General features: G+C 32.5%; 7 protein-coding genes across 7 annotated transcripts; 3 read left to right on the top strand and 4 right to left on the bottom strand.

Moving 5' to 3' along the window:
- Window positions 1–7,426: 7,426 nt before the first annotated feature.
- LOC123659501 lies at window positions 7,427–16,509 on the top strand. Its single transcript, XM_045594714.1, has 10 exons — window positions 7,427–7,675; window positions 7,897–8,069; window positions 8,411–8,476; window positions 8,739–8,879; window positions 9,878–10,141; window positions 10,532–10,676; window positions 11,290–11,431; window positions 13,761–13,959; window positions 15,362–15,500; window positions 16,084–16,509. Exons 1-10 carry the CDS (start codon window positions 7,427–7,429, stop codon window positions 16,438–16,440), a joined length of 1,875 nt encoding a protein of 624 aa, XP_045450670.1. The 3' UTR covers window positions 16,441–16,509.
- Window positions 16,510–16,949: 440 nt separating this feature from the next.
- On the bottom strand, window positions 16,950–18,608 carry LOC123659502 (mpv17-like protein 2). The gene is made up of 2 exons (XM_045594715.1): window positions 18,398–18,608; window positions 16,950–17,794 (listed from the first exon to the last, which is right to left on the bottom strand). Exon 2 carries the CDS (start codon window positions 17,780–17,782, stop codon window positions 17,135–17,137), a length of 648 nt encoding a protein of 215 aa, XP_045450671.1. The 5' UTR covers window positions 17,783–17,794; window positions 18,398–18,608; the 3' UTR covers window positions 16,950–17,134.
- A 3,301-nt stretch (window positions 18,609–21,909) lies between these two features.
- Window positions 21,910–27,717, top strand: LOC123659399 (nuclear receptor coactivator 5). Its single transcript, XM_045594615.1, has 8 exons — window positions 21,910–22,070; window positions 22,203–22,476; window positions 23,337–23,473; window positions 24,609–24,761; window positions 25,763–25,877; window positions 26,402–26,601; window positions 26,856–27,028; window positions 27,376–27,717. Exons 1-8 carry the CDS (start codon window positions 22,064–22,066, stop codon window positions 27,622–27,624), a joined length of 1,308 nt encoding a protein of 435 aa, XP_045450571.1. The 5' UTR covers window positions 21,910–22,063; the 3' UTR covers window positions 27,625–27,717.
- A 366-nt stretch (window positions 27,718–28,083) lies between these two features.
- LOC123659500 (cell division cycle protein 27 homolog) lies at window positions 28,084–31,969 on the bottom strand. The gene is made up of 4 exons (XM_045594713.1): window positions 31,946–31,969; window positions 31,786–31,861; window positions 31,515–31,662; window positions 28,084–30,849 (listed from the first exon to the last, which is right to left on the bottom strand). The coding sequence occupies exons 1-4, from the start codon at window positions 31,967–31,969 to the stop codon at window positions 28,980–28,982; spliced, it is 2,118 nt and encodes a 705-aa protein (XP_045450669.1). The 3' UTR covers window positions 28,084–28,979.
- A 5,160-nt stretch (window positions 31,970–37,129) lies between these two features.
- LOC123659503 (transmembrane protein 184B) lies at window positions 37,130–64,220 on the top strand. Its single transcript, XM_045594716.1, has 7 exons — window positions 37,130–37,294; window positions 52,943–53,108; window positions 55,350–55,576; window positions 57,672–57,873; window positions 58,168–58,403; window positions 59,538–59,622; window positions 63,586–64,220. Exons 1-7 carry the CDS (start codon window positions 37,145–37,147, stop codon window positions 63,735–63,737), a joined length of 1,218 nt encoding a protein of 405 aa, XP_045450672.1. The 5' UTR covers window positions 37,130–37,144; the 3' UTR covers window positions 63,738–64,220.
- Window positions 64,221–70,844: 6,624 nt separating this feature from the next.
- LOC123659398 (protein phosphatase Slingshot-like) lies at window positions 70,845–112,559 on the bottom strand. The gene is made up of 9 exons (XM_045594614.1): window positions 112,248–112,559; window positions 101,229–101,345; window positions 90,306–90,430; window positions 84,288–84,459; window positions 77,679–77,832; window positions 76,166–76,339; window positions 75,486–75,675; window positions 72,633–72,729; window positions 70,845–71,010 (listed from the first exon to the last, which is right to left on the bottom strand). The coding sequence occupies exons 1-8, from the start codon at window positions 112,557–112,559 to the stop codon at window positions 72,675–72,677; spliced, it is 1,299 nt and encodes a 432-aa protein (XP_045450570.1). The 3' UTR covers window positions 70,845–71,010; window positions 72,633–72,674.
- Window positions 112,560–132,646: 20,087 nt separating this feature from the next.
- LOC123659786 lies at window positions 132,647–137,218 on the bottom strand. The gene is made up of 3 exons (XM_045594959.1): window positions 137,016–137,218; window positions 136,578–136,727; window positions 132,647–133,154 (listed from the first exon to the last, which is right to left on the bottom strand). Exons 1-3 carry the CDS (start codon window positions 137,151–137,153, stop codon window positions 133,026–133,028), a joined length of 417 nt encoding a protein of 138 aa, XP_045450915.1. The 5' UTR covers window positions 137,154–137,218; the 3' UTR covers window positions 132,647–133,025.
- Window positions 137,219–144,179: the final 6,961 nt, after the last annotated feature.

The following is a 144,179-nucleotide window of genomic DNA, read 5'->3' as shown; positions in this document are numbered from 1 at the left end:
GTAAATTAAAGGAGTATTTTATTTCTCAAGACAATTTACAATCATCTACTTAGTAAATATGTAAGTATATAATTACCTATACTATTGTGTTATGTATGTATATGTATGTATGTGTGTATGTATGTATATAATATATATATATATATATATATATATGTATATATGATATGTATTTATGTATGTATTTATTCTTGTAAATATTACAGTTATTTAAGTATTTTCTTTACGTTGTTATTTCTTGCACTGTCCCCCGCTATATGACACTCTCTCTCATGACCATTGGTTGACTGGAAGAGATCTCTTCTAGGGATAAGTCCACCTTTTCCATCAACTATAGTTGTAATTTTCTGTATATTCTTTTTTTTTAATTGCAATAAAGTATATAATAACAACATTAAAAATATACAGAAATAAAATTTACTATAACAAATAATAATTTATTTGTATGGTTAAATATATTGTTTTACTTTTTAATATCTAATAAAACATTTTTAGTCATCTAATCTATTTCAAAATACATTTCTTTTAAACTAAACAATGGTGGATGATACTTGAATATAGTTTTTTTCGAATATTAAATTCCTAGAAATTCGTTTTTACCTGACATAATTGTGAAATACAATGTGCGTTGGCTTATTTACAAGATGGCAATTTCGGTAACTCGTAGTTTCTGTTCCAGTGTGAACACAATTGAAAAATATTAGACAAATCTTTTTATAATAAAAATAATTTTATTTTTAAATTAAGTACAAGTCGATCAGGCTCACGGATTTATGATGGCTGAAGCCACTTTATGCCTGTAGTATGCTTTATGGTATATTTCTACAGAAAAATACGAGTTGAACTTACCAAAATTAATTTATCATTACGGTAAGTAGTCAAATATTATGTACTTTACTTAGAATAAATAAAAAATTTGTAACTAATTTTAAATAGTAGTGATTTTTTTGAATAGTTATTTTTGATTTTGAATACAACTACATCATATGCATCATCATTATTACCTAGTAAATGTTTGGCTCACTATATTTTTGGCAAGAAGCTAGTGATTCAACTTTTATAATTAACTGCACTGCAACCGCGCGGTTTACCCGATCCGACATTTATGATTATATTTTACCCATCCCATAAGGTGTAGCTAAATATTATGAGTCTTAGAGCAGTCCTTAATAAATCAACTTTCTAACGAAAGATAATTAAAAAACAATCAGAAGAGTATATTATAAAGTATCGGTTTGTAAAACACATTTACACAAACAAATAAAAATATTAAAGTCCGACGGGGTTAATGACTTCGATTTCTATAAGTAGTGAAGTTTTAACCGACTTCATAAAAAGAAGGTTCTCAATTCGACAGTATTTTTTATGTGTTACATCATAATTGAATGTACCGATTTCGATTACTGTTTTTTAACCGACTTCCAAAAAAAGAGGAGGTTCTCAATTCGACTGTATTTTTTTTTATTTTTATGTATGTTACATAAGAACTTTTGACTCGGTGGAGCGATTTTGACAAATTTTCTTTTAATCGAAAGGTGGTGTGTGCCAATTGGTCCCATTTAAATTTATTTGAGATTTAACAACTACTTTTCGAGCTATATCTAATAATGCGTTTTTACTTGACGCTTTTTTCGTCGACCTACGTTGTATTATACAGCATAACTTTCTACTGGATGTACGGATTTTGATAATTCTTTTTTTGTTGGAAAGGAGATATCCCAAGCTTAGTACAAGGACTTCTTTATATTTGAAATAAAAATTCCATTAATAAGCAGGGACATTTATGACTTGCACCAAATTATTCCTCTTCCACGACGAAATGGTAATTATATTAAAAAAATAAACCCCACGTCTGATCGAATTGCGATAAGCCTTCAGAAAGACTCCTACGTTCCTGTATCTAAAGAAGATTATCAAAATTGTATGATGAAAGATAGTTCAACATTAATTTGTAACTTACAGAGCCCTATTCACAAAATAAAAAATGATCGAGATTTTTGTGTCAAAGACGAGGAAAACCCGAACATTTGTAAGACGAGAATAGTCGCGTGCCATGATAAGGAAACCAGGATCTGATGATGGGATCCTAGAGAAATCGAAGGAAACTCTTGAAAATCTGCAATAACTTTTTACTAGGTGTACCGATTTTGATAATTCTTTTTTTTTGTTGGAAAGAAGATGTCCCTAGCTTAGTACCATGATAGGGAAACCAGGATCTGATGATGGGATCCCAGAGAAATCGAGGGAACTTCTTGAAAATCCACAATAACTTTTTATTAGGTGTACCGATTTTAATGATTTTTAATTTAATCGAAAGCCGAAGTTTATCATGTGGTCACATTTAAATTTCATCGAGATCTGAAAACTACTTTTTGAGTAATCTTTGATAATGCGTTGTTACTTGACTATTTTTTCGTCGATCTACGTTGTATTACTCGTCGATGTAATTGAAGTCGGTTTTTTTTTCGTTTGCGAGCAAACACAATTATTCTTAAGCGAAAGCAGGTGCTTGTCGTGTGGTCTTATTTTAATTTGACCAAAATCTGACGAGAAGTTTTTGAGGTAATTCCTATTAATGCTCATTCAATAGATGATTTTTTTAATTATCTACGTAATATAAACTTGTTGATGTAAATAGAAGTCGGTTTTTTTTTCTTTTACGATCAAACAGAATTGTTATTTATAAAAGTAATGAGATTTGTAATACCTATTTTTAATACGTATTATTTTTTAAAGTTGACGACTGTATTGTGATAAAAATTCTACTTACCCAGACGTAACGAATTTGCGTTTCACTTTTGATTCCGCTCGGAATGGATATAATTTGTATTTTTGTAAATGCTTACTGTGTTATCATTTTTATACTCCCAAAAACTCTTGCTAAACTTCGACTGTGTGCTAAACCTAGTCAATAACTGCTATATTTTAGCAAATACTGTCATGAGACTGAAATCTGTCTGTGTGTACACGTCGGTGCTTTGGAAATGGATGCGCTGAACTCAAAGTTTTTTTTTTATACAACTAGATCGGTAAATAAACGTACGGGTCATCTAATGGTAAGCGATCAACCGTACCATACCATACCATAGATACATGTAATATCAGATGCATCGCAAGCACGTTGCTTACCCTACCCTCTAACCCTTCAGAAGGTCTGGTCACCTTACTCACAACGGGAATACAAAACTGCTTGAAAGCAGTATTATTTAGCTGTGATATTCTGTAAGGTCAAGGAATCTACTTTCCCAGGTGGCCTACTACAAATTTTAAGCAGGACATTTCAAGTCAAATGTTTAAAAAAATTCAGTCAAAGAGTGAGTGTCATTGAAAGCTATTTTTACCCCTTCCTTGTGATCTAAAATAAGTGTATACAGATTTGCTACTACTAGTCTGACACACAACTCTATCTACCAAACGAAAACACGTTTAAAATATACAATTATACGGTTTCTTTCTGTGATTATTCCACTATGATGTAAGTTTAACATAGTCAGAATTTTGTTCATCATACCCTGCGGATGAAAAAAAGATGAAATTGGTGTAGTGATGCATATATTTGCCTATTCCCGGTCGGGGCAGGTTGGACAAATATTTGTTTCTAATCTGAGTCAATGATCTTGTTGCCCCCTCCCCCTCAGTGCCTCGTAGAGCACGGAAACCTGTCGCTCACGATTTATATCATAGCTAGCTGATAGCAATTGTTAATTATTGTCGGGAAATTACCCGCCGCCCTACGCTTAAACAGCGTGATGGGTGACTAAGCTCTAACCCTACTCCTATACAAATAATGAAATAGGTATTTGCCCAGCTGTGGAACGTTATAAGTTTAATTAATCAAACAATAAGTAGTCAGTACAGCTAGTGAGCTATGAATATTTCATATTGACTCTACGGATATGTTTACACTGTATATTAGGCTTCACTTAAGACAATAATAGAATTTGCGATCAATACATCAAAATAATGTAGGAACAGCAGGTCACTAAAAGTAAATCGACAGAATATGTAAGTTCAACATTATTAATAACAATAACATCACGTAATATAACATATTACAATGCTGATCAGGGGTATGTTTTCTGACTGTTAGAATACGTAACAGATAAAACACCGATCGATTATTTTGAAATAAGTAGGTACGATAAGAATTTTCGGCACAAAACATATTGGACATGATATAATTAGTATAACCGGCCCTCGGGGGACTCACAACATCAAACAAAGAGATCTGGAGATAAATATTTATCAAACACAAATATTCTGAGTATCGAAACTGCTACCATTCTTATAAAAACAATTTGTACTAAAGCACTTGTTATGAGCCAATTAATCATTGGAAATTTTTGGAACGAAGTTCCTTACGGCTGCTTGACATTTGGCTGGGCGACCGAACTGAAAAAAATTTGATACTAAAACCGTGAAAAAAATATATAATGGAAGTGACGTAATATCAGTCACACGACTATAATATGACGTTTGTAAAACTAAAATATTACTAGTAAACTTTTTTTTTTAATTATTTATGTATCTCATGTATTTTATGTTTAACATGTATAACACCACATAATTTTATTTTCGTAATGATTTTTAAGGAAGCTAAGTACGAAACTTACTATGTACCTAAATGTAAACAAATTCCCAATATTCAAGAAAAAATTATACGGTTTACCGAAAAACAATCTGCTATTATCTTATATCATGTAAAAAAAGTAAGTATACGTTGCTCTTTAAAAGAAACTGACTTAACTATACAAATTCTAATACCTCCTAGTATAAAGTAACTTCATAGGTATTATTGACAAAGAAAGTAGACTTGCTTTAACTTTTCACTGACTTTCACGCTAAAAATATTATTTCCTGTTACTACAATTTTAAAAATTATCCCCGGCACGAATCCAATACTAACGTGTTGAACAAATCCAATTGCTAAAGGTGATTGAGAACATGGCAGGGAATTTAAAAGTAGTTTTAGCTCTAAAGTCGCTAATCCACGCTTCACGGCTTTCCGACTCGGCAGGTTAATAGTCAGTTTTCAACGAGATGTAAAATTCAACACAGAAAGTAATTAAAATTTTAGAAATGAAATAGACGCATAAATATTATTAATAAATTTAGCGCTTCATATTCATATGCGTATTATACGAAATTAATGCTAATAACTAATCCTTATACATATACGGTATTAGGTATATGTAACACATTATATTGTCTATAGATACATATAATAAAATGGTAGGAAAGTCAAAACTGTACATTGAATATTTTTTTTAATGAATACTTGGGGTGTGATCTACAATCGATGCCGAAGCCAAAAATATAGTTTTTAGAATGTTTGTCTGTTTGTCTGTATGTATGTCCGGGATAAACTCAAAAAGTACTGCATGGATTTACTTCAAATTTGCCACGAATATTATTAGGAAATCGGGTCAACATATAGGCTACATATTATCACGCTATCACCTACGGGGAACGAGCAGTGAACCTTTATTTCTTCAACGCATTCTGTAACAACGTGTAATCTAACGACGCATATTTGAATGTTGTTGTTATTATGTTAATAAGCATGCTATAAGCTAGCTTCATACTATAAATAAAGACATTCTGTAGTATATTTACTCGTAGTATCAGCATTGCACCCGTGCGAAGCCGGGGCGGGTCGCTAGTTTTGATATAAAATTACAATAATAGTACCTAAAAGTATTTAATATAAAGCGAGACGTTTTAATAACAATGAAAGCCATTTACGTAAGCGACGTCTCAATAAAATTATATTTGCGTACGTTCGTTATAAATTGGTGCTGACGTCAATATCACTAGAGAAAGGGACTCTTCCAATTTGATTTTCTTGACTAAAGTTTTCAGAGCCTAATTACGAATTTATTTATAGTATTTCTACTCAATCTAACAACCAACTTTGATGTAATGTCTGATCTGCGAACTAAAGAAGTGCGTGGGAGATCAAATGATAAGCTGAAATTATAATAATAATAAATAGGTTCCTTTTTTATTGAATACAAACTAAAATATGTCGAACTGTGCTATACTGAACTGTGCTGTACTGAACAATTAGTAGTATTATAAATTTACTAGATACCCGCCCCGGCTTCGCACAAGTGCAATGCTGATACTAAATGCAAAATATAAAATAAATATTTGGAATGTAAGCGCAAAAAATGTGTTTATTTACGACATCAGATTAGAAACCTCTAAAATTATCAGTGTTCCTATACTATATTATGCATGTATTATACATATAAACCTTCTTCTGGAATCACTCTTAAAAAACTTTTAACTAATTAAGTAATAACCGGTCAGAGAACGTTCGTGCCACATCCAAGACAGGATAACAGGTGATATTCATTTGATGAGGCTTTGCAAGAGTCAGTTCGGAACTTGGAGTAGGTAAATATACAATATGATATTGTAAGCGGAAGTTTAATTAAATTCAAAGATATTTAAATATGGCTAAAAATTATATCGAGTGTCAATCGTAAAAAATGAAAAAGTTAAAATATATGTATTTTCAAACCCTTTTCTTTTACAAAACAGATATTTTTTTTTATATCAAAATGAATTAAATGATACTACACAAAAGTCTAAACTTAAAGCCTATTTTCCGGAATTCTTATCCAGCTTCCGGAATTCTTTCCGCGCCGGAGAGCGTCCCGTAAATTTTGAAATACCCCTAACTTTATAAGCATTAATGGTAAACACAGAAACGATGGCTGCAACTTTTACAACTTAATGATAATCATCAGTTTTCTAGACCCTAAAAATAGTTTACATATTTCTGTAGTACCAAAATAGAACGAATGTTTTTGCCAATATCATGTAAAAGAATAATTGAGAAAATGCAAAATATGTGTAGAGGTTAAAATATATCAATAATAGAATATATTATGAATTCTCAAAATCGCTTGAAATCTGGAGCAGCCCTGACTGGGTAAGTACCTCGACCTTACAGAAGATCACAGCTAATGAATACTGCTTTCAAGCAGTGTTGTGTTCATATGGTGAGTAATGTAACCGGAGCTCATTGGGATGATTTAGTGTTGCAGACGTCTATTGCACGTTGCTTTTCCGACCAAGTTTTATAAGAACAATTTGAAACCCTATGACTAACAAATATACATTTTGGACAAAAATATAATCGTTTACAACTCTAATAGAATAATATATAAAAATATATTTTAAGTATCATAAAAATACCTGTTTGCATTTTATGTGAGAAAAATATATGTAATTAACGAACACATGGTAAGAACGTTGAATGAACAAATTAGCGATATCATAATCATTTAACAATTAAATTAACCATGTCATCTTAAATGTCCGAGACATTAAAATCCGCAGTTGACCATCTTAATCGCGTTGAATAACAATCATTTAGTCAATTAAAATAAATAAATAAAACAAAGAAGCAAAAATGCCTTCTGGTGTCATATTTGTAATTTACATACCAACAAGTAACTACGAACATGTATTGAAATTCGGTAAACCAAAAGAGCTACTTCCAATTGATGATTCGCTCGATAAGTTTCGTTTAGAAGTAGAATTACGTAATAAAAGTACAAAATCAATTCCGATACATTTCACGCAGAGCTACTATAACGAAAGCTTTAATCCGAAATTGGAAAATATAAACGAGGATACAGAGTTCATCACAATGGAAAGCGTGAGTAAATAAAATTTATTAATTACCTAGAACGAATACTTCAATAAAATGCCACACTTTTTCACTTTGTAGTCAAGGAAATACGCAGTATTACAAATAGCTCAAAAATTACTTGTCAGCTTTCGGTTAAATTAAACGATTAATTAACGTGAACCTGCGGGCCGTCTAATCTATTAGGTATTTGTTGTAGAAAAAAAGTAATATATTTTCCCATATTGTAGATTTTAGAGGAGTTACTAAAGAAATTAAAAGTTGAACATGCTGTATGGATGAGCGATAAATTAGGTAATTACTATGAGGTTGTTTTCCCTCTTGCCACCGGAGACCCGTGCGAGACCATGCTGCACTGTCTCACGCAACTGGGAATTGGCGTTCGAAACAAATCCATTGTCAGGTAAAGAAAGATTTATTATTTATTCAAAGCCTTATTTTTAATATCATTGGGAACTTGACATCACTTGAGCAAATGAAAGTAAGGCAAGGTAAGTTAGCAAATATAAAGAATTCCTTCTTATCCCCTATGCTTTAATCATACCATATTATTGAATAAAAATAATTGTACCATGATCTGAAACAACTTTTAAATAAAATAATATGAATAAACTAACGAAAGATATTGCAGATTTTTAACCGTCCCTTTTTCTTTGCGGTTCAGAGGTTTTTTTTTTTAATTTTTTTAATCAACTATGAACAACAAATTTTAAAGAGAAATTTTTAAATGTTTAATTGTTGCAGCGTTCTGCCGTGTAATGTAGTGCACGCGGCGATTGAATTCACTCTTGAGGATGATGACTATATGCTGTAAGGTCATCCTCATTTATTACAGAGACAGATATTAAATTCTTAAAAGATTTCATACTCATATTTATTATATATACGATCTTAAGATATAATTTTATTAAAAATTAACTTGGTTTAGTCTTTTTAAATCCTACTTGTTGGAACTAAAAATAAAAATTCAAGAAATTTTTCCAAACAATGTCTTGAAGGGTGAATTAGCTGGAATCTATTTTAAAAAATGGTTAAAACCACAATTCATTGTTCTACTATTTTCAATCTCTAGAAGAAAAAACGAAGAAGCGAAACGTTGGCGCAGCTTCGTTGAGTCAATTAGGTCAAAGCTGACAGTCAAACAAGTTGTAGACGGCGTCCGAGGCGGTGGAGAGCTATCGTTTGACTATCTCACACTTATTATAACAGCCGAGTAAGTAGCGCAGTAAAACACGACTTGGGTTAATTTTAAATTCATTAAAATATAAAAATAAGAAAAGCGTTAATGTTTTATAAATGTAAATGTAAATGGCTATTCATTTAAAAATGTAAATGAAAATGGCTATTCATTTAAAACGTGTGTACGAAGGCACCCAAGCCATCAAAATTTTTACAATACAAATAAAAAGATTAACTTCAAATATGCCAAAAAAGCACGGATCTTGCTAAAGAACCCAAAAATTTCAATTAAATGTTATTATATTATTTTATTTTCCTAAAACATTCTTAGTACAAATCCTATACAAATTTCAAGTGCCTACTTATTACGGTCCTAAAGATATAAGCTTGCGATTGACGACGGACAGACAGCAAATACTTTAGATAATGGCGTTCTGTTCAAGTCCTTCGAATATGAAGCCTTAAACAATGGAAACAAGACACCCTCTTAAGATTCAGTGCGAACAGAATTGAAATTGGTTTTCATTTTAGTACATAAATATCGTTTTTAAAGAGTTTTCTTACATTTTTTATCACGTTGTCCTTACTCCTTATACAAATTACAAGCTTGTAAATGTAAACATTGTTAGTTATTACTTATAAACCTGGTTCCGAGTATAATACTTGTATGTAACATGTGAGATACGAGTACCTATTCGTAGACAGAAGCGTGCTACGAAATGTAGCAACTTTGATCATGTAGCGTTACTCTGCTACATTACCAATGACAACCTGAAGAATCCACTGTATTATTTTATCCTGATCATTTAGAGTATCATTATATATTGTCATATATTGCTTAATGTTTACAATTTTCTCGTTTATTACTAAAATATTATTTCTAATAACGTCTTGAATAAATTTATTACGTTCCCTAAATTTTCACTTAAAATTATAGAGCTCCGTTATGAAATATTTTATAAAATAGCAGGTTTTAATTACAGTTTCATTTTCGTATTTTTTATTTCCTTTTTTATTACTTATTATGTACAGTTCCTTGGCAGCCCTTGGCCTAGTCGAAAACAACGCATCAAACATCGTAGCGGCCATGTTGGTCTCACCTCTCATGGGACCTGTGATGTCAATTACGTTTGGCACGATCATCTCTGATAGAACCCTAGTCCGAAGTGGCTTCGAAAGCTTGATTTTGGGAATGTTTTTATCTCTTTTATTTGGATTTATATTCGGCTTAATTTTGGGTACCACCGAAATGCCTTGGGGCTTTGGAGACTGGCCAACTGAAGAAATGAAATCAAGGTGATTATTTGTAATTTAAAGAGTCGCGACGAAACTTATTATTAGGGAACTTGAAAGGTTTTACACTATTACTTATTTAGTTATTCAATGCAGTCGCGTTGGCGCAGCGGTCATAGCACTGGCTGTTGCGCTGGCGGTCGCGGGTTCGATTCCCGCTCATGACAGACATTTGTATCGACCATATGGGTGTTTGTCGTTATCTGGGCGTTTTGCTTGTGTATTTTGTATGTTTCCGGACCCTCGAAACAGGAGAAAATCCTACTGGGGGCCGTTGAATGTGAAACGTTTATTATTTATTACTGTACAAAAAAAATCTCTTAGAAAACGGTAAAAGTTATGAAGTCTTAAAGATTTTTTTCCACAAAGAAAATTAATTATTATTACTTTTAGAGGAAACGTCCGTTCGTTGTGGATGGGTGTACTTTGGGCTTTAACCTCCGGAACGGGTGTAGCTCTTGCCCTTCTGCAGGGCAGTGCGGGACCTTTGATAGGCATCGCTATATCCGCTTCACTCTTACCCCCTGTTGTTAATTGTGTAAGTAGGTTAAGCAATGACAAAACAAAAAACAAATACCTAATTATATAAGACGAGCAATATATAGAATAAAATAATATTTAATGAACCCTTACTATTAAATTTCTTTAGACAAATATGTGTACTGACTAAAGCTAATAATCTAAAATACCTAATAATGTATCTATATCACCTAAAAACACAAATAGCGATTAAAAAGAAAAACAAAAACTTTGAATGAAAATAAATGAGCTGAAGATTATACTCACATGGTTAGTGCTTCTTACCTTATCTATCTTTTAAATCCCTATTTACCAAGACCCAACATAGTATAGAATAAGGATTGAATAAATCAATTAAATTTAATCCAAGCTAACACTGATCTAAGTTTTCAAATATTAATAATGTTCTATTTAAAAGTTGTGTCTTGCAAGTCGGTTAAGGTAAAGATCGTGAAAAGATTGCATTAACATGAAAGATAAAATAATCAGCTGACCCACCAGAAGATTAAGTCTTGATTCAGTTAGGTATTTTCAGGCCTGTATAGTACGTACAAATACTATAGTACCTAAGTAGTCACGTAAGGAAATAAAATCCATGATATTACGTTAACTTATAATTCGTTTATCGATAGGGATTGTTCTGGGCGTTGGCATGTATATGGCTGCTGTATCCAGGCGTGAAAATACCTCACATCAAAGGGGAGCCGTATTACGGTAACTCATCTTACGAGCCGCTGTACCATGACTACATGCCTATAGAATTCGCTATTAACGGTAAGTTTCTCATATTAAATTTTACTATCCACTGCTACTTTTATACTTACTAAGAAATAAGATCTTTCGGATATTTTTATATACGTGAAGCAAAAACTTTGTACCCCTTTTTAAGAAAATTGCGCGGATGGAGGAGTATGAAATTTCGTACACTTATAGTTTATATAGAGAAGGCTATTTTTTTAATCATGCATAAAAATAAATTAAACTAGATATGTCCGCGGTTTCGCCCGCGTTGAAATCAGTGCGTCACAAAGTTTTCCCGGCAAACTCCCAGTGAAACTCTTATCGAAATCGGCTTAGCCGTTCCGTAAACCTTCCTTTTGAAGCCCTCTCTCCATTGGTGAAACCGCATGAAAATCCGTGCAGTAGATTTTGAGGGAATCGATTACATACACTTTTGGGGACTTTGTTTTATAATACACTAACTGTTGCCCGCGAATACGTCCGCGTGAAGCGCGCGTCGCGTCGAACAAAAAGGTTCGTTGAATTCGTCAAAATTGTGGTATGAAATAATGTAGTAATAATAAAGTATTGTAGTGTAAATGTGTTTAAAATATAACTGCATGCAATTTAGTTTTTAATATGGTTCTACGTAACTATATGCCACGGAATAGCGTAACGCACGCTCCTCCGTGACTCCGTGAGGACAGGGGTAAATAAAAAGTATTCTAGTAACGTAAAGGTTAGTTAGATATTGTAAAAAAAATTTTTTTTCGTACCACTTATAAGTGATCAATATAAATGTTTCTTGAACACATTGGAGTGTACCGCGGTTATTTTCCTTTAAACCGACCCTGCTGTATATGTTTCATACAAACTATCAACCCCAATTAAACCCCCTTAGCGATGAAATATCGCAAAATCCGTTCTTAGCGGACCTCTACTAACTATAATCTACCTCCCTGCCAAATTTCATCTTTGTCCATCCTGGATGGATGGACTATCCAGCGGTTTTTGAGTTCTCGTGATGAGTGAGTCAGTGACCTTTCTCTTATACATATATATATATATATATATATATATATATATATATATATATATATATATATATATATATATTACGATGCATTATTTGAACACCTCCCCACCATCTAAAGAGCATACGTTTTAAATTTCAAGTCTCTTACTTCAAAAACATAGGACTCATACAAACTTCCAACCCCCGCTTTACCCCCTTAGGGGTCGAGTTTCATAAAATCCGTTCTTATCGGATGTCTACGTCAAATAAGGAGCCTACTTGCAAAATTTCAAGTTTGTAAGTGTTATAGTTTCGGAGATTTCGTGATGAGTGAATGACCTTTCGCTTTTTAACCGACTTCCAAAAAAGGAGGAGGTTCTCAATTCGACTGTATTTTTTTTTTTTTTTTTTTTTTTTTTAATGTATGTTACATCAGAACTTTTGACTGGGTGAAGCGATTTCGACAAATTTTGTTTTAATCGAAAGGTGGTGTGTGCCAATTGGTCCCATTTAAATTTATTTGAGATCTAACAACTACTTTTCGAGTTATATCTAATAATGCGTTTTTACTTGACGCTTTTTTAGTCGACCTACGTTGTATTATACCACATAACTTTCTACTGGATATACCGATTTTGATAATTCTTTTTTTGTTGGAAAGGGGATATCCCTAGTTTGGTACCGTGATAAGGAAACCAGGATTTGATGATGGGGTCCCAGAGAAATCGAGGGAAACTCTCGAAAATCCGCAATAACTTTTTACTGGGTGTACTGATTTTGATAATTTTTAATTTAATCGAAAGCTGATGTTTATCATGTGGTCACATATAAATTTTATCGAGATCTGATAACTACTTTTTGAGTAATCTTTGATAACGCGTAGTTGCTTGACTATTTTTTCGTCGATCTACGTTGTATTACTTGTCGATGTAATTGAAGTCGGTTTTTTTTTCGTTTGCGAGCAAACACAATTATTTATATTTATAGATTAATAAAAAACATTACACACACTACCATGTATTTGACACACACACGCATATTATACTCTTTTGTTTATTGTCAGTCTGTAGTCAAATTGAAAATTTTAAATACTTAAAGGTTCTTTATTTTCATTATTTATTGGGGTTTTTTTAATTAACATTTTTAATTATGGTCGAATTTCAACCACTGGGCGACCATTACTTTATGTAACTCCATTTACTAAATAACTAAAAACGTCCATCACTGTTACGTACAGCTGTTACTTAACTTTTTAAAGCGTAATTATTTAAGAGCGAGCGCTCACTTTATTCACAATTATTGATTGAAAGGAAAACACGATGCTTGAAAAAAATCTCTAGTTATGTTTATTCAAATTTATAATTCCAGGTATTGTTAGTTGCTGTCTGACCATCGTGAACGTGATCTGCATATTCATAACTGCGATCATCTTTCTCAAGATCAAGGAAGTAGCCGCACCGTACACTTCCTCTCCTGATTTGAGGAGGTTTTGGGAAAAGGACATTAAAGTGGCAAGAGAAGCAAACCGAGCTCATTTGTATAAAGCTGAAGATGATGAACGAACCGAGTATGCTATTTTATCTATAAATAAATTATGTAGGTATTATACTTTTTAACCGACTTCCAAAAAAGGAGGAGGTTCTCAATTCGACTGTATTTTTTTTTTTTTTTTATGTATGTTACATCAGAACTTTTGACCGGGTTGACCGATTTCAACAAATTTTGTTTTAATCGAAAGGTGGTGTGTGCCAATTGGTCCCATTTAAATTTATTTGAGATCTAACAACTACTTTTCGAGTTATATCTAATAATGCGTTTTTACTTGACGCTTTTTTCGTCGACCTACGTTTTATTATACCGCATAACTTTCTACTGGATGTACCGATTTTGATCATTCTTTTTTTGTTGGAAAGGGGATATCCCTAGTTTGGTACCGTGATAAGGAAACCAGGATCTGATGATGGGATCCCAGAGAAATCGAGGGAAACTCTCGAAAATCCGTAATAACTTTTTACTGGGTGTACCGATTATGATGATTTTTAATTTAATCGAAAGCTGATGTTTATCATATGGTCACATATAAATTTTATCGAGATCTGATAACTACTTTTTGAGTAATCTTTGATAACGCGTAGTTGCTTGACTATTTTTTCGTCGATCTACGTTGTATTACTTGTCGATGTAATTGAAGTCGGTTTTTTTTCGTTTGCGAGCAAACACAATTATTTATACGTATAATCGTTGGCGTTGCTAAGATTTTTAGGGTTAGAAGTATTGTACCTAAGTAAGTAAAAAAGTATTATATTAATACTTAATTGAAGCTTCCTCAAGTCATTGTGTATAATATTTGTATTTTATCCTAAGAAGAAAGTCGTCAATTTTCCTCAGGTAGCCAAAGACGATTATAGCGTGAATACCAACCACCGACCACCTACCTTCCCTAGCGACATCATGCATTGCACATTAAAATAACTAGAGGGCATTAGCTAAAACTTCGTTCTAAATTATTGGTGATATGGAGTATTAAATCGCCTTTGATTAGTCTTGTCTCTTTCGAGTTTGTTTTACCTACTTTAAATGTCATAAATAATAAAAATTAATTCTAACGATGCCGGATGACCGTTTTAGTCCTCATATGTAAAACACGAAAAGTTTGTATTTCTCTATACAACGTGTTATTTAACATGTGTTCTTTTTTTAGGGGCATATAGACATACACGTAGGCGTAGGTACCATATCCGACATTATATGTAAAAAAATTAAAAAGTAGGAAATTAAATCTTATTACTAAGTAACTTTAAAATTGTCATATTGTATTATTGTTATAGGTTAAGAAAATATAAATAACCGACTTAACTCTAAAACTCATGCGACTCGGTCACTGACTCGACACTCATACTACATTAGATAGTTCGAAAAAACAAAAAACTATTGGTCAATATTTATCATTGTTAAAAATATTCCTACAGGTTGGTAATGGAAGATTTAAATCAAAATAATGAAGACAGTGTTAAAGAAAAACTAGAAGAAGCTGTTCAAGAAGCACTTGACGATGAAACTTATAGAAAAGTTAAAAGAATGAGCTATCAAAACCATAATGCTGACGAGGTATACTAACTTTCTACCACTATTGTGTTATGCTATACTTGGCGTGCCTACGATTTTATCCGCTATTAAAATAAGCTTATCAGTCTGTGAATTAAGATCTACGTATCCTGACAAATGCAAACAACGATTCTTTGCAAATGGGCTTAGTAGTTTCCATATTATGAAAAAGTATCTAACTATCGGTAATCACAAAAACACGCATTTTATTTTATTTTTTGCTCTAAAAGGTTTTGGTACAGTAATTTATGGAACAATTAATTTAGTACTTAGATATGTAATCATTGGCAAAATTAAGTCGAGTCCTACAAATTGTAGTATAATAATAATAATGTATAGATATTAATATCTACTTATTGTGTAGATATCTAGCAAGCTCTATAATAGTAAGATTAGAAGAGAAAGTTGAAGGGTAATTCAAAAATTACTAGCTCACTTGATAATTTTTTTCATACATTAAAAGATCTTATTCAAAATACTTTATGTTACGATTCAGTCAGGTAGGTCCCATAAACACAACCAAACTTTTTTTAATATCAAATATCATTAAATATATATATATTTTTTAAAAAAAACTAACTTTTAGGTAAGTCGAACAATTGGACTTCAAACGCGAACCCCAGCATCGATCCGATCGAGTATGATAGCGTCAGGAGCAACGACCCCTCGCGGTAAAGGATCAAATATTAACATCGCTGCATTGGACAAACTTCTAACTTCATTACTGGATTTAGAAAATAAACGGAAAAGATCATTCAGATCACACTTGGGAACTCCAAGAACTAGCCGGTTGCCGACTTTAGAGGAATTTGGAAGAAACAGACGTCCAGAATCGTGGTCAGATAGAATATTCGAAAATTCCATTGTCCACAACGTAATGACTAACTTGAGATCTAGCAAAAGGAGTTCGGCTGTTGAAGAACAATTTTTGACTCCTAAATAGTGTAGTACCTAATAGTAGAAGTGTTTATCAATAAGAAAATAATATAGGTAGACGATATTTGTAAGTTAATACTGTTTTATTAGACCAGTGCTTTTAACTTTTAAACCAAAAAAAATTAAAATAGTAGGATAAAACCCATTGCAAAAGAAAGAAATACAACGAATATAAAAGGAAAAATAAATTACGGGCGATTAACGGTAGGGAAGTGGAAGGGAGGAGGGGGGGGTTCAAAGGGTAAAAAACGGTTTATCTCGATTACCGCCTAAACTACAAGTCCTATGGAAAAAAAGTTCAATGGCGAAGTTGCGGGTAGTAAAAAGATCTACAACTTTTGTAATTACACTTTTTTCGCCTAACCTCAAAATTCATGTGACAATTTTAAAAAACCAAGTTTTTGGTTTTTTTATTTTTATCTGTTACAAGAAGATTTTGACAATAACATGTTTCTTAAAATATTTATATTATTTAATTGTAATACAAGACAAAACACGAAAAATAAAACAATGGTAAACAATTTTATATAATAATGTATAATTATTATATTACAACAAATAATTGTTTAACAATGTATACTTATTCATTTACAATTATCACAATGAAGCTTCTTCCATGTTGTATTTTACTATGTAATTAACTACATATGTGCAACAGAAAGGAACATTTACCATCGGAAATAAATCGTATTGAACATACATTATTTACTAAAAGCCCCGGCCTTTGATTCCTGAGGTAGACTTTTAAGTGATGATTTTCTATGTTTAACTTGAGAAGTGTAAACATCATACCCTAGGGATATTGTACTATCGTACAAAACCCTATATCTAGTTGGTAGGAAATAAAAATTAATAACCTGCGCCGGAGGCCAGACTAACCACTCCGCATGATATAATGTAAGAAACTTGTGTCTAACTTCCTCTTTAAAATTTGCAACAGGATCCTGCTCGAACAGTGCGAGGCTACCAAAAAATGTTACAATCATAATTGGTGAAAATATTAATTGGTCTAGTAATAATTTCTTTGTCACCATGTCAAATGTTTTACCTACTATAAATCTATCTAAAATCTTGTACCAATGGTGACATAGAACGCCTACTGCAGCACCCGAAAATGCCATGTGCACAGTTCTTTTAGGATTATATTTATCTAATTCTTTACTATATACTTCATAGGTTTGTTCAACGATATCACCTATAGAAGATAAGGTTACAGATATGGTAACATTAGTATAAAATAAATATTTATCACTAAAAGCAATTTTAACTGCATTTCTGAAAACAGTAGAAGCACTGGATATCCGAACATTGCTTGTTATCCTACGCCATGTGACACCCAAAGCTTGCATTTTTAATGAAATCTGAAAATAGTAATGATGAATATTAGTAATGTACAAATAAACAACTTCGTTTCTTAACTAAAAAAGATCAATCATCAACTTTTTCGAAATTTGTTTATATACGAGTTTAAAAGGTAAAGAATGGCATGCCATTGCTTATATTTAAAAATTAAAAAAAGAAACAAATTAATGCACAATTAAATCTATGAAAATAACATAGTCTTGGATATATATCAATAGTTGAATGAATTTATTTTTCGTCAGCATGTCAAAAATGGCATATAATTAAATATTCCTCATTTTAATATTATTGTATTGAATACGAATGTGAAAAATTAATTTACTACGTTTATTTTTGTTTTATTTCTAAACTAAAAAAAAGGTAAAAGACTATTTTAGTCCCCATATCTCAGACGTTACCTAAATAATAATAAAAGAGTATTTTTATCAATTTTTGACCTTGAATATAGTGTAGTTATCAAATCAATCTGTCATATTAAATAATCAGCGAAAAATGATTTTTTTTTTAAATATTTCTTTAAAAGTAACGACACAAAAATTATCAATAAATTATAAATTATGTAATTTGTAATTTATTTGATTTTTAAATCATTTCATACTCACATTATTCGACGAAATCAAATGACAAATATCTACTGTCTACTTAATAAAATACAATTGTTTTAATACTATTTGCTGCTTAAAAATACAATATTAAGTTATTAAATTGCATGAACATTTTTTTAAACATTTTCATTTTTAAAAATGAATTTATTATAACCTTAAAACTAAACAATTTTCACACAACTGACCGCATATGACAGATGTCAGTGCTGCCAGCTCTTGAAAAAACTTCTCCCTAAATCTTTTAACAAAAGTCCTTAAGTTAAAAACAAAACCCACTAAACCTGTTTTTAAATTAAAATTACTTAAAAATAAGTCAGATTTTTTTAGTTTTTATTTTTCAGTTTTAAAATAGAAAATAAACTATTTCTTATATTTTGCTTTAAATATGTTCAATTTAAACTAGGGTTGGCAATCCTTTCCAAAAAGATCGATTTTTACAAAATCGATTTTTTTCAAGTTTGTATTTACAATGTAAATATAAATCCATTGTATGAAAAACTAGAAAGATACGATAATAAACAATTTCTGGGATCTCATCAGTAAAATCAGGAATTTTTTAGTTCAGGGAATTTGATAGTAAAATTATTTCTATTACCATATCAGGTATAAAAGAAAATTTTATAAATGTATTTGTTACATTAAGTAGTAATAAGTAGACACTTGATTTTTTGCATACTGTTACGAACACACAAAGAAACTAGCGCCATCTAGCGGCAACCATTGAAACCACACAAAGACAGCGATAGCATGAAACTCTCTACTCAATACTAGATGGCGTTAGAGGAACTATTGTGGAATTATATAGAAGTCTAGTCTCGAAAACCGGGTACATGCGCGAACTTTCCAGAATGGTCTGGGCCTCGTGTCGGCCGATATAAATTGCCGCAGGTAGGCGAGCGAGTTCAGTTCAGTTTGAGCGATCTTCGAGGCGACTTCAAGAGTGAAAACTAGTGATCAAGAGTGGTACCAGCGAAACCTACGACATTGGCTACGATATAGGACATTGTTAGTGCTTAGTGTTTGAACCTAGTGCTTTGTGTTGCACCTAGTGCTTGTGAATAAAGTCTTGAAAAGAGTCAGCAGGTCTCTCTCTCCAAATCCTTCGAACCCTAATACGTAACAACTGGTGTCAGAAGTGAGATTTGGAGATGCCATTGACTCCGAGAGAAGACTTTAAGGACTTCAAGGGTGCCAGGACAAAGGCACAACGAGCTGCGGAGGCCACACCTACTGGGGACCAAGCTCCGCCCACTGCGGACCAAGCCCTGCCCACTGACCCCGCCTGTTATGCCCCGCCCACTGACCACGCCCCCCAGGCCCCACCCACTCGGGCTCAGTCCCCGCCCACTCAGGCTCAGTCTCCGCCCACTCAGGCTCAGGCCTCACCTACTCAGACTCAGGCTACGCCTACTTTGTCTCAAGCCCCGCCCACTGGATCCGCCTACCTTACCACGCCCACCAGTGACACCATAACTTCTACAGACTCTCAAGTGGCTCTTCAATTAGGAAGTTTAATTAAATTAATGGAGCTGCAAAGGGTTGAAATTCGTGCTTTGCAAGAATCACAAGAGCAACAAAAGGCTGAAATTCGTGGTGCTTTGCAAGAATCACAAGAGCAGCAAAGGGTTGAAATTCGTAGTGCTTTGCAAGAATCACAAGAGCAAACCAGTTTCAAATTGCAAGAATCACAAGAGCAACAAAAGGCTGAAATTCGTGGTGCTTTGCAAGAATTACAAGAGCAACAAAAAGAGCTCCAAGAAAAAACGCTTTGGGCTGTAAAAGATATTAGTGACGCGGTGACTAAGCTTCGAAAAGATGTCGACGTAGTGGAAGAACGAGTTACCGGCTTAGGATTAGATCTTGAAAATGTGAAAACCGGCCTCACTGAACTACAGAAGAGAGTAGTACGCCTTGAAACCATGGGAATTGCGATGTCTATTGGAACTACCGGAGTGGCACAAGGACCAAAAGTGAAAATGCCTCCATACGACGGCACTACTTCGTGGAATGCTTATCGTCGACAATTCCAGACTGTTGCTACTGCCAACGGATGGACGGCAGAACAATGCCTGACCGCTCTCACTATTGCGCTCAGAGGGCAAGCTTTGTCGGTTCTGGAAGCACTACCACATACAGAAAATGGGTTCCAAGACTTGATGGAGGCACTTGAATCCCGATACGGGGATCGACATCTGGAGCACGTGTTCCGTGCCCAACTGCGTGACAGAGTTCAACGCCCAGGAGAAGGACTACAACAATGGGCGTTGGAAATCGAAGAACTCGTCAGGAAGTCATACCTAGGAGCCGACACACAAACTCATTCGCCTGTTCAATTTATTCATCTGCAATCACGATATTGCAGTCTGTCACTGCCTCATCTCTGTCAAACATCATCACTTTCGTCTTCTTTACATTCACCTTCATTCCCTTTCTTACAAAGGCTCCACTCATATCAGTTACCATCTCCTTCAACTCCTCGGGCGAAGACGCAAGTAATACTTGATCATCACCATAGAGAAGTCATTTGACGAGTAACTCATTCATTCTCAACCCATTTTCATTCTCTTTTAAATTTGTCAAACAATTGTCCATGAATAGATTAAACAGCCACGGTGACGCTACACATCCCTGTCTAACACCTTTTTCGATATTAAACCATTCAGTGTATGCTCCATTTATCGTCACACAAGCACTAGAATCCCTATAAAGAGATTGCAATGCTCGTAAGAGGACACTGCTCACACCATTCACGGACAATGGTGACCATAATTCATTCCTCATCACTCTGTTATAGGCCTTATCTAAATCCACAAACGCGCAATAGACTTTTTTGTTTTTTGCCAAACACTTTTCGGCTATGCACCGCAAAGAATAGACCTAATCCTTACATCCCATTTCCTTTCTAAATCCCGCTTGTGCATCCCATACTTTATCGTCTGTTTCATTCACAACCCTCTCAATCAACACTTTTGCATACAATTTACCGACGACGCTGAGGAGGCTTATACCGCGGTAATTCCTGCAGTCCTGCCGTGACCCTTTTCCCTTGTACAATGGGACGAAAAATCGTCCCTTAATTAATGCCAAGTTGAAAACATTTTTCTACTCACTTCTTTAATCTGAGTTGTCCAGTTCATATTCTCGTCCATGTAAACCATTTAACCGGCATCATTGTAATATTACGAATACATTCAGCTAATTGTAAATAATTTTATGGTTTTTACCAAAACAGAAAAAAATCGAATGTCGATTTTCAAGGCTGAAATATCGGTTCACTGAATCGATTCAGTACAACATATCGATTTAAAAATCGTTTTATTTGGTCCAAAAAATTGATTCTTAGATTAATCGATTTCAGATCGCTATGCCTACCGTAAACCTAAGCTCCATGCCGTAAACCACAGAGTACTATGGTATAAACAGGAACCGTAAACGTATAGTCGTAATTTTGCAACTTGTGTACACCATATTATACTTATCTATGGCAACTTGGTTGCAACTCGAACTCGCATAATCAATGTCAAAGTGATGAGTAAATTGTTGTGCATTTTTTTGTGTCGCATGTTTTAAATATTAAAAAGTTACATCTTAAGTGTAAAGCCACAATTGTCTCTAAAAAGACAATTTTTTATAGATTTATCAGTATAAAATAGTGCATTAACAATGGCAGGTAAATTGTAACACACTATCACAAATAATTTTATGAAAGACTTAAAAATTTATGTTTTTTTTGTATATTAAAATTATTTATTCATTAGTTATATTATATATTTAGGTGTAATTACTATTAAATAAATTTCAGATAAATTAACTCTCAATAAGCATGCTATGAAGGATAAAGCTACGGCACATCTTCGTATTTACGTTGGTGGACTAACCGATGATGCTAATGTGGACGAACTATATAATCATTTTATAGAATACGGTGAAATTGATGGAATAGTGATTAACAGAATTTTTGGTTTTGTGCAATTTCGACAAGAGTCAAGTGCTGTAGAAGCAATAAAGAAGGCAAATGGAAGTGTTTTCCAAGGAAAAACAATCACAGTAAGGGCTGCCCAAAGGAATGGACCTAAGTAAGACTACTAATGCTATTAATACTCAAATCAAATCAAAAACAATTTTATTTAAATAGGCTTCAAAAGATACTTAATACTGTTATAAATATATTGCGACTAAATTTTGAATATGTCTACCTTAAAAACATTCCATAGGGAGACTCAAGCTCCAAGATCGTAAATGCCGCGAATAGCTCTTTTTTTTAAATAAATACAGTCTCAACATCTCTAACATTAACCCACAGTTATAGACCCTAAGATATAATACTATGACAATAGCTAAAATATATTACACATGCAGTAGCAACATTGCTTAGTTGTTGTTCTTTTCTAACTGCAAATGCTGTAGAGCTGAGTCTGCCATTTAAGGACAAATGGGAATTCCACTGGAGTTTTGAGGCCAAATTTATCCCTTAGAAAACTGTAGTATCATTGACAATAAGCCTCTCATTATTTATTTCTAAATTATAATTTAGAAGCTTAATATTGGGCAATGCAAACACAACACACTTGGTTTTCTTGGTGGTCAAAACCAAGTTGTTTGTTTTAAACCAACCTTGTTTTATGGCTATACGTAGAGTATGTATACTAATACTCGTTTAATTATTTGTAACATCAGGGCTCTGCTTTCCAAACTTACATGATCACTAACATGATTATTTATATCTAAATCCAGATATTTGCCAGGTTTGTTGATGGTCATTTTGTATTCCCAATATTACAGTAAGAACTCAAAACTTGTTTGCTATACTTTGAAGAAAATCAATTTGACCTAATTTTAAATTATAAATACTGTATAACTACAGTTTCTGTAATCTTAAATTCTTAAATCTAAATTTTTTTAAGAAATTTTAAAATTATTATATTTTTTACGACAGAAGAGAAACAGAAGTGGTAACTATGCAATCAGATAAGCCTCCAGCTGTTGCACTGTCTACTAATTTACCTATCGCAAGTGAAGAAGCGACTGATGAATATGACAACTATGGAAATTACGTTGGGGAGCAAAGTAAAGGTTATTGAATTTTTTATATCATAATTTAAAAAAGTAATACTCGTATAAATGTAAGACCAGAGTATAATTACATTTTTATTTGGTAATATTGAAAACACGCCGTTAATAATGCTTTCTGTTCCACAGGTTGCGGGTTTGATTCCTGCCTGAGTCTGGGTTTAATATTTTTATTTATATATGTATTATTTCTATGTATATTAAAAAAAATTATGTGGTGTCCTGGGACACCAGGTAGGAACGAAGTTCCTTCGGATAGTATAGAAGCAACACAATTTGAATTTTTTTTTTAATTTTTTATATATTTTCTAGTTCTTGATTTTTTTTTTTAATTTTGTTGATTGGTTTTTAATAAAAGTATTTAGGAAATTATGTATTTTAGAAAATAACAAATACCGTAAAATAAAATAATTCAAACAAAATAATAATAATAATTCAAACTATTAAGTCGAATAAAAAAACATGTGTCTTTATTTATTTTTGTCGACAGTATAAAATTACATAAATAGTTTAAAAAAAGTTTACTAGTAATATTTTAGTTTTACAAATGTCATATTATACAGTCGTGTGACTGATATTACGTCACTTCCGTTATATATTTTTCTTACGGTTTTAGTATCACATTTTTTTCAGTTCAGTCGCCCAGCCAAATGTCAAGCCTGCCGTAAGGAACTTCGTTCTAAAAAAAGTTATAACAGTCTGCTGTTACCTGTAACACAAGTATTAAGTTGCTTACCATACGAACAAACGACCATGTGTGTATGTTATATGATATTTATTTATTTAATATAAATATTTTCAAATATAATCTCATTAGGCATATTATTTATTTTAGTCAAAGTTAGTAAAAAGTAACATGATCACATCTTACCTAGTCTTGGTATGGATGTTCTATTATCATTCCCAATCGAAAATTAAATCAAAAATTACTGTATTAAAGCAGACCACAAAAGAACTTTAAAATCATCAATTTTACAACCTCTCTGTATGGAATAATAAGCTTTAGCCATCAAATTCTTTTTAATGAAAACTTGAAATTTAATTTCTGGCAATTCTAAGATTGTTTTTTAATAATTTTGTAATATTAATATAGACTTGATAAATAAAACATGTTTACAGATAAAAAATGTTATCATAGGTTACAGGGAAGAAGAGTATGATGAAGGTTATAACAAGCCAGGTTGGAATGAGCGTGACGCGCCGCCTCGAGGCGGACCGCGTGGGAGGGCCAGTGGAAGGGGAAGAGGACGGGGCGCTCCACCTGGTTTCAGGGAACGAACACCTACTAGAGGTAATATATATACTATTAGCAGCCCGCCCCGGCTTCACACGGGTATTTAACAAAAACTTCTATATTAAAAGTTATAATACACATACATAAACCCTTCTATTTGCGTCAGGTTACTAAAAAAGAAAATTATAAAGAATGTTTGAATATTATTATTTTAATAAACTTTTATTGTGATTTTTTTCGTTATTATTTTTGTAAAGAATATTTTAGGTCTTTTTTTTTACACCTTTGATTAAATTATTGGAGTTTTAGTAAGGATCCATAATATTTAAATTATAATATAGCCTATGTCACCCGGGGATAGTGTAGCTTCCTAACAGTGAAAGAATTTTTTGAATCATTTCAGTAGTTTCAGAGCCTATTCAATGAAAAGAAACAAAAAAATAATCAAATCTTTTCTCTTTATAATATTAGATAAATAATTAATATAGATAAAGGTGGCAAACAAACGTGCAATCCACCTGGTACTAAGTGGTTGCTGTACTCTTTTACAAGCGCATTGCTGAACCTATTTCTGAACTGGTCTCATCCGGATCTCTGAGTATCTTACTCACAGAAGGAACACTACACAACTTGAGAGCAATGTTCTTCTTCTATAAGGTTTAGGTACTTCTCGAGTCGGGCTGCTCCAAATTTTAAGCAAGATATTACTGTCCTGTGCCTTACCTTAATAATAAAAATATTAAATAGAGCATTGTTTCGGAGCCGTTTTTAAAATATTAACCGTTTTTAATATAGTTTGGAAATTAATATTTTTATTTCTATTCCCAACATTTGGTAATAACTAATTGAATACCAATACACAACCAATACTAAAATTCAATGACTACAATTAGGTCGGCAATAACGATAACGATTAAGCCTGTATATCTTGTATGTCCCACTGCTAGAATAGGCCTCTTTCTTCATAAAGGAGAAGATTTGGAGCATAATCCACTATGCTGTTCTCATATCTACACTTTGACTGCAACATATTACTAACAAATTGCAAACATTTGCAGGAGGAGAATGGCCTGATAGGAATTATGATAGATATCCACAACCCGAGTATCCAAGAGCCTTACCAGTACCAGAGAGGAATGACTGCGAAATTATTGTAGTATCGAAAGCACTCACGTAAGTTTATGAGCATATTCTTATAAATAATATGTTATTATTTATGGTTTGATATCATGATATCATTAAGAGAGCTGTAATGAAACTTATTTTAAAACTAATTTTCTGTTACAAAACAGCGATGTCGTAAATATACTTATCATAATTATAATCATCATCAGTCATGAGTGATGTGGTATCTTTGTTCAATTAACATTGTGCAGATAATCAACAATGGATACCATAGCTAAATACGAAGTCAAATATGAAATAGAACGAAAAACTATGCCAAAATTCAAAAACCTGCAGAGACATACAGTGGCGTAGCGTCAATCCTTCGTCAAATCGTCAATCGTCTCCTCCTTTTTTGAAGGGGGTAATGAAATTGGTAAAAAATGAAATGAATTAGTAGGGGCCGCAAATTTTCGGTGGGCCCCGGCAAAAAACGACGCTAGGCCACTGGAGACAAAAATTTTGATTTGTTATTTTCTGCTAATATTGAATTTGTTAAGAATATCGCTTCAATAATGCGTAATTTTTTAAAGAGAATATGCAGAGTACATTGAGGGACGTCTAAAAAGACTAGGCATAGTCGTAGATCTCCTCTTTCCAATGGAAGATGTACCGATTGGGAAAGTGCTTGGAAATATTGCATCTCGAGGATGTCTTTATGCAATATTGGTTATGCCCTTAAATCTGGAGCATAGATCATTGACACTGACTATACTTCACGGCTTACCACAAGGTGAGGTCCCACCATTATTTATTTAGTTTTTTTTTTTTTTTTTTAATTAGAACTTCTTATGATATATTTTCAAAATAAATATATAAACAATTTAAGAAAATATTTTACAAGGAACTCAGAAAATTGTCGTTAAGTAATAAAAAAAACAATTTTTTTTGTTTTTCTTATAACATGCACAAGAAATTCTTTTCGCAAGTTTGATTGGCATTTTGTTTTCTAATAATAACTTTAATTTCTACTGTATATATTTATAGAACATCGCAATATGCCTCTCGAAGATGCTCTACAGCTTTTATCAAGGAATTTTCAAGAAGTGCAACGAGGAGGGCCATCGGGTAGAGAAGCAGTCTATGCTCTGTTGGGGCAGTTGGCAGATGGGCGTAGCTTAACTGTGCTTCAATATGACAAAGTTATCGAGTATTTACAGGTAGGGTGGGGTTTCTTCAAATATTTGTTTCAAATAAACTTATATTTTATTTACCAATAAATAATATTACATACTAAAGTATGTAACAAATCTAATTGACTTTTATGTAAACGATTATAAATTAATATTTTAACTTTATTTTCGTCGTGTAATAAAGCAGAAGTTTGTTTGTTTATCTATGTTTACATTTGAAATATTATAGAAAAAGTTTGTTTAGGTCAATTCAATAGTAAGTGACCGTCGAATTAACTATGGGTCATGAGATGAAATAATAACAATAAAAGTTAATGTGTGCCATAAATGGTTACTAATATTTATTTATTATTTACGTTTTCTCATCTTTTCAGGAACGAAGAGAGCAACAATATAAAATAGAACTGGGCGAACCGTTGACACCAGCCCCAACGACTAATAAAACACAAGTAGATTTACAGCAAAGAATTTTGAGTATACTCAATGAGAAAAAAGTTACAGATAAGTCAGAATCTCCACCGATTTCAACACCACCAGTTAACAAGCAGGAGCCACAGAGCAAACTCTTAAATGATCCGACAGTCAGAAAGGCTTTAGATACAATATTACAAAAATTTGTATAAGTAATTTCTAAGTTTTGTCTATAATTTGAATTAGTGTGAAAGAAGTAACTGTAATAATTTTCATAACATTAAATAAAAGTAATTACAACTGAATTTAAAAGGTATTTTATTCCAACTACATTAATAGTTTATTAAATAAAAAAGTTGTTTTATTAACAGTTTAGTTTAAAAAAATTAAATAGTTTCAAATTACGGTCTATAAAGTAGTATTACTATACAATTCATCACATTAAATGAGAATAATTTTATTCATTACTATCTTACTGTTCTTATTGTATTGTGGTATTATTTAATTTATAGATGAATAGATTTGGGTAAACTTTGTATTTCTTCTTTCTATACCATACTTTTACAACCAAGTATTAAAAAAAAAAAAACAATATTCTATAAATGTAAGATGAAACGATAATTCTCCTGCATTTATTTAATGTATTTATAATTTTTAAATAAAACACCAGATCATTTAGTATAATTTTTATAAGTTCACATATAATCGGGGTGGTGTACGTCTTTAGAGCTAGCCGTTGATTGGTGATTCAAAGACAAACAATAGTGTATTTTATTATTACATAAACGCCACAAAAAATTTACATACTATGAACTAAGATCTGTTTAACTGTACACATCATTCCAGAATTTATTGTTAAATGTATTGAGTACATATTGTATATAGACATTACAGTACAGAACATCCAATTATTTTTATTTTTACAAGTTATTACTTTATCAAATTATAAATATTCTTGCATGCATATTATCGGTTTTCATTTATATAAAGAATTCTATATTACAAAATTGATTACTAAAAAATCTATGATAATGAAACACCGCCAGCGGTTCTCTTGTATAAAGCTTTTTGATAGCAAATAAAAAATAATAATTTCGAGATTAGAAACGAAATCACGTACGGACGTCTTGTATTTTAAAAATTACGATGTCAAAACATTGCAGTCAATGATATTAATTTGCATACTATATTTATTTTGAATAAAAACACCACATTGAGATCAAAGCCCTGTGTGTTTTAGGTCTTTCAAGAGCATAATTTTATTAGTTACATTCTAGAGGTTTACTTTCTATACAAGATATTACATAATAAACTAGGATAAGTTTAGGAATATCCACATCTTACTCTATATAAACAAGTCCACATACGCTCTTACTACTACAGCAACTAAATGCGTTCACACACCAGTCGATCTCCATAAAGCTATATTTGGAAGATTTGGTGTCAATTCGGAGGTCGAGAGGTGAGCGCGTTATTTACAAGATATCAGTCCCATATGACTACGACGCCCACGACGGTAAACCAATCGATTTTATTCATAATTTTGCAGTAGTCAGATTGATTATGTTTAAGATGATCTTTCCGGAGCATCTTCTTGTTTTGATGGGTCGAAACCTTCTTTTATATGTCCGCCAGTACCTTTTGGATCTAAATCTGTAGCCCAACTGAAGTGCATTAAAGCTAAATGAGAATTACCCAATTTATTATGAACTTTACCAAGTAAATAGTAAACTAATGACTCCCTGGGAGCAATATCCTTCAAGTGATGCAGATCAGCCAATGCATCTTGCGGTCTTCCAGCTCTTAGTAACACCGAGGCTCGGTGAAAGCGACATAACGGATTCTCTGTGTCTAATGAGACGGCTCTTTCAAGTGTAGCTATTGCACGATCCATTTTACCTAAAGCTGCTTGAGCTAAACCGAGTTGACAACGTAAAACACCGGAATGTGGATGAATGGCTAATGCTCGACGAATATGGACTTCCGAGGCTTTCCATCGTTCTTGACGTGCGTAAACAGTCGCTATGCCAAACCACGCGACATAGTTGCGTGGGTCAATACTAACAGCTGTTCGAAAACTAGAAAGCGCTTTGTCAGTTTCTTCAGCCACAGCATATTCATGGCCTAACAGAGCATGTGCATATGCTGCATCAGGGTCTATTTGTACAGCTCGTTTGAAAAATTTCAAAGCAGTTTCACGTTCTTTGTGTAAAGAAAAGCAATTTCCTGCTGCTAACCATGATATAGAATCATTTCTATTTAACTCTACCAATTCTTGAGCTAACGCCGATAACTGTGCTTCACGCTGCAGATGCCATAGACATGTGCTATAAATATCCATACCTTCTGTACGATTTGGATATTGTTTTCTAATTTCTGAAAAAATTTTAGCTGCAGCCTCATATTGTGCTAATTCGTAATGAGCCCGAGCTATCATCGTCTGCACCCATGGAGAAGCTTGCTGTTTGGGTGGAATTTCTTGAAACATTTTAATAGCATTTTTACAGTCTAAAAATGAAAGAGCTTTATAGGCATCTCCTAATTCTTTCAAAAGATTTAACAAAGCTAGACCATTATTATTCTTTGGTGTTATAGTTGGAGTAGTTTCTATACTTTTATTTCTTTCATTAGTATCAGTAGTTGTTTTTATATTTTTGGCTGTACGCTGTTTACTTTTTCTTGAAGGACTCTTAGGAGCTACAAATTTCCTACTGGGCGATTTGTTATTTTCTTTAACAGAATAACTACTATTGTTATTACTAAATAATCGCGATGACCTTCGTGGGGCTGGACCGAGTGTACACCTGGGTCCTGGACTAAATACAGCATCTTTTAGCTGACCGACATGTGCTCTTAAAGAGTTGACTATTTTCGGTAAAGCTTTCTGTTCATTTGAATCTGTGAGAGTGGGAGTGTATAATACTGGTGACTCTTCCATAGGCAACATACCAAATGATGGTGAAAATGGTATTGGTGCCATCCCACTAAAAACACTGTGCATACGTTTAACAGGGGCCTGAATCTCTGGTGTGATGCTAGTCGACATGGTCATAGGAGTTCGAGTAGTGACATTATTCGGTGTTACGTTGACATTCATATTTGTGTTATTAGGAATGTTACTATTGACAAATGAAATATTTTCGGAATTGCTGACTAGATTCACTAATGTTGAAACACCAAATGTAAATTCAGTGCTATTTATTTGGAATACATTATGAGGATCTACTTTCTCACCCATGTTACATAGTAAAGTGAAAGATTTCCACATAAATGGATTCAAAGATAATGCTTTCCTAAGTGCCTCAGCAGCTTTACTTCTCCTCTCAGTGATGTTATAAATTTTAGCCAAAAGTTGTAATGCATATGGTGCTTGTTCGCCAAATTCAGAGGCTACAATATCTAAATTTGTTCCTAATGCAATTTCAGCATCTTTATAACTGTAAAAAGAAATATTTGCTTTTTATTATTTGTCTTAAAGTTTTTTTTTGACTCATCATCATCATCATCATGTCAGTCTATCGCAGTCCACTGCTGGACATAGGTCTCCACAAGTACGCGCCAAAAATGGCACGAACTCATGTATGTTGCCCATAGTCACCACGCTGGGCAGGAGGGTTGGTGACCGCAGGGCTAGCTTTGTCACACTGAAGACACTACTGCCCATCTTCGGCCTGTGTATTTCAAAACCAGCAGTTGGATGGTTATTCCGCCATCGGTCGGCTTTTTAAATTCCAAGTAGTAGTGGGACTGTTATGCCTTAGTTGCTTCTTACGACACCCACGGGAAGAGAAGGGGTGGCTATATTCTTTACTGGCATAGACACACAACAGTTATTTTGACTAACTAGTTAAATTGATAAATTAAAAACTAAAAATAAATATGTTCGTAACATTAGTTTGATAAACTTGTATAAGAATAAACAGAAGTTTATAATACTATATTTTTTACCTACTGTTATTTTTAGTTCTATATTATATTTAAGATTAATACATAATTAACAAATAATTAAAATCTATTCAAAACAATCCGAATTGTTGATCAAACCAATTCATTTAACAATGTAGTGTAACTATTACATCAGCTATATTGCATATTTACTTACGATTTCAGTTCAACCGAGCATTTCGCTAAAAGAAACCTTGCTTGTGGTAAAGTGAGAGATATATTTTGTAATAAATGATGAGCCTCATTGACACGTCCAGCTCTATAGTAACAAGTTCCTAATAAAAATGCCGTTTCCTCTGAGGCAACTGAAACAATGTTAATATTTAATCTTCATGACAGTTTACACAAATTAAAATTTCATGCAAACTATTAATCAATAATAATTTGCTCATTGAGGGTATAGCACATGAAAAAACTACAATCCTTACCTTCAGCGTGTAATCTCTCTGCCAAAAATATAGCATTGTCATATTCATAGTTGTTGAGGCAGTCCCAAACAATAACCTGCAGAAATTTAAATATTTTAATACCAGGAATTATCGACAATGCAAATACCTTGACAGTTACGAGTATTTTCAATAAACCCACCTGTATAGGTTCCTGGACGATCATTTTATTTTAATAGTGTACACGTTAAGGAAAGTAAATACTATAAAATATTTCACATATCTAGCCACAATCACTACACAGTCACAAAGTAAAATAAAAACGTTTCTTTTACGACGGACATTTTCATTTCAATTTGTTGATTGTCTATGGGCGGATGATTGTTGTTACAAGAGCAATTCTCAAAATAATGCTGAATGATCGTTTTATTGCTGTCCCATAATTGACTTAATTTTTTTAAATGGTAGAATAATATTATGTTCAAGATAATAATTAAATAAATAAAATCACTGAATTACTGTTTACATTCCTGCTTTCATTCTTATGACAAATTGATAATTTATGAAAAAAAACAAAAAAAGATAAACTATTGAGCGTGCAAATGTATGGAGAGTGATGTGTCCCATTTAGCAGTGTATGACTTTCTATTAGTTTTTTTTTTTAATATTATGGGCTGACATTTAATTTTATGATGCTATTTTACGCTGTTACTATCAATTTATCACTCGAATATACAATTTTGCGAAAAACATTGCATATTTTAAAAATAAATATATTTTATAACATGTCTTTAAAAAGTTCCTTTTGTATTTTCTTATTTTGTTACGTGGTTTATGGAAAATATTTAAAAACAAGTTAGTAGATTATGGTTTTCTGTGCACCGGCAACATTTGAGAAGAACGAAAATCTAAAATTAGCATTGCCTCCACTTTTCGAATTTATTTGAAAATATCGTTTCATTGTGTGGTGCGCGCCGGATTCAAAATTTTCTTCTTGTTTTGTAACTGTATTAACAAGGGTAAGTTTATAATTTTTAATGTTTATAGTGTTAAGAATTGATAATTGTTTAATACATTTTTGAGATCTTATCACCTACAGTCGATTTTATCAGATTTTATTGTAGAAATAGATGAAATGAAACTTCTGGTCTATGTTCGTTACTTCCTCTTTGGTTACTTTTGTTTGATTATGTATAAGAAGAATATGAAGTAACAAAATAGGAAAACGTAAGGCAGAGTCTACATTGCATTGTTACCCAACTATAGCACAATATAAGGGAGGGTTATTTTTGACTTTATGTCTATAAGTATTTAGTTCTTTTCTCGGGTTCGAGGTTCTCAGTTTGACCTGTATGTTTGTATGTATGTACGTTGTGTTTGGATGGGGTTTTCACCATTGAGTAGCACATTTATTCAAAGTATAAGCTTTTGTCCGATTTCCAATGATTTTTTTGTGTTTAAGTGGGTCGTAGATGGCTTAGATTAACAATTAGACCCAGTAAGTAGGTGGCACTTCAATCGGGTTCTAGGGTTAAATTCTACGATTTTTTGTTGTGGTTCTGAGTGTGGTTTCCTGAATTCCCCTGATAATCCTGATTCCTGATAATAAAATGCTGATTCCTGATAATAATTTCATAATTATTACTAAGTAAATAATAATTAAGTTTATTTGATATCCCATTTGTGATTTAGATATACTAACCTATAAGGATTTTTGATTTATTTACTTTAGAATAAGTATAATTAATTTTTACGTGAAATGTGATTGATAGTACAGTATTCAACATATACATATATTTAAAATACTATGCTCGAACAAAATTTGTGATTTCTAAGATAGCTAATTAACATCATTCTCAATCTTAAGTTCGAATTATGTTAAATAAAAACATTGTTTTGAATTGTGTATTGTATATACTCAGCCTTATAAGTTCTTGTTGTGTTACCAAAGTTCCTACTTTGTTATTGTCCTGATAGAGATGACCGATTCTTCTATTAATATTTAAAATTTAACAATTTTTTATAATAATTAAGAGTGTTACAGCATAGATTGTTGATTTATTTTGTAATTTTAATTAAAAAATGACTAAGATTCTGCCTGTGAACTTAATAATTTAAAATGTTTTCCAAGCAGGTGTTCCAAAGGTAACGAAATGGACAAAATGTGGTCTATTTCTTCTAAAGTATTGATCTTATAATTAAAGTTTTCCGTTCTCTGTCTGTGTTTTCATTTAAAATATTTAAAATTTATTAAAAAAGGTTTGCAAACTTTTACGTGTTTTCATTTTTAACGAATTTTATTCGGTAACGTAATAAGAACATTTTTAGACCATTGTCTTAAAAACTTATATTTTTTCCAAGAAATATTAAATAATTAAGGTAGTTTTATAAAAAATAGTCAAATTTGATTATTTCTTTATTAATTGGAAACATTAATAAGTAGGATACTGTCATTTTGTTTTTTAAAGTCAAAATAAAAATTATTCAGCATTATTTTGAGAATTGCTCACGAAAGCGATGGTTCGCTCAATAAGTATAATAATGCAAAAAAAATTGCCATTTAATTATAATGTACCTATATCCTCCCTACACCACCCCAGCCTGCAAAATAATGATATTGTAATAAAAAAAACTAATTGATAGATTTTCAATTGCTCAATTCAACTACGTTGTCCTTTAAAATTGCTCACCTTAAATTATTTAATTAAAAATCTACTATTACTAAACATATTTTTTTATTACAAATATAATTATTTTGCGGCCTGGGTGGGGTAGGTCTATATCCTTCGAATTTATTTGAAACACGTCGTTAATTTTTAGCTTATTTAATAATATATACTTTGATTTTCTTCTTCGAGTGCTTTTTAATATGACAATTTATGTAAATACGAAAAATATCCTTTACGAATTTTACAATTTTAAAATAAATAACATTTCTTTTAGGACTAAATTGTAAATGAAATAAAAACCATTGTCTATCTTTGAACATCTGTTATATTGGCAGAATTTGTCACTATCTGTTATAATATTGTTTATGTATTATCTGTGTTAAAAATTAGCAATAGCAAATAACGAAGTTAGAAGTATCGTCATCAGAATACGAGGAGTAAAAATAAATTAAGAAAGATTTTAAAATAGTTGCTTACAAACGTTTCATTTTCGCATTGTTTGTTATTTTTTTTATTGTTTACGTTAAATGTTTACAAAGTAATTGTGTGGCCTTCAATGTGAACAAAATCGATGAAATCGTGGATACAGTAATTCAGACAATATGTGCAGTGGTGATTACGATTGACATCTATAGTGAAACAAAAGGAAAACGAACTTTTAAAGCTGCGTAAGCATATTAAGGTAAACCTTGGTGATAGCTTCATAGGATATCGTCAAATTCCCAGATGATGTAGCTAGTCACGTAGTGAATGTTTCGTATCGCCCTTCACTATCCTTTTGTATGTTACCAAACAAGCAAAATGTCAATATATGTGACCTCTAATTTATTAGATCCGTTTCGTTTATATTCTAATATATTATTAAAATGTAACGAATCAGATAAACAAGGCTTATCGAAATGAATGACGCGTGAACTCTTAAATAGAATTGTTCTACTTACCATGTAGGTGAAACTGTATGGTGCTTGAACATCTTAATTTGTAGTTATCGCATGCTTGTTACTCAGAAAATATAATAAAATTAGTTCCTCAAATGTTTTATTTTTTTTATTTACGTTGTTTAAAATGAGTTCCATAGGAATTATTTTAAAAATTAACCTTGTAGATAGATGTATTTACCAAGAAAAAAAAAACTGTGGCTGTAAACTATAAACTTAAGAGAGCTTACTATTAGCGATAAAACAGAACGCCTTTACTTTTTAAGTTTTAATTCTTAATGTAATTCAAATGGCATTAAAGTATTGAATAAGGAAAATAATAATATGTGTGTAATGTGCATAATTAAGAATGCATAGTTTAAAACAATTACATAAAACATTAACTTGAATTTTTGTGTTATTGTGGCCTTGGTAAACTCTGTTACTACTAGTTTTATTAATTAAACTTAATTAGTGGATGAAGATAATGATAGTGAAATAATTAAATATATATAAAACAAAAATTAACACATATTGAAAATATTGTGTTGTTCTCTAAAGATGCTACATTAAAATATACATATGGATATTTCATAAATAAATATAAATTACTTATTGTAAGGTTAAACATAACTAGTTAGAAATTTGTTATTTATTCTATATATTAATACGCAAAGCAAAAACTGTACCCATTTTTACGAAAATTTGCTCAGACAAAGACATATGAAATTTAGCACACTTATAGTTTATGCAGAGAAGGAGTGCAGAATACTAATTTTTTTTTTTAAATTATGCATAAAAATAAATTAAACCAATAAAAAAATATTACACACACTACCATGTATTTAACAAATACATGCATATATACTATTTTGTTTATTGTTGTCTGTGTCTAATTGAGAATAGATTATAGATTAAAAAGGGTATTCTTTATTTTATTCATTTTATGGTATTTTTTAATTAAAATTTCATATAATTTGTTTTTAAAAATATAGGCAATATAACATTGTAGCCTTGGCGAAATCTGTAATTATAGAAGTATAGTCTTTGATAACACAACCTCAATAATGTTCAAACTTATAATTTAAATTGATTGTGATTGAATTTCGACCACTGGGCGACCGACTGGTTCTATATGAAATACTTTGACAATGCTCTTATTAATTCATATTTAATAAAATCTCTCCTGAAGTTAATAATAATAATTGTTTGAATATTTTGTGATAATAAATTTAATATTTAGACATATATTTAATGAAAATTTATTTTACAAAGTTTTGTAACTTTTAACAAAGTTATACATATAACTTTTTTAAATAAATTTAAACACAAAATAAATTGTAATACTAAATATTAGTCATCTGACCTTTTTAATCATTTAAGGAAACTAGGATGTTGTTATGTAAAAATCAGTCCTTTATGCCGTGCTTATTTGGAACCTGTTTTACCAAAAATAGTACTAAAAAACTCTAAAACTTCAAGCGAATTTCTTGAAGAGTATGAATTACATGTGTTATCTGTGTCAAATGCCGTAAACTAAGTTGCTTAATAAATATAAGCTCATTACCCTAGAAGTTATACATTCAACTTAAAGCTATGTTTGTGTATGATTTGTGTCACAATAAAGGCATGATAAATACATTTAATTTTTAAGAATGAAGTTTGATTTGTCCTTAAAGTGTCCAGTGTACCTTAGCTTGTGAGTCTACAATTTTATCCTTCAACTTTTTAGTCAAGAAATAATTTTATTTATATATTAGTGTATTTAATAAGTGATTTTATAATTTTAGTTGACAGGTTTTATTTGTTTACAGGATGAGTTCAACTGACACAATAAATGTGACAGCACAGCCAATCTCTGAGAATACACACGAGATGCTGACTTCTGTGTTCCTCGAGACCCGGTCTGCTCAGGTCATTGCGGGCATATTTGTATGGGCCGCATTATTCATAACTTGCCAACAGGTAAATATTATTTATTACTTATCATTAGACTTATGATTTTGACTAGCTCGTTGGCGCAGTTTGTAGTGGCCCTGCTTTCTGTCCCGCAGGTTACGGATTCGATTCCCGCCTAAGTGTGGGTGTAATATTTGTATTTATATATTTATATATGTATTATTTCTATGTATATTTATTAAAAAAAATAATTATAACAGTCGACTGTTACCTGTAACAAAAAAATTAAGTTGCTTACCATAGGAACAGACGACCATGTGTGTATGTTATAAGATATTTATTTATTTATGATTTATTCAATCTTGAATACCTTTTAAATTACTCATAGTAGTTTATTAAATCATTCGTATTGTGCAATCTAAACACTTCACACTCAACGTCGCCTAGTAAGATTTACTCCTGTCTCAGGGATCTCGAAAAAAACATTGTACAAACACAAACGCCCAGACCGCGGCAAATGTCTGTATGACCTATACAAATGTTTGTCACTAGCAGGTATCGAACCTGAGAAAAGCGAAAGCTAGTGCTACGTTAACGCACCGTTATATCAGTGTTACCAGAAATTTTTGCCCGTCTGGTCGACAAAGTGCCGTGAAATTATCGTACTGGCGGAACAATTATACCCAAAAAAATACCCAAAAAAACAAAAAAAAATATGTTTGAAATTCATGTTTTTATATATAAATTACATTAAACAACAGTTTTCAGTGTTGACAGTGTCATTCAGCTGAAAAAAAAGGTCGTCCGCTTCAAAAAAATCTGAACAACTATTTTCAAATTTCAGTCGGCCAAAAAAAAAAGGCTACCGCTACTTCAGATCATCGTAAAATTTCAACAAATTTCTAACTTGCACTTTTGTAGTACTCAGTTAGTAATTTCGGCCTTAATAATTTAGTTATGCGTGATTCACATTGTGTATTAAAGATTTACAATTGTCCAATTATCAAGATTGTAACAAAAGCTAGTGATTTTTGTAGAATGATGCAATTTTTTTTTATAACAAATAATAAGATCGCAAACATCATATTGAGGTCTAATCTCATTCATTGTAATGAGCTACAATAGATCAAAGATGTTCTGTCTTTTAATAACAATTATTCAGTTACAAATACAATCTTAGATTTGATATCTAACTAACACTCTCATTTCATCATCATCACTTCAGCCTATCGCAGTCCACTGCTGGACATAGGCCTCCACAAGTTCGCACCAAAAATGGCGTGAACTCATGTGTTTTGCCCATAGTCACCACGCTCTGGGCAGACGGGTTGGTGACACTCTAACAGTATATTTGGACTAATTATTACAAGTACATATTTATCCAATAGACAACAATATTTTAAAACTATGGGATTGATAACGTTTGGGTTTGATAAAAATTAATCATGATCGCGTAGTGTTATGTCGAATGTCTCAATGAGTAATAATAACAATTTTGCTTTAAAACATTAATTTATTTTAGAATAATTTTCCCTGCACGATCTTTATAAAAATGTAAAAGGTAGTACATATCGGTATTGATTTTACGCTTAGTGATATATTTATCATTTTTAACCGACTTCCAAAAAAGGAGGAGGTTCTCAATTCGACTGTATTTTTTTTTTTTTAAATAACTTTTTTATGATAATTTTAACTATGAAATGAGATTTAAGGCTAGGTATTCCTGCAAAAGTAGGCATTTAGCGCTGAGCCGGCCGCGCGTAATAATACTTCGCGCGGACACTGCGGCAGTGAACTCGCATTGCAAACGTGACCCCGCCGTCACTGACACAGTGCAGAATTAAGCAGTAGGATAATTTTATTTGGCTTTAAAATAGAAAGGCATTTATTATGATCATTTTTTATAGTAGTAATAAATAATATCTAGTTTCGTAAATAAATGAAAGAAGTAAAGGATTTTAGGGTTATTTATTTTAAAGACTGTTTGACATAAATAGAATAACGGGTATCAAATGAAACAAATTACATTACGAATTTTAAAATATTATTATGTATCATCTCAATAAAATAGTCTGTAATTAAATTAGTTCTCCGATGTTGATGAATTTTAAAATTACTTCATCGGCATAGGCGTAAAAATATAACAGACAGACTGACTTTTGAATTTTGTAATTGTATTTACTTAAAATAAAAAATAATTGTATTTGCTCGCAAACGAAAAAAACCGACTTCAATTACATCGACAAGTAATAAAATGTAGATCGACGAAAAAATAGTCAAGTATCTAAGCGTTATCAAAGATTACTCAAAAAGTAGTTATCAGATCTCAATAAAATTTACATGTGACCACATGATAAACATCAACTTTCGATTAAATTAAAAATTATCAAAACCGGTACACCCAATAAAAAGTTATGCGGATTTTCGAGAGTTTCCTTCGATTTCTCTAGGATCTCATCATCAGATCCTGGTTTTCTTATCATGGTATCAAACTAGGGTAGCAGTAAAAAGTTATGCAGTATAATACAACGTAGGTCGACGAAAAAAGCGTCAAGTAAAAACGCATTATTAGATATAACTCGAAAAGTAGTTGTTAGATCTCAAATAAATTTAAACGGGACCAAATGACATACACCACCTTTTGATTAAAAAAAATTTGTCGAAATCGGTCCACCCAGTCAAAAGTTCTGAAGTCACATACATTGCAGTCGAATTGAGAACCTCTTCCTTTTTTGGAAGTCGGTTAAAAATATAATTTAGATTATTCATTTTTAGCTGTGTACGAGTGTAAGGTTTGACATGTAGCGTTGCTTAGTTTAAACTAGTGTCAAAATTATTTTAAAACTCATTTAATTTTAATTGGCATGTGCTTTGTGCCGGCATTGAATCATCAGGGTTATCAGAGCTAGGATTAGGGGGATCTATGGCAAGCTTTTCATATTCCTTTTGACTTGATATGTCTCTAATGGGCATACCTCTTGCATTTCTACTGTCTATTATTTCAGGCAGCAAGCAATTCATATAAAATGTTAATAATTTAGGTTTCATATTAGTATTCCAAAATACATCATCCTTTTCTATCAATTGTGTGTATATTTTTTCATTCTCGCCTGCCCATATGGCCAAAAGACACTTTTGTCGTTCTGATACGTGCAACTGACCTTGTATTTGGTGATACCAGTTAATTTTTTTATTAATTGTGGTTGTTTTAATATTTTTATTATACTTTAGAATTCGTATCTTGTTTTCTTCTACTGCAGTAGAAAGTCCTTTTTTATATGCTGCAATTGGACACTTGACTTCGACAATAGTATCATGTCCAATTAAGCCGTCAAGGGTTGCCCCTATAAAAGGGTAATCTTTGTCAATAAATAAACCACAGGGTGCAATGATAACACCTTCCTGCTGTTGTAATTGCTGCAAAGCAAAGCTCGACTCCGTGTGCAACAGTCGTGACATGGGACAAATTTTTTCTGTAAAGTAAGTTTTTTACGAGAGGAGCTGTACTTGAGGTTACTTTTCTTTTGCATATAAGGCCTAAGTTTGAAGCAGTTACTAGGCTTTTTCTGATTTCAAGCCACTCGCCACTGTCTCTCTGCAGTATCGTAGATCTTTCTACCTTGTGTCTGTCAGATGTAACAGTTTCTAAATTTTTTAGAAATTCTTTCTTTGCTGTTTCTCATTCTTTTGGCGACATATCAGGCGCTGAACAGGTTGAACCATAGTCGTTTTGCCCATTGTTTAAGTCTTTTAGCACTCTTCGTTTCTTTACTGGGTTTTCCATATTTAATTTTCGTTTTTTTGCACGTCGTTCTTCAATTTCTCTTGCTTTACCTCCAGAAGTGTTACCTTTTAAGTAAGTTAACAGTTTGGATTGTTGATACTGCAGCTTTCGTGTTAAACGAAACAACGGCGGCTGCACACCTTCCTTGGTAGCCACCTTTTAAAGCAAAATTTATTCTTTTGCCTCCAGTAAATTTTGCTATTACGCTGTTGAAGCACTCTACCTTATTTGTGTTCACATTTTCGACCAAACTTCGTGCTTTTGAAGCTACGTTGGACACAATTGCATTGATCCTGAACAGAAAAATTGAATTTATTATTTTTAAAATTGAATATATTATTAAATATGTTTATATGCGAGCGACAAAGACAAAATATGGGGAGTCGGTGTGCGAAATTCTTCGTACTCCACGTCCGTACTGTAATAAGTGAATAGTTCCATATAATGTATTTATTATTCTTCTTTTTGAACCTACTGATAAAGTTAGACTGTGGTCAGTAGGTACGGATATTGAATCCGCACTAATATTAAAAATACGAGAAATAAAACTTACCATATTTTGTTCGCTATTATTATTAGTTCTATTAATCAAAATTATTATAATATGAAAATATGCTTTACGCAACAGAAGGGACTCGCGCGCAAAAAATCGTCACACGTCCTATCTCGGTAACGTCCCGCTGGACAATGCGAGCGCCTCGCGCGGATCGAAAATCACTTGAAAAATCGATAAAAAATTAATAAATTTATTAAAAAAAAAAACATCGGGTGAAATACCTCCAGTTATATATGACCTTTATTTAGGTAAGTAACTCATAATATTAAATCAGTTATTTTAAAAATAAAACCGAAAATAGAACATAATATGACCCGAAAAGAGGTAACTTTGTGAATTTATTCTATCGAGCCAAATTTATCAAATCATGTTTCCATCGGATATAATCCCTAAAGTATACCCTAAACAATATTAATTAAATTTATTAGATTACAATTTCACTGTTTACTATTTCAAAAATGAATAACTAGAAACGTGTTTTGCTGGAATACCTGAAACAGCTCCCCTTAAGAAATGTTAACAAAAACAATTTATTTCGTATGTTTATTCAGATTATAGCCTGATATAAGTAAAGGTTATTTTATAAATTTTATATTAAAGAATTTCGGAAGATGTAATGATTAAGTATAAAATTTAAAACAGTTTACTATACCTATTCGCAATCGTGTAGGCGTATCTTGTAGTTAGTAGGTATACCGTCTTCGGTTACGCTCCATTACGGCTTACTGCATATAAGTATGATACTTGGCCATTCACGGTTCTAAGGAATATTTTTTATTTTGTTAGCTATATGATTTCCGTACCAATTACATATTTAATTATCGTACACGAACTTCTTTTCTCTTTCCAAACGCATTTACTAAGTTGTAATACACCTTGTAAAATTTTATTTATTTATTTTTACTTAACACTTTATTGCACATTTGAAATTTATAACCTCTTACAGACAACCTCCAAAAATAGAGAAAATATTGATAAAATTAACAATAAATTATAAAAATAGATTACTCAAATTACATATTATATACAGTACACGTAAATAAATCAAATTACAAAAAATCAAATAGCTCAATATACGTACAAAAACATATTATACACCTTTCATATAAAATAAATAATCTATACGCATAAATAAAGTAGAAGTATCTATCTATGATTTCAAAATAACTGCTTGTCAAGTCATCTTCATCATTATCATCATCATCATCATCATCATCATCATCATCATCATCATCATCATCATCATCATCATCATCCTCATTATCATCATCATCATCATCGTCATCATTCTCATCATCATCGTCATCATCATCATCATCATCATATCAGCTCACGAACGCCCACTGCTGAGGATAAGCCTCCCCTAATGTTTTCCACGACGATCGGTCCTGCGCAGCACGCATCCAGCGGCTTTCCGCGACCCTGACCAGATCGTCGGTCCACCTCGTGGGAGGTTTGCCAACACTGCGGCGCCCGGTACGCGGTCGCCACTCGAGAACCTTTCGCCCCATCGGCCATCGGTTCTTCGAGCTATGTGCTCTGCCCATTGCCAATTCAGCTGTGCGATCTTTCGAGAAATGTCGGTTACCGTGGTTCTCTTACGGATCTCCTAATTTCTTACTCTATCACGTAGGGAAATACCGAGCATTGCCCTCTTCATCACCCGCTGAGCAACTTTGAGCCTTCTTATGAGGCCCATATTTAGCGACCACGTTTGGGATCCATATGTCATCACTGGCAACACACACTGGTTGAAGACTCGTCTTCAGGCACTGCTTCGCCGCGTGGTAACCGGCGTAGCAGTGTCTGAAGACGAAATGAGCAGCTCATCCCGTGGGTATCGTAAGAAGCGATAGAAGGAAAAACAGCTAGAGCGCCTTCTAAACACATGGTCTCAATTGCGATCGCCAACCCGCCTTGCACGCGTGGCGATTACGCCAAATCCCCCTAAATGGCTTTTCAAGTGTATGTATATATTTACACGATACTAAAACATAAACAAATGATTTTAATTTTTTGTCTGTCTTTCTGTTTATACGGGTTAATCTTCGGAACGGCTGAACCGATTTTTATGGGACTGTAACTGACAGGTTCTGGAGCCACAGATAGGCTTCTTTTTATTCCGGAATTCTCACGTAATCAGCATTTATGCGGAAAATAAACTATTGTTTTTTCTAAAAAGGTTTTTAAATGTTTGTCTATAAGTCTGGATATCTGTCTCTAGAATGGTTAAATAAGATAAAAGAGGTCACATAGCAATATATACTTTTTATCGCATAATTCGCATGGGATCATGATAACGCCGTTAAAAAAATAATGAGTATTCAGATAGAATTTCGCATGCGAACAAAGTCGCGGGTACAGTTAATTAAAAAAATATTGACGTCATTCTTAAATTTATTTTCTAAGTTGTTGTAATGTTACAGTTAATTTGTCGTAAGTAGTTATGATAAAATTAATTTATAATTTTACTAGCTGATCCACCAAACGTTGTTTTGCCATATATGTATATGTTGCAGTCAGAACTCTTAACCAGTCAAAAGTACTATTGACTAGCGAAATCAGTCAAAAGTACTTTTGACTGGACAAGTTGGTCAAAAGTGGTTTTGACTGAAAATTATTGGTTATTAGTACTTTTGACTGCAAATTCGCGGTTAAAAATACTTTTGACTGACGCTCTCCGTCAAAAGTAGTTTTAACTGCAAAAAAGCGTCAGTTAAAAGCACTATTAACTCGTTAGATGTGAATAAATTTAGTCAAATGATCCTGATAAACCATAATAAATTTATGCCCGCGATCTTCTTGCGACTGCATGTCAATCAGATCGACTTGGCAGCGGCTGTTCATTTCAGTGTGCAGGATCAGTTTCTAAACCTGACCCATCCTTTTCTTGTTTTTCTTCCTTTGGCATACTTCGCACATTGATAAATATATATTAATCATTTCTTTTGTAACATTAGCGTACTTTTTTGCCGTTTCATTCTTAAGTCTATCGCGACCACCATGCCCTATAGAAATATGAGCAGCATCAATAATGTCGTAGATTTCCTCAGCCGGCAAAAATATTTGACAGGTTCTGTGTTTGTAACTATTTTTTTATGCCACAAACTTCAATGTGTTAAAGCGTTGTAGTCTACTGTACTGTAATGGTGTTTCCTTTTCATTAAATTTCGCGTCTTCCACATCCATTGTAAACTTTTCAAATTTTTCTTTTGTCATCACATTGAAATGACTATCTTTCGTATCTTCCATCGCTAAAATTATTTGCAAATAGCCTTCTTTCTTTTCGTAGTCGCTCATTTTTATTCTAATATCAGCACGTTCTCCACTAATAATGAGTAATATAAAAGTTTATATTACCGTTTGTCGTTATTTTTATCGACCACCTTATATATTTAAGAGTTTTGACTGATACAACGTGTCAAAACCACTTTTGACGGAATCATTTAGTTAAAAGTACTTTTAACCAGCTCCATTGGGCAAAAGTACTTTTAACTGTTATTTTAGTCAAAAGTATTATTGACTAAAGCAAACGGTCAAAAGTACTTCTGACTGATTTTGCTAGTCAATAGTGCTTTTGACTGGTTAAGAGTTTTGACTGCAACATATATAATTAGCCGCCTTAATCTCCCCCCTTGTCACTTAAGAGTATGAAAAATAATTGTTGGCCGATTTTCAGACCTATCCGATATGCACATAAAATTTCATAAAAATCTGCCCAGCGGTTTCGGAGGAGTATGTTAACTAATATTGTAACACAAGTATTTCATAAAAAATATTTTAATTATATACGGGGTATAAATTACAGATGTTTTGATAATGATGATGATGAAATCTGACGATGAGCTACTTTTATCGAAATTTCAATTAAAAAATAAACCTAACCGTGCCGATGCAGATGTAAAAGTATTGGGTAATTTCGAACAGTGGCTGAGTCTGACGGAAATCAGCCGCACGCGTTTCTTGTATTATAATCTTACTTTAATATAAATCGGCGACGGCACCGAAACTATCGTTATTTAATATTTGTAACTGTAAACGAAACCGATATAACTTAATTCAAATATCCGTATCCGTATCTGTATCAGAAATATCCATCCATTACCTCCCGGGTGTAAATAGTATTAAATAATAGAATATCATTTTTTGAATTTACCATTTTCTATCGCTCATTTTTAATGAACTCTAATGCCATTGCATTTTCTCTGTAGACAGTGAAAGTTATACCAAAGATAGTGATCTCACGATGTGACGAGTTAATCGAGTGTTCGTGTTCAACATGTCACGCTTCCTTCTTCTTTAACTTTAATTATGTCAATAATTGCAGATTATTGAGAAAATGTAGATACTCTGACATTTAATAGACACGGTCTAACGCTTCTAATATTTATAAGTTGCTGAGTTATCGATTTTATGAGCGCTTTATTTATGTTAATGATAATATTATGTTTTGATATAGAAATATATAGTAATAATGTCCTAATGGTGTATTAATATACACTAGTTGGGTAGCTGTTCGTTGTCTTTAGAATGAGTATTATAATGTAAACAGTGTCAGTCTAAAATCTGGAGAAAACGTAATACCTATATGATCAAATTATTTAACAATAAGATTACCCGTGCACCTTTTTAAAAGTATTTATATGTTTGTGTTTATGCTGTTTTCATACATCGGAATGTTAAGTTATAAAGTTTATAATTTTCTTTTTTTTGATAAACAGACATTTTAAAGCGAAAACAAACTCACGTTTTTAAATATTAATGTCGATTAAAAATTGCAGTTTTCCAATTTCAAATTATGATTTTAGTGTAATTAATTTAGGATAATTAGACATTTGATATTAATAGAAAAAAAAAAAATGATTGATTCATTTTTTAGACTACAATTTGTTAACTAATTTATTTTCTCGGTATTTTCTATAACCATTTTCACTACACATAACATCTACACAAAATAAGTTTTAAATATTAGTGGCAGTTTTTAAAAGCATGTTGAAAGAAAAATTTGGATAGGTTTACTTTAGTTTTATAACTGATCGAATCTACATAGAATATTTTAATAATATGTAGGAAAGGCCTCTATCGATACGACTGGCGATGGCTCATCGTTGATTAACGGAGATTGATTTTAAAAGGTCGTAGAGTACTGTTTTTTTTTTTCGAATAACTCTTTAATCTAAAGGCCGGTTTCACCAATTGTTGATAATGCTATTTGACGGATGACGATGATGTATTATTCTTTTTCACGATCAAATTTTACTGTATTTAAGAAATAATTCTTAATAATTAATATGGACCTAAAATTTGTAGTTTATTAATTGAGATGTAACAGGTCCTATTGCCCTATTTCTACCTCCTGTTCTTAAAGTCTAATTGTAACTTATTATTATACCGTATTTACAGGATAAACTATATATAGGTACATAATAGGCCTTGACAACTGCCAACTGTTTCCCCAATTGTGGATAACTTTTTAATGGATGACGGTATACATATTTATGATATTTTATTATTTTTCACTATCAAATTTCACTATACTTATGGGATATTTCTATTGAATTTTTTTATCTAAATATTTTAATTACTTCATTGAGGCGAAATAGGTCTTAATAACCTATTCTAACTCCTATTGTTATAGTATATTCGTAACTTATTTGCTGGATGAAGTTTATCCACCACAGTTGAAACAGGCCAGTTCTCTTCTGTCGGGGCGTAAGTTGAAGTACAATAGAGATGATGTCTAGTTCACTTATATTATAAAGAGGAAATATTGATTTCTCAACTCAACAAACAAACTTAGAATCGACTGGACCAACTTTAAAATTTTATTTCACTAGTGTTTCCAGGCTTTATTTTAATAGGATAAAACTGAACAGATAATATCGTGTAAATCACGCAGGCAAAGCCGCGAGCAGAAAACTAGTAATTAATAGTCAAACGTGTGTTCATGTTCCCAGCATTATTGACTATTTCTCTAAGAAGTCTGAGAACATTCGAGACTTTTTATTTCGCGCTTGTTTTCATAATGTCCTTAAACCGAAACCGCTTTATAAAATGGCAACAACTTGTCAAGGTCGTATAAAGGCTTGAATTAATTATAATACAAAATCTGTAGGTACCGAATTCGTATTAGGATGTATTTTTAAATGAATAAAGTACACGTTTTAGCATATCTAATTTATTCTAATAAAATTGTAATATAGATAAAACTAAAGCTTGACTTGTACGTATTTTTATTTATTTCAATATTTATTATAATAATAATCATCATCTTTATAATCAGCCTTTTAAAACAGTCTATGCTGGACGTAAGACGCTTCCCCTAAGGTACAAAATCTTACCACTCGCTTTAGCCATTCTGTCACTGCCAGTTACCATTCTCAAATCGTCTGTCCATCTGGCTAGAGGGTGTCCAGCACTACGTTTGCCGAGCCATGGCCTCTATTCGAGAACCTTCTTGCTCCATCGATTATCGGATCTACGACAAATATGGCCAGCCCGCTGCCACTTCAGTTTGCTACATGTCTGAACTATGTCAGTCACTTTCGTCTTCTGCCGGATAGTCTCATTTCTGACCCTTTCCCTGAGATTCCGAGTATAGACATCCATAAATTTTACCATTAAAACTATGTCGTCGTCAAAGCGGAGATGCGTGAGGTACTCTGCATTGACATTGATGCCCATTCCATCCTACGATAGTATCTTAAAGACCTTCTCCAGTTGGTTGGTGAAGACTTTTAGTGATTTAACATCACTTTGCCCTACACATCGAAGCAGCTGGATGGGTCTTGTCTGGTGGTTCTGAACTTAGACTGACATATTTGTGAGCACATAAAGATTACTCTGCATCTCCACATAACGCCAATCGACTTGGCACCGCTGCAAAGACTCCAAGAACAGCCCTGGTGTCGATGTAGTCGAAGATTTTTTCGTAGTTCACAATGGCTAAACATCGGCCGATATATTATTATAATATAATAGTAATATTATTGCTTTATGTAATATGTATTATACCATAAGATCTAAGTTGAACGCTAAGGAAGGTTTCGGTATTTTTTTAAATCGGTCTCCAATTTTTTTCTTAGATCATTATTTGTTTTTTTTAGTCGCCATATGTAAAGCGCAACATTGTAAACTTGGGTAGTTTCTTACATAGAACGGTTTAATGATAACTTTCTTTGACAGGCGGAACTATGTACAGAGAGAAATTTTTGCGTTTACTTTTCTCTTTAAAATTAGTTTTATAAATAAAGAACCGTTCTTATTGAAAGTATAGACTGTAAAAAAGGAAAATATTTTACTAAAGTGAAATGCATTACGCAGCTATATCATATTAAGAATTAAGGGTTCTTTACTTCCTTGATTAAGTAAATGCTTCACGAGGAAATAAAATTATATATATTATTATTTAAATAAGTCCGCAACAGGAAACAGATTGCTATTGAAACACATTCACAGTAATTTTTGTTATTATATCTGATTAAACAAAAACAAATGACAAAAATATACGAGAATATACGATATCATACACTAATTTAAACTGTGTTGTCTACCGATTTCTCAATGTATAATTATGGCAAGACAAAGATATTAAAACTATGCAAATCTGCGTTTATACCTGCAAGTCTAATTACATTCGTGTTTTTATGGAGAATGATTGTAAAAGTTTAACTGAGGTAGGGCACACCAGGAAACATCCTGCTCATAATCTGGAGCAGCCCGACTAGTACCTCGACCTTACAAGAATATTGCAGATAAATAATATTTCTTTCAAGTAGTGTTGTGTTTCTATGGTGATTAAGATAACCAGAGCTTTTGGAGGATTGTGGCTAACTTAAGGTCGGCAACGCGCTTGCGATGCTTCTGGTGTTGTGGGCGTCTAAAGGCTACGTTAAATAATCACTCACTATAATGTAAGCTTTATGCTTATTTGCCGACTTTGTTGTATAAAAATAAAATGCGAGTTTTCGGTTGACGACGCCTTGCCACAACGGTCACAGCATTGTTGTTTGTGGCGGTTGCGGATTCGATCATGTGCGGGACATGATAAAAACTTGTATTGGCCATACAGATATACAGTTATACCATACAGTTTGCCGCGGGCTGAGTGTTTGTGCAGTCCTTGTGGATCTCCCCGCCATGCCTCGGGGAGAACGTTAAGCCGTCGGTCCTGGTTGTTATCATGTACACCTGATAACGATCGTTACTCATAGTAGGGAATATCCGCCAACCTGCATTGGAGCAGCGTGGTGGGTTTATCTCTGATCCTTCTGAGAGGCCTATGCGGCATAGGCTATGCCCAGCAGTGGGATATTACAGGCTGAAGCGTTTCGGTTAAAATTGTTAATTTTAATAGATACACTAGAATCATTACAGTGTCATCATTATGATACTAATATTATTAAAATTATTTTTTGTTCAAACCATATTCCTTGTTCAATATTTGACATCGCTTGAAATTTCTAAATTTATTCTTAAATGGCACGAGTTATAAATAAGCACATCCGACGCTTACGAAATCCTAAAGAATCGTGTTCCTAAAGTAATCATGTTTATCAAATATAATATCTGCACATTTTCACCTTTTTTACAAGACATAAATTAGATTAAATTACTTTATTTGTCTAATGTATTCTAAATATACCTAATATTAAGAACTTAATACACAAATAAATCTTGCAAATTTTATCTTTAAATAATAATATTATTATTTTGGAAATCATATTTAAATAACTACGAATTACATATTGATAAAATATGAATAATAATTATTAAATATTAAATATTATATATATATATATATATATATATATATATATATATATATATGTTACTTATTTTATTTTAATAAAATATTTTCGATGTTACCGACAACTATGAACCGAAAAATATGAACTGATTATTTGAATGATAAATCACGAGTGCATTTTGAAAAAAGGGGGAAAAAAATAATCGATCTGGAAACATGGATTTGAACCGGGGTCTTCTTGGTCAGTCCCGACCGGCCGATTTTCCACTGGAGCTATTATAACCTTATTAACAAATTTACCTTCGTATTCTAATGATATTGTAGCCATTTTTTCATTGCCTAAAAACAGGGATAAAAAGACATTTTCTAAAAATGAATCCTAGCTAGATTGATTTATCGCCCCTTAAACCCCCTGCATACTAAATTTCACGAGAATCGTTGGTTTCCGAGTTTCATATATATGTATATACAATATGTGTGTATATATAAAAGAATTGCTCGTTTAAAGATATTAGACTACTGATCTAGCGATTCTATATTCCTATATTGTTTTCTAATGTTTACGCGAATTTCGCTGATTATAATGAAAACTTTTTCGGATTTCTACCATGGTCACGGAAGTCCTCCCGTGACCATCCTTGCTGTAAAGTATCCGAAACGTCGGGCATGTAAAAAATCTAATTAACCGCGATAAATCAGAAAAAGTTGTGTCATTATACTAAACTTTTTTTGAGAATAATGAACACAAATAAAAAGAAACCAATTTGAAGTCGTCGTTTCGAAGTTATGCGCGTACATACATTTCGAAGATACGTTTTTATTTGATACATTAAATAAATTAAGATAATGTTCGATACAGTTTAAATCGGTCAATCATTTACTAAAACTGGAATTGAGGTAGAATATAAAACTGGCGTTCACCAATATAAGATCACAGACGGCCTTGGCGAAAAATAGATTTGAAAGTGCGGTTAAATTGAAACTTTTAATACTGTCTAGAATGTCGTCGTCATTTTGAAAGCATCGATACAAAAAGAAATGGTTATAATTAAACTACAATAATTTGAAAACTATTTTGTTGTTTCTTTAAAAAAAAAGCTGAATATTCTATTTTTCGAGATAGGTATAATATATATAATATGCCTGTTTTTGTCAATAATATGAATTGTTTTAGAATAAGGTTGTCACATAAGAGAATTATAAATGTATCTGAGCAATGAAGAATCTTAAATATTTGATACTTAAGTATGTGTAAAGAGAAATAAAAAATATTTGATACTTAACTATGTGTAAAGAGAAATAAAAGGAAACCTATACACGAATGTAATTCGACAACACGTTGACGCAGCCGTCACAGCAATGCTTGCGCTGACGGTCGTAGAATCGATCCCCGCTCATGGCAAACATTTGTATAGGCCGTAAAGGTTTTTGCTTTCTAATCCGTAATGCGTAAATTCTTGTAGGGACTGTTAAGTGTAAGGTGTTACGTTTAATTTGTAGACACCGTACCGGGAATTAACTTCCTTTCATACACATCAGTTATTGTGTAAATACTCCACAAGTGTAAACATAAGACGTTCATAAAATATCGAGAACTGTATCTTTATCGAGGTGTTGAAACTTTCTAGAATATAGACTATTTGAATCATGATGTGTGATGCGATAAGGTTCGTAATTATATCTAAAATACGCGTTTGTTTCTGAACGTGTCGTTATCGTTTACGACGAAAGCGGACCGAGTTTTACAGCTGATAACGTTTGATGACTTCGACAATAATAGAAATTCAGGTGTTCATACAAAAAATAATCTAGCACGACTGAACTATGAGTAATTTACATTTTTATTTATTTTGTTTTTATTTTATTGTCCACCACAAATATATGACAAAAAAAGAAGAGCATAAATATATTACAGACAGTGAAGTACAATGGGCGGACTTATGACTAACTAGCCATTTCTTCCAGACAACTCAGACATAAAAAGGAAACTTATTATTCAAATTAGGCAGGTGGTTTAGATAAAAAGATGGAGCAGATATATAGATGATATCATGATATAATAGATGGAGAGAATAAACTTATGTAAACGTAATAATGCTACAACTATAACGTCAGGAAAATCATCTTCTTCATTTAGTTAATAGGGTTTTAATATTGCTATATTAGCACGAATGACTTCACGTACAAAAGTAAGAATAAGAAAACTTTATTTGTAAAACTATGTACTTAATAACATAATAAGTTGGTTCCTGGTCTCTCAAAACTAGGAAAGCCAGTGATTTATGAGCTAGTGAATCGAAGAGAAAATTAATCAGTTACCTACATCTATGAAAACGAACAAACAAAATATGTGTCTCAATGCAACAAATTATTAAAAAATATTAATATGAAGCAGTGTCAGCAGTCTATATTGAGAACTGAAATACGATTTATAAATAGTTTCATAACTCTCTTGAGAGATGCGTCATAATTCCATTGTTAAATTTTCTTGATAGATGAATGTTCCCAATGTTTACATTTTCCGTTAATAAAGTATGTTGTCAGAGTTTTCATTATTTAAACAATATGTTACATTCAGTGAAACACCTGTAACGTTATTTATATCATTGTATTAATTCATTGCAGATTTATCAACACCTGCGCTGGTACACAAACCCGTCGGAGCAGCGTTGGATAGTACGCATATTGTTTATCGTACCGATCTATGGCTGCTACAGTTGGATCTCGCTTCTCTTCTTCAATGGCAATTCGTATTATGTTTACTTCTTTACGGTCAGGGATTGCTATGAAGGTATTTTTCATTTTAATTTCTTTCGTTTATACATATAGTAATGTTTACTTAATAATTTATAGGAAAAAATCTCTAAACTGATTCAACAAATTGAGTAAGTCTTTACTTTCAAAGTATGCGTCAACTAACTCTAAAAGTAAAATAATATATGCCATAATTACGCCATAAAAAACCAATGTTACCCTCAACTTAATAACATTAAATAACCCTATACTTGTAGTTATTATCGTCTTGAAATGACTTACTTAGACGAAACTTAATCCGTTAATGACTTTCATGTCAATACAGTTGCTATGGGATAGAATCGCTCATTGTTCTCCTAGGCTAGTTCAGAAATATACTTTGACGTTTATGTCCACGTAGTACGTCATTGTATCATTGTGATCTGTTTGTTTATAATATGTCCGTGATCTGCCCTTATTTGGTTAATGAAAGTTATGTTTCTCTATGTATGGGTTTGATGGGTAACGCTTAAAATAAATAAACAATTCACACAACTATTGCTATGAAATTTCTGTCTTGGGTCCGCATTCAATGCTAGCACAAACATCCAGACCAGAACAAACATTTGTATCGGCCATATAAATAATTACTATCAAGGGGATTGAACATACCGACACCTACCACGATAGCTAATTTCTGCGTAGTTGTATATGAAATATAAATGTACCTATATGACGCCTCAGAAAAAAAAAACAAATAACAGTGAAAAACAAATTTCAAATTATATTTACAATTAATAAAATGAGAACAACACGAATAATCGAATCAATTAATACACATTATTAAGAATTACTCAAAAACTACTCGTTAGATCACGCTAAAATTTAAATGAGACCGCCGCCTGCCAAGCATCGCTTTCGAATAAATAAATAAATAAAAAATCAAAATCGATACACCCAGTAAAAGTAATGATAGTCCGGTCAGTTTAGACATTCGAATCTACATAAATTTACAACAAGCTGAAAATTGGTGAAATCGTTCTAAATATAATCTTACATAAGTATAAAATTCTCGTGTCACAATGTTAGTTAACATACTCCTCCGAAACGGCTGGACCGATTTTTATGAAATTTTGTGTGTATATCGGGTAGGTCTGAAAATCGGCCAATATCAATTTTTCATACCCCTAAGCTATAAGGGTGGCGGGGGGTTAAGGGGGTTAATAACATATATGGCAAAACAACGTCTACGGGGTCAGCTAGTTATAAATAAAATTTGATAGTTTCCCATCTTTATTATACTATATACTTTATTGCACTTAAAAAAAGAATATACAGAAAAATACACGTATTGTTGATGGCAAAGCTGTTAATAAAATATTTTATAGATAATTATATGATGTACAATTTTTGTCTGAAGTATTTTAATGATAAAACTTACCGTTTTGCTGAAAATCGCACAACACTCATTTTTTTACCTTTGACCTTAAATAAAAAAAATTCCATACAGGGGAAAGATGGGGAACTTCCAAATTTTATAATTATATTTTGAACGATTTCACCAATTTTCAGCTTGTTGTAAATTTATGTAGCTTCACTCTTATTTTTTGGTTTAATTTGACCGGACTATGACGTAACAGATATAAATATTGTCGGATTGAGAACCTCCTTCTTGTTTTGAAGTCAATTAAAATATTTTTGCTATCTTGTTTTATTTATTTAACATAATTATAATGTTTGTTTATACACAATTTTATGGCACAACACAATTTTATAAAAACTTTACCACATACCATTTGCTGTCGACATTTGAAACAGGTAGAGCACAACAGGAAATATCATGCTTAAAATCTGGAGCAGCCCGACTTGGGAAGTACCTCGACCTTACAGAAGATCACAGCTAAATACTGTGATACTGCTTCTAAGTAGTATTGTGTTCATGTGGTGAGTAAGGTGACCAGAGCTCCTGGGTCCCAGAAGGGTCTTCAACCCATTTGCGATGCTTCTGGTGTTGCAGGCATTTTTAGGCTACGGTAATCCCTTACCATTAGGTGTGCCTTACGCTTGTTTACCGACCTAGTTATATAAAATAAAAATCGATTACTACACCTGAATAATATACACTACTAAAAATGAAATCCGCACATGCGGCATGCGTCTAAGTCTACTATTATTACGTGTGCATTAAATGAGGAACTTGCCGCTGTAATGAAGCAAAACATATTACCTATATCGTAATTACAAAACTACGTTATACTCTTGTTAGACCGTATGACCATACCATACTATTGTTTTTCAGCGTTCGTGATCTACAGTTTCCTATCCCTATGCTACGAATATTTGGGCGGGGAAGGTAATATAATGTCTGAACTGCGTGGGAGGCCAGTACGAGCGTCATGCGTTAACGGTACCTGCTGTTTATCCGGAGCCACTTATACCATCGGCTTCTTGAGGTTCTGTAAACAAGCAACACTACAGTTCTGCCTTATTAAGCCTGTCTGCGCCTTTATCATCATATTTTTGCAGGTAATTATTATTTTTCCTCTAGCTGACTTGAGAACTGTGCCTCAGAGAGCACGTAAAGCTGTCGGACCCAATTGTTATCATAGATATTAGATAGTGATATTAGAGAAATATATCCTCCAACCCGCAGTGGAGCAGCGTAGGGGATTGAGCTCGGAAACTTCTCTTACATGGAGAAGAGACCCAGCAGTGGGATGCTAGAGGCATGAATCATTCATGTCATAAAGCTTTTGTATGGGTGTGACCTTATGAATAATATTTTGACTGTTTTATCATTTTGTATAAAGTCTAAACAGTTATCAGCGTGTGGATTTAATTCTTTTATCATGTGAACATCAAATACAATCATAGATAACGATTTTTTTTTGTCATTACTGATTTAAATTTTTTAGTCTACAATTAAGCGTCAAAGCGCTTTATTTTTTGGTAATATGAGAAATTGTTATTTTTTTTTTGTCACTGAATATAAATATAATATAATATATTTTTGCCAGTTTTCTTAAGACATATTGTCTTATCTAAATTCGATGTCTTACTTAGAATAGTTTGAATTCTTATAAAGCCTTACATTAAATTCACTTTCCTTACATATTGATGCATTTATTTTTTACTCCAAAATTTTATTACAAAGAAAAAAGCGTATTTTTTTTATCTTAAACACGATAATTTATTTATTGGTTTTATATATTAAACGATCGAGTCGTTCATAATCCTTCAACTAATTAAATAAATATTGCGTAAGGCCTACATTTAGCAATCCCTCGACGCTTGTTTTACTGTTTACATCATTTTCATTACATAAATACGTTTCGAGGTATATAATATCTGCCTGATCAGATGACCTCATTCATATTCGTATGACAAAAAAGTAATGATTTTGGTATCCAGATGTTCAGGAAAAGAATGCTTTTATGAGGATTTGTCAAGTATAATAAATATTGTTGAACTGTTTCTTTAGTACCGTTAAATAAAAGTAAAAAATCTATAGCTGACCCGGCGAACTTCGTTCCTTTACCTATTTGTTGTTTTCGTGAACATATCGAATTATTTTCATACAAACCTCGTCCTAACAATTACTAACTTAAAAAATATAACTACCCAGGCGCGGTCGTTTGGTATTTATGTGTATACGTTTATTTCGGCAATTCAATTTTATACAGATAAGATCTTTTGATATCAAAAAATACTAACTTTGTTAAGTCATCATTACAGCCTATACAGTCCACTGCTGGACATAGGCCTCCACAAGTTTACGCCAAAAATAACGTGAACTCATGTGTTTTGCCCATAGTCACCACGCTGGACAGGCGGGTTGGTGACCGCTAACTTAACTTAACTTTGTTAAGTATTTAGTCAAAATAATATTAAGTTATTGTTAATAAACTGTTTATAATATGAGATATTAAAATATTACAATTAGATAGATTTATTAAATTTTATCAACAAAATCTGTTATCAGTGATAAGAACGTTTCAAACGAGGACAAGTTCCCGGTACTCTCTTTTAACAGAATTAGTAATGATTTCATTTGACGTTTTGAACGACTACAAGATTTTATTTTCATTTTGGTGTTCTTTGTGTCATGTTACAACAACATAATGTAAATTTAATCATAGCCTATTAATGAATTAATTAATGAATGAATGATAGAAAATATTAGTCGAGGTAGCAATAAAAGTGTTTTCGTAGCGTACAATATTATTTTATGTTTTGTGTCGCTTATAATATTGGTATGCTCATTGAATTTTGATGCTTAACTAACAATGATTTGTATTCAAATAAGAAATGTTTATTTCATTACAACTATAACTTTCTAGTTGTTATTAGTCATTTTATCCAACGCGTTTGAAATAGAAAGTAAGCAAAATCTTTTTTTACGTGAAATATTTAAATAATATGTACATTAAAAACATTAAAAAATCAAAATGAAATTAAATTTAAAATAAATTAAGACATGGATACGAAAATGGATGACGATCACATACCTGTTGTTATGTCTTCAAACCTAATTCAAAATCATAAATTAAACGCTAAGCCTAAACAGCTATTGAAGCTACGTTAATATAGTTATTATGATTTATTATTTTTTTGTTTGCAGGTTGCAGGACATTACCACGATGGTGATTGGAGTCCTGATGGAGGCTACCTCTATATAACGATAGTCTATAACTTCTCTGTGAGTCTGGCGCTGTACGGTCTCTTTTTGTTCCTTGGAGCGACTCGTGAAATGTTGAAACCGTTCGACCCCGTGCTTAAGTTCTTCACTGTAAAATCTGTCATCTTCTTATCATTCTGGCAAGGTAATTTTGATTAAAATAACACACAGTCAATAATTTTAACTAAGAGCCTATCATATCTATATTCACCATAGGCCTTAACCGTAGAAGCTAATATAGGTTACACCTCACGTCAAATAATTAACCACAACTTTTACATTTACCTTTGCGATTGTAAATGTCCAATAAATAGAATTCGATGCTGTCACACATCAGGCAACTTAAATGGGAAACACAAAATTTGTTATTATATTTATTTATCATATATATATAATAGGCCTTTAGACAAATGAGTAATAAGTGCAAACCTTATTTTAGGTGTAGCGCTGGCTATCCTCGAGAAGGCCGACGTCATATCGCCGATCATCGACTCGAACGGCCTGCCGACCACGGCCGGCACGGTGTCGGCCGGCTACCAGAACTTCCTCATCTGCATCGAGATGCTGGCGGCCGCCGTGGCGCTGCGCTACGCCTTCCCCGCCGCCGTGTACGCGCACGCGCACCGCGACCCGCACCGCTCCGTCACCATGCAGTCCATCTCCAGCAGCCTCAAGGTGAGGACGGCGCTTCAGCCCGTTACGTCGACTGCTGGTCGTACGCCTCTCTCCCCGTGTCGGAGAAGGTCGCAGCTTAATCCGCGTGCTCCAATCCCGTTACGTCGACTGCTGGTCGTACGCCTCTCTCCCCGTGTCGGAGAAGATCGCAGCTTAATCCGCGTGCTCCAATCCCGTTACGCCGCACTGCTGGCCGTACGGCTCTCTCCCCGTGTCGGAGAAGATCGCAGCTTAATCCGCGTGCTCCAATCCCGTTACGCCGCACTGCTGGCCGTACGCCTCTCTCCCCGTGTCGGAGAAGGTCGCAGCTTAATCCGCGTTGCTCCAATGCGGGTTGGCATATTCCCTATTGTGAGCGACGATCGCTATCAGGAGTACATGATAACGACCTGACAGTTTAACGTGTTCTCCGAGGCATAGTGGGGAGACCCAGAAGACTATTGACTACACCGGAAATAAATATTTGTGTAAAATGAAGACATATATCCACTCCGAGCGGAAATCAAACCCGCGATCGTCGGTGTTTGCCTAGACACCGACCGATCACTCTTAAACACACTACACTGTACTCAGTATTCTGCTACAATACTGTACTTCAACTGTAGCCAATGCTAAGCATTTTATATCACTGTATACTACCGCAGTACTGTACGAGCACATCCATCGCCAAATACCCTTTAAACACTGTCCATTGGTGCAATATTGCTCTCGATTATCGTGTACACACAATACAGGCGATATTGTCAACAATGCCAGATAGTTATAGTCAATTACTGCTGCGCAATAGCAAGACGTAACATAATCGTCTATCCTGGATATTTTTCTAAGCCACTAACTGATACAATCATTAAATATAGAAAATACGAGTGTGCTTACATGACTGAAGTAAAACTTCTTCACAATAGGCCTGCACTGTGTCTTAGATATACGAAATGTAATCGGCTATGAGAGAAAGAGAGAAAGAAAATGTGTGTTCGCACTTTTTCTCTTGCTCCGTTCGCCTCGCCCAATTACACTTTTCGTAACGCTCTCGTCACGCATTCACCAGCTTGCTCCCCAAGTCAAGCGTGTGTCATGAAGTTTTACTTCGAAAATTTCCACCAAAATGTGCTTAAAAATTTGTTTGTGTTGCAGGAGACTATGAACCCGAAAGACATAATGACAGATGCGTTCCATAACTTCCACCCTCAGTACCAGCAGTACACCCAGTACAGCTCCGGTGAGTGACTGAATGTTTTTGTGCATGATTACCGCTGCCTGGTCATTTATTTGCTTGTCATTGGACAGAGCTAGTGTAAATCTACCAATAAATGAATTATTAGAATATAAATATATATTAAAATTCTTAATTTTCTCATTGACATTAGACAATTACATTGAAGAAACGGTTTACAAATTACACCAAGAAGTTTTATAGAGAGAGAATGGTGTCTTTTTGCCTTTCAAAAATAGTAAAGTCACTAATATTTTTGTCCATTCGCCGTACAACTCGTTCATTCATTGGCAATTTTACCCTAATTCTTAAGAGAATGAAATCAATTTTCGTTTATATGAATGTCTTTTAAAGCTAACATTATAGTGTCAATTTTGGAAAGTTTAGATAGAGTATATTATTTTTTAAATCTTGTAAGTAGTCTAAGATTTTTTCTAATTTTTTTAGTATTTTTTTTTTTTTATTTATTTAAGTTTTCGATGATAAATTACGGTATTTTGATATTATGACTTTAATGCTATTTTAGTAATAGTGTTATAGTAGATTTTACGTAGGATCTTGTCTTATTTTACGTAACTAAATACTCCTGTTGATAGAGGGAGTTATTGTTATTTTTTGGTTATTTTCTTACAGATGTCACTTCTCACCTGCCTTATGAAAAACTATAAGCTCTGCCATAGCTGTGCTCTGCATGAAGTGCATTGCTGTCTGTCTGTCCATTGTATACATATTTAATTAATATAACGATCATTCTACGATTATGTAACATGCCAATACAAACAAATAATTCTTTAACATAGTAAAATCAATTTTTTTTTTTTTTCGGAAATTGATAGTATAAAATGTTGATTGGCAAGTTACATGTTTCTACCGAGCATGGAAACACCATGAATTAACATTAGCTACATAGTCTAATTTTATCATCGAAATATGTATAAAAAAAAAAATTATTTTAATGGAATATAAAAATAACAATCATTCTAAAATCCTAAATAAAAGCTTCAATTTTTATTTTTATTCATTATTCCAATAAAATGATAAAAAATCAGTTATCGTACATTGTTTTATATTTTCAAACAATACAAAGTATTGGATTTCAGTGCTCGGTTAGCTTATAGGGTAATGTTTTTTTTTTTTTAATTGTATATTTTATTTTTTATTTTATTGTAATTGTCAAGGTATTTGGCTAGTCCGATTTTACTCGCATGAGCCAGTGTCACGCAATCTAAACAAAATATTTACTATAAAAATTTAAAAAAAAGATAACACAATATTCTAGTTATTAAAAAATAATATGAAAAATATAAAAAAAAAAAATTAAGTTACTTTTTAAGACTTGCGTGTGTCATTGGTTTTATGTTACTACAGAAACATAATATAATAAAAGTAGATATAAAATAGTAAAAAAATATGCTTTTATTTGTAATAATAATAATTAGTTGTATAAGTTCGGACTAATCATTGCCATTTTATAAAGTCGTACCTTTTTATTTGTACTTAAAGCTTAAGGACCGGTTTCACCCGTTGGGGAATAAGTTTATCCTGCGAATAAGCTACGAATGGACCATAACAGCAGGTGGAATAGGCCATTAGGACCTGTTTCTCTTCAATGAATGAACTACAAATTTTAGATTCAAATTTGCGAATATCAATATCTAATAATCCAATGGTAAAAAAATAATAGGTACAAAAACTTTTATCTAATGGATCTTATATCTACGAAACTTACATCTATCTTCAATACTTTTATCCACAACTGGTGAAACAGGTCCTAAATATGATAGTTCTGGGTAGTGTAAATGTTTATTTTTTCTGTGATTATTTTCCTTTTTTTTGTATAATTTTTTGTTACTTGTCTTTTTTTAGTTAGAGGATTAAATCCATAAAAAAGCTAGGCTTACTTTAATCGATAAAATAACGAAATTTTAATACAGGTTCAGTTTTTATCTCCACCTTTAAATAGATTTTTTTTTTACGAAGGTAAGTCAAAACTCCAATTTTGCCTGACCAAAGAATTTAACTGAAATGAAAATAGGAAGCAGGCAAAAATGTTAATTATATTACTTAGCTTTGTATTTACGCAACGTGTTAATGTTCTGTTTTTTCTTATTTAAAGTTTTAATGCTAAAGAGTTAATTAAGTTTAATATTTTGTGAAGATAAAAGATTGCTCTAAAGGTGTTAACGATTACTGTCTTTAATTATAGAGATTAAGTTTAAATTTTAAAGAATATTCATGTCGTCTTCAGACAGTTTATTGAAATATTTGTACCCGGCGTCTACTACACTAATAAACGATTCTATCAAATTGCTGTAGATTTTATTTCATATATATGAATATATATTTGAATTTTAGGAAACGGCCTTGAACAAGGTGAGTAAGAAATATTTTAAATAAGCTTTTTATATTTAGTTGCTAGCATGCTGCTATGTGTGTGTTCATACATTTTGCACATATATGATCTAAAGTATTTAGTAACTATTTCATACATTGCATTGTGTTGACAAAATTGTCCTCATCAATCATTAAAATACTTATGAGTAAATTAATACTGAATGTCTGTTGTTAGATGTAAGATTATGATTGTTTTAATATTAACAGTAAACTAAGTACCTATTTATTAAAAAGTATTTTTAAATTTGCCAACAACAGAACATACTACATGACATAGTACACTACACACAAAAAAAATGTATTTACAAATTTTTTTCTTTTCTTTAAAGTGCCATAACATAGATATTCTTGGACTGAAACGGTGTTGGCCATTTTTTTTTATAAATTGTAATAATTTTTTGTGGTCACAAAAAGAAATGGTAGTTATCTCTTTTAAGAATGGTTTATCTCTTCTAAGAATGGTTGTTACCTCTTTTAAACTGCTTCAATGTAAGAAAAATCTTATCCTTAGGAAATATGAGGGAATATCAGGGAAACTGTCATAATAAACATTAACTATTTGAATGAAGTTATTTCTTAGATGATTTTGTTCCTTGAACATTGATTTTACTAATAATGTTTTTCAATTATCTTAAAACAAATTGTAATAATAATAATCTTAAAACTAAATAGTAATAATAATAATTGAATGAATGACAAATAAAAGAACTAACAGAAGTTGTTTCTTAATAAAATAAATATTAATGGTTTATATTTTCATCTGGCAACTAGCAGATTAGCCACCACAGACTAAAACTACTACATAAAGTGCTTGACATTGTTTAAATCTAATAAAATAAATCGTGTCGAAAATCCCCCTACGCCGTAGTTTATGAAGGTGTGTGATTTATAAGAAGCCAAATTAACCATGATGTCTCTTAAGAATTAAAAAAAATATATATATCAGATAGTTGAATATTTCCATTTAGTTGCTGAGTTTGTTTTATTCACATTATTATTAATTATAGATAGCACATAAATTGCATTTTCAATTTTATCGAAAACAAACTTCACATAACACTTCCATACCATAAGCACTATTGTAATAGAGTTCTTAAAAAAATGGAAATTAGAGGGATGACATTCATTTACGTTTTTCTTTTATTTTGTACTGATCAGAAACAAAATAACAAAATTCGTTACTTGTGTTCAGCAGCAACTAATTTTAAATGAAAAATAATAAAATTACCTTTGATATTTTTTGAAGTTATACTTCTTTGGCACGTTAGGGAAAAATGATATGAGTAAATTTTTACGATGCGCGCGCACACCGTCATAAAAAAAAACCGACACCTTGAACTTGGCCAGTCAACGAAAAAGAAGTTAGTAACGTGAAGTTAGCTAGCCATTGAAGTATAACTTTTTACGTATGTACGTACATAAGTACACTTTTTTTAGATTTATTTGATTTAACATTCATATTGCAAATTCAACATGAACACTCAGTAGTCTTACGAAATTCAGCATACACAATTTATTAGGAGTATAAATTAACATGTACTATTATTTATATTCCATATGACCTTAAAAATTTAGTGATGCGAGGCGCTGGTATTGGCACTCGTGGCTCAGAAGAAGGAGCAGCGTTGGCGCCTCGACCACCACCCCAACGTGTAGCAACCATCAGCCATGCCACAAACTATCACGAAAAAACGACTCTACTCAGTTCTGATGATGAGTTCCAGTGAGATAATCAACAGTGTTACCATGTGAATACCAAATAAATTCGTACACCGTTTTATTAAAAAACCGGAGGCATGCAAAACTGAGTCATTTTCCGGAAATATCTTGTAAAATACAAAGAGTAATATCTATAACTCTTGTTCTTTAAATATTGCTAACTTTTTTTATTTTTTAATATTGTGTGGTATATTTCTCTGAACGTTCCTATGCTATCTGAAAATTGAGATAAATTTTTGAACTCCAATTAAAATTAAGAAAAAAATCCGATCTTCCAAAGCTGTTGACACGATGTGATTTTTTTTTTTAGTTTATGACGAGATATATTACAAAAAAAAATATCCTTTTTACGACGACAATGGCGCGCCAAGGTTCTATTGTATAGTTATAGATTAAAAAGAAAAAAAACTGCTCGTAGTTTTGTAACACTGTAACAGCGGTGTACAGATATGTAACATTAATCAAAGAAAATAAAATGAATTGAAATATTATTTCACCTTTATATCTTGCACCGGGTCATTCAAATAGGTTTATAACATAGCGTATTTACAATGAAAAAATAATGTATCTAAATGTAAAATAGAATTAAATTAACAATAACAAACAAATATAACATTTACTGTAGGTTTTATTTCTAAGTAAACCATTTTGAAATTATAAATATCACCAAAATATTTTGTAATAACTAATTGTAGGTAAGTGTCTGATAATTTTATAGTTGTCGAATATTAATTTTATATACTGACTAATTTGAATATTTAACATGAAATTATTTCCTTTATAAGTTATTGTTTATCTTTACTATAATATATATTATTGTAAACTAGCACTCCTTCAGCTTAAAATTAAATGATAAAAATAGCCACTGCCTAACCTCGAAGTAATTCTTGTACAGTTTAGAACTGTAGTCACAATTAAATATCTAATATCCTGATAAAATATACTGTAACTCAAATTAAAAACAATTTTTAGAATCATGATATGGAAATGATCGTTCTGTACATACTCGTAGTACTCAGGTAAATATTGATAGGACCATTTCTGCACTTAAAATTTTCTAGATAGCCAATGTATGATATTTGTCTCGCCTGAGACTTGCTTTAATTACAAAACTGCATTGCTTCGCCGTCCAATTAAAATTTTTATGCACTTCCATATTCTTAAATAGTTATTATATACAAATACTACATAGATGTCGCTTTGTCTTTACAAAAAAAAAAAAAAAAAATATTATTTCTATTAACGTTCGAGTAGAACTATTTGCATCCAAGTATTTAAAAAGTTTTAATGGCTTAGTTGAAGTTACGTTCTGTAATCAAATAAAAGGAGCTGAAAGTGCATGAAATGTAAGACAAGAACGCAATGAAAAATTAACAATTTAACGAAACTCCAAGTGTATGGAAAAACGTTTTTCTTTACCAATTTTAATTTTTCGTTTTAATACTTTTTTGTATTTAGTTGTACTATAATCTTGAATTTTGACAAAATTGTAATCATTTTAAAAAATATATGTAAAATCTGAGTTAATAATAATGATAAATACTCTGTGAATTATTTCTATGTAGTTAAAATATATTTACTTACTACAAACGTAATTTAATTGTCTATTGTACCAATGTATATTCTTAAATAAGAGTGTTTTATGAAAAAAATACTTATACGTATATGTAAATAATCTTTTATTTGTTATATATAATGGATACGTTGATCTGTCTGTTTGTGTTAGAAAATTTTATGTTAACGACTAACGTAGATATAATACTTACGTAGTTTTTGTAATATAGGTACATGCATAATATAATAATTGTCAATTAACGTTCACCCTTTTACTGCAACACCATAAGGGGGCTTATACGACAATTAATGTAACTTTCTGCATTAAATAGCCGGATATTTTGTAGATTTTTGATATTTATTTGTTCATTATCGAATATAAAGGAAATTATTTTTGTAACAAAAATAGAAAAAAGACAGAAATAGACCAGAACATTGTTAAAAGAGGATTTAAACAAATTAATGTTAGATATATTATATAAATTAAAATGTTTTAGCTCCAAGTTTTTAAGATTATAAATACCTAATAACATTGAAATAATGTTGTTTTATTTATTTTATATCCAAATAACTTGCCCTACTGCATTTTAACGTGAAGTAATTTTTATCCATAAAGATTTTCTAAGTAATATGCCATGCTTAGCAAGTCGTGTTCATATATCACTTTCCAAATGTTGTTACATTTTTGACCCAAAATAGTCTATTTTTACCTAGCGAAAGTACCAGAAATACTCGACATTTAAAGTGAATGGTTTTTGCTGGTGCTAAATACTGTTTGTATACTTATACAATGAACTGGATAACACAGTAGCTAGAATACGTTTATCACGAACGACGACGTGTGTCTACAAATCTAGACCATGTTGTATTTTCTAATGATTATTCTTTTGTCTATATAAACAAATGTGAGATACCTACATATATCAGACAACTCAGAAACATTGATAATGTAGGGATTATGGATCATTCTCCGAATACCTTTGACCTTTTTTAATTTTTAAATCTCATCATGTTGTGTCTGTAATAATATATAAATAAAAGTTTTTCTTTCTTTACTCTTGTATCGGGGGTCCGGAAACGTACACTACACAAAAGTCCAGACCACGGCAAACATCACGGCGCAACAACTATAAGCTAGTGCTGTGACCGTTGCGCTAACGCGTCGTCAATTAATTTAAAGAAAGAATGGCAGTTATAGAGACTGTCGATAGAAGTGAAAACTTAGAACTTTTAGTATTAAAATATGCATGTCGGTGACGTGAACGGACGAGATTACGCCCATCCAAAAAGCATCTAAAACACAGTACACGGCCGTTACCCGTGACGTCATGAGCATGTCGGTGACGTGAACCCATAAGTTTTTCCCCTACCAAAAAGTGCCCAACCCGACTAAAGAAGCTTTCACTTCATAAATGTTATATATAAGGCATCAAATAAAAATATCAAAAGCAAAGTGATGTCTCGGGAAGTTACTATCTATTTATACCTGTCGCATCTACATAGGTGGCAACCATAGATTATACACTCATATACTGGGTGGCAACTGTGAACAGAATTAAGTTTTGTAACCCTAATAGGCGAGCTCTGTTCAATAGACTGTAAACACAGTCTATCACTTTACTCAGATACTATAATTAGGACTTTTGAAAAAATGAAAAGCAGTTAAGTATTAATTTTTTTATTAAAAATATATACAGGTACAATATAATTATACATTCGTTTCATTTAGAATCTTACAATAGGTACAATTTATTGCTTCCATGTGATATCGTTTTGAAGCTTAACATAACGTTGCACTGCTGCTAATATTAATTCAACAAAATAGGTACATTTCGTTACCCTTAAAGGGTTGTATAATATAACATGATGTAAGTTGTGATGATTGTATATTCATTTTTAACGTAAACAAAATATGTAACAGTGATTATGTATAACTTAGAAAATTTGTATAATTTATAAATAGATAAAAATAGTGATCTTAAACCTTTCTCAAAATATTGTCGTTTCTTTTTTACTATAAATACGTCTATACATCAAGAGAAAGAAGTAAGTTCTTTATAAAGAAATTTTTAATCAACATAACATAATCAGCTGGAAATTTTTAGTAAAAAAAAAACAGCGATTTGTATATACTAGTTAGTTAGCCAATAGCTTTTCTTTAAATAGCCAAAAATGTGTAATTTTAAGACTAGCTAATTAAAAATATAGACTTAAAGTTTAACGACTTATACGCTATAATGCAGCTACAGTGGCAGTTTTCACGAAATGATTTAGATTGCTATCGTTACACTACAATGCCACCGCGCTAAAGGCATCTAAATCACAATGTATATTGGCTAAGCCCTATTGAAAGAGTGGGAAAGAGATATGCAAAAATTCACAACTTATTATTTATTATATATCTAATTGTAAGAAAATTTTAAGAGTAAATGCTAAAATACCTACAGTGCGAGACTTTAACAAAAGACAAAGATGAACGGAATTAATTCACAACTTGAGCAAAAACAAGAATATTGGAGCTTAGTAGTTCATTTGAATAGAATTTGTATATGAATCAGTGCGAAATATATCCCGTGTGGGAAGTGAAAATTTATTTTTCGTAAACATTTAATGATCACTGATATCCACTTTACTTTTATACATATTCTATTGAAATAAACTGTAGTTTCCATCTGTGCATACTGGTCCATCGGTTGGCTCAACAGTTAACACGAGAGATTTGGAATTTATTTAGAAAAGATTTAATTCCATACATTTATGTAGCAATAACAACACATTTGAGAGAATAAAATATAGGTAGTAAAAATGTAGAATACTTGTCATCACACTTTTACTATAAACTCGAAAAAGTCAAGTTATCAAATAAGTTTATAAGCTAATTAGTTAATGCTTCGGGTGCTTTAGGGTATTTTAGCCCAATAGCCGAGGCATGAATAGAGTAATGAGTCCTGCTCTTCATAGTAATCGACTAAAAGGGTACTCCAGGTCAAAGATAGTCACAGAAAGTGTAAACTTTTAATAAATACGTCTTCATTAAAAGACTATGATAAAATAATATCAATATATCTTATTGATACATATATAGATATATGATAGATGCATCTCCATTTATTAACTAATCGTGAACCTAATTGCTTTTGTGTCTACTAAATAAGTGGGAAAAAGATTTCAAACAGTACGTGAAAGATAAGAATTAGGAATAGGTTCGCATTTAATTTTAGGATTTAAAATTTTCTTACAGTAGTCTTATAGTATAAAAATCCCATTGCAACTGTCTGTACCAGCCAGACTCCTTATAACACAACCGACATCGATTCGGTGCTCGTAAATAAACTATACTGTGTCTTTATACATACTGCCCTGCTGGAAATTCCAAATAAAAAACGATGATTGTATGGGAAGTTATTGTAAACTGTTGTGAGTTTGAAACAGGATTCCAAAGTTTTCATACAATTTTTATTTGTTTTTATCTGGGCTATCTGGATCCAGATAGATCTATCAACACGCAATAGTTTACAGTAACTTTCCATACAAATAATTCTTTTTTATTTGGAATTTTCAGCAGGCTGTTCTCTTGTACTTTATTTTATTTAAGATTAGCGTTTAAGCGTTAAATTTTAGTTAGATTTAGTAATGTGTACGAAACTTTAGAGTAGTTAGTCACTTATTTCAAATTGTAACGATTGTCGTTTTTTTTTATTAAATTTTATTAGAGTTTTTTTATTTTAAGTGTTCTTTAAAATTCGTTACAAGTATTTGGTTTGGTTACATTTATAATATAAAATTTGCTCGATTAATATTTAGTTAATTATCTAGGTGTTTTTTTCTCCCCAATGGAGAGAATATAGAGGATGGAACCTTTGCTCTACAGTGGCATGTTACCAGGGCTTGGTAACGATACCGATAACATTACCTCTGACCTAGGTAGCTAAATAAAGATCGACGCGCGGGAATCCCCGCCCGAATCTTGTCGATCGAATAAAAATAAATAAAAGCAGGTTCTTACTTCTACTCTTACGTACTTAATAGTCAAGTTATAATCAATTTGAAGTATAAAGGGTATAAGCATTAAGGGTACATAATAGTTATCAATTCCCTCCTGGCTTGTCGCGGTGCGGGGATTCCCACCCCTCTATCTTTACTTAGTGACGTTAGAGGTAATGTTATCGGTATCGTCACCAAGCCCTGCATCTTACAGGTTAAATCAATCAATCGATCAATATTATGTTCCCACTTAAGATTTACAACCCTTGCATATTTATTTGGTCAATCTTCATCGACATTTCTATTCAAATTTCTAACAATACTCTATGCTACTTATTTCAAACTTGGACTTGGCATATAACCCACAACATTTTACCCACATTATTTTGGTTTCCAAATATCCTTACACAACAACTGTTTATTTATTCTTAATTTTTTCCTAATCGAAAGCATAAAAATAAAGTTTGATGGTCTTGTTCAGCTCTAAACCCCCCCCCCCCTCCCCATTTGCCATAACATTAGCATGAAAGTACTATGAACTGGTAAAGACTAAGTATCGACGACGATCAATTAACAAGACATGTCGCTTTGTTGTGTGAATGGTATAATCTAAGCCATATAACACTAGAAAACTAATACTTAAGTAAAAAATAAATAACGGAATTTGTTAATTTTTATATCGTCGTTTAATTAAAATTATTTATGTAAAGTAAAGCTTAACAATAATAATATAATTATATACTTTTAAGAAATAAGAATGGCATCAATAATTTACAATTAAAACATTGTCTGCTTAATATTTTGATGTCATTAAACAAATCCCGTTGATGAGGTACCTCCTAATCGAAGTCAACAAAACATCTAGAATATTACGATATTGTCGTACTATAAGCAAAATGTTGTGTTGCTTTAAAAGCTTTAAGTACTAAAAGAATATTTGGGGTATTCGCTTTATTCACTTTTCCTGTTACTTCTATTTTTAAGCCTGTTACATCCTATTAGTAATATCTGAACTCAAATTCTTATAAACCAAGCATTTTCATTCAGTCGATTTACCACATTAACGACTTAGGTGCTTTTATATAAATTTTACTCAAATTTTGTGCAATAAATAGGTATCTACTCAACCTTACAATTGTAGAAAATTACAGATAGCTTTAGACGGTAATTCTATTATTACAGCCGCAGGCGATCCGAACACGTCCATCATAATTATTATCCGTCAAGTCTTTATAAATAAACATCTTTATTTATTTTTATACATATTTTTAAAACTTCTTCGATGTTTTGCAATAAACCGTATAATCACAGGAAACCTCATTCATATACATGAAATACCCTTGTTTAATATTAACCATCAACCTAAAGTACCTTGTTGGAATAAATACAACGCCACCATTTAACTCAGCCACCACAACCAGCTTCATTACAAATTTATACACGTAAGCGAGGTGTATTTAGTTAAAATTTTATGAAATTCCGACCATGAAATTATTAAAAATGTATTTCATTTTATCTCGTGAAAAACATTTTCGGAAAAGTTTTACAACTGGATGGAGCAAATGATACATTTCGGAAAGGCTATAATTATATAATTATGTTTGTTTTATCTGAACACAGAGTTGTAACGAGACTCAGTGGACATTCGGTACGGTTTGATGACGTCAAATGCGTTTAGAGCGCGGGGCGGACGCGGGCCCACGCTGAGGCGCCTGCTACGAGCAACGTTGCACAGCCCGCGATCTGAAATTCAAATTATATCTATACATATAATATTAACTAGTGGTCGCCGAGTGGTCGAAATTCGTTAATAAATAATTTAAATTATAAGTTTGACATTATTAGGATTCTGTTGTCAAAGACTATACTTCTATAATAATAAACAAATAAACAAAAGAGTAGGTATATGTATGCGCGCGCGCGCGCGCGCGTGTGTGTGTGTGTGTGTGTGTGTGTGTGTATGTGTGTGTATGTGTGTGTATGTGTGTGTGTGTGTGTGTGTGTTTGTGTGTGTGTGTTTGTCAAATACATGGTAGTGTGTGTAAAGTTTTATTTTATGATTTAATCTATTTTTATGCGTTATTAAAAAACATTAGCATTCTGCACTCTTTCTCTATACAAACTAAAAGTGTGCGAAATTTCATTCAAAGTTTTTGCTTCACGTATTAATATATAATAGATATATATTATAAATAATAGAAGATTCTTAAGTATAAACATTTCAATAGCATACTGAAAGAAATTCGTACACTACTTTATGTCTAAAATCTTCTCTCTACATAATGTTAAAAGTTTACGTTAGATTATTATTAGACGCTATTTATGACAATAATTTTTTAGATTTTTTTACTTTATCAAATGTAATCTAAAAAATATTTAGAATAAAATATTATCAGAATTACAATTCTAATACCTACAACAAATTGTTTATACCACAGACAGTTGATTTACAAAATACATAATACGATTTTTTTTAAATAGGTAGTTGGTAACTCAACTAAAACCATCCTTATGGTTTAAATTTATTCTTTATTCTCAGGTTTTGTCGTAATCTATTCAGCCGTAATATTATTTACGTCGTTTTCTTAAAAGTATTAATAGTGATGATAACATAAGTAAAATATAATGAGATTGTTGTCATATTATAAATACTAAGCAATCGAAGAAAATTTTACACACAAGACAACAAATACTCTTAGCAAAATTATTCGTTCTAATAACTAAACATTTAGACTTCGCTAATAAGCATTTTTTAACCTCTACTGTTCTACGTAAAATATATTTTAATTTTAGGTTTATTTATTAATTTTTATGCTACCATATCACATACACAAATAGATTAAGTAAGTCTATTCTAGTCTATAAAAATATGAACACGAACACAATGTTTGCCTATACGAGATATTTACACCAAACCTAATTAGCGTAATCTCAATACTCCAAAAACGTAGCGCTAAGCAAGGTGAAACACTATAGTGTTACCCTCGAACTATACACTCGAGCAAGCCTCTTACCTCGCCAACAAGAACAGTAGCCTTTTAAACTGAGACTCTCCTATAACAAAGCACCATTTATCACTTAGAATAAAAAAAACTTCATGAATAAGAGAATCAATCATTTGTTACGAAAAGTTCTTGACCTTTATAATATATAATGAAATTCCTTTGTACCTAATGTTGGAATTTTAAATAAAAGAAACTTAGTCACGATTTAAATATTTCGCGTTTATTTGTTGAAAAATTAAAACTTCTAGTGATACAATGTGATGAAAGATGTAAATATGGTTGAAGTCTGTAACAATGAGTTTAATCGAGCAAGCTTCAGTGAGTATGAAACAAACAATAAACAAAAGAGAGTGGTGTAACCTTGTGCGGGCTTCACTCTGGAGACAAGTGCCCGTGACACGATCACAATGAGCCTGGGTCCCAGTTCACTGTAGGTATGACCCATGCACAACCGCCACTTGAAATGAAAATTAATTAAAATAAAGGTGAAGTGAAGTGATTTATTGAATAAAAAAATGTGCAATCGATCGACGTTCTATAAAATGGGCTGATTTATTATGCTATGAATGTACTGTATGTTGAACACACTAAATGGTTTATAGAAAAACATAGTAAAAAAATTAAAAAAAAGTAGTGATGTAAATTAAGACAAATACTATTAAATAAAAACCGGCCAAATGCAAGTCGGACTCGCGTACCGAGGGTTCCATACAAAAATTATTGAAAACATTTTTATTATATAATGTAACACGTGTTCATGGGAAGAGCTCTGTAGGTTTTGATTCTCTTGGGAGTATCGAAAATTTGAAGCATAAATGGCCGTTGGTCGATTGATGTTTTGATTACATTGGCCTAAAAGTTTTTTTTTTTTTAATTTTTCTTCACAAATGTTTTTATTCTTAGGATCAATGTACAATTAAAATTTAAATAACAAAACTAGTTAATTATGGGTGAAAACCATTAAAAATTACCATTTTGACATCATATTTGTCCATGCGTAATATTTAACAAACTATTCTCTTGTCTCAAGCAATAAGAGCTTGGTATGGTAAAATAGTACATTATCTAACATAATATTATAGTTTTATGAACCTTATTAAAAGTATTTAGTAAATGCAATTCTTTTTTCAGACCGAAACCGGATTTTCTCCATACAAAATAATTTGTCCTTTTCATGACTCGCGTTACAAAAAACATTTTAAAAAGAATACTAAATATTGTATGGAAATATATGATTATTTTTTGTAAATGTAATATGATTACTTATAGTTATCGGGTAAAGCTAACTTAATTTACTTATTTCGTATACAAATAATTGTTTCCAAACATGATGTCCGTTATTTTGTTCATTTTTGTTATTCCCTTTTCTCACAACCTAATTTAGTAAAATTTGATGTTTATCAAATAGGAAAACTTACTTTTTAAGAAGCCAATCAGAAGCCAGAAGCTGTGTACCTTGTCGACGATTTTGTTATCGTATGTCAAAGCGAATGAATGTGTACTTTTGTGTCGGCGAACGAAATTCCAACTTTAATTCATCATATTTGTTATCTACTAAACTCCTCAGGTAAGAGAATACTTATATATTTAATTCATTCATAATAAACACGGTTTATTTTAATCATGATTGAAAAGCAAGGTGTTTAACATACTGATATTCTTGTTTGACTTAAAGTATTTTTATGTTATGTTCTAAGTAGAGATTTTGTTCATTTTTGTTATGATTTCGTCACTTTTTTTGTCACGTCACAAAAATGATATAACAAAAATGAACTAAAGACGCATTCACAAGTCTGATTTTTGTTTTTATTATAGTTTTTTTTTTTTGAGGCTATGCCAGACTGTTTTTGGCTAAAAAGCACCACATGTGAGTAGACCCCTATCTGAGGTGGCGACTAAGGGGGGATTAAACGGTTAAGTTATAACCTAACATTAAAGTTTTTTTTTACTGGTATTCTCAGGTCTTAATGTCTCGAGAACCTAATTCAATGACTGTAACCACAGTTTTTACGGTGATTTCTTGTGTCTGGTCTTTAACGCTCCTTGAGTGAGCATTTTATTGTTATTGGTGGACCCATTCATAAAATGCACTATCAATCAATTTTGACTATGATCACGTGATATTTGGACTTCTGTCAAATTATTTCTTATAAAAATTCGAGTTTTCCGGCATTTATCAATGAATTCACAAGGCGGTCAAATACGAAAATCTAAGGTACGCATGTAACTGATAGTATTGAAAAGTGTTTCCCAGTATTTGCTTATTGTAATGGAAAATTTTGGGAATTCGCCTTCTTATTATTGATTTTGCCAATATGATCAGTGATCGATACTGAGCATCCCAATTTTTTTTGTACTCATTAAAAAGTAGTGATGTATAATATCTCTTATTTTTCTTTTTAGAATGCCGATGACAGCAGCGAATGTCAGCGACGATATAGACGACGATTAAAAGAACATAATCCGCAAAAATTTGAAGAATTAACATTTAATAAAATTAAAAAAAAAATAATAGAAATAATTATCCGTTGTTGTGTGAATTGTAAAAAGACCCTAATTTTTCATTTTTGTTACGAGTTTCATTTTTGTTATGGTTTCATTTTTGTCACAATGGTCATTTTAAATGGTTTTCACCCTTATACGTAGGTGGGTTATTACGTAGTTAGTCTAATAAGAATAAAAATATTCTTAATTATTTAATAAGGAAAATTGATTTGAGACTTAACGTCAGTACTTTTATAATAATAGTAAACAGTAGTTAAGTAAAAAATAAATTGCACGTCAAAATTTAATCCGATTCAAAGGACTTTCCGTCAATGCACATAAGTTCTAAGTGTTATAAGTAATTTCACATTTATGCGATACTAAAATGCCCATATAGATTAACCACTCTACGACGAAACCCACCAAGCTATAGCATATTCCTAATAACGAAGACCAAAGAGCATTACAACAACCACCTTCGAATTGTCATTTTGAAAATTAAAATTTTATTTATCGTTAAAAATGAAGCTATCACTTGATTCGGAGTGTAGATTCCGAAGAAATGTCCGCAGTTACTCTTTATAAATAAAACTTTGTATTTTTGTATTTATTTTTAAGTTTGTGTTTTAATATGAAATTGATAATATCTTGCATGAAATACAGCGTCACTAAATCCACCAAATTGTTAGAATACATATTAAAATAACAAATACATGTGATTTGTCTCACCTATGAGGTGCTCGATGTGGCGACCCGGGTGGTGATGATGAAGGGGATAGGGCTGGGGTCGCAGGCGCTGAAGCGGCTCGTCTCCGAGAGTACTCACTGCCTCCAACCGCCATCGCTGATCCGCCGCCACTCGGGTCGGTTACTCGAGTTATGGACAAACCTGATGCTGACCGAGTCGGTCGAGACGGAACTATAGGCACAAAACATCAAATACATTTTATTACTATTGCAAGTTTATCATATCGTTTCAGCCTGTAATATCCCACTACTGGGCATAGGCCTCTTTCCCCATGTAGGAGAAGGATCAGAGCTTAATCCACCACGCTGCTCCAATGCGGGCAAGTTTATCATATATCCGACTTTATTATAAGGCCATTCAAAAGAATGCTTATGTTTTACTTCTTTTTTTTATTCGAAATATTCGCACATTCATGTTGGATCTCAAATTACAAAAATTATGAACTTATATATCAATAAAGTGTCTTTATAAGTTGTGTGCACGTGTTCTGTATACGCATAAAATAATTAGAAGTTTTTAAAAGCAGATGCAACTTGTTAATTGCTTGTGTGACTAATTTTAAGCGTTGTGCATTTTACACATATTGCATTTGTTATACTGCTGTCCATTTGCAGCATTTTTAAAAATAAAAATATATAAATTACTTGGTATATTATATTACCCCCAGTATAACTGTAAAGGCCGGCAGGGGAGGATCGCGGTCGATAACCAGATGCAGTTGATGTCGTAGACAAAGTGGAAGGTGACCTCTTCAGACCAGCGGAATCGCCTGTATTCGTTGCTGTTGAAGGCCTTCGTGGTCGAGGTTGTCTTTTTGAACCGGTTCTGCACACACCTACATTAAAAAAAGTGATGATACACAAAAATACCTTGTTTTATTATATTGCTTACATAAAAATAATTCAAGGGAAAAGTGTTTTAAGGATAATAAAAAACAGCAGTGTTTTAGCTACAAAAAATGACTATTTAAAAAGCAAATTATAAGAAATATGTTACAAATTATCATTTTTTAAATAATCAGCGTGATAATATTACAGCCGAAAGCCCTAAGTGCTTATTAAAGTATTTCTAGTTACTTCGTTAAAAACCCACACGATGTAGTGCTTGGTTATTAAATTCGAATGTTAGGTATGCTTCAGCTAGCTAAATATGACAAGTGCTCTTTCAAACTTGTGTGCCATATTTTTGAAAATATATTTACCGTTGGAACATCGTTGTTTAATTTTAAACATCCCTGGTTTAATGTTATTGCAGTCATGGTTAGAAGACTGCAACTTATTTCTAATTAATTGTATAATTGACGTTTCCCTCGTTGCAGGAATGCGCAAAGAACAAAGTTTATTTTCGTTGCTATTTTTATAATTTTTTTTTCAGGATATCGTTCGAGTAACGTACTTTTACGTCATAAATCTTTATTTACATCGAATTAAATAAACTACACACTAATCTCGTTGTTATCGTAAAAACGGGGCTTGAAGAAAAATAAAATGTGAATAATTTAGTTTATTTATTAACCAATTTCAGACAAACATTAAATTTTTTAATAATATCGTAAGGGTAGGTAAACAAAATGCTCTTAAAACTAAGTCGCTCTTACTTAATCCAAATTTAAAATACACTAACCTACATATAATTTTGGGACAATAAAACAGGTACCTAAGGCACAATAATTTTTCGAACAGACACAATTTTTCTTACTTCAATAATAAATGACTACGTTTATATCATTATTTCTTTATTGACTTAGCCACTACCTACCACACGTAAGTCTAAATATTTAAATATATATAACCTAGTATAATGTATATTTTGTACTTGAATATGAGTTTAAGAAAAGTTAAAATTCTAGAAAATAACAACATCTTGAATTCATTTTAGATTTGATGTAGAAACTTAACTCGTTAAATTCTCCTTTGTTAGTTTTAGTATCTCGTATTTTATTCTAATACTTTAAGATGTATTAAGTAGTCAAGCAAACGACATAAACGTAGTTTTGAGTAGCTTACAAATCGCATATATAAATCGAACATTCTAAATATTTATAATCGTATCTCTTGAAACACAATTCCAAAAAACAAAATAGGAGAAATTCGCAAAAAATAAATAAATTATATAGCAATAAATTTCTACCTCCTGACATAGCTTAGGCCCTCAATTCGCATAATTTTACCTACCCGTAGGACATTGTCGACCCATTGAGCATTTTCCTTCGCAGATGGTGCGCTGACTGAGCATAGTTTGATAGGAATCCAACATGACACGACATTCTTTTAAATCGCTATCCGCTAGAGCTAGAGACGGGTAGCGTTCTTTAAGACGCCTTCTTTCCTGTGTACAAAATGTTATACAAAATAAATTATAATCAAAATCATCACTAAAACATCTTTATTTCAGTAGGCTCCAATAGCAATTTTAAATCGACATTTAAAAAAGTGCAATTTTAGGAAGTCTGCCAAACTAACTCTATACGAATAATTAATGTGAAGTTACTACCGATTCGGAATGTAAATCCTACTAATAAGAATTAGCAAACAACTGAAAAGTTACTCTTTTAAAAACTGTCAGTCACTATACCCTTGCATCATAATGATATTATAAATTATCAAAAAAATTCATTTTTATAGGAAGCTGTTGGTTTTCTAATATTTTAAGACGTTATTGTAAATTATTATTAGTCATATTTGATCTTATAACAGTTTCCATGGTTAAATATAACTCTATTATATTGAAAATAATAGTATGAAAATTATTAACGTAAAACATTTTTCTTATTATTTCTTTATACATTGCGTTGCTCATTCAACCGAAAAAGACAGTTAACGGCATTAAGGGTTTTTATAAAAACTCAAATGTACATATTATATAGCATACATACATTGAAACATCATCGGTTTGATTTTTATGTTTAATTTTTAATGATTTTAATAAACAAATAAACGCCTCACACTCAACGTCCTTACATGTATTAATAGATTTTAATGTTGTATTTACGTAAGTATCAGTGCAAAGGCGGTTTTTTCCTCATCTTACATGTTACTATTTTCTTGTTATTGTATTGTTTCTTTCCTAAATATTAAAATATTTTTTGATGCATGATTACATGTAGGTTAACTATGAGCGTACTAAAACCCTAGTACGTTTACATTTCATTTAAAGAGTATTTGGCTATGTTTAGGTCTCATAAAAATTAATAGACAATGACATTGAACTGTTATAGACACATAAAATTCATGTAACTGATAGTTACGATTAACTTGAATACAGATGTCACATAAAGTTTTATTGCCTATACTCTTTACCTAAAATTATTTGTATTAATCTATGGAAATGAAAATAAATCAACCAAATGTAAACTGCAGAAAATTGGATAATTGTTTTCATTTTTGTATTAATTATTGACAGTTGGTTTGATAAAAAAGTGAATAAAAATCGAAATAAATATTTAGAAAATATTAGTGGTACGAATTTCGCAGTGTAATCAAATTGTTGTAATAGTCTGTTACGAAAGCTTTATTTAAATATATTTTCTTTTTTTGCAAAATATTTGTGGTGAAAAAGAGTTAAACGGTCTCTTCATGTCCTATGTCCCCTTGTTGGGACAGAGGGCGTCCACAGTGCGCTGCCATCTCGCTCGGTCATGGTCTATCAGCTTAATGTCGGGCCAGAAAAGCCCGACATTCTTCGACGCGACTGAACCACGCCACGTTTACTTGGGGCGGTCACGTTTCCTTTTCCTTTGAGGAGTCCACTCTAAGGCCTGTCTTAGTATGTGAGAGGGATGCCTTCGGAGGGTGTGACCGATCCATACCTATTTACGCCGCTTTATCTGGTGGCCGATTGGGGTCTCTTTGCAAAGTTTCATCAGGTGGTCGTTTGATATTTTTTCGGGTCACTAGATGCTAATGATCTATCGTAAGCATCGGTTATGAAGACCAGGATTGGCTGTGTGATGGATACACGGTACATATACAAAAACAACACTTTTTATAATTTTTGTCTGTCTGTCTATCTGTTTGTTTCGGCTAATCTATGAAACGGCTGGACCGATTTTGACGCGACTTTCACTAGCAGATAGCTGATATAATAAGGAGTAACTTAGGCTACTTTTATTTTAAAAATTTATTCATTTTGTAACTCTGCGAACTTAACAATATTTTTTTTAATTCCACGCGGACGAAGTCGCGGGCACAGCTAGTATATTTATATATGTTTTATTTATAAGCCAGTTTATCGAATAAAAAAATATGAATCTATACCAGTTGGCTGTTACCTATAACACAAGCATTAAGTTGCTTTAGGACAGACTTAGTGTGCAGAGCTAGCCCCAAGAGTCGTGAAAGCCGCCGCCTCACTGGGAAGGCTGCTGCCGAACGTGGGTGGTCCGAGTGCCCATTGCCGTCGGCTGTACTCCGGGGTCATCCGGAGTATGGCCATGTACGGGGCACCCATCTGGGCGGACGCCCTCGGTCGCGCCAACAAAATCCAGCTGCGACGGCCGCAGCGGGTCATCGCGACGAGGGCGATACGCGGTTACCGGACGGTGTCCTGGACGGCGGCGTGCGTGCTGGCCGGCGATCCCCCCTGGGAACTGCAGGCGGAGATCCTCGCCGAAACATATCATTTTGTGGCGGCGAGGAGATCCCGGGGGGAGTCTCCTACGTGGGAGGAGCTCGCACGCATGCAGAGGCTGGCGCAGGACACCCTGTTGCGGCGGTGGACGGAGGACTTGGCTTCGCCAGTCCCCGGGCAGTGGACGGTGGACGCAGTGAAGCCGGTCCTCCGGAAGTGGGTGAGGCGGCGGTTCGGGCCGCTGACCTTCCGTCTGGTGCAGGTGCTTTCCGGACATGGGTGCTTCGGTAAGTACCTGCACCAAATCGCGAGACGGGAGGCGACTCCAGCCTGCCACGAGTGTGGAGCGCCAGAAGATACGGCGCTCCACACGCTGGAGGCGTGCGCCACTTGGGAACCGCAGCGGCGCACGCTTTCAGCGGTTATCGGACGGGATCTCTCGCTGCCGAGTGTCGTAAAGGCCATGCTTGACAGCGAGAGATCGTGGCAGGCGGTGGTCTCCTTCTGCGAAGAGGTAATGACGCAGAAGGAGACCGCGGAGCGGGCCAGAGAGGAAGACGCCTCTGCTGGACCACTCCGGCGCAGACGTACGGGGGCAAGGAGAAGGCGGTTTGCCCACCTCCTCCCCCCCTCGTAATAGTGGGGTCGGCGGCCGATAGTCGGGGGACTTCGGCCGGCCGGACGACACGACCCCATACGTCTGGGGGTGGCCTTGTTGTGAGCGAGGCCACCCCACCATCATGCCGGGGCCCGGAAGCTTTGTCCGGGCCTACCGCTGAGGCGAGGTGGCGAATGCTAGCGCGACCCCTCTCGCCCCACCCAGGCGGATGACTGCTAACACGTGGTGGTTTTTAGTCAGTAGGAGTCTGACATAACCCTCTGGCACCCCCGCGCTGGAGGGTATCCATGATGGATTTTCCCCACGTAAAAAAAAAAAAAAAAAAAAAAAAAAAAGGACAGACTTAGTGTGTATTTTTTTTTTCTTTGGAAGAAGTCTTATCTCGTCAAGGCGTGACCATACGCCTTTCTTTCTTTTCTATTCACCGTGTCGAAGGCTTTTTCGAAGTCGACAAAGGTTAGATATACTTCCCTTTGCCATTCTGCTACCTCTTCCAAAATTAAAGAGTAAACTTTTAAAATTCATTTACATATAATTTCAGTTATTTAGTAAGTTATTATTTCAAAATTCACCAATTATTATTGATTAAAATGAAAAGATAAGGGATATAACAATATTCTAACTTAAAAAAGGGTAAACGCAGTGTTGTTACTAATAGTGATCTCTTACAGACAACCTCTAAATAAATTATACAGATTATATATATCGTACCTAGAATTGACAAGTAACTTGTTTAGTAATTAGCGACTTTACCTTTTACTTATAAACAATCAATTTAATCTAAATTCATGATATTTGATATTGAATCGGAATATTAAATTAAGCTAAGGCTCGACTAACATCAAAGAAAATTATCTTAATATTTGGAAAATCTTAACAGTAAATAACATTTTCTGTTCAAAATAAGTCATTGATCAAAGATAGGGAATATTAAAAAAGATAAAAAGAAAACAACGCTTACTAAACAAAATGAACGCGCCAATAAACATCGTAAAAATTCAATTTGATTGGCGTTCATCATCAAATATGCTTTTACGAATACAACCGCAGTATTACATAACGATAATGTAATTAAAATGAACGCCACAGATTGTGTGTGGTTCACTTCACCGATTAGGGAAGTGTGGTTAATTAATTAAGCTCTTTCTGATTTATAAAGCCGTCTACAGCGTCGAAAGTGTACTTAAAACTACCCTAATGGGATTACCCACTATAAAGATATAGGTTTTTATGTATTATCACACACTGACGGTCGTTTGTTATATAATACTAGTATTTAATAGGTAACAGCTGACTGATGTTCATATTTATTTTTAAGAAGTATACATATAAAACATACTAAAAGCAAGGTCATTGCCAACTTACACAACCAAAAAAATATATGTATGTATAGTCTATGTGGTACAAAACTGTATTTACTGAAAAGATAATTTCATTAAAATGTAAAAATAAAAAATAGTATGTTAATGTCTATAAATTAAAAATTTACCGGCGAGGTGTTTATAGCAAATCAATGAATCAATCAAATCAAAATTATTACAGTCATTTTTATGTATACGATTCCTTTCTATTTCATCTGTATTTACATCCTATCCCTTAAATCTACTCCCGCTACTTTTATGTTAGCTACTCATAATTACGAAATATTGTAATTTGTTTATTGTTGTGTGTATGCAGTATGTCAACTATTTTATCAATTCCACGTATTACCACAATCTCACGTTTCAAAGGCTATTTTCAGAATTTGATTGTTCAGTGCGATAAAAATTGGAATGAGGGTAACTTTGACAATTACATTACTTATTCGAAAGACTCCCATTTCAGTAATTAGGTACCTATTCATACGTAGAATGAATGGATAGCTTAAAAATCGATTTCAAAATATTTATATTTGAAAATATAAAAGAATATCAAGTAATTCTAGGTATGGAAAACTTTAGCCTCTTTTCCTACGAAATCAAATTATTTCATTTGTTGTATGGTTGTTTTATAGTAATTCTGTGAATCACTCGATCTATCAAAATCGCTCTGTAATATTTTTTATTTCTCGTTAAAAACTGAAAAAAATATAGAGCGATATTTGACCGAGTTAAGAACGGTAAAATAGAAAAGAAAAGAATGATAAAAAATTTCCTTTAAGTTAACTAGCTTTAAACTTTTTTCCTACGAAATCAGATTATTTTATAGCTATTTTATGGTAATTTTATGTATCACTCGATCTATCAAAAATCGCTCTATATTATTCCGTGTGTTAAATTATATTTTACTATCCTACTAGCTCGTAATACCTGCGACGAGATTAGTGGTCACCACACTGAGTAAATGAGTCACCGTGTGAAGTTTTGGCTTAAAGACTTGGCATGTAGGGTACATATAGCTATATATTAATGCTATGTATGTATGTATGGGTATATTGTAAAGTTTTATGTAATCGTTCGGTATTTTTTAAATAGCGTGTTCATACAAAAAAGGAAATAACCACTTTATCATCGAGTAACAATTATCATTTTATAAATTATATCACATCTTTAGAAGTGGCGCTCGCTACGGTTTTATTTTAAAAACACTATAAAAACTTTTTGTTCTGTGGTATCTAATATCTTTGAAAGTATGTAATATTTATACCTACATGAAATATTAATAATTTGTATAAGGTAAAATAAACGGTAGTAGTTACATGTGTGTGTAAAAATATTTACTTCAATTTAAATGATAATATACTAAAAAAACGATTAAACCCATTTTTATATTCTTTGTTATTATAGCCATTGTAGTAGAGCGTGTTCTGTAAAATCAAAAGTTAGTGGAAGTTACTTTCTATTGCGGTTTGTACTGTAGAACCGCGGAGTTTCAGTAATAGCGTTTCGTTAACATCATTAGGGTGTGGGTTCCAATGTTCGTGATATTTTTCCAACAAAGATCTAATAGCTGCGGCCATCTCCAAATTTATTGCCATCGATAAAGTGTAGTAATGTGAGGGTCGTTTCTGAATCACTTAAAAAACGATTCCTCAGTGTAAGTGATTTTAGAAATATAAATCTTTATTGCAGACTAGCTTTACGCTCACGATTTCGCCGCGTGGAGAACATGATTTTGGCCGCTCTGTTTACTCCTGCTCAAATATAGCCTATGTCACTCAGTGATAATGTAGCATTCTCCTCGTTAAAAATTTAAAAAGTTGGTCCAGTAGTTTTGATTTATCCATTACAAACATTCAAAACTACAAAAATATGAATATTTCCTCTTTATATAGTATAGTATGAATATTTCCTCTCTATATAATATTAGTACTGGTGAAAGAGGTACAGGATGGTCCTACGAGGTAAGTTTATTTTCGATTGCAGCGTAATTTTTGACTGCTTAATAAAAGATCAGTAAATTTTATATTTTGATTATGACAAATAGTAGAAGGATAAATTTACTCTCATTAACAACTTTGATATAGATATTACCTTGAAAATAGCTTAAGTAGTAAGTTTAGTTACGAGCATTCTCCCTTAAAGGGATCAACTCGTACACTTTTCCCATAGGTGTGATGTTTCGTGTGGTATAACGTCGTAAAATACAAAACATTTCAACACATTATAGTACTTACCTCCATTAGCTTGTACGTTTCGAAATCTTGCAATTGCCGCTGGAATCCGAGATTAGGGTTGGCGACGGCACGCCCCGCCCGCACCACTTTTAATGCCTCGCGCCAAGTTAGCGGCGTGACGGACATTATGTATGCGACAGCTACCGTCACGCTACGAGACATGCCCGCCAAACTAAAGATAAAATAGATTATTTTATTTTTTAATAAAAGTAATAAAGTACTTATCGAACGAGACATATAGGGACGTAACTAATATATTTCTCTGTTTAATACATACTAAAATTGGAAATATCATAAGATCGTGTAAAAATAGCTCGGTACTAGCTAATCACCTTTACAGAAGCCTTGCTCATAAGATTATTGTCACAGAGATAATACACAGTGGACCAGTTACTCAAATGCTCTTGAAATGAAATCTCTAACAATGTGAACGGCTTTTCTATAGAGGCAGAGGTACAAAAGGTCGCTTGGGAGTACCATGTCAAGACTATGACAAGTATTCTCTAGTTCATCCAGTATGATACAATATAACGTAGGCTATTCATTTTACTATAATTTTAAAAGTTCTTAAGCGCTCTATAGTATTAATGAAACCCATAAAAAGATCATATTTTTTGCACAATTTAATACGAGATACATTTTATACGAGATAATGTATTGGATATACATTGATCTATAACAAAAGGCCTATTATTTTATTTATTTCACATTTACATAACAGCTTACGTAAAATTTGTTCACAGCTCGTACCGGGAAATCAGATGGGTTTACAAAAGTTTAGGTCACGGATCTGAATCTCATTTACAACTGCTGAAAATTTAAATTAAAAAAATATTTTTCTGTTTCAAAATTTGTCGTGCTTCGAAGTGAAGAAGAACATGATGAAGTCGTGACACAGTCACAAACCTTCCCACCTACTGTTGTATGGATAAACAAGAAAGGTAATCCCTTTCTGGTTTTTTCGTACAACAGCATTTTTTCTATCAGTGCGGATGTCTTATATTAAAGCGCTAGATTATCCACAATAATAAATATATATATATTTATTATTACCGTAACGGTAACGTAACGACGGTGTAAGGTATTAAGAATTATACAAGAGATTTATATAAGGAATAACAATTGCAATTCATTCAGTGTCTTATCAAATTGTTTTTCTACTCTGATTTAGTTTACATTTGTCAATTAACTTTAAGGATTACGAATTCCACATATTCTTTAAAAAAGACTACATAAATTGACGATCATTACTATAGTTAGTTACTCTTACTTACTCTACTACTCTTTACTCTTTCAAATAAATTTCATTTGATGGAAGTAATAGATTAATTATATATAATTGATGAAGGAGCTAATCAAAGATTTTAAATTAAATCTAGAGTAATCAGTATGATCGAATTTATTTAATAATTGTGTTTGCTCGCAAGCGAAAAAAAAACCGACTTCAATTACATCGACGACTAATACAACGTAGATCGACGAAAAAATAGTCAAGTTACTACGCGTTATCAAAGATTACTCAAAAAGTAGTTGTCAGATCTCAATAAAATTTAAATGGGACCAATTGGCACACATCACCTTTCGATTAAAAAAAAAATTGTCGAAATCGGTCCACACGGTCAAAAGTTCTGATGTAACATACATAAAAAAAATACAGTCGAATTGAGAACCTCCTCCTTTTTTGGAAGTCGGTTAAAAAACTAGCTGTGCCCGCGACTTCGTCCTCATGGAATAGTGACTTTAGACTTAAGAAACCATTTTTTGGATATATCTTTTGGTTTATTTTGGACATCAGAATAGCTCTAATATTTTGTCTCTTGTCGCAAAATTATAAAATATTCACATAAACCTTACATATTTCCGTACAAACTTTCAATATCTATTCCCTATTGTTATTTTACACCCTTGAGGGTAAAACTTTTACAAACTTTGAATGTCATATGTATTAATATCGAATACAGCCTAAAAAAATTTCAGTTTCAAGCTTCTAGCTCTAAAAATGACGATACTTCCATTCAACTTTTCATCCCCACCTTTCAACCCCTGTTTTCGCATTATAAAGTAGCCTATGGTCCTTTTTCAGACTCTAGACTATCTGTGTACCAAATTTCATTTAAATCGGTACAGTAGTTTTGGCATGAAAGCGCGACAGACAGACAGAGTTACTTTCGCATTTATAATATTAGTATGGATTATGTTTCGTTTGAATTTTTTAACACTTTAGTCAACTATACGTTACTAGTTAGTAATTACAACGTTAGATGTTGGTTTACCCTGAAAACTTTTTTTTCTAACATGTAAGCGTAAAAATATGAAATATTAAAAAAATTTACACACTTGAACTCTTAAAACAAAGACAAAACTGAATTGTCGAATGCAGTCGTCGCATCTCAACAGGTCGAGGTCGGTTTTACGGAAACTAATTAAAGCGTAAAAGTAGTTTTCTTCCGCAGTTCAGAAAAACGGGGTCATTAAATTGTTTGCGTGCTTATATAAGGTTCTTCGTACAAAAACCCTTTTCTTACGTATTCTTCTGAGTATTAAGTTTTACCTCGTATTAAACAATGTATTGTTTCTATTGCATTTACCGAGTAAGCAAGCGAATGTACAAAAACATTACGCTTATCCTTTTAAAATCGCGTATTACTTTACATACAGTTTTAAATAAGTAATTTTTGCAGTAGTAGGTAAATCTCATAATACTACTAAGTTAACAAAAATGTAAGTTAGTAAAAATTATTAAAGAAAAGAAATATTTGCCTTAAAAAAACAGATTAAACTTAAAGACTACTTAATTTGTAAACTGATACTTTTATAACATAATTATAATTTACCATAATTGCTAAACATAGACGTTTTCTCAAGAAAAGAAAAACAAATTTATCAAGTAAATATTATCCAATAATATAATTTGATTATGGCGGCCTGACGGTTAAGCTACAAAGCTCTGAGCGTCTTTGCGAAATCCTTATCACAGAGCGCGATCATTGAATTAAGTAGTGTATTTCTTTACCGTTTTCATAGTTATATACATAAGTATTTTTTTTTATTACACGATTTGACATTTGCCATGAATAGAAAACCAAATGAAAGTACTAAGCTATATCGGTATCAATAATTTATTATTTAATAATTTGTGAATGAATAAATTTATCTTTGACTGAGTCCATACACCTCTTAACTGCGATTTAGAGGTATGTGACTTCGGGTTATTTCTCCTCAAATTATTGCGTCAATAGAAGTTCTTGCAAAGAACACGTTACGCCTGAAATAAATCATATAACTGCTATCGGTCTATAGTTTACTTTGTTGGCTTTGTTCAATTGACAGATCTCTTACTACACTTTTAGCTTAAGGGTACACTGAGTATTTTAAAGTTAAACTCAACTAAATAAATAACGCTCGCCTAAATCTGAAAAAAAATAGAAAAGAGCATAAATCTGTCTATACGTCTTCATATACGGAAATCGAACCAAATTGTTTTTCTTATTTTCCTTAAGATCGAAAATTTTCCAAAAAAACGTTTACAGATCTCTAATTTATATTTGCTATAGAAAAGTAATTGAAGGTAACCTAAGTATTTCGCCTTAAAAAAGATCAAAGGGATAAGAGGGTAGACTTCACCAACCCGTCCCTTTTACACATTACTTAAGGTTTGAAATGATTTCCCTGGAACATTCCAGGGATCTAGTACCCAGTACCACTTATTTTTCGGCATGTATCATTGAATACATGCCATTTAGTGTAAAGATAACCTAATTACACGTGATTTCAGCTGTATGCTCGAGGGGTCATCTTAGTCTGTTTTCTACATTCATAAAGTTTAGCAATACAATCAATACAAATATGATGCGTTAAAATTCTCGAGACAGAAATATAGATTTTTCGTTTAGGGCCTAACGCTAACAGGTAGGTAAAGTATAGTAAGGTAAAGTATAAATGCACGTTTACGTCCATTATTAAGGTAAATCACAGCAGAAATTTCTTGCTGTAATTTTTTTACCGACTTTCAAAAAAGGAGGAGGTTCTCAATTCGACTGTATTTTTTTTATGTATGTTAAATAAGAACTTTTGACCGTGTGGACCGATTTGGACAATTTTTTTTTAACCGAAAGGTGGTGTGTGTCAATTGGTCCCATTTAAATTTATTTGAGATCTAACAACTTTTTTACTTGACGCTTTTTTCGTCGACCTACGTTGTATTATACCACATAACTTTTTACTGGATGTACCGATTTTAATAATTTTTAATTTAATCAAAAGCTGATGTTTATCATGTGGTCACATTTAAATTTTATCGAGATCTGATAACTACTTTTTGAGTAATCTTTGATAACGCGTTGACTATTTTTTCGTCGATCTACGTTGTATCACTTATCGATGTAATTGAAGTCAGTTTTTTTTTTCTTTTGCCAACATAATTATTAACTGCCCAATTATGGAGTTATCTCAACCTTACAGATGATCACAGTAAAATAAAACTGCTCACGAGTTGTGTCGTGTTCCCGTGGCGAGCAAGTTAGTCAGAGTTTCTGGGTAAGATTAGATAAGAGAGCCGATCTGTTGTTACAGGCTCCCATAGGCTACGGTATCCACTGACTGTAGGGCGGACCGTAAGCTCGTTTCTCATCCTAGGGGTATAAAAAAACTTACAGCGAGGTATGCGCTGTCTCAGAAACATGTTTGCAACCGCAGTTGAAATTTATCGTGAATAAAACTAAGCGCTAAAACCTTATTACCATTGGCCACAACCTGAGACCACCACTGTGTAAGATTAATGATATTCTTTCAGAATTAATACAGATAAATTGTCCGGAGTCACTAACGTGTTAAACAAATCGTTTATGTCTTTACATAAGGGATTACCGTTGAAAGAACGGCAAGGCTTTACTGTCAAATTATACAAAGCTTCATAAAATACTTCACAATAGATATTATGTCACGTTTTATGCAAGATAAATTAGGCTTCTACGGAAGAAGAAAAAAATCTATCTTCAAGAATAAGATTATTTCTCGACAGTTTTACGTATTTAAGGCAAGTTTTTATGTAAGTAGAGTTTTACTTATGTATCACGGAAATCTAATAAAAAGGACAAAAATATTGAATTGGCACAAAGCCACGTTCAAAGGGTAAACACGTGTATGTGTATCCCAGATAAGCTTAATAGCGTGAACATAGGACTTGCCCTCATGCTAAATATAAATACACACACTGAACGAAACAGGCAAGCGAGATAAAAAAAAATTTTGTTTAATTTTTTTTTAACGTAAAATACTTCAGTAAAAAGTTTTGATGGAAACTATGAATACTCCTTTTGGAGAGAAAAGGATAATGGGATACAGAGAGCCTTTTAATCCACTTCGTGAATACTGTCCCTTTTTATTAAGCCTATAAAGTAAACTATATGCGCCAGCTTGAGTTCTGATTCTGAGCATTTGCTTGTCATGTAAAGCTAGGCAAGACCTTTTTAAAACAAATTTAAAAAAGAATGCAATCTCTTCTTCTAGAAATTGTTTAAGTGGTATATCTAAGACTAATTGATAGAGAGAAAAAGGTGATAAAATTTTCTTCTTAAGATATACAAGTGATTTCAGATTCTTCTTGGTACAGAAATGTTTAAAGGCTCTTAAAATTAGATAGTGACTATAAGTTTTGATAATTGCGACATCCTAACGACTTTCCTTTAAATAAAGCCTTCAACTTAAGGATGAAACCAAGGCGCACCTTGACCCATTTGTCGCCGACGAGCCAGTGAGGACGTTTCAGTTCGGAGGCCATTGAATGAAATGCAAATTGTAAGAAGTGATAATGTACTTTGAAACTGAAAGAATTCTAACACTGTAGAAGCAACTATATTCTCTTGTTCTAATTCGGCTGAGATTTTAAGATTAAAAATACTAAAGTATGAGTACAAATTCATTAATTTTCTTTAATCTATATTTCTCATCAACAGCTAATTAAGAGATATTGGCTTTTTTAGGAAACCAAAAAAATATTTAAAAAATTCTAATACTCACCAATGTATTAGAACGTTTCCATCCCTCAATCGCGCGGCGTGTATAAAATCGTTACAAAGACTAAAGTACTGCGTCAGGTTTTGGTCAGGAGAGTCGGATGCCATTATGCAGAGGTAATGTTTATCCTGTGAAATAAAAAAAGAACAATTTTAACAATTTTGGTACAGTTCTTAAAATATTGATTTACATATATTATTTACATGAATTTTCAAGAAAAATATAAAGCCTTCATTAACTGTTATTAATTGGTTTATAACCTAAAATTACCATACACCGGTTGACTAGTTACTTTTTATATAATTTTAAAGTGTGCAATAACATATATATATAAATAAAAAACAGATAAACAAGTCATTTTATTAAAATATTATTTTTTTAAAGAACTTTTGTTTTTAAAACGAAATATTAGAAACCTCTGAATAAAAGCAACGGAAAAATGTCGACAAAAGTACAATGTTGTAAATCAAGAAAAGCAACAAAAGAATCGTTTAACGTAGAAACGTTAGACGTTAATTGTCGAGTCGACACTCCCAAATCAATGAAGAGGGTAGGGCGCCTCATGACCTAAGATAGTCATTCATTTAAAAAATCTATGAATAATAGCGCATTTTAAATTTTATAGCAATGGTTCTCAACTAGGTGTTGTGAAGTCGTTTAGACGATAAAGCATATTTAAACAGGAGTTAAGACAACTATAATTCTTGGTTTCCTATTCCATCTATTAAAGATAGCATGACACCATTGTGATGATTTAATTATAGATATTATAACGATATATCATGCCAATAATATTAAAGACTCCTGCCGCCATTATTTTACCACATAAAATAGTTATAAAAGTCTATAATGTCTTATTTATTGGTGTACTTACTACTACGTCGTACTATCATTACATAGTATAAACAGTCGCTTGCTGCTGTCTGTATGCTTAGATCTTTAAAACTACGTAACGGATTTTCATGCGGTTTTCTTTAGTAAATAGATTGATTCGAGAGGAAGGTTTATATGTATAATACATGCAAAATATAGTATAGGAACATTGATAGTTTTTGCAACCGTGCGAAGCCGGGGCGGGTGGCTAGTATATCTATATAAATAAAAATGAATGTTGCTAAGCACATAACTCGAGAATGGCTCGACCAATTCGGCTTATTTATTTTTTTGTACGTTCCTTAAGGCCAACGGAAGGTTTTAATACAAAAAAAAAATATATATATATATATTTTTACTATTAACATTTGACAGAACGAAGTCTGTCCGGACAGCCAGTATATAATAAATATATATGGTGTATCTAGCTTTAGGTTCATCGATCGCATACTAATAGACTTTAAAGTATATCTGCCGTAGTCTACATCTGATCCGTACCGTAAAAATATTTCAAATACTGTAATAAACAAACGCTTTAACTTTGATTTCTTAATCTATATCAATACACTTTTACAGTTTACTTATAATTCAATACGGTAATCTATGCCAATATTACAAAGCAGAAGAATATGTTTGGTTTAACGCAGTAATCTTGAGAGTAGAAGTATTGAACAATTTATGTATTATAGAAATATTGAATTGAACAAAAAAAACTAGAAAGAGGCTTTAGGCTACATAATATTAAACTACAACCAATTGAAGGGAAGCATCAATAAAAAAAATGTTTCTAAAACGGACAAAATTTATTTGTATATGTAATATATGGTATATTATATAAACTTTTAAAGTAGTCGTGGGCAAGAGACAGTCATAAGATAAAACGGTAAAATTCGAGTAAATATTTTTATATATCACTCTAAGGAAGATTGGTGATAAAATGTTACGCTTCGACTTATTGGAACGAAGGAGCTTTTGTAAACATAATTTTTAAACAAGAATCAATACTGTGTAGACTGTGTGAGTAAGTATGATGTACAAAAGTAAAATGAAGTTTAGTTTAATATATTTCACAGAGTAATTTCAAACAACCAATCACACCGCAGTTACAGTGTGGTGATATTAGGGAATATATCGGGCAATCCGCAGTGGAGTAGCGTGGTGGATTAAGTTCCGATCCTTCTCTTACCAATGAGTAAGAGAACTATGCCCAAAAGTATAATGTTACACGAACCACGAAATGTTATGAATATTTTTTATTTTTAATTTGTAATATTTTATACAGAAATAAATATTTTGTAAGTTTCGTCTTTAGGTAGACCGTCCGTTGCACCCAATGTACTTAATATTTGACTTTGATTTGTATATATTTTGCATAATATTTTAACTCAATCGATTTAGAATATGCGTTTTAAATTTAATACAAAATATTTAATCCACACATATCTACTAACCGGCAACTAACGGCTTTTTTTTTTATAAGTAACAAAGTAAGACTAAATCACGCTTAGAAATTTTCACAATGCTTTTGGATACTTTATTGGATGACAATACCTACATGGAAAACGGATTTAATTTTTGCATGCAAGTATAATAATGTATTGCAGAAATTCACTCAAATTTCATTAAAAAGGAATGCTTGAGGCATTTAAAACGAATTTTAAGTCAAAAACAAATATTCAAGGAACTTCTAAATGCATTCAATTTCATGCTTTTCAAGTTAAGAAGATTTTAGCTCTTCGCTCGAGTAAATAAATATCTCAAATGATGATGGCTTCAAAAAAAAAGTTATTCAATAAAATCTAAAATAAATATTGATCATAAAAAAGTTATTCGTTTTTGTAATTCTTGCTTTATTTTATTTACATAAACGTTTTTCTTTTGAATAAATATTACGTTTCAATTATTAAGAGAAAGGGACGAATACCTTTTTAAAACACAATCAAAATATCTCTAGGTCTGGGCGGTTATTTTTATGAATCTCTCATCCCTGTCTGGGTGTGTGAAACTAGTGGTTAGGATTTTTATCATAAAAAACAATTGTAGCTTTTAATAGAGAAATTACACTACCCTACAATAGAGAAATTTGGTGGTTTAAGCTTCGGCCATTGCCTATTCCTTCATAGCAAGAGCATTTCAATATAAATATATAGAATGTTCGACTCCTAACTACGTTATTTCAATTTGTGTTTCTGTAGGTAATAAAAAAAATCCTAGCCCATTCTTAAATTTGTTTTTGGTTAAATAGAGAACCTACATTGATAGACTCGTCCCGCATGATATCTTTCGTGAGCGCGTAAGCACGGCTATAATTCACAATAATAAACCTTCTACGAGAAAAATAATTCTGTGCGGTTCTTTAGTTGTATACGACAATTAATGCTAATTTTTTACTTTATCGACGTTTTTACGGCTAAGTAAAATAGCATTTGACAAGTACGTTGCCAGAGTAGCTCATCATGAAGACAAAGTAAAGTTTAAAAAAAGTGCTATATAACACCTACAGAACCACCCGTTTGAAGGACATTTAGGAGTCGAACATTCTATATATTATTGGTAATGTAGTAGAATTTACAGAAAATTCAAGTCTATTACTTATTTTATGTAGGAGAAGGATTTTACGTAATCTGCTACATTGATCCAATGCGAACATATAGCATAATATACTCGTACATATTAGGATATCTTCCGAATCTTTTCTCGGTTTCCCTCACGATGTATTTTTTACACATCGAAAACAACAATTATTTTAAACTAATTATATGAGATCTAAATGTAATGTAATCGAGAACTAAATGTATTTTATATAAGTACGCACGTGTATTTCTCAATGAATTGATTGTAATAAATGTTGTTTTAAGCGCTTACATATTCAGCGTTATCAATCCTAATTTGACTATACAATATTTCAGTTATTATTTTACTGAACCATTTCGAGTAACTATCACCTAATCTTACAAATGAATAAAATTGGAGTGTCTGTTTGTAATTTCAAAATAACCGCTTTTTACTAAATCCATAGCTATGGATGTATACACATTACATATACCACAATAACATTTTTTTTACAATTTTTGTCTGTCTGTCTGTCTGTTTGTTCCGGATAATATCTGAAACGGCTGGACCGATTTCGACGGGGTTTTCAGTTTAACAAAAAGTATTGGTAATTTAAGTAAAAATCTTATCGTTAAGCGTTTAGATTTCCAGTTATAGGACCCAGGAGAGCCATAGAGTTGAAATTCGACACAATCTCTGTAATAAACCTCACATAGGCAGTAGCGCTCACTTAACTTGGAGCAGCTAGTCGTTCACCTTTATTTATCGAGATTTAAAGGCGAATGCCTACATTTCAATTGAATTCTAAATGAGAACATGAATGAAAGTATTCAGCTGTTACTTATTTACTCTATTTCCCAATATGGCCTCAAGGTATTGTTTTCGTTAAGACATTTTTGGCGTTTAAAACATAGAAGTTCGTGGATGTTTTTAGTAAATATTTTTGATTGCTTAATTTATCCTGTAAGATCTATCTACTGGGCATAGACCTTTATTCATGTAGGTGAACGATCGGAATTTCAATTCAACATCTCTCAAATCATCAAAAGCTTTTACTGTTGTTGGTTGGTTGGTTGGTTGGTTGGTTGGTTGGTTGGTTGGTTGGTTGGTTGGTTGGTTGGTTGGTTGGTTGGTTGGTTGGTTGGTTGGTTGGTTGGTTGGTTGGTTGGTTGTTGGTTGGCAGATACATTCCCTATTATATTAAACATCTAATAAATAAAATTCTCGTGTCATGGTGTTAAATATTGAACTCCTCCGAAACGGCTCGACCGATTTTAATAAAATTTTGTGGGCATATCGGGTAGGTCTGAGAATCGGCCAACATCTATTTTTCATACCCCTAAGTTATAAGGGGGGGGGGATTAAGCGGGTTAATAAGATATATGGCAAAGCAACGTTTGCGGGGTCAGCTAGTAAAAATATAATATTTAATTTCATCAAAAGACTGTCATTTATTTTACGAGACGTTGTCATCAATTGTTACACCGTTTAATATAAAGATACTTTTTGCAGAAACAATAAAATATTTAAAAATAGGTCATACAAAAATTCGTGTACAATGTGGTTTTAGGTGAAATCGTGAAATTTTTATGATCCGCCTTTCGTGAAATCGTCGTCTAGACGATAAAGCATATTTGAACAGGATTTACGACTTGCTACGTTCAAAACGTACCTATATTATGTTCCAGTTCAATGACTATACAAGCTTCGTAAAACCGCGTATAAACGTAATTATGTTCACGTGAATGTTTTTCTGTAACGCTCGTACGTTCAGTTATTAATACAATCATATAAAATGTGTTTGCTTTATTATTAATTAATGTTGCAAATAAACAAAATCTGTGGAAATATGCGAATCAAATTTTGCACAAAAATGCTTAGAGCTTCCGTGATATATATTTAAAAGTTCATAAAAAATATTTAAGGGTTTAACTCAAAAGTATAAACTTCTTTCATTGGGACTTACTTTGTGTCTATTTATGATAAAATAACAGGGCGAAGTCACAAAAAACATCATTTATTTATTTTATTCACTTCAAGATTTACTTTTTATTAGGCCTTTAAAACAGTCAAAAACCCTATAAAATAGTCTAAACTCAAATTAAGTTTTACCTATTAGATAACTAATATTTATAATTATTGTTATATTTTGGACAGTTCATATACTATTATTAAAAATTATAACCTATGTGTTATTCTAATGTATAAGCTATATTATTGTAAACTTTTATCAAAATCCATTCGATATTTTTTGCGTGAAAGAGGAACATACATCCATACATAAAAACTTTCGCGTTTATTATATTATTAGGAATTAGGATTAGAATTAGGATTTCTAAGCCCCAAAGCGTTAAATAATATTATTTATACGTATATGAATAGGTAATATAAATCCCTAAAAGATTAATTGCTTAATGATGACGGTGGCAATTAAAATTCCGAGCTAGCACCGCTAATATTATATATTATATGATCCAAATTCCTTTAAAATATGGCCTCTTCTCGGCAGCGAAGTAAATTTCGTAAAGAAACCTCCAAGTCCCGAGAGAAATTCTGAGACATTTATGAGTACAACAAACATAGTAACAACACAATACAAACAGCATCTTCATTTGCTCATACGACAAAGTTCACTTAATCCCTTTTCCTAAAACTTTCTATTAAGGCGAGTACAGATCTGCGAAATGTAGCATGCAATGTAACACGCAATGAAAGAATTTGCTGTTTATATTGTCGCAGTGTATCATGCAATGTAAGAATGTAACAGAATTCCTATAGTGTGCGTTGTCTTGGTGGAAGATGATTTTTTTTTTCGCCAAACCTGGTCGTTTTTGCTGAATACATTGATGAAGCTTATCTAGAAGATTAGCGTTAGTATACTCCATTAATTTTTTTACCTTTACGAAGGTAATCTATCATCAAGATCCTATTTGAATCCCAAAAGACGGAAGCTATCACTTTTCCAGCCGACTTTACAGCCATGGCTGTTTTTGGAGCCGGGCATCCCGATTGAATCCACTGTTTTGATTGAATTTTTGATTCTGGCGTGTAATGATGAACCCATGTTTTATCTGTAGTTACAAATCGACGTAAAAAATCGGCCTTATTACTCTGAAAACGGTCCAGACATTCTTTTGAATTTCACACCATTTTTTGATCGTGCGTAAGCAATCGCGGCACTCGATGGGCCGATAACTTTTTCATATTTAATTCCTCACTTAGGATATGATGTACCCATTCTTTTGAGATACCTGTAGTGTCAGGTATTTCAGATAGCTTCAATCGTCGATCTGCTAAACCCATATCATGTACTTTCACGACCATTTCCGGAGCATGACGCTTTTTGAACGTCGGAGGCGGGCTTCATCTTGGACACATGTACGACCGCGTTTAAACTCAGCCACCCAGTTTTTTACTGTGGCATAAGAAGGAGCACATTCACCCAAAACATTCTTTAACTCGTCATAGATATCTTTCCCCTTAATGCCCTTCATATGACGAAACTTTATCACCGTTTTTTATCCAATTTTATCCATTTTGATAACAGTTGACGAAATATATTTTCAAATGGCAAAAAATCAATAAAAATTTTACGCCACCAAATTAAAATTTAGAACACAGGTGGCCAGAGATACTAATTTAAAAATGACATATATATTTTTTTAATTTTTACTTTTTAAATAGCACTTTTTACTTTTTAACTAGCCACTAGTTACTCATCATCCCGCGCTCGTATTAAGGACATACAAACTAATATTCATTTTTATATATCACTTCACTTCACTTCAGCCTAATACAGTCCACTGCTGGTCATAAGCCTCCACAAGTTCGCGCCAAAAATGGCGTGAACTCATGTGTTATACATACTCATTTTTATATATAGAAGAAGATTATTCTTCTTTCTTTTTATGTTTATAAAATCGTTCGTCTATGCCTCCATGCTATTAATATACCGTTTCTCTACACTAAGGCCTCGCTCAGCCATGAAGATAGGCAGCCTTTTACAATAACTATGTATAAGTGTATTATTTTAGAGTAAAGTATAACTTATATATATAGGTTCACCAACTTGTTGTAATGAAACAAATTTAAATATAAGCACGATCATCACGGTAAAATATGCGTACTGAGAGTGAGTCGTCGAGTTCTGAACTTGAATAAATGACGAGCGACGTCGAGCACAAGCTATTATATTTATATATGTATTTGATGTAACAAACTTTGTTCTATTCAGATTAATTCGTTATCATCAAAACTTTCAGAGGGTTTAATTAATGTAAAATATTCAATATTCTATCTCTGTTAGAAATGTACAAAATACGTCAATACGTAATGTCCCCAATGTATTCATATATAAAAGTAAATTATATGTTTGTAGCGATATTTAACAGCTTATTTTTCAACTTATAAAGTCCCAATGCTGGGCGTAGACCTCTTTTTTTAAATAGGAGAAGAGTCAGATCTTTATCCACAACGCTGCTCCACTGGGCGTTAATGGATATATACGAGTAACGATATCTATCAGGTACCTATGATAACAACCAGGAACCCACTGTTTTACGTGCTTTCCTAGATACAGTGGGGAGAACTACTAGGACAGATACCCAGACTGAAAATATCTCAAACTAAACAAAACATATAAAATTGGATTTACATGTGAAAAGAACTAGTAAAATACCAACCCGTAGTGAAGCAGCGTGGCGGAATAATCTCCGATTTTTCTCCTACAAATAGAAACAGGCCTACGCTCAGCAGTCAGATGTTATAGGCTTAATCAAAAACAGAAATATCAGAAAAATATATCATGAACTTTCATTTGTAGAATACCATTATATGTCAGATAGCTTTCCATTATGAATGAAACGGGCCCTGCAGCTCTGTATGTATAATTAACACACACACACTAGGTTACCCTTAAAGCTCACAATTGTCCGAATTAACTTTATTTGATTGTTGATGCGACAAAAAACGTGGGTCTCCTTTATTACTGCTTCGCTCTTAACGATCATATCGTACGTTTTATAGCCTTTTCCAATTAACAACACTTAGTCAACAAGGTTTTTCATGTGAAAAAAAATAAAAATCGGCCAGGTAAACTCTTTGCTTAATGTGTTAAATTAATATAATAACTTCAAATTTTATATTGTATTATTACTAACTGTTCCTGCGGGTTTGCTCGAAAGTAAGTAATACACAAAGTACAGCTAAATAATGCTGTTTTCAAGCAGTGTTGTGTTCCTGTTGGTAAGTAAGGTGACCAGAACTCCTGGGGGGAATTGGGGATAGGGTCGGCAACGCGTTTGCGATGCTTCTGGTGTTGCAGACGTCTATAAGCTATGGTAATCGCTTCCCATCAGATGAGCCGTACGCTTGTTTCCCAACCTAGTTACATTTAAAAAAAATAATACTATATATACATATATGCTGTGTGGCTACGGCACTAAAGAATTTAGCCACCCCCTCTCTTCTCGTGGGTGTCGTAAGAGGCGACTAAGGAATAACAAGGTTCCACATCCATCTTGGAACTTAAGAAGCCGACCGATGGCGGGATAACCATCCAACTACTGGCTTTGAAATACACAGGCCGAAGACGGGCAGCAGCGTCTTCGGTGCGACAAAGCCAGTACTGCGGTCACCAACCCGCCTGCCCAGCGTGGTGACTATGGGCAAAACACATGAGTCCACGTTATTTTTGGCGTAAACTTGTGGAGGCCTATGTCCAACAGTGGACTGTATAGGCTGTAATGATTGATACATATATATTATTAATAAACCTCATATAAAAACTGGAAAACTTTAAAAAGTATTTTTAATTAAAGCTTATCTATTCGATTACGAAAGCGTCATTAGCAAATTCTCTAGGCACTCATTTAGCATCATCATGTCGATTTTATTATAATCCAAATAACATGATTTTAATATAATTTTATTGAAAAAATATATTTACCGACACAAGAAAAAACCATTTACTTTGTGTTTACTAAGACAGTATAGAAGATAAGTGCGACAAAATAATAAGAAAATATAAAAATAGGGTAGAACAAAACGTTGAAATCGCTATATTATTGAATTTTATGTTTTATTTACTAAATAAGAAATAGAAGGTACATATATTTGTAACTGTAACTTTTTTTACCACATAAACACACGGTCGTCTGTTCCCACGGTAAGCAACTGTAATTGTTATCTGCACTTATAAATAGACTGACTGATTGATATAAAGCTTCCTAACATTAAATTTTAAAACTAGATTTAAGTTATGACTACAAGGGTCCATTTATAATGCCTAAATATAATAGCCAAAGAGAAGAAAGGGTTAGGAATTCAGATTCTAATGGTTTGAAATATATAAGTTACTTGTTATAACTTGTAGTCACATATTTGTTTACTCATTTATTTAATAACAAAACTTCATTGTACACTTAAGAAGTACATGAAAAGTAAAAAATTCCTAATAAAGCTACGTCTTATCACTGATAGTGATTTTATACATACAACAACTGTTTATATAGGAAAAATTGGGAAAAAATCGGTAAACGGTGCAAATGGTTTTATAACATATAAAGTTATCTAATAAATTCAATAGACAAACAATATATTAGTATTAGTTTTTTATATATTTGGTTGCCTAGTTGAAAGTAAGTAAAGGACATCTTTTACACGTAATAAATATTAGAAGATTTATCATTCTTGACACCGAGTGAAGTTAAAAGCATAAATAATTAAAGTTTTTAATTACGATCACTCTTTAAACTCTAGAAAAGCGACAGCTGGGTTAAAATATGATGGCCTTAATAAAAATTATTCGAACATCTAAGACATTAAAAATCTCTTGAACTTAATAACATAGCCGACAACCCTAATATAGGATACTTTATCTGCTACGTAAAGTCATATATTATCGTCGTTTATGAATACATGTTTCAAGGACATGACGTTTTATTTTGCGTCGTGTTTACTCCGTAGGGTAACATCGGTGAATTAGCTTCGGAATAGCTTTTATCTCAGTTATGTCAATACTTATACTACTTAAAACGAAACTATTTCTTTTCATCTTGTATTTGTCTTACATTATACCTCTATTAAGCCATGCTCTTACTTTAAGAAGTTTTACAATGAAGGTTGATTTTAAGATGACAGAATAACTGTGATTTGGTGTTTAGTAAGTTCATAAGTATAATAAATACTTTATGCTTCAGCTACGAGTACTCGCATGTATTCGTAGTTGTAAAAAGGTTAATAAGATACTTTTTGAATTTTAGTATTACAAAAAATAGTTATATGTTAAGAATATCCTTTCTATGTAAAGGCATAAAAAAATGTAATTGTAATGTTTTAACGATATTTTTAAAATATATAATTTTTATAAATTATAGGTTTGCAATTTTTAACACACGTTGCAGTTTTAAACGGTTTTAAAAAAAAATAATTATGAAAATTTTTTGAATGTATAATTTTATGTAACAAATTTGTCATTTATGTTAAAAATGCTAAACTTACTGCATGTAATCTTCTAGCTGCATCATGTATAGATAGTATATGAGTTATTTTATATTTGTCCAATTGCACTGGGTCCTTTGAATCTCTATAATTGCCCACATAGAGACCCGGCAACACCTGAAACAAGACACACTTCTTTATAAGAGATTACATAAATAAATTTTATTTAAAAATAATTTTTATTTGTATCATTGCTATTCCATATTTGTACAAATATATTATAATCACATTGGCGTATTCAGTCAAAATAGTATATTCATATTTCATATTCAGACTTTCTATTTCAGGTGTCTACAAACGTAGGCGGTACAAAATCAACAATAAAACTGATATAAATAAACACATATTTGCTACCCAGATCACGTAGAACCCGTGACCGTTAACGGAGCTACAAAATCAATGGTACCCACAGTGCCGACGTTAGGGTAGGGCGAGTGGGGCGACCGACCAAGGCGCTAGATATACAAGGGCGCCACAGTCTATCTGATTTTTGACCCAATCATTTTTTTTTTTTTAAATAAAAGATTGCAACTTACAAGTAGAACTGTATACAAATGTATGAATTGAGTTGTAAATATTATTAACTATACCTGTAACGGATGCTAGTGGGGTGAAGAGTTCTTGTATGCTTAAGCTTTTGAATTTGCAATCGACAATATCTTAATCTAGATTGACAAATTTTGTCAATCTATATTGAGATTTTGTACTGAAAAGTTATGTAATTACATCCAATGCTTTTTTAAATACGGAATTGAATTGCAATCAGGAGGCGCCCTTAAAATCTTGCCCAGGGCGCTGATAGTACTAAAACCGGCACTACGACAACCATTACACTATTACCTAAAAAAACCATTTCATAAATTCGATAGACGAGACGCTTAATAGTGGTCATTAAGCACTTATTCTTTTAAAAAATTGTAATGAAATATTAAAACAGAAATGTATAGGAATAACGTACAACGATTATAAAATACAAAAATATTGTATAGTGCCATACAAGTCCATTAATGTCACAGTGATGAGAGCGGCTTCTAACAGGTGAAGCTGCGAGAGTCGAGTGTGAGTGGTTAAGTGTAGTACGTGCTAATGATGATACGAAAACATTCAGTTTAAATTGTATATACGATGCTGTGATGTTTGGCTTCATTTGAGTTTATTCAAATAATAATTTTATTTTTTATTTTTCACAACATTTCTGTTTGTGATTGAAGTCATTTAAAACCGAGTTAAGGTTTGCCTAATGCCTAATTAATTACAAATTAATAGAAATAGGGCAAAAATACTATTTTTTATTGTTTTAACTGAAGTAGGGCCGATCAGAAAATATCCTGCTCAAAATCTGGAGTAGCCCTCGCTGGGAAGCACCTCGAGCTTACAGAAGATCACTAATAGCACTACTTTCAAGCAGTGTTGTGTTCCTGTGATGAGTAAGATGATCAGATCTCCTGGGGAGATTGGGGTAAGGGTTAGCAACGCGCTTGCAACACTTCTGGTGTTGCAGGTGTCTATAAGTTATGGTAATCGCTTACCATCAGGTGTGCCGTACGCTTGTTTACCGGCCTTGTTTGTATAAAAATAAAAAGTACTTTCTTCCCGATCGAGTTGCTTGGTCAACGATAATTCAAGGACTAATAATCCGATCACAACACACAACACAACTTGACATTTATACTAATTATTAGTTACTTGACATGTTAAAATTATAACGAACCCACCTACACACTTCCATTATTATCATTCCGTGAACTTAAACGCACCCTCGTATTTCGTCATAACGAAAAAAAGGATCGGTGGTGTTTTAGTCAAGGTTGTATTATGCGGGTCTGGCGATGGTAGTATTATAACATATAGTGAATAAATATATTCTATATTATACTTTATATCCATATAAACTAAAAATACAGTGAAATTTTATATTTGTACAACACGGGTATTAAATAAAAACACGTAATAACCCACTTCAAAAAGAAGTAATATTGGAATCAAGAATCAGGAAAAGTTAAAAACAGGTGAAACTCAATTACGTATGAAGAAAATAGAAATAAACTAAAAGCGAACGGTTACAAAAAATGGTTTGTCTGCTTGTTTGTAGATGTAGTTCAACTTATTAAACTTTTACCGTTTAACGACTTTATCAGTGTACACAAGAAGCTAGAAATTGTTCGAATTATCAAGGTTGTTTTTTGTTTGTTAAGCTTGACTTTAATTGGTAGATACATGGGTAGATGTGCGCAATCTGCATTTTTTCCTCGCGTCTAGCTATGTACCGTAATGAGAATATAGTAAAATAATGTCCAAGAGGTCTCGCATTAAATACGAATACAATTTACATATCACGTTTTTTAAAATTGAAAAGTTCTTGATTTTTTTAGGTGGGGCAAAGATAATAATAGGTTGGACACCGCTTTCCTTACCCTCTTTAGCCACACCCAAGTCCCAAGATAAACCCATTTTAATATAAAATAATTTGCTCTTATACACCGCTTAGACGGATATAAAATATTAACTTTATAAGCGACGGAACGACGCGCGAATTTACACCCACGTAAACTTTTATGATTGTTACTCTGGTTCTGGAAATCATGTTTCAAAGCCTGTACGGTTTTACAGCTGTTTAGAGTAATAGCTGTTAGAGTTAGAGGAGTCGGCAGGGAGCACCGGCGACGGTGCGAGCGCAGCGGCGACGAATTGGATTGTCATCCACGACGCCGAGCCGTGGTGGTGAGAACATTACTATTTTTTTATCCGCGACGCCAAGCGTCCCTAGTTTTATATATTTTTTAAATTTATATACAAGAATATACGATACGAAGAAATACAATCAACTTCATTTACCAGCATCGAGTACCAGTTTTCCCTAACCACTGCGGCACAGGGCACTGGCCCCAACAACAGCCTACTAGCTTTCCAATAAATAGGTTTTTTACTCATCGACATAATCATCATTTCAGCCTATTGCAGTCCACTGCTGGACATAGGCCTCCCCAAGTTCGCGCCTAATATTCCGATTTTTCTTCTCATCTAGCTTCTACCAGAAATCTTACGTAGATACTAATACAATAAGAATTAGGTTTAGGTTAGTAGGTTGGCAGACCAGTACATCAGCGCGTTTAATGAGTAAAACGATCAAGACAATAAGTAATAAAATGGTACATTTACAATGTTAGCGAGATAATTACGTCCGTTTTATGCCTAATAGGCTCACTTCCACGAGCAGTAATATAAATTGTTCCGCTCGTGACAAACAATACAATATAACGTGTTTTGAATAGCTACTTTTCATACTATTAAAAATATTGAAATTTAAAATATTGTAGCTTTCTATACACCACTCGTAATATAAAGTTTTTCAATATTGTAAAATGTTTAAAAATACAATACTATACAGTGGAATTGATAACAATATAGTCGAGTATATTCATTGATGTAATACATCAATAAGTATATTATATGAATACACTAGCTTTCCGCCGTAACGTGAGTCCCACTAAAATAAAGCCTACATGGAATCTCTATGCCAGTTAGTGATTAGTACGTAACATTGTCCTAGTGTAAGCATTTTTAGTCTGTCCAGTAGTTTTTGAGTTTTTCTATAACAAACATACAATTAAATATTTTCTTTTTATAGTATTAATATAAATAGTATATTATCGTGAAGTATAATCTCTATGTATCAGATGTATTACATACTAGCTGACCCGGCGAACTTCGTATCGCCTAACAGTCGATTCTTTAATTTTTTATTTTTTTAAGTTAATAAGTCAACAATTACATTATGTCAAAAATTAAAAATTATAAAACTCACAAAATTCTTTTAATAGTCACTAAAAAATCACAATGAAATTTTTTTTTTTTTTTAGAAATTTTCTCTCCGTAAGAACCATCCTCGTACTTCAAGGAATATTTTAAAAAAAGAATTAGCGAAATCGGTCCAAACGTTCTCGAGTTTTGCGCTTAGCAACACATTCAGCGACTCATTTTTATATTATAGACTATTTCCAGATGGTTGCAGATGTTATTCCGTAAGTTCATCGTTCATAAGTATAATCTTGTTCAAATTTTTAATTATTATTAAAATACTATTTATTACTTACTCATATTCAAATACATTTATTAACATTTAGTGGGTGACACTTGATGTTATTAATACAATTTTCAAATATTAATTCATAAAAGAAATTTAGTAAAATAATTTTTGTTTTTTATGAGATAGAAAATTGGCCTAGTTAGGAATTAAGTAGTTATTTACTCTATGTAGTGTCTAATTATATACAAAATTAATGAACTTATTAATGCAGATTATAAGTAAATTTATTTATATATTAGATTAAATTGATCTTTGACTTCAGAATTTTACTTATTTTAAATGAAATATCACAACATAGAAAAAGATTTTCTTATTTAAACTATACTCTACCATTTTTAAAATATATTCATTTTTTATTACTTCTTATATAACTTCACACCAAAAATGAGAAATATTAAATCATTTTCATCTCGTGTATGTGTTGTAACTTTTAATGTGGGTATATTTCGGTCCATGTATTATCCATCTGTCGCCTCGATAGTAATAGCATATAATATCAGCAAACTACAAACTTTGTTATTCATAGAATTTTATATAAATTTCTGTACGACCTTCAAAGATGATTATAATATTTATTATATATTATTATATCCAAGCTAGCTGTGCCTCGCGGTTTATCCGCATAATTCCCTATCCCGTAGGAATGGTGGATAAAATATAGCCTATGTGTTATTCTGGATGTCCAGCTGTCTATGTAGCAAGCTTCATTCACTCATTCATTATCCCGCCATCGGTCAGCTTTTTAAATTCTAAGGTGGTAGTAGAACTGTATAATCCCATGGTCGCCTCTTACGACACCCACGGGAAGAAAGGGGGTGGCTATATTGTTTACTGCCGTAACCACACAGCAGGTAATATATAATAATAAGCTTAATTTCAATGAGTTTATTAGTGTTTTCGTGAAATGTAGCAAACATCCATTTATCGTCACAAACTATTGCATTTAAAATGTTAGTAGGACAGCATTCATAAATTAAGTCGAGACAAACTTTCTCATTACTGACTTTGAAGGCTATATTATTACATAAAACGTCTTTACGTGCAGAACGTTCATGCTACGTGTTATTCAAAGCTGCAATGCAGTAATGTTATAGGTTACAATTTAAACTTCTTAAAAACTTACTTGACGTAGAAAAATGACTTTGGTTACAAAATTTTAATTCTAATACAATAAAAAAGTACACTCTCTTTTAAATCTTTGAGAGCTGTAACATGTGCAACATATAACTGTAACATTGTTTTCGATTCATTGGTAAAAGTGTAATTGATAAAAATAAATATGATTTTATGATACTTTGTGTTGATAAATGTAATATTGACATGCGTTGCGTGACTACCGCCCTGAAATGAAGATACTAGTCATTATGACAAAGTCCAAACAGGGATGGAATATTTTTGGTGTTAAGGAAATTGATATCGCGTAACAAAATTAAAATGAACATGAATCGTCAGATAATAAGGCATACTAAAACATGTTTTATCCTAAAACAGTATATTTTTATGTTTTATACATTCTTTAAGTAGATAATTAGGTATGCATGTATGACCTTTATTTTATTATCATCAGAGACAAAGTGAAGTGAAATTTAGATATTTTCAAAGTTTACATTAATTTCATTTCGGGTAATTGGATTTTGATAACAATTTAAATACGAATCTTGTAACATTAAAAATGAACGAAACAACGTGCTGATTGATAATTGAGTTTTCTCGCAAACGAAAAAAACCGACTTCAATTATATCGAACACTAATACAACGTACTGTAGACGAAAAAATAGTCCAGTAAATACGCATGATTAAAGATAACTTAAAAAGTTCTTTTCAGATCTAAATAAAGCAGAGGCAAGCAATACCTTTCGATTAAAAAAAGAATCATCGAAATCGGTCTACCCAGTAAAAAGTGATTAAGTAGCATGCAAATAATTGTGTTTGCAGACAAATGAAAAAAAAAACCGACTTCAATTACATCGAAAAGTAATACAACGTAGATCGACGAAAAAATAGTCAAGTAACTACGCGTTATGAAAGATTACTCAAAAAGTAGTTATCAGATCTCGATAAAATTTATATGTGACCACATGACAAATATCAGCTTTCGATTAAATTAAAAATTATTAAAATCGGTACACTCAGTAAAAAGTTATTGCGGATTTTCAAGAAGTTCCCTCGATTTCTCTGGGATCCCATCATCAGATCCTAGTTTCCTTATCATGGTACCAAACTAAAGATATCCCCTTTCCAACAAAAAAAGAATTATCAAAATCGGTACACCCAGTAAAAAGTTATTGCGGATTTTCGAGAGTTTCCCTCGATTTCTCTGGGATCCCATCATCAGAGCCTGGTTTCCTTATCATGGTACCAAACTAGAGATATTCCCTTTCCAACAAAAAAAGAATTATCAAAATCGGTACATCCAGTAGAAAGTTATACGGTATAATACAACGTAGGTCGACGAAAAAAGCGTCAAGTGAAAACGCATTATTAGATATAGCTCGAAAAGTAGTTGTTAGATCTCAAATAAATTTAAATGGGACCAATTGACACACACCACCTTTCGATGAAAAGAAAATTTGTCGAAATCGCTCCACCGAGTCAAAAGTTCTAATGTAACATACATTAAAAAAAAAAAAAAAAAATACAGTCGAATTGAGAACCTCCTCCTTTTTTTGAAGTCGGTTAAAAAATCCAATCGAATTGAGAACATGCTCCTTTTTTTAAAGTCGGTAAAAAATAACTTTAGTGTTATTCGTTTTGAATAACCGAATTGAACAAATTATAGCACGACGCTGCGACCATTCACTTGTATGTTCAAATAATAAATATAAATATACATATACGAAGCGATTATATCTTAAAATTACTATCAGGATATATTTAAAGTCATCACTAATTGATGATTCCGATAATCACAAAAAATCACGCTTTGGTCTTATCAGTCAAGAGTATTATATACAGTAAATACACGGTTAATTTAACTGCAAAAGTATTTTTATCTTAAAAACAATGGAGTATTAATATTTTGATACCTGTTAGTAACTATTATACTTAAATAAATAAATAAATAGCAATATATAGTTTTCTGTTTCAGTACGATATAAAAAAATATAAATAATTATTAAAATCAACATTTACGAGCGTAATCATTATTTTGTTCGCAACAAAAAACACTAAGTACCATTGTCATTCAATAATACTTCTTTTAAAAATTTCTACTTATAAGCATTTTGAAGATGAAAGAGAAATGTTGTATTGGAATTGACGACAAAATAAGCTTAGGAAGGAAGATGACAATGATACGACACGCAAGTGATCTTTAAAATTAAGCTTGCTTCTGTACTTTTTTATAATAATGTTATAAAAATATGTTCGAGTAAATATGTATTAGATTATAATGAAATAATGCGTAGCTGACTTTCATAACTACAGCTTTAATTACAGCTTATTAAAATTCGCTGTAGTTTTGATAACTGTTTCATAATTAAAAAAATCAGTTGCGTATGTATTGAACGATGTAAAAATATGTTTCATACTCAAATTGTAGTAGCTCATTTTTATAATCGCGTGTGAGTCTCGCGTTTCGCCTCGTGTAGCGAACTTTCGCCATTTTAATGTATTTATTGCATATTAATTTAATTAGAAACTTACAGCAAAAACTCATTAAGAGTACTTTTTAATTTTTATATTTTAAAACAATATATACAACATACGAATGTTTGTCATAGGTATTGTAGCTTTTTGTCACAATCGACTTAGGATAACCAAAACTTTGTCGTCTACTAATGTTATAAATATAAATTATCAAATCAGAAAGTTTTTATGAAGATTTTATGTGTTAGAAAGTATATCATTTAGTGATGTTATTATTAAAGAATATGAATATTCAACATAATATATATCAGCTAAAAAACATCAAATTACAACTCCTAGTAACGGTATGGAAAATAAATGAAGCAAATGTCTACAGCGAAATTCACAAGGGACGTCTAGTTTACCACAAAAAATGTTTTTTTGTAAAAAGTACAACAAAGATGTATATCTACAATAGCGTTGTCTAAATAATGTAAATCAGACGTGAACGATGTAACTTTATAAATAAAAACTCTGCAATAAGTGTTACGATATATATACATCATCACTACTTTATTAAGCTACATCATGAGTTATGAGTCTCTACAATTCCATGACATTAGCTAAGTCGACACCGCCGATAAGCGTGTGAAACCCTCCTATTCGTTCACATATCTTAAACGCCGTATCTAAATCTAGTCTATCAAAATTTAGATCTAACCCGTTTGATACAAAATAAAAATAAAACTATCCTACATTAAGGCAAGCGTTCTAGAAAAACCAAAACGTATTCAGATTAAACTCGAGCAATCGATCTCGTAGAAGGTGATAATTTATCAGTCCAGTCTAGTCTAGTCTATCCTGACAACAACATTGACTATATGTTCGTTAACAGCGACAAAACATTTACATCAAACACCAATGAAAATCTTGCAAATCATGAGCAGGTTGCGATAATACATTACCATCTTTGATTCTCCATAAAAATTAAGACAAAATTCGAAACAATAATTTTAGCATCGTAAAAATTTACACTCATCATTTTTCCCTAACCCACCAAAAGAAGTATAACTTCAAAAATTGTGGATAGATAAAATATAAAGTTCATAAAGACAAGTAAAATTTCAAGTGACTATATCAATTAGAGGGTATTTTATATTGTATACGTGGTAGCGTTACCTTGTACGAAATTTTAATGAAAAAGTAACTGTCAATAGGATTCATGGATTTATTTGTAGATTGATTATACTCTGCTCTAAATTTATTATTCACGATTGGTAGTGATAAAAAACCATTAAAATTTATGTTTAGTATATAATTATGTATGTTCGCATTATCGGGGAAGGGTCATGTAAACACTAAACGTTAAATAGAAAATGAGCCACGCCTTGACTTTGCTCGTATACGAACAAATTTTTTGTAACATTATTGTCAGTGTACATACATTATATACAGTTGAATCAATTGTTGTAATCGCGCACTAAGAGTACTCTTTTCCTGCTGTCTTGTCGGGAACAATAGCGTTCTTAAGCAATGTACGTATAATATTTATGTACTGTACAACGTAATATATTAACGACACATTCGCAATTTCGCACATATATACAAAACATTTTAAAGTTTATGATGGCGTAAATATTTGCTAACTTACATTGAAGAATAATATTTTTATGAAAAACTGCTTCACATTCAACATAGTTTTATAACTTCAGCATAAATTAAAATGCTTATTTTGTGCTTAAAACTTGTCGGTAAGTAATAAAGGGTAAAAGATACGCGATTATTTAAAAAAATATTATAGTATGTTAGTATGCCCATAAATGAGATAAAACGGCGATTTCATTCTTCTTTTTTTTATTATTATTTTGTCACTAGACAAATATTTATTCTATAAATGAAATGAAAATAATATATATTATATAACTATATTTAAAAAACCAAAAGCTTGGCTAAAAAATCTTGGCTATAATTAATTCAATAACGAATTTTTTTTTTTTTTTTGTTATTTAAAAATGCACCTACGAGTTTAAAGAATAAATTTAATACCTACCGACAGTACGAAGCCTGTATTTCTACGCAAACGCGGGGTTGTCTATTATTGTCCTGGCACTAATACTGGGTTGGCAGGTATAAACAAGTATATTATATAGGGTAATGGCACCAGTGGTCAGCCTCATAACAACTTTTTGAAGTTTGGAAAGCTGGCATTTTTACAGGATTCGTCGGATAATGAAACGTAGTACATGATTGGATTAATTGTTTATTATAGTTTTTAAACAACATATGTCAAAAACAACCTGTCTCTTTATAAAATATATATATAAATTCAAACAAAATATGGCACTTTTTGCCAGTGGTCAGCCTCTAAAATCCAGTAATCAGCCTTGATGAACCCAGTGTTCAGCCCTTATAACTATGAATAAGCATGAGAACAAAATAAGTATTATTTATATCAAAATCAACAATATTATTTATGTCTCTCTTATTTCTTACAGCTAAATTATCAGAACAAAAAAAAAATCTCACCTAACCGAAATATTATTGCAAGTAAACAATCACAGTACTTATTTGTGTTCTTATTTTCTAGAACTTAATGATTAAAACATCAATATTTATATAAAAGATAATCAACGACATTAGTATCTATGCATACTTATATACTATGTAAATATTTCTTTTAGGTTTAATACGCATAACACGAAAGAGAAAAAGGTCACTAGCAAATCTACTAATAGTACCTAGTAAAATCTATTTACAATCAAATAATCACAGCCATAATCTTCCTATTTTTATATGTCTCAACTCTCTTATATATCAAGGAAGATATCTATCTTGTACTCATATCTATCTCATCATCCGAACTGTTACTAGTAATTAAGATATTCATTATTTCCCTGTACCCTATACACTTAGATTTTTACCACACTTTTTTTTATTTTCTTTGGATAGGGTTTCGTCAGTAGGAACTGAATCACTATCTGATGAAATGAGGCTTAACAGATGAAAGATCTATTTTCCTTTTCCTTGTTCACTTTTTATTTACTTTACTAGTGCTCACGCTTACTTTTTGACTTCGTTTGGCTGCTATTTTTTCTGCTTGTTCTTTTTTTATCATTTCCCGTTTTAATTTTCTTTCTTAGATAGAGCAATAACTTTACCAGTTTTGGAGCAAATCATAAAACTTGTCTCATCACCATTAAATATTCTCATAGGATCATCCAGTATATCCAAAGCATCGTGTTTTTTTAAGAACTCTGTCAAGTCTTGAAACCACTTGCTTATATATTCTTCTGTTATTACTGCTCGCCCTTAGAAATCTTCGAAAAAAGGATTTAAGCCATTTTTTTCTTGGTCTGTCATTTACGAAAGGATTAGGTCTTCCATCGGCCTTTACTATTGCTTCGACCGTATTTAATAAATTGTCAGTCTTTAAAGGAAACCCACATTTTGTTAATTTTGGACACAAATCCACCAGTGCAGCTTCTTCTGCTTTATTTAAAATGGAATCTGGACCCATTTTTCTTGGGCCTTCTGGGACACGTAGATGGAGCCAATCTTGTAGTGTGCCTCCAAGAATTCCAAACGTTCTACTAGCCTCTCTTATCAGCATTCCGTTTCGTATGGCTTCGATGGTGGAAGAGAGCTTCTCTGGAGGATAAGTTTGTCTTGGCGGCATTTTGGGCTAAAAAAATCTTCTCAGTTACTGAAATACAAACTACCTAAATATATTTTATAACTATTTGAGGCAAAACTAAAATATAGTTTATCGGGGCTGAATACTGAATCAGCAACACCTAGTGGCCAGCCGCGTAAAAATAAAATGTTTAATGCGGCTGACCACTGGGTTTTTTGTGGAATATGAAAGAACATGCCTTACTAAATTTGAAAATTTTAATTTAACGGTTCTAATGACGCCTTTTCTCGCAATTTTAAAAATAATTCAAGAACCCAGTGAACAGCCCCGGGGGGCCGACTACTGGATCTTTTATAAAAAAGTAGTACCCAATTGTCAGCCCCTACAATATTTACGTAAATCAGCGATATTTTTATTCAAATTTAATATAATTCAATACATGAAGTAATACACAATGTCAAATTGCATAAAAGACTATCACATTTAATAATAAAACATGTTTTTTCTAACCCTTTAAGAGAACACCACGCGAAGTAAAAAATATGGCGGACATGACACTATTGCTCTTTTCAACCGCCGTCACCTGTAAGAACGAGTTTAATTCTCCCCCGTGATCCCCTAACGCACCTATCGTGTGACATATTATTCAATGAGGAATCAAAGTTTCTATTTAGGTACACGTGATTCGTTTATTCTAATTGTAGCAATATTTATGACCAATAAACGACGCAAAAGGCTGACCACTGGTTCCTGGCTGGCCACTGGTGCTGTTACCCTATATATATATTGGTTCTGCCACAAGGACAACGAGACTACTGACGCAAAGTCCTGGTTGGCCTCTTCTTTTTTTCCTGTCCTTGTGTTCTCTATTTTTTTTTTCATATTTCATTATTGTGTTATTATTATCTTATACTTCTTCATTTTTATAAAAATATAAACATTATTATATTTATGGCCAGTAAACAAGTTTTCTTTCTTTCCAAAAGTAACAAATACACTGGCCTAGAAAAAGTGACGCGAGTCGTAACTCTAAAATGTAATAGTGCCGTTCTTAAACGCTCCATCAATAAAAAGTGTTTGATCACGTCAAAGTGATCGAAGTCGTATAGTCAGGGGAAAGTTTTGTTAATATTGCCTTACTTTGTGTTTTACTTTAATAGGTTTTTATTTAATTATCTTTTCTTAGTTATGATTCTCAATTTTAAAAGCAATTATTTTCGTTGTACCCTATGAATATGTTATTGTGTGCGGCGAGCAGGTGGTGAATAAATATATGTATATATATTAATATATAATATAGTATAGTCCTTGAAAATTTAGTTTTCATTTTCATCTAAGTGTCCCATGTATGACACGTCAGTTTATACTTATATGGTTCTGTGTGTTGTATCAATTAGTTTGTGCGTGTAAAAATTGTGTAACGCTTTCAGTTGAAAATGTTCGAATTACAAAATTTTACTACTAATCTACTATTACACTACCTACATTTTCAACGCTAACATACCGAAAAGTATATGAATTTAAATTCGAGCGTTAATATTAACAACACTACTTTCTTTTGAATTATCAATATTGTAGTTATAAGTATAGAATACAATACTAAGCCTTGTTATATTATTTTAATCAAATAATAAAACAGAAAACCTTGAAAAAAAGCTAAGAAATGAAAAAATACTAAGAAGATTACTGGTATAAGCAAAAAGTAATCTCTTTTATAAAATAAATACCATTTTAAAGGTAGGTGTGGTATGCTACAATTATAACATCGTGTAATAAAATAACATTTTTAATGTTCATGGCTTATAAAAAGATTCTCTTTGCTAGCTGATTCTTTTTTTTTTTTTTTTTATAAATATTTACACAATACACACACGGTCGTCTGTTCCTAAAGTAAACAACTTAATGCTTGTGTTATAGGTACTACGTAGAATTTACGTAGAAAATAAACGTTAAAATTACTTAGCTGTAATTACAGTTATATATGACTTTATTTAATTCCCGTGGTGTTTCATATTATGATAGTATCATCTTCGTTCTTTATAAAATACTAGTCATCCTTCGCAGCTTCTCATCACTCATCACTTCAGCCTGATACAGTCCACTGTTGGACATAGGCCTTCACAAGTTCGTGCCAAAAATGGCGTGAACTCATGTGTTTTGCCCATAGTCACCACGCTTCGCAGCTTCAACTGTTTTTTAATTATTATGGCATAGAAAACAGAAAAAGTCTGAAACGTCTTAAGATCACAAACAAGATCAATTTATCTTTCTTTTGTGATGTTTGTTCTCTATTTAAAACGCAAAACGGTGAATGAGAAACTTCACACCCTATTCCTCGCTTCCCCCTAAACATCCGTATGCATTCAGATACTCCAATTTTATTTATTCGTATAGGATGATACGCAGAAATTTAACCTGAACCATTTGGACACGATCACTATACTTATCATAAAACGGATTTCAAATGACTGTTACATATTCAAGTTGTGATCTGATAAGAAGATCTACATGGGAATCAAAGTGCAACTTTGAGTCTATCAATACACCTAGATCCTGTGATACTTATTGTAACGGAATATACAAAAACTAGTTATATTGATAATTTAAATTTTCTGTAAAAGTAATACTTTTACTAAAGAAGTTTTACTTTAGTCGTGTGAGCTAAAGCACGCTCGTTTTTTTTTTTAATTTTTTTATTAATACTTTGTATAATAGCCCAAGAGCCCGTGAGGGCCAGACCTTACTCATTTTATAAAAGCTGGAAGTTTCTCAACGCATGCTCCCAACACAATTTGAAACAATGGCGAAATATGAAGTTAAAAATCATAGTCTCTTTGGCAGATACCAGGTAGCAAAGGCGTACAATGTGGCCACTAACTTACGTCATTTCCTAATGCGTAATTTTTTATATTCTGTTCGAAATAATATTAGATATCACGTTAACTAGTACCCTACACTTTTGTAACTTAACTTACGTCATAGTATAAAACTGAAGTTCATACAGTCACTTGGGTAGCTATTACAGGATATTTCTTCAGTAGTTGGTCAATTTTGATAGCTCCAATCCCGACCTAGACAAGAGGTAGGCCGTGGGTGCGAGTGCGAAGTAACATTGTTAGTTAACAAGTTAATATGCCTTTGATACCCTGGTATCTGCCAAAATACTTCATATTTGGCCATTGCTTCTATCGGTGTAAGGAGCATGCGCTGAGAAATTTTGCTTTTATGAAATTACGAAAGTCTGGCGCTCCTTGGCTTTTGATCTATAAGGTTTATATGTAGAATGAATATGTCTGTGTAAGAACTTTTGTGTCTAATATTTTGCGAAATAGGACAAATTCTGTTAAGTCAGTTTTAATAAAAATTAAACATTTTTAAAAATGAACTAGAAAACAACGAGTCAAACAAGATATTTTGTATTTGATTTGATGTTACAATAGTAGTAAAGTCTCACACAACAGTAAAAAAAATATTTTGCTTAAAATGAGCAACATAATATAAAGCTAGCAATTGTTAAACTTTAATCTCAAGTTTCTTTGTTCCCCTTACCGGATAAGTAACGGTCATGAATCAACAATAATGCTTATACCAGAAAAGACCCTATTGTTAAACGAAAACTAGTTCTATTTTATTGGCGGGCACAATGCCTTTTCTTGTTATCCATTGAAACCTTACATTGAAAAATCTTTATTTTCATTTAGTGTCACATGAAAAAATCTGTAATTTTAAATCAATTTTTATGTTACTAATCGACTTCAAAAAAGAAGGAGGTTACTCAATTTGACCGTATATATCATATTTTTTTATGTATGTTTGGGGATAACTTCGTCGTTTATGAACCAATTTTGATAATAATTTTTTTGTTAGAAAGGAGATATAGATAAGGAAAGCAGGATCTGATGGTGGATTCCCAGGGAAATCGGGGGAAACCCTCGAAAATCATAGTTACGACTAGCGCGTTTGTTAATTTTTTTCGTGTACTTACGTTGTATTACATGTCAATGTAATTGAAGTCGGTTTTTTTTCGTTTGCTAGCAAACACAATGATTTCTTAGTACCTAAATATAGCTCGAAAACAATCAATAAAATCAAATTTTCATCAATCAATTGATAGTCTTCTAACGAAAACAATCAATTTTTATATAATAATAAATCTCTGTATTAATAATATTTTATAAAGCTGTAAGCTTTTAATTTTATTGGTATAAAAATTAACAAAGAAAAACTACATAATCATGCCATTTACGTTACTAAGAGCTAGTATTTTAGATAAAAATGGTCTTAGATCATGTTGCAAGATGAACTTTCTAGTTTTTCCCGAGAATTTTTTTATGTCATTCTTTGATCTACGACATTTTTCTCCGTTTCCGTTTTATATTTCCTATGGGATATCACTCGATCACATCGCTAATCTATTTTTCCCCGCTGTTCCTTTTTCTATAACCTGTCCAATTCCATTTCAATTTTTGATGTAACAGTTTGGGTTAATCTTTGGGATATCGTATCAGTGAACTTTTCATAGTGCACCCATATCACTAACTTAATTTTGCCCCGTACAGTCTGGTGACTAAAACTGAAACGCCTTGTGCCAGGTTGTCGTGATCGTATAGGCAATCTATCTTATTGTGTCCCATTATGGTGTAGCTAGTAATGTGCCTGTAGCCAATATCCGGGCGGTCGCAAGTCATCCAACGTACCGCCACTAAAAAAATGTGCATAATTGCATAAACAGTCTTTTAAATTAAATATCTTTTTAAACTTAATTTACTCGTACTTCACTCTGAGTTTTGTTACATTTTTGGATGCTGAGCTTCGTCTTTGATATAAACAAAATTACATTAATATAATGATTTAAGTTTCTTTTTTAATTTTGAAGTTTACTTGACAAATCATTATTTGTGATTTGAATATAATACAATATAAGTCCGGGATCATTAATGATCAATCAGCAAAGAAATGCTTTTTTGAATGAAAGTAGGTAAACGTAAAGAGGGACAATTACGTTTTATAGAAAATAAAGTTATTTAAACTATAAGAAATATATTTAAGCTTGTTGTTCTGTTACAAATAGAAAGACGAAAATAAAAATTCTTGTCGGACTTGTGATAAATATACCAGTTTTCTTGTAGAACATTATTTTATTTGGACGAAAAACACACTAACCTATAACGTGATACGAGACATTTTGTGACATATACTTTTCTTAAACCAGTGTAATTTTGCGATTATTATAATGTAACACGAAAGTCAATCAAAATAAAAATCAAAAACAGTTTTATTGACATGAACACTTTCGAATCGTCATTTTACAAATTAAAACTTTAAAAATAAATTATTATTTTTGTAAAAATAAAGCTACCACTGATTCGGAATGTAGATTCGGCAGAAGAATCGGCAGGACACTCCGCAGTTACTCTTTTGAAAAATAATATATAAACTGTGTTTTAGTACAAAATTTGTAACATGTTGCATATAATTGTGTTTGCTCGCAAACGAAAAAAAACCGACTTCAATTTCATCGACGAGTAATACAACGTAGATCGACGAAAAAATAGTCAAGTAACTACGCGTTATCAAAGATTACTCAAAAAGTACTAGATCGTTCAATAAGTCCCGAGACTAACCTGGAAATGGCGCATATATTAAAAATTCTTTTGATTTTTAAAAAGTACTGGCTATCAATACAAGAATATGTGTCAAATTTTTAAAAATGGAACAATAAAATTATTGATTTTGAAACATTTAAGTGACGCTACGGTTGTAATTTCGATACAATGGAAAAAAAACGAGTTTCGCGTGTTGATAAAACATTGTTTTTTAATGGGAAAAAATGCCGTTGAAGCACAGCAATGGCTTATAAAATGTTAATATGTTATGCAGGATCAGCTCCCTCTAAAGCAACCATTTGTCGGTAGTATGCCGACTTCAAACGCGGTCGCATGGACACCAATGATGGGGAACGCTCAGGTCGTCCAAATGAAGCAGTGACTCAACAAAATATTAACCAAGTCCTCAAAATCGTATTGGAAGATCGGAAGGTAAAAGTGCGAGAGATAGCCGAGATAGTGAAGATTTCAGCTGGTAGTGTTTTCACTATTTTACATAAAAATTTGGCCATGAAAAAGCTTTTTTCTAAGTGGGTGCCGCGTTTGCTTACAACTAATCAAAAGGAACAACGTATCAATGATTCAGAGCGATGTTTGGCGCTGATGAATCATAATAAAAAGGATTTTTTACGTCGGTATGTAACAATGGATGAAACCTGGATATACCATTTCACTCCGGAATTCAATCGGCAGGCAGCGGAGTGGAGAGCGGCTGGTGAAAGCCGCCCGAAGCGTCCAAAGACTCAGAAATCGGCCAGTAAGGTTATAGCGTCTATATTTTGGGATGCGCATGGAATACTTTTCATCGACTACCTTGAAAAGGGGCAAAATATAAATAGTGACTATTACATGTGCTTATTGGAGCGATTGAAGTACGAAATTGCGGATAAACGGCCTCATATGAACAAAAAGAAAGTGGTGTTTCACCAGGACAACGCGCCTTGTCACAAGTCCTTGAGAACGATGGCCAAAATTAATGAATTGGGCTTCGAATTGCTTCTTCATCCCCCTTATTCGCCAGACTTGGCCCCCAGCGATTACTGGCTATTTGCAGACCTCAAAAAAATGCTTCAGGGTAAGAAATTTGACTCAAATAGTGAAGTTATCGCAGCAACGGAGGCTTATTTTGAAGCCAAAGACAAATCGTTCTACACACATGGGATAGAAAAGTTAGAAAAGCGTTGGAGGGACTGTATCGCTCTTGGAGGAGACTATGTTGATGAATAAAAATTAATTTTATAAAAAAGACCTTTTTTTAGTACTTAGTCTCGGGACTTATTGAACCACGTGTTAGTTATCAGATCTCTAGAAAATTTATATGTGACCACATGACCGCATTATTGCGGATTTTCGAGAGTTTCTCACGATTTCTTTGGGATCCCATCATCAGATCCTGGTTTCCTTATCATGGTACCAAACTAGAAATATCCCCTTTCCAACAAAAAAAGAATTATCAAAATCGGTACATCCAGTAGAAAGTTATAAGGTTATAATACAACGTAGGTCAACGAAAAAAGCGTCAAGTAAAAACGCATTATTAGATATAACTCGAAAAGTAGTTGTTAGATCTCAAATGAATATAAATGGAACCAAATGACACACACCACCTTTCGATTAAAAGAAAATTTTTTGAAATCACTGAAGTAACATACATAAAAAAAAAAAAAAAAATACAGTCGAATTGAGAACCTCCTCCTTTTTTGGAAGTCGGTTAAAAATACAGGGTCACTAAGTCCAAACATCTTTATCAACTATGTAATCCTGCACCGAATAATACGCTTTATCTATTAATTTTTTATTCATATTAAACGTTAAATTTATGTTGAAACAATTCCAAAATTGTTTGGGGGATTTTATTATACATGCGAATACCATAAGCCAGAAAGGAGACGTTTACTTTGCGCAGTCGGAAACTTGGAGTTATAATTTTGTTATTCCTTCTGGTTTTTACAATGCTATTATTACTATTTATTTCAAAACACTGAATATTCTGGTGAATATACATAATATTATTATAAATATATTGCGACGCAATTTTTAATATGTTTTTGAAAACATTCCGTAGGGAGGCTCGAGCTCCAAAATCGTAAATGTCGCGATTAGCCCTTTTTAGCAAGATAATAATCTGTAGCATTACCCTACAATAACAGGCCGTAAGACATAATACTATGGAAATAGCTCAAATATATTAAACGTGCAGTAGCAACGTCGTCGGTCAGTTGTCGTACTTTTCTAACTGCGAATGCTGCGGAGCTAAGTCTACCATTCTAGTATGACAAATGGGAATTCCACTGAAGTTTTGAGTCCAAATATATCCCTAAGATAACTGTAGTATCATTGACAATAAGTCTCTCGTTATTTATTATAAAATTATAATTTGGATGATTAACATTAAATAACAGAAACACAACGCACTTGGTTTTTTTTGGCGTTCAAACCAAGTTGTTTGTCCAAATTTCAAACCAATCTTAAATTCGCGACAATGAACTGTTCACGTCATCATAATTTACTTTTTTCCTATCAACTTTAAATATAAGAGATGTGTCATCTGCAAGTAGCACTATATCACAAATATACTTAACATAAAATGGTACATAATTTATATATATTAAAAAAAGAAACGGACTCGACCTCGGAATCGATCCCTTTGGAATGCCCATTTTTAGCACAGATCCAGAAGACTTCGTTCCGTTTATCTTTACTAAGAACGCTATACTATTCTCATAGTTAACGATTTTAAATATTTTTTGTTTTTCTTCAAATTATATGTAGTACTAATCACCTTCGTGCATTAATTTCTCGGCAAGTTATTACAGTATTACATTAAGTAATTGTCTTTTTCTTAGATAAATGTAAAAAAAAATCAATTGCTAGTGATTTTTATTTAAGTTGGAAGAATAAACGGTTCATTTAGGTGTTATCTCTTGCGTTTGTAATCTCGCTATTTCACTGAACCAATGGTCTCTAAAAATATTGCGTTTGTAGTTAGCTCAATGATGCTTCGAGTGCTCTCAACTACTGTTTTCTGATGGCACGTAATTATTACGTCTTTCGTATTCTGGTTATTGAAGTCTTCTTACGAGTTGTTCTACTAAGTTTAATTCAAATTGTTGACCTTGTTGTTATCAGCCAGCCGATCCTAATACGAAATATAAATAAATATTTTCAAGTTCTTCGTCCCATTATCTTACCAAAGTTATTTAATTGAATTTAAAGGCTCTGACTATTATTTAAATGAAATACTATGATCTAATAAACTAAAACAATACATACTAATATTTTTATTCTAAATTTACTATTTATTTAACCATATCAATTTGTGTTTAGGTACTTAACGGATATTTTCTTATTTTTTTATTGTTTACTTTTTTTACTATTATTTTTTTACTTTTTTTAAAAACGCTTTTTGTATTTGTGAATAATTTTGCATGCACATTGATATTAAGTCTGTAATATGAAAAAAGCAAGAAATAAAAGGCTTTTTTATTTTTTTTTATTTTTTAAAGGCTCTGATATAAATTGAAATTTAAATATTAAATAAGGCATATGTAATAATTAATAAATAATAAAAATTGTATACTAACAAGATTAGAAAAAAGTCAAATAAATTAACAGATATTACTAACTATTATTAATTCAAAGTAATGCGCGAACAATCACTTCGTGTAAGAGTTTTTATATGTATTTTATTTTTATATGCAATTTGAAAGGAGCTTTGTGATGTAGTGTTGAACCGAATTCGAAAAAGTAAGTGATTATCATTCGACCGTATTTTTTGTGTGTGTTACCTCAGAACTTTTTATTGGGTTGGAGTAATAAATCCTCTATAAATATTAAAATATAGTAACGGTACCAGTTGAGCTAAATAACTAAGAAACCTCTGTGCCCATCTACATTTCAATCTGCCACGTCACTATATTTTACGAACAGTGAATCAGATTAACTTATAATTTTTTTACAGAACATTTATTACTACAACCAATAAAACGATAAATAATATAAAAAGAAATAAAATCCTTACAAACGAAAATACCTCTTAAGTTAACACAAAAATGTCTTTTCACAATAAACTATATTTCGTCGACTTATTTTGCTAACAATTCAGTTGCTAAACATTACAGTGTTATAAAGAACCTTTCATTTGATAGTATGAGTAGTACTTGGTCGATTTGCACTTAAATAATGCGGTCGATTTGTGCACTTTTAATGTTATTACGAATCACGCTAAGTACATTAATGTTGGAGTAAATTGAAAATAATCTAGTTACTATTTATTTTATATTGCACGTGTGTGTATGTTGATTTAATTGTAATAGTTTGAGAAGTTATAGGAACTTGTTTTTCGTTTTAGTAGAAACGTAACAATTTAAAATATCTTCAAAATAAATGCATTATTTGACCGAGGCTTTGAAAACTCTGCGGTTACCTCCCTTTGACAACTCAAGTTCCGTTCCAATGTGTCAATGTGTCCATTTATCCAGATAGTTTATTAGGTATAGGCTAAAGTAAATGATTTTTATTTTAAATATATACTCTTATCCAATCACCTAACAATATACATTACAGTTTGTCACACAATGACTGTTATATTTGACGACGCGTTGGCGAAATGGTCACTGCACTGATTTGTAGCTGTTGCGGGTTCTATCCCGCACATGTCAAACATTTGTATAGGCCACACAGATTTTTGCCGTGGTTTGGGCGTTTGTGCTTGTGTATCGTGTGTGGTTCCAGACCCCCGACACAGGAGTTAATCCTAGTGGGGGCTGTTGAGTGTCAGACCTTTATTTATTTATTTCTTTATGTGACAAAAATCAGTGAAAAAATTAATATGGGTTTTATAAAATGGTTTTGGCAATATTGGACATTTTATTTAATTTTTTCTAAAATAATCGTTTTTGTCAGTTTTGTAGTTTCTATGCAATGATACCACAAAGTAATAATGCACTGGTATGATTTAAAGATAGTAATCTTTGTGAATTTACAATTTTAATAAGTATTTTTGGGATGCATCAAAATTTCCAACTTTTTCAAAAAATTCCAAGTACCGTCGAACAAAAAGCAAAATATAAAAAAAAAACAATTCTTATCACCTTTAACAATTAAAGCCTAGTTCCTAATTTTACTAGTAACGATATTTAGCTAACACGGCAATTTGTAACAGTTACATTAAAAATGCGACACAAGTAGATTTGTAAAGGACTTTATACCAACAGCAAAACTTCCTATTTTTTTATATGTTGTATATATTGTATTGTAATTTCAAAGAGAATCAAGAAACAAAACCAATGTATAAATTAAATTTTTTATAAACCTTAAACGTGTTTGTAATTTTTGGGTTTAACGACCTGACATATTAACCTGAACAATGTAAAACAGTAAGGAACAATTTTAAGTAGGTAGCAATTTGATTAATGACATGTGCGTGACCCACTAAAATATTTTATTTCTCGTATTTTTATAAGAAAACCTTAAGAATGGAAATTGATTCTACAAATTACTCATCGTAAAAATTTAATTTTTTAAGATAAAAATGCTGTTTTATTTAATTTAAACAATAAAATAGCGATGTAATCGTAAAAATCGATATTTTTTGTGTTTAATGGAACTAAACATGACTAAAATAGATTATGGATTGTTAAAACAAAATAATTCCAAATAACATTATATTACACGCGAATCATCAGCTGGATAATTTAGAATTTGAATTAAATAATCTCAAAATGAAGCACATTTTATTAAATATGGCTCATACTATTCCGCATTTACGTATATTTTAGTTGTATTCCTATTTTTATTCTTAACCTATAAACTATTTAAATGTTTAAGAAATCGTCAAGGTAAAGATAGATATTGTATACAAATATTTAACCAGTGTCATAATAAAAAGTCATCGAAACATAGTCCTAAAATTAAAAATTCAATTGAGATGACTGATATATCTGAAAGAAGAAGAAGATAGTAAATCGGTAAAATCATTACCAAATTGTAACAATTATAAAAACCTTATAAATCTGTAAGCAAGGTTCACTGAGGTTCCTCTGTACGAAACCTTAATACCTAACTAATTTATGTTTTATTTTATTTTCCAAGATGTATTTTGTTAATAATATGAAATGAATTAATTACTATAAAATTTTAATTTCTATGTCATGCTATTTTATTATTTCTACTATATTATTTTTCAATGTAACTTACTAAAACCTAAATCTTTTGTAAAACGACTTGTTTTACTTATTTAATAAATGTTATATTATAATCAGTTAATAAATGTAATTGCAACATTTTACTATTTCGCTAAGCATACTATGTTATTTGCAAAATTCATTATTTTTGTTTGATTTTCTAATTTTACTATTTCCTAAAAAAAAAAAACTAGCTTCGCGCCTGTTATATCCCACAGCTGGGCATAGGCCTCTTTTCCAATGTAGAAGAAGGATCAGAGCTTAATCCACTACGCTAATACAATGCGGGTTGGCGGATATATTCAATAATAAAATTAAAAATTAAAAAAAAAGTGAATTTGTATATTTTTTTTTTTTTAATATAACATAAGTCAGACAAAACATATTTAAATAAAGAACGAGTGATAATATTACGGTAAAACTGTATTTACATTGTAATAGCCGTGCTGCAAAGTTCGATCTACGGGCTTTGACGCTACGAGCTACGACAGATCGTTGAAGCTACGTTAACGTTACGTAACTTGACGCGCTCACCGCAGAATTTGCCAAAAATGCACTTTTAGTTAAATTGAATTAAACTTACCTTATTCATGCCATTCCCCATTTTTAAATTTTAAGATTTACTATTATAATATATTAAACCTCTTCAAAAATTTTCAACAACCGATTCTCAACATTTAACATATTTCATAAAATAAAATTGACATTTAAACATTTCTAATATAAATATTCTCGCTAAATTGCAAGCTGTCAAGCCGTCAACATCGCGTCACTATGGCTACATTGTTGACGCCGGTCGTCACGCGAATTCATCGATGTCTTAATTAAAAATCTTAAATGTAATTCGATAAATTATAATCACGCGAATAAACAGGGGCAGATGATTTTAGCTAACGTGTTTGTTTTGCACACGGCTTTGTGTTATCGATCGTAATTCTTTCGCAATGAAATAAAATAAGGCGCGTTAACACCAAGTTGCAGACACGTGCATCAGCTAAAGCTGGCGACGCGCCACTGCCAGGCAGTCGAGCTCGGCGTCATTGCGTCTATAATGTTCAAAGGGATGTTATACCGTAAATTATATCGATATCGATGTTATTCCACACCTCGAAGTTATTTTACTAAAAAAAAATATTATATTTTCATATGTGTACTTACTTGAAAGTTACATTAGTGGACTTATGACTACGAGCATTTTAGCATTGTAATATAGCTTAAGAATTTTATTGTATAAATAATGATACAGTTTTAAGTAAGTATTTAAAATACTCAGTTTCTAAAATACATAGAACTTTAAAAAAATATATTTTTACGTTTAAATTTTGTATTAAATTGAATACGTTTCTGAAACCAATTTTTGTGTTATAATTACTTTTTAACCGACTCCAAAAAGGGAGGAGGGTACTTAATTCAACCGTATGTCCCAACACTCAACGTTGACACGACCGAAGTTGAGTTTTGGGACATACTGTACATGTCGGCGCAAGACACTGCGATGTCAAAAACCGGTTTCTACGAGTCGCTTCTACTTTATTAGCGAAATTCTCGATATGATGATTTTTATTTTTAGATTGATTGATTGATTGATTTTTATTTATAGAATTTCGCTCTGGCGGGTACATCGTTCCATAGCTTAATTGGCTAGAGCGCCGACACGGTCAGTCCGAAACGCGGGTTCGAATCCCGCTGGAGCGGTCAATTTTTGATATGATATTCAAAAAATGTTTAGAATCCCTAATGTGTGGGTAACACAAAAATAAAATCGTACATATTAAGAATAGCAAGGTGTCGTCTCTTGTCAAAGATTTTCATTGTAATATGAAACTTTGAATAGTTACGGGTCTCTGTAAAGAACTCACTATAGACGGCGCCACGGTTCGCTTAAACCGGAAATAAAAATCATCATATCAAGAATTTCGCTCTGGCGGGTACATCGTTCCATAGCTTAATTGGCTAGAGAGCCGACACGGTCAGTCGGAGACGCGGGTTCGAATCCCGCTGGAGCGGTCAATTTTTGATATATATTCAAAAAAATGTTTATAAATGTTAGTTTAAAGCATCGCTTATAATTTTGTTATTGCATTCAGCCTGTAACACCCCACTGCTGGGCATAGGCCACTTTCTCCATGTAGGAGAAGGATTGGAGCTTAATCCATCACACTACTTCACTGCAGGTTAGGGGATATTTTCCCTACTATGAGCAACGAACGCTATCATGTGTTTATGATAACAACTGGGACCGACGGTTTAACATGCTCTGCGAAACACGATAGGGAGACCCACAAAGACAGACATCGAAACCGGAAACAAAGATTTGTACAAATTCTAAGATCCATCCCGAGCGGGAATCGAACCCGCAAACCATCGGTATTTTAGGCAACTACTCACACCAATACACCAGAGCGGTTGAATTATATATATATATAAGATTTTTCACTGAATTCACAATAAAATATAGCCCATGTCACTCCTGAATAGTGTAGCTTTCTGTTATAATGAAAGAATTTTTAAATATTAAATATTTTTTAATTTTTGTTATAATTACGAAGATTACCCCCTAAAAACAAACAAAATTAAAAACTTTATCTCTTTATAATATTAGTATAGATAAGTGTGCGAAATTTCATACTCCTTCGTCCGCACAATTTTCGTTAAAAGGGGTACAAAGTTTTTGCTTCACCTATTAATATACTAAATACTTAAAACACGACTTAACAAATTGACTCGAATTTATAGCAAACATATCAATATTACTATTGCATGCCAACATATTATTCAATAAGTGATACGCTGACTGAGTTGGGGCGCTCCGAGACGCTTGCGTCCGCACACACCCCACCGCGAACAGCGGCTGGGAGTGCTTCATGACCGTACAGCGCGGAGCGCATATACCACATGCCCCTAATGTCGCAGGGTTATCTATTTTATTATTTAGTAAATGGTAGTAGTGAAGCATGAGGGCACACTTCCGCCTTAGTTCAAGTGTGTCCAAGCCCACCGTACCATTTACATAAAGAGAGGGATACAAATAAGGATAGTAACCATATAGTTTAAAGAATAAATAACGGGCAAACTTTTTTTGCACTCGCTTTACTAAGGTTGTATAAAGCTTTTCGTGTGGATTCCAAATTAACACATTGTATTCCATTGTAGACAAGTTCTTCTACTCTAGACAAGGCTTCGCCGTCGACGATGTACGTGTGAGAGATTGGGGAACGGGACCGAGTATACGTTACAATTTTACATTTAGATATATCAAATGCTAATTGATTCTCTGGTACAGGCACAGACGTTATGTATGTCATTTTGAAGCGCATCGCAATCAGTATTGCCTTCAATAGCTATAAATAAATTTAGGTCGTCAGCGAACATCAGACATTGGGTTATTTTGAGTACTTCTGGAAGGTCATTAATCATAATGAGAAATTGGGTAGGTCCTAAAGTACTACCCTGGCTTACACCAGAAAGTACAAAGTATGGATCAGACCGAAAAAACCCAAGTTGGACATATTGAACGCGGTTAGTGAAATAATTTGCAAAATACTTAATTAATAAAACACTTCATTAATTGTGTAAACGCGATATTACATTGCACAATTCGTGTTTACGCCTGTTTGTTACACCATATAACACAGATTTTCGTGAGGCTCAAAAATAGATGAAATATATGTCGAAATGATCATATTATATCGTTCGATTTTACGAAAAAGAAACGATGATTTCATGTTTGGAGCGGTATCTGTTGCTTTAATTAAACTCATTCGAGTCGTCGACTATTGTATAAGTATTAATTTTAGAATTTGTATTTACTGATATATGATTATCGAGTGTAACGTTAAAATTATTGATAAAAGTGTTGTAAAATTAAAATTATTGTTTTGTATCGAAAACAGTTTTATTTTGAAACGAATTATCACGACATGGGCATGATTATTTTGAGACAGTGACGTCATATTGTTGACGTCACTTTATTAAGTCTACTCAGAAAATCTTCTTCATTACATGAAGTACTGTCACTGTGTTTAGTTTAGATATTGATTTATTTAAAAATAATTATTTTAGCACCTATAAAATCGGACACCTCGCAATAATTTATTTGACTATAGTATGTTATTTTCTCTTTGTTACTTCTCATAATATGTCGAGCCCAGTTTCATTTCAGTTTTTGGAACGAAGTTCCTTACGGCAGGTTTGACATTTGGCTGGGCGACCGAACTGAAAAAAATGTGATACTAAAACCGTAAGAAAAATATATAACGGAAGTGGCGTAATATCAGTCACACGACTGTATAATATGACGTTTGTAAATCTAAAATATTACTAGTAAACTTTTTTTAAAATTATTTATGTAATTTTATACTGTCGACAAAAATAAATAAAGCCATATGTTTATTATTCCACTTAATAGTTTGAATTATTATTATTATTATTATTTTGTTTGATTTATTTTATTTATTTTACGGTATTTGTTATTTCTAAAATACTATATATCCTAAATACTTTTATGTACTTAATTAAAAACCAATCAACAAAATTAAAAAAAATCAAGAACTAGAAAATATATATAAAATTCAATTTTTTTTTTCAATTGTGTTGCTTCTATACTATCCGAAGGAACTTTTTTCCTACCTGGTGTCCCATGACACCACATATTTTTTTATTTTGTTGCTAATATTTGTCCTTTTAAATACACTGTGTGGGAACAACTAGGAGAGGCCTATCTCGAAGGACCACCTGACAAAGGAACCGGTAACTAAAATAGTAAAAAACTGTAATTTTGTAGTGCTACTTGTCATTGTATTTACTTTATATCCATTTTACTATTGTAATAATTAAGTTTAAACAAAATGGTCAGTGAATGAAAGCTTAATTTATTTATTTTATTTATTTATTCATGCTACTTTTTAGCTGCGTCATTACTATAACTTTTAAGACACTAATTAAAATTAGTTTTTGAGGTTTTATATCACTTGTCAGAATTAAGAAGTTTCTCAATTCGACTGAATTTTTTGTATTTATCTACTTTTTACTGGGTAGACCAATTTGAATAAATTTTTGTTTTACATAAGGTGGCTTGTGATGAGGTCGTATTTAAATTGGTTTTAAGGTCGTATTTTTTGGTGCTTGTCACGTTTTCAATTAAATTTAGAGTAATTTTTGAGTAATCTCTAATAATTTGATTATAAACTGTCGATGTCAATTGCAGTCGGTTTTTTTTTTTGTTTACGAGCACCCACATCGTGATCAAAATAAAATACTTTTGTGTAATAGTAAATAAAAAATAACAGTTAGCCGCAAATAGAAGACAATAGGTATTGAAGATTTGTAGAGTTAGGTACTTGTATATATCGTTGTTATTATGTTAAGTGCAATATTACTTTACCTCTCTCTACGGTAAAGATAATATTCTTCGTGGCTAACAGGAATATAGTAAAAAAAAACAAGTATATTGAAATATCTAAGTAAGTTTATTATTTTAATTTCACAATATGAGACACAGAAACAGATACACACAAACAGGTACATGTTTTTTTTTTTAAATAAATAATGCCTTTTACTTTTGTACATGTAATTTAACTTTTGTTCGTATATAATTCAGAGTAATTTTCAATAGTGGACATCTTAACAATAAAAAAAATTATTAAAAATTTTCTGATGGTTTCTTCTGTATTTTTAAAGTAATTCAATTATTTTTTAAACTAGGTTTAATGTAATGTAGATTCCTTAAATATAATATTGAGTTATTAGTTTAAGTTTATTAAAAATGCCCATTAGAAACGAATTTTCTCCCAAATTTTGGGGTACGTGGAATTATTAATTATATATGTATATGTGACTATGGAATGTAAGTATATAATTGACGTTTTTCAGAACTAGCCATTTCATTTTCATTTATAACGTCAATTTTATATACTTACATGTTATTGTCACAATAACTATCAATAGTTTATAAGATTGATTGCATTTCTGAACTTAGAAAGATTAATTTTGCAATAAAGGAGGCGTTATTTTGAAGAGCCATCAAGTTTAAAGCGAAAAAATGCTTAAGTGGGTAAGGCTTTAGATTAAGAACCGTCGAATTATCAAAGCTCAAAATTTGACCGTTTATCGGCATAATTTAGTTACAAAAAAAAAAAATAACCCTAACCTATCTTACTACCAAATTAGACTGTTTATCGACATAATTTGGTTACAAAAAAAAAATAACCCTAACCTAACTCCAAAATGCGGTTTTTAATCTAAAGCCTGGCCCTTAAGTGCGTCCCTACTTTCTCTGTTTCTCTGTGTTTACACTGGTTCAAAAATTCAATAGTTTTACAGTTAAAGAGTAAAAATCAGAGATACGTCTATTGTTACAAATAAGAGCATTTACAATATTTCGATTTATTTCTCAACTTTTACTTTTTAATTATTACTAGCGCATTTGCATCATAAAGAAATATGTAATAAGGCAAATAATTAAAAAAAATCGTCTTCTTCAAAAATCTTACTTTAGTTGGTTTCTTGTAATGCCTACTTTTGCTATATGTTGATAATATTAAACGCTCCGCTTATCTTATTTCAGTGACTATTGGATTTGAACTTATACATACGCTCCAGAGGTAATGTCAAGAAAAATAAGTGCTAACGTGCGCTTATGATCCAAATGGGTTAATAAAAACAAATTTAGATTAATACAAAACTTTATTAAGTATTAAATAACCTATATTTTACAGAATGTAAGAATAATCTATATTTAACTAAGTTAAGAGTTTGTTGCTTCAAAGCATCACTTAAGTCTCTAGTAAAAGCTTCAAATTTAGCCAAATATAAAAAGATCAATAGAGTTAAAAATACGCATTTATCTGCGTATATTTACAGTCAGCTTATTTTTCAATGCCAACTGTATTAGGATGACTTATGATTTAAATCAGTTAATAAAAATAAAATTCTACTAATACAATGATTAATTACTAATAAATAATTCATATGCAATAGAATATAAAAGTAATCCACTTATACTTAATATAATATTTAATAGTAAGTTAGTAAGTCTGTTTATAAAAATACTAATCTCTTTATTTGACGGATTTAACCACGCATCACCAAATATTAGGTAACCCTGACCATTCTTGAGCTTCTTCTTCGCTTTAAAAAAATCACAGATTTATCTGAGGTAGGGCACAGCAGGAATTTCCTGCTCAAAATATGGAGCAGCCCGACTGGGGTAGTTAGTACCTCGACCTTACAGAAGATCACAGCAAAATAATACTGTTTTCAAGCAGTATTGTGTTCCTGTTGGTGAGTAAAGTGACCAGAGCTCCTGGGAGGATTGGGGATTGGGTCGGCAACGCGCTTGCGATGCTTCTGGTGTTGCAGGTGTCTATAAGCTACGGTAATCGCTTACCATCAGGTGAGCCGTACGCTTGTTTGCCGACCTAGTGACATAAAAAAAATTGTGTTTATCAAAAGACCGTTAAAAAGTTCATTCGAAGTTCGTAAAAATCATAAGTATTGGAATAAAGTAATTTGTTTAAATCTTTTGAATTTTAACCGTTAATATTTGACTTTTCTCGAATACCCTACTCGTTTACCCAAGGTCTGTTAGTGTTTCAGCTTAATTTACCAAGGCTTCATTCATTTTTAGATATTTTAGATAAAATAGGATACTGGAATATTCGTTTTTACAGTTACATTGTAATCTCTAAAAGATATCTGATAAAGACAGTTTGGCTAAAGATAAACTGACTGAGATGGTGTTTCAGGTTTTATCTTTACAATAAATTTAAACTTAGCTCCCTTGAGCCTTCTTGTGTTTTTAATATAATGGTATTTGTCAAATAACCAGGTTGTACATAATTAAATACAGCTTATTATAACAAAAAAACAAGGGCCTTACATACAACGGCCTCCAGTAGGATTTACTCATGTATCAAAAACACACACACACAGAATACGGGGTATTGCCAGAAGCATAAACAAGTACTAAATATATATGCATGGCCTGTACGAATATTTGCAATAAATGCGGATCGAACTCGCAAATTCTAAAATAACAGTCAGTTCTGTGACCGCTACGCCACCGCGTTGTCAATTTTATATTAGTCGACCTTGCGAACTTCGTAGTGCCTTATTTTTTTCCTTGAATATAATAATTATATATATCGAAAAAAATATATAACCTATCTTTCAATTTGGATCAAACCGCACACGGTCAAATTTGGTTAAAATCGTTTAAGTAGTTTAAAGAGTCCATCGCGAACAAACAACGTTACGCGTAATTTACGAGTATATAGATATAAAGAAGTTAAGAACAAAACATCTGTAATGGTAAGTCTTATATACAAATATACACTTGCAAACATGAACATGGAACATTGTGACTTATCTTGACAATGTGACATACCTTAGACAACTTTGTTCACATTTGCGTTGAACCATGGACGTAATATACTTAATATTACGTCCATGCGTTGAACGAACAGCATGCAAAACGGAGTAAACACATTTTCTTTTTTTTTTACAAAGTTACAACTTGCAAGTCTTAAAAATGTTTACGGAACACATTTTTAGTACGTATAATTAATTAAACCCTTCTCCTACATGGAGAAAAAGGCCCATGCCGATCAGTGGGATGATGCAAGGCTGCCTCGTATCATATCGTAATCGTATAATTAATTTGTATCAAAAAAGTATTTATCATTATTATCTAAAAAGTAACTATCAAAAAATGTTTCTTAATTTTTATCATCAACTGGAAGTTTAGGATTTCGTGCAACCAATGCAATACCTTGTAAGATAAATATAGTGCCAAGCCACCACTTCAATGACGTTTTTCCATTGAAGACAACAACTTCAATTACTGCCTATAAGAAATATAAATTATAAATTATTTTAAGGTCATGTTTTACTACGAAACTATCTGATGTTTAAAAGTATCAAACAAATAAAAGTTTTTGATATACCTACAATTCTTTTTTATCATCAAACTCTATCAGTCAAATATTAAATATATCTATTTGCAATCTGTGAATCCAAATGTTGAAATTTCTCGGTAGTGAGTACTATATTCCTTGATTGAAATTTATTAGTTTAGGTGAAACAGAAACATATTAAATTCTTTCTCTAATAGATATTGTTATACACAAGGTGACTGACAGAGTTAAATATAGGCTAATTTTTAAGAAAATGATATTTTAACTTGAATAATAGAGCGTGCGTTTTATTGATTTTTTATTAACAATTTTTTATTTTAAAATTACTTGTTAATAAATTAGTTCTTTGTTCTTGTGGAAGACTACTATAACAAATTATCTCCGAATAGGTAAATAATAACTTCAAGATAGTGATCGTGAGCACAGTTCAAAATTAGAAGAAAACTATTCAATGTATTCTCCTATCCATAAATAAATATATGTTAAAATTTGAGGTTCAGTTGAGTCATGATATAGGTGGGGCGCATGATTGACGCCCGCCTCGCGACCATCGAGGGGTTAGCGTCTTAGGCGATTCATCATTTCAGTCTATTGCAGTCCACTGCTGAACATAGGCCTCCACAAGTTTACGCCAAAAAGGCGCGAACTCATGTGTTTTACCCATAGTCACCACGCTGGGCAGGCGGGTTGGTGACCGCAGGGCTGGCTTTGTCGCACCGAAGACGCTGCTGCCCGTCTTCGGCCTGTGTATTTCAAAGCTAGCAGTCAGCTTTACAAGTTCGAAGGTGGTAGTGGAACTGTGCTATCACAGTTAGTCGCCTCTTACAACACCCACGGGAAGAAAGGGGGTAGCTATATTCTTTAATACCGTAGCCACACAGCTAAGGCATTAAAGAATATAGCCACCTACTCTCACCCAAAAAATAAATTGACATGCATATAATTGACACGCCTTGCGAGAAGTACTTACTTAAAAATGGTTCAAATGAGTTCAATGATTCAATGAGTCGCCTCTTACAACACCCACGGGAAGAGAGGGGGTGGCTATATTCTTTAAATGCCGTAGCCACACAGCACGATTACCACCGCTTAAGACGCACCCTCTGCTGATGGCATCAGATCAACATAGGGAGACTACACAGCAGGCGCCATCACTAATCCGAAGCGCCAAAAAGAAAAAGCTTACTGCACGTAAATCTGTAGTAGTGGCCAATACCGCAGAGTCGAACACTGCCGCGGCCAATGAGAGCACCTACAATAGGCGACGATGGTTGGGTCACCGTCGCCAAGAAGAAGTTGCAGAAGAAGAACAAGGCAGGTAAATCTCCTACGCCTGACGCCGCCACTGCTGCTCCGGTCGCACAAGGACAGCCAAAGAAAAAGAAGAAAAAGCCCCTAAAGCCCAGGTTGGTGGCTCCCCGAAGGCCCGCAGTGCTTATAACACTGGGTCATTCGGAGAGGAAGAGGAGGTCACCTACAGTCACCTTTTACAGCGGGCTGCAGACACAGTCGATTTGGCTGACCTGGCTATTAACGACGGACTGCAACCGGGGCCAGGTTCTTGGAGCTGTCGAAGAGACAGCTTCAAGAAGCGGCGCAGTATCTAGCACAGGAGCTGGAACGCATCCTTGAGGGCATGATGAGGGTCGTCCAGCCAATGAAACTCGCGAGTCTCAGAGTTTCTGGACTAGACGACTCTCGACGAGAAATGGTGGCTGAGGCGGTAGCCAAGACCAGCCAGTGTGACGCCGGCACCGTGAGGGTTGACAAGATCATGGCCGAACCGGGAGGGGTGGGCACTTCGGTGCTTACGTGTCCGATCCCCTCAGCGAAGGTTCTGGCGGAGGCTGGTAGACTCCTTGTCGGCTGGAGCTCCACCAGAGTAAAACTGCTGGAGCAGCGCCCACTGCGCTGCTACAAATGTATAAGCATCGGGCACACTCGCAAGACCTGTCCCTTCCCGGTTGACAAGAGCGGAAAGTGTTACCGGTTCGGTAAGAAAGGACTCATTGCCCGCAACTGCACCGAGGTTCTTGCTGCGCCGTGTGCATTAGCGCCGGAAAACCGGCGTCAAACACAATGGGTGGGGGGGGGGGGGTAGTCGTCCTCCAAAGGTCCGACGGACGATGGGAATTGGGATGGGATCCAGCAAAGTAAGGTACGCTCCAGGTATTTGACCTGTGAGCACACTGGAATGCCTGGTCCTATGGGTTGCGTTCTGGGAGGCGCGTAAGCGCGTTAGAGTACGGGGCCATTGGGTCACGCTCCAAGGGAATGCGAGCCTCTGGGACGGCCTTGAACTGCCGGGAGGCGGGTCTGGCAAGCTCGTCTCTCGGTGCGGATAGGTCGGTTTGGGGATTCGGGGAAGGTGAGGCTGCGCTCCGGGTACTTCTGTTTTTATCAAACTTAACCTATGAGAGCACTGGAGAGGCGGGGTGGGTAGTTTCGCTCGCCCACCCTGTGGCGCGAAAGCGCATGACGGCCGGGTCACGCTGGGGTCCCTAGAGTTTTGCCCAGTTGCTCGATGCGAACCGACGTTGGAGGATGAGCTTTTGCCTGGCCTTGAGGGACGAGGCGGGTGGGTTCGCTAGTCCGCCCTGTATCTCGAAAGCGCGGTGTGCCGGTCGGGTTGTGCTGGCTCCCTGAAGCTTTGCTCAGTTGCTGGTGCAATCCAGCATTGGAGGTCAGGCTTGCCTGGTACCGCCTCTCTAGGTGCCGGGGCTCAGATGCTCTCATTCCGGGGCGAGGTGGTGCATGCTAGCACGATCCTACCTTGCCCAACTCAGGCGGAGGTTTGATCACACATGGTTTTTAGTCGGTGGTTTCAGTTAGATTTAGCCTACGTAAAAAAAGGTATATTATTAAGCTGCACTGTTTGAATGAGTTGTCAAGATTGGATCACTTTTGTCAATTACAAATTAAATTAATTTTTTTGTAAGTGTTTCATTCCGTTCTATTATGGAAAAGGAGATATTTCTCAGTGTTCATTTGCTGTTTCATAATTATTTGATAACACTAGATGTAATAAGTAATTAATATTTAGATTATTTCTTCAAGTAAAATGCTGTTCCACTTTGATAAATAGCAAGTAGTAGGAGATAAAAAAATAGAACGCTTACTAGAAGATGACTGTGCACTAGTAATTTTTAGATGTGCATTCATAAAAAAGCTGTAGGTACATTGAAATACATAACAATTCACCACAAACATAATTGTTACTACAATAATAATATTTTGCTGTGTAATAGGCATTATTGATTAGAATTGGGATTTGTTCTTAATACAAAATTAACATTTTTTTTTAAATTAAATACCACCTTTATAAAAATAATATATAAAATTTACCCTACTTACTGAAAACAAAAAACTAGTTGCAGAAGATATAACAGTTGGTGTGACTGCTTCGGTGGATTTGTCTAGCGCCCTCAGGTAACATCTACATCCCCATGTGTTGACAGTTATCATCATAATTAATAGAAGAGCCCATAAAAGGTAACCGTCACCCTAGAAAAAGAAGAATGCCCCAATACAAGTGTGGTATGAGTATGTATTTATCAATCATTAATATATATCCATTGAACAAAAAAATAAAGATATGGCTATATCAGTCGGCTGTTACCTATGAAAGAAGCATTAAGTTGCTTACCTATCTTACGAACAGACGACAGTTTATGTATGTCAGAGATATTTATTTATCATATTATTTTGAAACATAACTTTTAATCGGTACAAACAAAATAACGTAACCAAATAAACGATTTATTTTTTTATTACAATTTCATTTTAACGTACCACCACAACCTGTGATCCAGAAAGTTTCCCTAAAGTGCTTCCCATTGATGCCCATACACCGGCCATAAGTGGTTCTCTTATATCCAATAAATAATAAAAAAAATCTGCAATAATGGGCGTTCCTATCCTTAAAACCATATCGTAAATTGTTATTTTTTTTTTCGCGTAAGCATACACAATTCTTATAAAAATTTAAAATTAATTGAAATTGAAACTTGAGTTCAGTTCTTTGCTTAATGGCTTTTAGTTGTGTCAGTTTGACACAAAATTGAAACTTCGAAGGTTATTAATCAATGGCTTGACATTTTCTTGTTTATTTACAGAATGCGTTTCACTAAGGTCTGTTTTTTTGGAAGTGTCCTAATTGGTAAACAAATATGGCGTACTTATGACCACAGACAATTAGAGTATAGTGTAGCTTAGTGAAGTGACACAAAGAGCAAATGAATGAACAATATCAATAAGCCATAGACAAAGTAAAATTAATTTTACATCGAAATATTTAATGATACCATATTGCTGAAATTATTTCAAAACCTAATGATATATTGAATATTTTTGCTAAGAATTAGTAGAGGTACAGAATTACGAAAAAAAATATTAATCGAGCATCGAGCATAAAAGGCAACAAAGGGGACTGTCCATTTTGGCCCAAGGTGAACAGAATTCATACAAAAAAACAAATATACCAATAATTTTCATAAATTAAATCATGTTTATTCGTGAATTGCAGTTTTATCAATATAAACTGATGAAAAGTTTATTTAATAAGTATTTTAATTCATTAATTATATACTTCTAGTTTATTTTCGGTTGGTGATTTGATTACAACACGTTGCCAGTCTTAAACAAACAATTATTATTAACGAACAATCGATTTTAAAATATTTTTAAATCAATTATTTGTTAAAATCGATTAAAAGTATTGTTAAATCGAATTAATAAGAAAAAAGTCTAAAAAAAGTCTATAAAAGTGTATTTAGTAAAAAAACATTTAACTTTGGTGAAAAATAAACTATTTTAGAAACATTGTTATTGACTAAATAAAAAGCAAGCAATTAATTATATTAAATTCGATTATCGATTTAATCGATTTATTTGTTTATTGAAAATATTATTTATTATGGCAACCCTAAACTACAGACTTTTGCTTCATACATTCATTTGACTTCAATGTTGCTTTCATGGTGATATAGCAACCTACTGTAAGGTTTTCCGTCAACCGAGAATTCATCACTACTGCGACGTAAAAGACACAGTAGGCATATTCATAAGTAGGAAAATATATTTTGTATTTATTTTATATGTAAACAATAAAGGTCAGGCAGAGAAGCCATAAAAAAATATTATTGCAACTGCATGGTTGGTCGACGGACAGTAGGTTGTTGTGGCCATGTCATGAAATTATTTGGTTTTTGGGCTGAAAAAGGTTTCAAGATTTTATAAATCTACCTGCCTAGTTTTTAGATAACATTCTGTTAACGTACGAATCCGATTAGTAAAACAAAAATAACAAAACAATGATTTTTTATTTCAGAAACCTTCTTGTAATTATCCACAAAAAAACAAAAAATGAAACACCTGGATACAAAACTATATCATTTTTCTAATTCATACTTGTTAGTACTACTAACTTAATATATAATTATTATTCTCAGTGACTGTCCACTCGGGGCCGAAACCCCCATATAAAGTGGACAGTCCCCTATATATTTCGTTTATGTGATATGGTCGGTAAAAAAAAAGCCAAAAATAAAATTTACAACAAAATAAAGGGGCCGCCTGTGTCTAAAAAAAGTCGACCCTATTAATATTATTGTCACATTATTTGTATTTACTATGAATAAAAAACCTTGCGCCGGCGGCACACTCTCTCTAACATCTAAAAAAAGGACTAATAACATTGTACTCCACGAAGCTCTCATTGGGTAATCTTAAGTCTCATCCTAAAGTCTCAAAATTTTTTCCTGTGAACTACAGTAAACGTTTATGCCGTTGCTATGTGGTATACTTTAATATTATATGGGATAGCATTAAAAATGTTCAGGATGAAATTGATATTCAGAAATATTCATAATATAAAATAAAACCTTTACAATGAACACTTTACCATAAATGATTGACATTTGCAATATTTTGTAAGCATTTTTTTTTGTGCGCTCAACATAAAAAAAAGAAGAAAAAAAACAATTAATAACAAAATACAAATAAATAACAAATCGCTTTACTGTAATATTATTTAACAAGTTATAATTCGTGAAATTTTAAAATATAGTTAAAGAACATGGCCTATTTTATCGCTCATGCTGTTCATTCACTTATACTCATTCACTTCTAAAAATATTATGACCACATCCCTATTTGCCTTATAAAAAAAGATATTGAAATGTCATATTCGAAAATATTAGTTATCTGTACTCTCGGAATTCGTATTTTGTAGTTTTTATGTGTTTAAAATGATAAATTGATATTTGTTTTTAGTGAAATAAATAGTAAATGGAGTTTTACAAATGTCCGTAAGCTAATATGTTGTGAAAGTGAGTGATAAATGCGGAAAAAACGTGAATTACGATTGACAGCGGTTTGTTTACCAATTAGGACTCTTCCAAAAAAACAAGATATAAAGCAATGTTCTCAGAAACTTTCGTTTTGCCCGTACAAAGTGTGATGTGACAATTCGACAGTGCTGTGAATTTATCGTATTTTCGGAACAATTATCGTACACCAAAAAACTATAATAATAATCAAAATCAACTTGGTAATTTAACTGAAAACTGAAATAATTTATATAAATATTTTTAAATGAAGAAATAAAATGTTGTTACTTATAATATTTTTAATCTGTTTGATCTGTACTAAAAGTTTAAATACCAACGTCATTTGTAAGACTAAAATACTAATCGATAGATTTTCAATTGCTCAACTCAACTACGTTGTCCTTTTATATTGCTCACCTTAAATTATTTAGTTAAAAATCAATAAAGTTGTTGAAAAAAATTCATTTATCAATATTTTCAAACTCCTATATCTTTTGATGTAGGTATACAATATTTTAAATTGCTCAAATTGTTAAAAAACTGCTCAAGTTGCATTTATAATTGCTCAAGTATAGTTTGAAACAGATCCACTTGCCTTAATTTTTAAATAAATATAAATAGTTTGAACAAATAAAATAATGATATTTGTAAAAAAAAAATACTAATCGATACATTTTCAATAGCTCAATTTAACTACGTTATCCTTTTAAATTGCTCACCTTAAACTATTTAATTAAAAATCTATAAAGTTGTTGAAAAAAATTCATTTATCAATATTTTCAAATTCCTATATCTTTTGATGTATACAATATTTTAAATGCTCTATTGGGTTTAAGTCCGGACTTTACGATGGCCATGGCATAACTGGAATTCCAACCTCCCGAAGGTATTTAGACACAATTCTAGCGACGTTAGGTCTTGCCTTATAGTGCATAAGTTAGAAATTTTGTTAATGTAATAAAACATTAATGTCCAGAAAAAGCCACAAAATGAGGTTCTAGAATATCTGATATGTAACTTTTAGCATTAACAGCACGATTACGAAAGAAAACCCGCTCAATACGTGCCGTTAAAGATATGCCTCCCCAAAACATTATAGAGCCACCACCAAATCGGACTGTTTCTCGAATGGCAACACTGAGCATAACGTTCCCCTGATCTTTGCATAACGTTACGACGTTCGTCAGAGCCTACAAGAGACAACATCACGATGAAGCCTGGTTTGGACTCTTATCGGACAGGAGAAACAAAAAACACCAGAACAGCGACATCAGTGACACTAGCACATCTTTTCCTTGTTCGGTGTGTGGTAGAATCTGCCGCTCCCGTATCGGCTTGTACAGCCATCAGAAGAAATGCTCTTCAGACACCGCTTAAATCGTCTGGAATAGACGTAGAGGCCTATGACATGATGACAAGAGACACCCGGCGCTACTGAAAAGTACTGTCTCCCATTGGTTTAATGTCCAATTAAGGTGCTGCCTAGCAAAGTTTAACCTCGCTTGCCGGTGGGATACAGTGAGTTTTGGTCCTGTGGCTGACTTGTGTGGTTTTAAGTTTTGTTCTCGAAGCCTTCTTCTTACAGTAGTCGTACTTACAGACACTTCGCGATTTTCCCTCAGCCTACCCTGAAGGTCAACAGCAGAAAGATTAAGGTTTCGCAAAAAGCTGTCGGGTTTGTGACACGTCCTCTTCCAGATCTTGATCTCCGGCAATACCCTCCAGTCTCTGAGAATCGTTTATAAGCCCTACGCACTACTGATTGACTCACGTTTAACCTTCTTGCCATATTTTACTGACTTAATGAGAGCCACAACTTGAGCAGCTTCCGTTTCAGTAGTATCCATATTTTATGGTTTTATGTTAATAAAATGCTTACTCCAACAAATTTTAAGAGGTTTAAACAATACGACACACAAAACTGAAATGTTTAGGCGTTAAAATTTCGAAATAAACTAACAATACACTTTATGCAAAAATGAATATTTTCTTATCAGTGCTTTCAAAATGTTACAACTATCCACTTAAACACTTAAATTCCTCTAAAACTAATGTCAAGTGGATACTAATATTTTAATTTATAACAAACAAGCAAAACCTTTCAACTGTATCGTCGCATACTTAAGATAACAACTTAGCAAAAATTAACGGGTGGGTCGATTTTTTTGGAGGCCAGTATGAATAAAATTTTATTTTTATGTAAATAAGGATCCATAAAGATAAATTTAAAACGCTTTCTGAAATTTGTCCGATCCCCTATTATCGTACATCCAAAAAAAACTGTTTAAAAATTTCAGTCAGCAAAAAAGGTAGTTGTTATAAATTCATACAGTAAATGTGGAGAAATCGTTGCGTTTCCGTATTCCGGTAGGACAGACATAATTATCGTACAAATCGCCTACGATCCTAGGGTACGATCCTATATCGTACGTAGGCATGAAATTATCTTTCATGTATGATAAATTATCGTACATGGTTTGGAATCACTACAATAAAAGCATGTAACGTCATTGACCACGACCGCTGAAGTTGTCATTCCACAGACTTCCACAGTACCACTAAAATAAAAAACGCCGCAGGCGTTTTTGGCGAATTTTTTAAGTGGAACGCATACTTGAGCGCTGTCAGGCGTCAGCTGGTGCTCGCTATATGGCTGCATGGTGAAAACATGCAGTTGTGGGGTTTGTGAGTAAATATTTCGGACTGTTTTTGACGTGACAACGTCTAATAAATCGATGAACGCCTGCTGCATGCACGAAAAGGGTGACTCGTTCCGCTCACTGTCCCGTTACGCTCATTGTACAGACAACCAAGTTTTTTTTCTTTTTTTATATAATTAGATCGACAAACAAGCGTACGACTCACCTAATAGCAAGCGATTACTGTAGGTTATAGATGTCTGCAACACCGAAAGCATCGCAAGCGCGTTGCCGACCCCATCCCAATTCCCCCCAGGAGCTCTGTTTACCTTACTCACCAACAGGAATACAACACTGCTTGAAAACAGTGTTATTTAGCTGTGGTCTTCTGTAAGGTCGAGGTACTACCCTAGTCGGCTGCTCCATATTTTGAGTAGGAAATTTCCTACTCTGCCTTACCTTAGTTAAAGAAGTATTACGCATGGATTGGAATAAATCCTAATTCAACATGGATTCCCGGGAATTTATCGTTGCGTTTTTGCCGGATCGAATGACAATAAAGAATGCAACCGTCAACGTCAAATTGTGAATGTCATAATTTGACATTGACGGTTGTTTTCGTTTTTTAAATTCCCGCCACGTTTTGATGAAAACCAACTCTGCCCCACTTATATTTGTGTTATTGTATAGTGACGTCATCTATGACGTCGAGCGATCGCTCGCGACGACCACGGGCAGGTGGAGTGATAGCGATCGCGTTTCGTACGCTACCCGATATCGTAGAATGTCAAAGAATACGTCAAATTGTTACTAGGCTGTATGGGCTATAGTCCTTTGCCTTTCCCTATTGAGGATATATAAAAATGAGTCGCTGAATGTGTTGCTAAGCGCAAAACTCGAGAACGGTTGGACCGATTTCGCTAATTCTTTTTTTAAAATATTCCTTGAAGTACGAGGATGGTTCTTACGGAGCGAAAAATTCTAAAAAAAAAAAAAATTAAATTTCCTGAAAAAGTCTAAAAACAACACTTTTCTATACTCCCATACAAAAGATTTGTGATAATACTTAAAAGTCAATTTGAACTTTAATACCATACGATAAAGTTTGTGTTAGGCGATACGAAGTTCGCCGGGTCAGCTAGTTGAGGATAAATTTTAAAACAACAACAACGTCAAATTGCAAAGTTTCAGCAGTGTTGCCGTTTTAGCCATTTTGTGGCTAGATCTAGCGGATTTTCAACAGTTTTAGCCAAAAAACAATCCATTTTAGCCACCTCAATAAATCTAGCTACTTCTGGCTGCTTTTTAGACTGTTACTACATACATATTTTTATTACTATAAAAAGTCTACCGACTAGTACATACCACCATACGGTACCAATACTACCAAACTAAAATACATAGTTAATTTTAGGCAGCACCAATAATGTCCGCATTATGGCAGGGGGATTCCCGAATGAATGTTTATCTTTGACGTAATTTAGGTTCGATCGAATGAAAATGGACTGTATTGCTATTTTTGTTGAGCCTAGTTTGTTTTGCATAACGTCAATACTACTCATGTCAAAATATCAAACGCAGCGCAATGTTGTTATTGTTTACGCATACGCAATACGCATTTTTTTTAAATTAAAGCGTGTGAAACCACGGGGCACAGCTAGTATATTATAGTTAGTAATTCAAAGTAAAGTCGTCGTAGTTTTTTTAGGTGTATTTCAAAACTAATTCAAGTTCCAATTAAGCATCAGCACAATTTAGCATTGTGCTCCACTGAGTCACATGCTCTGTAATTGGAAAACGCACACTTTAGCCACTTCTAGCGGAATTTCGAAAGTGATTTATTTACAAAACTGGCAACTTTTTTCTTTGATGTAGCCAGTAGCCACAAACTAGATTGTCCTAACGGCAACACTGAGTTTCAGTCGTCAGACGTCAGTAATGCACAATTGATGAAAGAAAAAGAAAAAGCGCGGGAACTTTGAAGTGAA

Source organism: Melitaea cinxia, chromosome 14 (genome assembly GCF_905220565.1).
Source record: "Melitaea cinxia chromosome 14, ilMelCinx1.1, whole genome shotgun sequence".
NCBI classification, from domain to species: Eukaryota; Metazoa; Arthropoda; class Insecta; order Lepidoptera; family Nymphalidae; genus Melitaea; species Melitaea cinxia.
This window is presented reverse-complemented; position numbering and strand designations above follow the sequence as displayed.

Excerpts from the sequence above, each read along its gene's own strand:
- LOC123659502 (XM_045594715.1), bottom strand. The coding sequence starts at position 17,782 with ATGCAAGCTTTGGGTGTCACATGGCGTAGGATAACAAGCAATGTTCGG.
- LOC123659500 (XM_045594713.1), bottom strand. The coding sequence starts at position 31,969 with ATGATCGTCCAGGAACCTATACAG. Across the intron at positions 31,862-31,945 it reads TCGTCCAGGAACCTATACAG|GTTATTGTTTGGGACTGCCT; the intron begins GTGGGTTTATTG and ends AAATTTCTGCAG. Across the intron at positions 30,850-31,514 it reads TGCTCGGTTGAACTGAAATC|TTATAAAGATGCTGAAATTG; the intron begins GTAAGTAAATAT and ends TTCTTTTTACAG.
- LOC123659501 (XM_045594714.1), top strand. The coding sequence starts at position 7,427 with ATGCCTTCTGGTGTCATATTTGTAATTTACATACCAACAAGTAACTAC. Across the intron at positions 10,677-11,289 it reads TACCCCCTGTTGTTAATTGT|GGATTGTTCTGGGCGTTGGC; the intron begins GTAAGTAGGTTA and ends GTTTATCGATAG. Across the intron at positions 13,960-15,361 it reads GAAGATGATGAACGAACCGA|GTTGGTAATGGAAGATTTAA; the intron begins GTATGCTATTTT and ends ATATTCCTACAG.
- LOC123659398 (XM_045594614.1), bottom strand. The coding sequence starts at position 112,559 with ATGCCGCCAAGACAAACTTATCCTCCAGAGAAGCTCTCTTCCACCATC. Across the intron at positions 101,346-112,247 it reads ATGGAAGACCTAATCCTTTC|GTGTTGCCGGGTCTCTATGT; the intron begins GTAAATGACAGA and ends GTCTTGTTTCAG. Across the intron at positions 75,676-76,165 it reads CCTTTACAGTTATACTGGGG|TTCCGTCTCGACCGACTCGG; the intron begins GTAATATAATAT and ends TTGTGCCTATAG.
- LOC123659399 (XM_045594615.1), top strand. Across the intron at positions 26,602-26,855 it reads ACTTCACGGCTTACCACAAG|AACATCGCAATATGCCTCTC; the intron begins GTGAGGTCCCAC and ends ATATATTTATAG. Across the intron at positions 27,029-27,375 it reads AAGTTATCGAGTATTTACAG|GAACGAAGAGAGCAACAATA; the intron begins GTAGGGTGGGGT and ends TCATCTTTTCAG.
- LOC123659503 (XM_045594716.1), top strand. The coding sequence starts at position 37,145 with ATGAGTTCAACTGACACAATAAATGTGACAGCACAGCCAATCTCTGAG. Across the intron at positions 55,577-57,671 it reads TTATCATCATATTTTTGCAG|GTTGCAGGACATTACCACGA; the intron begins GTAATTATTATT and ends TTTTGTTTGCAG. Across the intron at positions 58,404-59,537 it reads CCATCTCCAGCAGCCTCAAG|GAGACTATGAACCCGAAAGA; the intron begins GTGAGGACGGCG and ends TTTGTGTTGCAG.
- LOC123659786 (XM_045594959.1), bottom strand. The coding sequence starts at position 137,153 with ATGGTTTTAAGGATAGGAACGCCCATTATTGCAGATTTTTTTTATTAT. Across the intron at positions 136,728-137,015 it reads CTGGATCACAGGTTGTGGTG|GGTGACGGTTACCTTTTATG; the intron begins GTACGTTAAAAT and ends TTCTTTTTCTAG. Across the intron at positions 133,155-136,577 it reads CAACTAGTTTTTTGTTTTCA|GCAGTAATTGAAGTTGTTGT; the intron begins GTAAGTAGGGTA and ends TATTTCTTATAG.